The sequence below is a fragment of the Peromyscus eremicus genome, chromosome 2, assembly GCF_949786415.1.
Source record: "Peromyscus eremicus chromosome 2, PerEre_H2_v1, whole genome shotgun sequence".
NCBI classification, from domain to species: Eukaryota; Metazoa; Chordata; class Mammalia; order Rodentia; family Cricetidae; genus Peromyscus; species Peromyscus eremicus.
In genome coordinates this window covers 22,529,594-22,673,772 of record NC_081417.1, presented here as the reverse complement: position 1 = coordinate 22,673,772, position 144,179 = coordinate 22,529,594, and the positions used below count along the sequence as shown (strand labels likewise).

General features: G+C 40.5%; 3 protein-coding genes and 1 pseudogene across 3 annotated transcripts; 3 read left to right on the top strand and 1 right to left on the bottom strand.

Moving 5' to 3' along the window:
- Window positions 1-31,717: 31,717 nt before the first annotated feature.
- On the top strand, window positions 31,718-33,394 carry LOC131904477 (endogenous retrovirus group K member 7 Gag polyprotein-like). The gene has a single exon (XM_059255611.1). It carries the CDS (start codon window positions 31,718-31,720, stop codon window positions 33,392-33,394), a length of 1,677 nt encoding a protein of 558 aa, XP_059111594.1.
- A 14,714-nt stretch (window positions 33,395-48,108) lies between these two features.
- On the top strand, window positions 48,109-139,319 carry LOC131903374 (signal-regulatory protein beta-1-like). Its single transcript, XM_059253913.1, has 5 exons — window positions 48,109-48,584; window positions 123,220-123,570; window positions 132,499-132,816; window positions 133,270-133,602; window positions 139,207-139,319. The coding sequence occupies exons 1-5, from the start codon at window positions 48,218-48,220 to the stop codon at window positions 139,317-139,319; spliced, it is 1,482 nt and encodes a 493-aa protein (XP_059109896.1). The 5' UTR covers window positions 48,109-48,217.
- On the top strand, window positions 48,111-68,124 carry LOC131903375 (tyrosine-protein phosphatase non-receptor type substrate 1-like). Its single transcript, XM_059253914.1, has 5 exons — window positions 48,111-48,203; window positions 48,628-48,775; window positions 54,360-54,677; window positions 60,213-60,327; window positions 67,870-68,124. Exons 2-4 carry the CDS (start codon window positions 48,634-48,636, stop codon window positions 60,323-60,325), a joined length of 573 nt encoding a protein of 190 aa, XP_059109897.1. The 5' UTR covers window positions 48,111-48,203; window positions 48,628-48,633; the 3' UTR covers window positions 60,326-60,327; window positions 67,870-68,124.
- Window positions 73,480-82,740, bottom strand: LOC131904418 (solute carrier family 7 member 13-like; annotated as a pseudogene).
- Window positions 139,320-144,179: the final 4,860 nt, after the last annotated feature.

The following is a 144,179-nucleotide window of genomic DNA, read 5'->3' as shown; positions in this document are numbered from 1 at the left end:
GGATGAGGAAGGGCAATAAAGGGGAGGTGATGGGGGATGAGAACATGAGGAAACAGGATGGTTGAGCTGGGGGAGGGATGGAGTGGGAGAGCAATGAAAGAGATATCTTGATAGAGGGAGACATTATGGGGCAAGGAAGAAACCTGGTACTAGGAAAATTCCCAGGAATCCACAAGGACAATCACAGATTAGACTATTAGCAACAGTGGTGAGGATGTCTGAATTGGCCTACCCTGGTAATCAGATTGGTAAATACCCTAAATGCCATCATAGAGCCTTCATCCATTAACTGATGGAAGCAGATGCAGAGATCTACAACCAAGCACCAGGACGAGCTTTGGGAGTATAGTCAAAGAGAGAAGAGGTAGTCTATAAACAAGGGGGGGGGGTCAAAATCATGAGGTGGGGGAATCTGCAGAGAAAACTGAACAAAGCTCATAAGAACTCATAAACTTTAGGTGAACAGCAGTGGAACCTGAGTGGGACCAGACTAGACCCTCTGTATACAGGAGACAGTTGTGTAGCTGGGTCTGTTTGTGGGGCCCCTGGCAGTGTGATCAGGATCTATCCTTGGTGCATGCGCTGGCTTTCTAGATCCTATAACCTATGGTGGGACACCTTGCTCAGCCTTGATGCAGGGGAGGGGCTTGATCCTGCCTCAACTGAATGTACCAGGCTTTGTTGTCCCACCATGGGAGAACTTATCTTTTTGGAGGAGAGGATGAGGGGTGGGTCGGGGGGGGGGGGTTGGCAGGGGAGAAGAGAGTGGGAGGACAGGTGAGAGGGGGATCTGTGGTTGGTATGTAAAATGAATTTAAAAATTTAATTAAAAAAGACATTAACATAGACTTCACAATTTCCACAAAATTAACTCAAAGTAATTCTTAAAAAATTATGTTTTTGACCCTGCCACTAATGATCTTTCTCTCAAACAGAGAGGCCAATATTGTGGAATATTATTTTAATGTGTTATATTTGTTTATGCTGTGGAACATTTGTTTAATGATGCAAAAATGATTCATTGCATTCTTTTATGTTGCATTTGTTTAACTGTGTGAAGCTATGTTACTTTGCTTGTCTAAATTATCTGATGGTCTAAAAAAGATCTGAATGTCCAATAGCTAGGCAAGAAAAAGTATAGGCAGGTTTGGCAGGCAGAGAGAGTAAATAGCAAGAGAGAAAAGGAGCAAGATTTGGGAACAAGAAAAGAAGTTGGCAGCCACCCAGCCACACAGCCAGCCATGGAGTAAGAGTGAAAGTACGATGTAAGAGAAGGAAAAAGCCCAGAGGCAAAAGGTAGATGGGATGATTTAAGTGAAGAGAAGCTGGCTAGAAACAGGCATAGATAAGGCCAGGCACTCACAAGTAATAATAAGCCTCTCTATTTGATTTATGTGGAAGCTGGGTGGTGAACGCCCAAAAGGACCAAAACAGCAAAGAATAAAAACAACCAACAGGTCCCATTCTATAGAGCTCTCTTGGCAAAGGGAGGTAATCTTCTATTGAGAATTCTGTGATGAAAGGGGGTGGAGGGAGGTGACCCTGGCCTGCCACCCAAGGCACAACATGCCAGCAGACCAGTAATGCCATGACTATGTGGCAATACATAGATTAATAAAAATGGGTTAATTTAAGATTAAAGAGCTAGCTGGGAAGAAGCCTGAGCCATAGACCAAACAGCTTGTAATTAATATTAAGCCTCTGAGTGATTATTTTATGAAACAGCTGCTTCCCTGGGCAGGACCAGGCAGGACTGAGAAACTTAAGTCTACAATTGGTGCCATATGTGTGACATTGATCCACATAGACCAGAAAAAGCTTAAAAATATTCTGAATGCACATAAATGGAGCCACACTGGGATTCTTAGTCTCACAGTCTCTTGCTATCAGCAGCACAGAGACACATCTCCCGAGAGCTGCCTGCAAGATGAAGTCAGTCACCACGAGCTAAGTGGCATGATGAACATCTGCAGTCTCTCCCATAGGCCATGGTACAGAGAGGCTTCTCCCAGCCACTGCCTCCAGGCTTGAGAGCACAGATGCAGACTTAAGAACACAGTTCCATGCTGCTTAATACTGCTTCTTAGAATTGGGGAGGTAAGCATGACTCATTGGTACTTGCACCATGTTGAAAAGCCTGGCTTTCATCCTAGCTGTGCAGTTTAACAGTTTTAAAACTCTCCTAGTCAGACAAGGGTTAAAGATACACAATAAAGACAGATTCAGATGGAAAATACCTCTAAACATGTTACAAGATGTTTAAAAATATACAGAGGCTTTAGAGAAAGTCTAAGAAAAAAGAAAAAAAGGGTAGAGAAAGTCCTTAAAAAAGAAATAGTTATTAAAAAACGCCATATACATATGGCAAATACACAGAGAGTCTGGATTCTGTATATTACTTTGTTGTCTTTGGGATTTTTAACTAGAGAGAGAGAGATTTGATTATGGGACTGCTCAATTAAACCAACACATATATTTTTAAAGGTATCTTGACTTCAAAATTTGGGCCTAAGGATATGTTGCTTGGGAAAAGAGATCCTGCTTTTGTTTCCACAGAAGATGAGAAGCTGGTTAATTCCAGGTTAATATGGTTCTATCAAGGAAGACTCCCTGAGAGGTTTCCAATAGGAAAGATGGGCCAAATGATCCAACATCCAAAACTACTTCAAGGCAACTGGCTGACACGATGCAGCATCACAGACTACTACAGCCAAGATTTAACCATAATTTTAAATGTTCTCAGGATCCCCATAAGAGTGCCAGCACATCGGCAGGAAGTAGTATGAAAAGCTACACCCAAATTCCCAAAATATTGTTTATGAATGTTTGTTTTTATTTAAAGGAGATTGATTATAAATGCAATCTCTTTCTAAAGAAAAAAGGGGGTCAGATGGTGGTGGCGCACGCCTTTAATCCCAGCACTTGGGAGACAGAGGCAGGTGGATCTCTATGAGTTCAAGGCCAGCCTGGGCTACAGAGTAAGTTCCAGGAAAGGTGCAAAGCTACACAGAGAAACCTTGTCTCGGGGAAAAAAAGGGGGAGAGATACGATATAGAAATTATAAAAAAAAAAAAAAAATCTACTTTGATCCAAAAAACAACTGTTAATCTCAAAATACTTTATATTGATATGGATTTGGTTTGTTGACACAAAACTAACATCAATTTTGTTATACTATATGTATATTTCTACTCTTGTTTAAGGTATTATGTTTATGTAGCTCATTTAAAATTATAATGTATAATTAAGAAATACAGATTAATAATTAGTCATCTATGATAACCAAACTTATACTCATGTTACTTAAGTTTTCTAGATATACAAAGATATATTTCAGATAGATAGGCAATCTTGAAACACTTCAAAGACATACAGAATATGGCATTTAAAATACTTTAAGAACTTAGACATTTCTGGACAGTGAAACACATCTGCTCCTGGCAGCACTAATTTACTTCAAAGAGGAAGATGGGCATTGAAGAAACTCCATATGCAGTTTATCTTCTTCTTGGCAAAACTGGCTATTTGGGCAAGAAATGGCCCTTGCCTGGACTGCTTGACAGTACATTATATAAACTAGACATGCAGGACCCATAGGAAAGTGACCAATGAACTTTGCCAAATCAAGGTGAGATGGTCCTTCAGGTTCCTGCTTCACAGAAGAAACTGCCAGACATTCTGCAGTACACAAAAGAAAGCAACTGATGAACTTTGCCATTAGGCAGAATAGTCCTTTAAATTTCCTACTACATTGAAAAATATGCCAGAGACTCTAGGCCTGTAGGTTGAAGATGGATGCCCCAACGTTGCTGAGGGACTTTGGGTGACTATCTAGGCAGCCAGATGTCTCTGTCATTTCTAGATTTTTTGGAAATTGCTTACAATGCACTTCCTGTTTACTTATATAATATTACATCCTTTTGAGTTCTTTGATGGACTTTTATGGAAAATTAAATAGTATTAGTTTTCCTTAGTTATATTAGAAAGTAAATTAGATACAAAACTTTAGGCTCACCAAGATAAGATAGATAATTAATACTTTCTCTAATTTTATCAATGCAAATGGATTAGATATTGTTACTGTAATTCTTACTTAATAACTGTTTTTGTTTTATTATAGTAATGCTAAAACCTTCCTCTTTAATTAGACAAAAAAGTGGAAATGCTGTGGGATAATGTCCTTTATCACTGTAAAGATCTGTCACTTGAAATGAATTAATAAAATGCTAATATGACTTTGTATCAATTCTTAAATGTAGCTCTCCCTCACAAGACCACATGTTTCCAAAGTCCTTTCTTTCTACTAATATCTGTGTGAAATCCATGATAAACATCTCTTATTAGCCAGTTGTGGTCACATAAGGCAGAGGCAGGTGGATCTCTTCAAGTTCCAGGCCTAGCCTCTCTACTACATAGTGAGTTCCAGGCCAGACATGGTTAGAAAGTGAAACTGATTCAAAACAAACTCACTCCAAAAATCTCTACTTCATAAATTTTAGGGCTGAGAAAATGGTTTAATAGATCAAGTACTCACCTTGCAACTATCCCTTTACTTCTGCACTATAAAGCCAGTTGCAACTGTTCATGTCTATAATCCAGTGCTTTTAAGGCAAAATAAAAGGCAGACAGAAAAAATCCTACAAGCCTATTTTCATGTGACAGTAAACTAGCGACTCTTTCTCAAACATGCTGAAGGGAAAGGACCAACACCTAAAGTTTTACTCTGTTTACACCCATATCATAAGACACATGCATACCTTTCCATATATAAATGAGCACACATATACAAATAGTCTAAGTAAATAAATAATACTATTCCAAGTTAATATGGCACACACCTTTATTCCAATACTTAAGAGGCAGAGGCAGGTAGAATTATGGGAGTTTAAGGCTAACCTTGTCTACATTCTGAGTTCAAGGACAGGTAGAAATACATAGAGACCCCATCTCAAAATAAAATTCCAACTCTGATCTGTATTGACTCATCCTGAATTCCTTCTCCAAAGTTACTGAAGGATCCCAACTTAACCTCAGCAGAGGTCTCTACAAAGATCTAGCATGGGACTGTGTCTCTAACTCTTTCATCTTTCCACAGAACTGCTATTTTTGTCTGAACATTTTCAAATCTCACTAATAGCTTTAGAAGAGCCCACTTGAGCCAGGAATGGGTCTACAAGCCTGTAATAGTAACACACTAGAGACAGAGGCAGGTAGACTACTGTCAGTTTGAGGAAGGCTTGTGCTACACACACACACACACACACACACACACACACACACACACACTTTCATAAGTATAGTTGAATATAATTTTGCTTTGTTGTTTGAGACAGGATCTCATTAGAAATCTCCAGCTGGCCTAGAACTCACAATGCATAGTTCAATGAATAATATATATCTACTCTTCCATGTCCCCTAAATATCCTCAAGGACAGACTAAAATCCAGAACTGTATTTTATTCTTAGTTCAAGTAGTCTATTTTCACCCCCATGATCCAGGTATAGACTCTGTTAAAAATATAAATATAAGTACAAAGGTATATACCTTGATATTAATATCACTGCATAATCACTACTTTTTACAATTTGCTTACACTTTATCATAAAAATAAAAAGCATCAACAAAATGTACCTCTAAAAACAGTGTCAAGAGCCTAGTAAGGTAAAAATAAAAAACTGCTATTATTGAATTATATGTACATGTACTGTAATTGCTCTAAGTATGTAAAGACCAAACATTAAAATGCACATTGTCCAAGAAGAGATCTTAGATTTTATGAGCAGAGTGAGAAGCAAATGTGGTACACTTAATGTTACTGCACACCACAAACAAATATCGCTGCTTTTATTTAACATGCAGAAATGGAACTCCTTCTCTTGAAAAATGTTAAAGTATCTACACAATGACCTATAGATCAGTGTGCTTAGAGAAGGTAATAACAAAATTACGTCATAAGCAATAATTTCAAAACAGCTTGATTCTGAAAACATTGAGAATATTTCTATGTCCACATGATCACCAAGACACCTTTACATGAGTACAAATAATAAAAACCAGAAGCAATCTACATGGTTATAAACTGTGGAACTGAATAAAAGTTACGCTGGACTGCATTAAGTCTTGGGATGGCAAGCAAATCTATGTATGCTTAATGCTCTAAGGATAGACAGACAAGACCATCTGAGTCAGATCCTCAGACACATATGCAAATTATCCTGACAAATAAATAAAAGAAATAAATACATATGAGAGCTAAGGAGTTGCCTCTGACAATAAAGACAATTGCAACCAAGGCTAAAGACCTAGTTTGATCCACAAGACCCACATGTCCGAAGAAAACAAATTCCCTATAGTTGTCATCTGGCTTCTATGAAAGCACTGTGGAGTCTGTGTGTATGTGAAAAGAAAAACATTGAACACATGTGTTTACATGAAAGAGACAAGTGGTGTGCTTTTATTTTTTTCATTCCTCTAATGATAGGACACTTTCTGATACCCTATATTCATTGCTCCTAACTAACTTCTGCGCCACTAATTTACACTTACTCATTCCTACTAATGCTCTTAACTTAAATGGCTCTTCTGAATCTTATTCCTCTCTCAGACTTCCATCAGCCCATTTAAGTTACAAAATTCAACTTGCCTTCTAGCAAACAATCAGTCCTATTAATGAACTCCTAGACACTTTCACTTCTCACTATTCCTAATCTTTAATTTTTCTTTATATTTTGCATGTGTATTCATATGAAGGTGCACATATGAGTATGGGGTACAATGTTCATGAGGGGGCCAGAGGACAACTTGGGGTGTTACTCAAGTGTCATAATGAGATTTGCTTCAGAAATAAAGATCAAAGTGTATGACACCTGGAGCAGGTCCTACCCACATCCAAAATTTCCCTGTTTTATACCTTTGAACAAAATCATCAAATTGGTTAAAAGCCAAACTTAAGAAAGGAAAACACTACTAGGTGCTTTCATTACCAAGTCTTTCAAAGTCTTAGGAAGAGGATCAAATTATTTGAATAGAATAATACTAAAAGATGAATAAATTATGAGGGTTTGTTTGTTTATTTGTTTGTTTGTTTAAATATTTTGTTACTTTATTTGACTTTATTTTCAGACAGAGTCTCACTACACAGCCCATGATTTCTCTAAAGTCATGATCCTTGTCTTGCTTGGCTTTTCCTCAACATGACACAAGATAGCAATATTTGGGAAGAGGAACTTCAATTATCAGGTGTTTTTTTGATTAATGACTTATGAGGGAGGGTCCAGTCCACTGTGGAGCTGCATTATTCCTGGGCAGGTGGTACAATGGTATACGAGAAAGCAAACAGAATTTCTAGATGACTGTTTGTTTTCTAATGAGAGAGAGAAAGAAGGGATGTGGATTAGGATGGGAGGGGAGGATCTGGGAGGAGCTGGGGAAGGGGAAATCATAATGAAAATATATTGTGTGGAAATCTATTTTCAATTGAAAAAGGAAAGAAAAGAAAAAAGAAAGAAAACTGAATAAGTCAGGAAGAACAAGCCAGTAAGCAGCATTCCTCCAGGGTCTCTATTTCAGTTCCTACCTCTAGGCTTTTTCTGCCTTGAGTTTCTGACTGACTTCCCTGCATAATGGACTGTGAACTGGACCTGGAAGCCAAATAAACTCTTTCCTCCCCAATCACTAAGTGAACTCAGTGAGTCTAAAATTAGCCCATGAAGTAAAGAAGAGAAAACAAAAAGAGGGAGAGGTACAGATGAGGAGGCAATAAGGGGTGAATTTGATCAAGATACATTATATTCATGTGTGAAATTATCAAATAATAAAGGGTGGCTAATGTATGGCTAACAAACCTAACCCTAAGTGTCTGTGAGTCAATAACACTGAATTTCTCAACATGATTTTGGTCAGTTATGAGCCTAGGTAGAAGAAAAGCAACTGTAACATGATATACCACCCTAGCACCTATAAAGTAAATGAATGCTTCTTAAACCAGAAAACAGCTTTCCCAGCGAGGAGCACATGTTCTCAGTGGCCTAACAGAACATAGACTGGGACTGTAGGAAACTTGATATTTGTCTGGACATTCCTGGTACATTGTTACTGTTATACAAAAGTAATAGTAACTTCACTTAACATAAACACATGTCTCCATACTTCCATAGAATTGAAAATGTATCCTGCATTTAAGTAATCTGAACTCAAAAATCCTAACTTCCAAATAAAGAATAGAAAATGTCTATCCCAATGATTATCTACTTGTAAGCAAAAGCTACATTTGTTAGCAATTGCACATTTGCTGCAATACACAATCATTAATTTAGACATATATTAGGGGCAAAAAACAACTGGAAAATAAATTAAATTTTACTGGGCACATACCTGTAATCTCAGCTCTTGGAAGGTAGCAGTATTACCAAGTGTGAGAACAGTCTGGTCTACATAGATGAACTCCAGAGAAGCTAGCCAGCAAAACTAGCTGAAATATATTGATTAATTCATTAATTAAAAAATTAAAAACAGGGTAAATATAATTTAGCTAAAACATATATTAGGCTTTGTGACAAAAAGAAAGACAATTCCATACATGCAGTCTCAATATTATCCACAAGAAAAGCTTGAGTCTTTACTCAAAGATTTCATACATGAAACAAAAAATGCCTTAAAAACTCAGAAATGAAGTCATCTAACAAAACAATTATCCCATAGTGAGAAAACCCACAGATGAACAAAAAAACTAATACAAAAGATTTATTAAGCAAAGAGTTAGATCTATTTACTGAAACCATACCAAAGAAAAAGTATTTCTAAGGAAGGGAGCAGCTCTGGAGTAGAGCAACTGCCTACCATGAGCTCTGCCTGGCTTTTACTCCCAAAACAAAATTATCTAGAATAATTGGTAATCTAAAATATGTAAAGAAATCATAATTGAAAAAGCAAATAAGCTTTTTAAAAGGAAAGCTGAGTAGAAATGATGATTTAGAACTAATTTGTGTACACTTGGGCCAAAAAAGACAAAAAGCAAATAGAAATCACAGATATCTGAATGAAAAACAAGATTATTCCTCAATTCTGAATCAAAATCTATGCAGTATGAACAAACGAGCAACATTTCCACATTTTACATGTTATATCATAAGCTGGATCTTGGCTTGTTTATAGATAAATCATCAAGACAAGGCCATCCTCAGGTAAATATGGAATTCAAGGCCACTCTGGCCTACTAAAGACCAGTTTACAAAATAAGTCTGGCCCAAAATTTTGGTCACATATGTTATTCAACTTTTTCAAAGCACACCCAACATTGGCATTTAGTGGTTATATAAAAAAGATCTCAGCCAGGTGTGGTTGCATGCATTTTAATCTCAGGGATCTGCAGTCAGAAGCAAACAGAACTCTGAACTTGAAGCCAGCCTGCTCGACTCAGCAACTACAAGGCCCACTAAGAATACACATTGAGACTCTTTCAAAGAACCTAAAACAAGGGTCAGGTATGCTGGTGTAAGCCTTCATTCCCAGAACTTGGGAATGAGAGACAGGAGGATCTGTCTCTGAGTTTAAGGCCAGTCTTGTCTACATGGCCATTTCCAGGACAGCCAGGGCTACATAGAAAGAATGTGTCAAATAACCAAACCAAATCAAAACATGGTCTCTTTTCATTACATTGAGATATTAAAGTTCTTTATTACTTAACCCTCAAGAGTCTTTAAAATTTGAGCATCTCCAACACACATGGCCTTTTATGTTACTGATAAAGATTCAAAATGATTCCTCTAAACCACTAATATTAAATGCAAAAATATTTTATGCATCCTCCCCTCATAGTAACCAAAGTGTTACAAGTATCATACTTTGCAAATATTTCTACTTTGGCTACCAGAACAGACTCATTCTATGAGGTCAGAACTTTTCAGAACATGCTGTTATATCATACAAATAAAGAATAACAAATGGAACAAAAAATTCAATCCTGTGTAAATTTATTCACCACACATATATTAAGTGTTTTTTAAAATACTAATACTATTTTTGAAAATTTCTTTGTGCGTGTACGATTTTGTGCATGTGTATGTGTTTGTGTATTTGTGTGTATGGTATGTGTATGTTTGTGTGAGCATTTATATACGTGTGTATTTGTGTTTGTGTTTATGTTTGTGTGTGTTTGAGTGTATATGTTCATTTGTGTCTGTGCTGTGTGTTTATGTGTGTGATGTGTGTGCATTTGTGTGTATGTTGTGTATGTGTGTGCATGAAAGAGAGAGAAGTCTGTCTGACTGTGTATCTGATGTGTGAGTACAGGTACATGCTATACTTCATGTGTACTGGCCAATGGACAGCTATCCTTATAGGACTTGGCTTTTTTCTATCATTTGTAGCATGAATCTTAAAAGTTCTTATTAATAAAAACAAACCCAGAGCTAAGTATTGGGGTGAACGTTGAATAATAGAGAAACAGAACAAGCCACAGCTACCTCACCTCGCCAATTCCTCAGCTGATCCTGTTTCCTCAGACTGGAAGCCTCTGTGTCCTCATCCAAATGGATCTCGGCTAACTGCTGCTCTAAAGCCTAAAAGCTTAACCTGCCCTAGTTCCTGGTCCTCATGCCTTATATACCTTTCTGCTTTCTGCCATCACTTCCTGGGATTAAAGGCTCACTTCCTGGGATTAAAGGCGTGAGTCACCATGCCTGGCTGTTTCCAGTGTGGTTTTAAACTCACAGAGATCCAGATGGATCTCTGCCTCCCAAGTGATAGGATTAAAGGTGTGTGCCACCATTTTCTGGCCTCTATGTCTATCTAGTGGCTGTTCTGTTCTCTGACCTCAGATAAGTTTATTAGGAGGCACAATATATTGGGGAACACAATATTACCATAACCATTGGTTCCCAGGAACCAGCTTACTGTGCTTGTACAGCAACATGCTTTGACAATAAATAAACTTTATAAAATAATTGCTGACTCCTAATGTCACTGTAAATATACTGACTTGTGTGATTGTCCTTTCTTTCTTTCTTTCTTTCTTTCTTTCTTTCTTTCTTTCTTTCTTTCTTTTTTCTTTCTTTCTTTCTTTCTTTCTTTCTTTCTTTCTTTATTTATTTTTGCTTTGTAAGACAGGCTTTCTCTATGTAGCTTTGGAGCCTATCCTGGAACTCACTCTGTAGACCAGGCTGGTCTCGAACTCACAGAGATCCACTTGCCTCTGCCTCCTGAGTGCTGGGATTAAAGGTGTGCACCACCACATCCAGCAGTGATTGTTTTTCAAACATACAAGAATTAACACAGGTTTATTACTGAACCATCTTAGGTCAACTTCATGAGTCGGGAGGTTTTAGTGCATAAACTAATTTTCTCTAAATCAACACTGGCTACATTTAGACAAACTTGCTATATTCACTGACCTATATAGTCACTAACACCAGTTTGAAACTTTTCTAGTGCTAGATATTAGCTAGATGCCTTTGCCACAGGACAAAGTTAGCAATGTAAGATGCAAACAATTTATAATACCATCCATTGGTATAGGCAAGTGACAGAAAAGTCCTTAAACTTTAAAAAATTCTGAATGCATGCCAGGCGGCGGCGGCGGCGGCGGCGGCGGCGGCGGCGGCGGCGCACGCCTTTAATCCCAGCACTTGGGAGGCAGAGGCAGGTGGATCTCTGTGAGTTTGAGGCCAGCCTGGGCTACGGAGTGAGTTTCAGGAAAGGCACAAAGCTACACAGAGAAACCCTGTCTCAAAAAACAAAAAAACAAAAAACAAAAACAAAAAAGAAAGAAAAGAAAAAAAGAAAAGAGAAAAATCAATTAAAAAATAAATAAAATAAAAAAATTCTGAGTGCATGCCTGGTGGTGGTGGCACATGCTTTTAATCCCAGCACTTGGGAGGCAAAGCCAGGCAAATCTCTCTGAGTTTGAGGCCATCCTGGTCTACAGAGCAAGATCCAGGACAGGCACCAAAACTACGCAGAGAAACCCTGTCTCGAAAACAAACAAATAAAGAAACAATTCTGAATGCACATACTAGGAAATAATCCCTGTAGTGTGAAGATCCATATGATGCCAAGTTGAGAGTTCCTCCTTCTGTGAAACCCCCTAGAGCTGTGGATTACAAATTACTGCATTAAATCATTTTTATTTAAAATTCCACTTTCTAGGCTCCATCTCTATCCACAAGATTCAGAATAACTCAGGTGTTGTCCAGTAAGCTGTAGTAAGCTATTCTGATAAGCAGCCAAATTTGGTTACCATTACCCCACACTTGTTTGGTTTTTGTGTTTTAATCTTTCATATCAATGCCCACAAATGAATGGCACAATGGAAGTGAACAAGTGTCCTCAGTCTCTGCAGCCTCTGTTGCATAGCTCTCTTTGGCTAAACCACTTTCCCCTCTAATTCTTCAAGAAGCAGTGAACCTAGCTCTTCAGATTTGGCACTAACTTTTAACTATTCAGAGGAATACATAGCATATATCCCCAGCACTCAGAAGCTGGAAAAAAAAAAAACTGCCATGAATTGGTGGTCAGCCTTGCCTAGACAACAAAACAACAACAAAATACCATTTGGGATAGTAAGAGCAGGTCTAAGAATTTCAAGTCACTGAAAAACTCTTAAACCTCAGAATGGCATGAGCTGAGCAACACTTTAACTCCATCACTCTGGTTCCTGTGTGGAAATAACTTTTATAAACTTGAATAGCCAATATGGAAATAAAAATGGCAGTTCCTCAGAAAATTGGGAATAGATCTACATCAAGAAGCTGCTCTACCACTCTTGGGCATATACCCAAAGGATGCTCCATCCTACCACAAGGACACCTGCTCAGCTATGTTCATAGCAGATATATATATTTTGGTGCCTGTCCTGGAACTCATTCTGTAGCGCAGGCTGGCCTTGAACTCACAGAGATCTGCCTGCCTCTGCCTCCCGAATGCTGGGATTAAAGGCTATATTCTTAATAGTCAGAAATGAGAAACAATCTAGACGTCCCTTAAGTAAAGAATGGATAAAGAAAATGTGGTACATTTACACAATAGAATATTACTCAGTTATTAAAATAAAGACATCATAAAACTTGCAGACAAATGGATAGAACTAGAAAAAATTTATCCTAAATGAGGTAACCAAGATCCAAAAAGACAAACATGGTATGAACTTATGTATAAGTGGATATTAGCTGTAAAGTAAAGGACAATCATGCTACAATCCAAAGACCCAGAGAGGTTACTTAACAAGGAGGGCTCAAGTGGGGACATATAGATCTCCCCTGAAAGAAGAAATAGAATAGATTTTCTGGATAGACTAGAGATGTGTGGAGATGAAAGCAGAGAGAGCAGGCTGGGTGGAGGGATACAAGGAGAGAGTATAGGGAGAGACTACTGGAATGGGGGGGGGCTTTGGGAGTTGGTATGGAAACCTAGTGTAGTTTCTGTTATATAACCTTCATTGGCTGAACCACTTTCCTTTCTAACTCTAAGAGAAGCTGTAAACCTTACTCTTTGGATCGTCATTAGATTCTATGAAAATGACCCTAGAGAGGACTCCTTGGAATGGGGGATAAAGAGCCTGAACAAAATTATCTAACTAGGCAAGGCTTTCAGTATTGAGACTGGGATACCAACCCGGACACAAAATCTTCTACCTATAATTAGTCTTACTTGCAAGAGGCTGGGTTATTGGTGGCTCAATACTTGCGAGAGTGAACAACCAATGACTGGTCTAACTTTAGGCCCATTCCATGAGGAGAAGCCCATGCCAAACACTGATTGGATGTCTAAGAACCTGAAGCTCAATAGCCCAGAGACCTAGGATAGAACCAAAAACGACCAGCAAAAAAAAAAAAAAAAAGGTCAATGAAATGATTCCTAATGATATTCTGCTACACTCATAGAATGGTAGCTAGCCCAGTTGTATTCAGACAAGCTTAATCCAGAAACTGATGGGAGCAGATGCAAAGACCCTCAGCCAAACATTAGGAGGACCTCAGGAATGCCTGCAGATAAGGGGGAAGAACTGTAGCAGCCAGAGGGATTAAAGACTTCAGGAGAACACAGCCCAGAGAATTGGACAACCTAAGGTCATAGGTGCTCACACAGACAGAAGCAGCATTCATGAACCTTGTAGGGGTCTGTGCTAAGTCCTTTACATATACGTTATAATAACATACTGTGGTATTTTTATAGAACTCCTAAAAGTGGGTTGCCTTATCCAGCCTTGATATGATCGTTTATGCCTAGTCTTATTATAACTTGTTATACCATGTGTATAGGCTGGTTTTATCTGTCTACTTGACACCAAGTTAGAGACATCAGAGAGGAGGGAAAGGACGTTGAGGAAATCCTTCCACGAGATCCATCAGTGAGGCATTTTCTCACTTATTAAACAATGGAGGAAGGCCCAGCCCATTGAGAGTGGTGCTATCCTAGGCTCTATAAGAAGGGAAGCTGAGCAAGGCATTTGAAGTAAGCCAGTAAGCAGCACCCCTCCTCCATGGCATTTGTATCAGCTCCTGCCTCCAGAATCCTGCCCTGTTTGTGTTTCTGTCCTGACTTCCTTTAATAGTAAATGTCAATCTGGAAGTGCAATCCAAATGAATCCTTTTCTCCCCATCTTGCTTTTTGGTCATGGTGTTTCATCACAACAATAGAAACCCTAACTAAGACCACATGTCTAGTTGATATCTATGAGAGAGGTCCTCTTTCTAAGGGAAATGGAAGAAGAGGGGGTTTGAATACAAGATGGAAGACTGAGAGGAGTGCAGTGAGGAGACACCGAAGTTGGGATGAAAGAACAAATAAAAAATAAAAGAAAGAGATGAATGCAGACAAGTGAGGGAAGAGTGGACCAAGGTGCTGTGGGATGGTCTGTATGTCAAGTGTGTTGCTGATTGGTCAGTAAATAAATCACTGATTGGCCATTGGCTAGGCAGGAAGTATAGGCGGGACAAGAAAAAGAATTCTGGAAAATGGGAGGCGGAGAGGGAGACTGCAGCCGCCATGAGGACAAGAAAGATGTAAAATACCGGTAAGCCACAAGCCATGTGACAAAATAAAGATTAATAAAAATGGGCTAAATATAAGAGTAAGAGCTAGACATTGACAGGCCTGAGCTAATGGCCAAACAGTTTATATAATGTAAGAGTTCATATGTTTATTTTATAAGTGGGCTCTGGAACTGGCGGGACTTGGTGGCGGGAGCTGGAGAGAAATTCTCCAGCTACAAATGGCGCCCGACTTGATGGTGGGAGTTGGAGAGAAATTCTCCAGCTACAAATGGCGCCCAACGTGGTGCAAGAGTTTCCACCTAAAAACTGAAAAAAAGATTCTAAAACGGAGCTAAAAACAGCTTCCTAATTGTCTCTCTCAAATGAACGGCAGCTGCCGGTTTGAGCTACTGGCGGGTTCCTGGCGTACATGCTCGACCTGCAGTATGGCGGGAATGAGGCCTCTACAAGTAACACATTAAACTGTGTGGTAAATTTAGCCTTTGCTAGTACAAAACAAAAAAAGAGGTTTCTGGGCTACACGCTACTTTGGTAAAAATGTAGACCCACTATTTCTGAGAGTTATGGCTCCCAGAGCTGGCGGAAAGCGGACCGCCGCCATGTTGGAAAGCTGGAGTGGGCGGAGCCAGCAGCCACTACACTGTTTCAGGCTTAGAAGGCTGCACTTTAAAACAATAGGCTCAAGCTAATATAAAAAAAAAGCCACATAAAGATAACTACCACACAGAAAATCTGGATTATGTTCTCTTTGATATTCGTAACTGCAAAAAAACATTTGATTGTAAAAGCTGTTAAATTATGCCAAAATATATATTTTAAAGGTACCTTGACTTCAAAATTTGGATATAAGGATATGTTGCTTTAAAAAAGAGTCTCTGCTCTTGTTTCCACAGAAAGCCAGAGACTATGGATTTGTTCCAGATTAAGATACATCAGGTTTAACCAGCCAAGACCCCCTGAAAGGTCTCCAGTGACACCATGGCCCAGATGATTCAACATCCAAAATGGTTTCAAGGCAACTGGCTCAGACGATACAGCCTCATGGACTACTCCATGATCCTAAAATTTTCTTCATGTCCCCATAAGATACAGCGCCCCCCTCTAACAAGAAATAATAAGAAAAGCTACGCCCAAATTCCCAAATATACCAAGCTGGCTTTAGAGATGAAATTGGCTCACTCCCCCTCTAAACCCAGACATATTGCTCAAAAAAAAAAAAAAATGGTTAAGAGATTCTTGTGTCCCAAATCAGAAGAGCCCTCTGGTGTGGGACAGAGAAAAAACAATATTTTTATTTAAATCAGGTTGATTATAAATACAATCTCTTTCTAAAACAAAAAGGGGGATAGTTTAGATATGATAGGATGAAAGTAGATTAATGAACCTACTTTTAAAGAGTAACAACTTGTTTAAAATGTTTTACATTGCTATAGATTTTAGTTTATTGATACAAATTTAAACTTAATTTTATTATACTGTATATATATTTCTATTATTGTTTGAGGTATTATGTTTATGTAACTCATTTAAAATTATAATGGATAATTAAAAAATAGATTAATAATTAGTCATCTATGATAATCATATTTGTAGCCATGTTAATTAAGTCTTCTAGATATACATAGTTATATTTCAGATAGATAGGTAGTCTTCAAACACTTCAAAGACCTACAGAATATGACATTTAAAATGTTTTAAAAATTTAGACTTTTTGGACAATGAGACATGTCTGCTCCTGACAGCACCGATTTACTTCAGAGAGGAGGATGGGCATCAAAGACACTCCATATGGAGTTTATCTTCACCTTGACAAAAATAGCCATTTGGGCAAGAAACTGTTCTTGCCTGGACTGTCTGATCAACTGGACATGCAGGACCCATACAAAGGTGACCACTGAACTTTGCTTGACAAATGGTCCTTCAGGTTCCTACTTTACAGAAAAAACTGCCAGACATTCTACAGGACACAAAGAAAAATGAATAAGAGACTCTAGACCTGTGGGCTAAAGACAAATGCCCCAACTTTACAAGAAAACTTTGAATGACTGTCCAGACTGCCAGCTGTCTCTGTCTACCCTACAAGACTCCTAAAAGTTGCTTATATCCTTCTCCATTTCTCAGATAATAATATATCCTTCTGAGGTCTTTGATGTGGTTAAAGACTAGATACTTACAATTTTCCTTAATGACAATAAAAGATAAGTTAGATATAAAACCTTAAACTTACAAATATAAGATAGATAGGATCTCTTCTTTAATATTGTAACTATAATTCTTGCTTGATAATTGTTTTGTTATATTTAATTTTACTATTTTAATGTTAAAACCTTCCTTTTTAAGAAAAGAAAAGGGGAAGTGCTGTGGGATGGTCTGTATGTCAAGTGTGTTGCTGATTGGTCAGTAAATAAATCACTGATTGGCCATTGGCTAGGCAGGAAGTATAGGCGGGACAAGAAAAAGAATTCTGGAAAATGGGAGGCGGAGAGGGAGACTGCAGCCGCCATGAGGACAAGAAAGATGTAAAATACCGGTAAGCCACAAGCCATGTGACAAAATAAAGATTAATAAAAATGGGCTAAATATAAGAGTAAGAGCTAGACATTGACAGGCCTGAGCTAATGGCCAAACAGTTTATATAATGTAAGAGTTCATATGTTTATTTTATAAGTGGGCTCTGGAACTGGCGGGACTTGGTGGCGGGAGCTGGAGAGAAATTCTCCAGCTACACCAAGGCAAGATTACAACTCAGCAGGGCAAATGCCAATCCTGTGGCTCTGTCTCAGACACATGGGGCTTCATTTTCAAAGGGCACAGATAGTTCTATGACTTCAACTTCTCATGTATCTCTCTCTTTTGCTACATCCAATCCCTATATGCAGCTCTCCATGGCAGATGTCTCACAGCTTGAGTATCTCAACATCCTGTGGTCTTAAATTCAACCTATCTTCATCTTCACTGCTAAATACAATGAAATCTCATACTCTCCTCACTGAGGCTTTGCCTCTGTCAAACACAGTGGGAAGAATAGTGATGAACTGACCACAGAAAAAGAATCCATGACGTTTAAATTTTGCATCTATCTTGTTTCCAGAATCAGTACAACACAGATGATCCTGCCAAGTTTTGATGGACCCTACCAAGCTTGGACCACAGTTGCAGCAGGTTCTGTATGAAGTTGCTTCCTGGAACTAGAACTCACCTTTCTTACTCCTTCCATAAATTAAATGCTCAGCTGGATGGAGTCTTAGTCTTGGGGCAACTTCCTAGTCTTCTAATTCAGAGTAAAGGTCTTCTAAGTAATGATTCTAAACTCCTTGAAATTTCCTGCCTCATTTTAGCCACTTAACAGCCATACAAAACTACCTACTGCTGGTTTTCTCTACAAAACAAAGACATTTCATTTCTTTCTAAGCCCACTTTTTTTCACTGTAGACCTGAATGAGTCATCAGTAATAACCATCCAATAGAAGCAATATTTTGTCTGAGAAATCAGCCCATTACTTTTTAACTCTACCTTACTCTCTTTCTTGGGGCATGGAGAGAATAAGAAAAATTCGGGACCAAACTATCACACAAATGACCTCTAGCTAAATTTTCATGGAGTCTTACAAGTGTCTGTTTACTTACCAGGCCAAGGTCACCAGATAGGCCACAAGGAAGGAAACCAGGCTTTGGTTAGAAGGGGTCACAGCAAGATGAGGCTGAGACTGTTTTATTGATAACAATCAGATGTCTTATGCCTTTATCAGAAATAGACGATAATGGCAGTTTCCAGGATCAATAGTTGTACTTGCCATGGCAAAAGGAAGTTTGCAAGCTGTACAGGGTACACAACGTTAATGTCTAAGACCAATTGTCCTGTTAAGCTTCCATGCTTCCTTGACTATTAAGGGATCTTACAGAGAGAAACAAAAAACAGCCTGAATGCTCCACTGCCTGTGGGGTGCATTGATCTCTCAGGAAATAGAAGGCACATTGTGCCCCAGGAGTCATGGACTTTAACGAGAGATGTGTCATGAGTTTATGACACATCTCTCCAGGCAGGTAGGCCAGGCCAACTCCATGGTTCCCTGCAGGGCCTATTGCCCACTAAAATCCTATGACCTTGACCTCCACTATCTGACATTATTCTCAACATTCCAATCTTCCAGGTCCTATAAGAACAGCTGATCGCCGGGCGGTGGTAGCACATGCCTTAATCCCAGCACTTGGGAGGCAGAGCCAGGCAAATCCCTGTGAGTTCAAGGCCAGCCTGGTCTACAGAGCGAGATCCAGGACAGGCACCAAAACTACCCCTGTCTTGAAAAACCAAAACAAACAGCTGATTAAACTCTGTGAATAGCTTCCTATGGCTTGTGCCATCTAAAGTCCTAATATCTTCAACATTCCTCCAAAAGTCAACATCCCCACATCCTTTGCAGCAACAAAAACACATTTGAGGTACCATTTTTTTCTTCCAACTTTCTTCTCTGTTGCTGTCATTAAATCCTCTAACCAAAAGCAACTCAGATAATGAACAGGTTTATTTGCTTGATATCACTAGGTCACAATCCCTCCTTAGGGGAGCTTCGGATAGAAACTCAAGATAATAACTGAAAGCAAAACACGAGGAAACATTGTTTACTGGCTTTCTTACTTGGTCACTGTCTCATGCTCAGGTAGCTTTCTTATCTAGCTCAGACTCACTTCCTTAGAGATGTTGCCAACTCAGTAGAAGAGCCTTTCCACATCAAGCATAACGAACACAATCTCTCTCAGACACAGTAACCAGATATTCTGATTTGGTAGGTCCTCAACTGCTGTTCCCTCAGATGACTCCAGGCTATGTCACATTGACAGCTGAGGCTAATTAGGACACAAAGACAATAATATACAATATTCAAATAATATTCAAAGCCAATGTATTAATCATACTAATCACTTCAGCAGCAAAAACCCAAACATGAAGACAGCAACAAATGGAAAAATACAGATATGCTAGGAAATGGGAAGAGGCAAGCCTCTAAATCAAGAAGAGAAAACTAAAACTGTTTATCCACAGAAAGTCCCCAAACCAACAAAAACTCAAGGAACTCATATCCAGAAATTTTCTGAATACAAAACTGGGGAAGGGCCATCATTTTCCAGAAAATAGACAATATAATTAGATTACAATTAATAAAATCAACAACATCGATGGAACCACTGACAAAACAAGACACAAAGACAATCCTACAAATATATATTATGGTCCCTTAAACAAGAACTACAAGATTCTAATCAAAATCAAACTCCAAGGAATCACTGGCCACCACTCATCCTGTGTACCACAGCTCTCTCCTTTGCCAATCAGAGAAAACTGGTTGGGAAAGGAGGTTGGTCCACCAAAATGGGGGCGATTCACCTGAAGCCTCTGATGTTTTCACTTTGTAGAAAAGAGTTTTGACTACTAAAAGGATTTCATTCTCTTACGATAAAGGATACCTGCTAGGATCACATAGACACCATTTTGTTTTCTATGATTGATGATTGCCTGTAATTCTGCATTGGAGTGAGGAGATGAAAACTTATTGAAACAAAATGCAAGATTTTTAAAAAATCAGTGTACACCTAAAGCAATTTGTTTTGCTCTAAGTGCTTTATAAGTCACAAGCGCTTTCGAAAACAAGTTTATTCCTATGTTTTTTGTATGTTTGTGCATGAGAGAGAATATCTTCTATATGTATATAGGTGACACACAAAAAAAGAGGATGTCAGATCCACTAGGTCTAGAAGAGTAGATAGTTATGAGCCTCCCAACTTGAGTATTGGTATCTGAACTCAGGTCTTCCCCAAGAAGAATATGTGCTGACCCCGCTTCCAAGACACATAACATTTTTTATCCAATAAACCAAAAGTCTTTCACAGATTAACAACAAGAACAACAAAACCTAAATAATTAAGAAGTAAATAAATGATCCTTGGGCACATGATGCATCAATATAAGATGTTGTATATGGTCTATTTACACCATATAGTAAATACAATCCAATGAAAATGCCCAACAGTTTATAACAGAAAAGCTGATTACAAAGCTACATTCACAGTGGAAACATTCAGAATGCTCAATGGGATTAGGAAAAATAGTACACAGATTGACACGATATGACTTCTATACTTACCACAGAGCTGCAACAGTAAAAAATGTGTATATTTGTGAAAGAATAAATGGGATGAAGAGAAAAGGCCAAGAAAAAGGCAGGAAAATATACTCAACTTTTAATCAAAAGACCAAAGGAAACTAGTCAGAAAAAGTGTGATCTTGACAAATGTTACACAGCTCCCTATGATTCTATGTGTATAGAATTAATTAAACACAGACTTCAAAACTTCCACAAAATTAACTCAAAGTGACCATCAACCTGTTGTTTCTAACTCTGCAGCTACTGATATTTCTTCAAAAGACAGAAGCCTCATGCTCTAAAGTACTCTCTGAAAAATGGAGGTGATCTCTTGCTATGGCTCTGCAATCCTTTATGGCTCCTTGTGGTTTCAGGTAAACCCAGTCACAATGATACCTAATCCCAAAACAACAGAAGAATAATTTAAAATCTGCTTTCTGCCACAATATGTAGAATCTGCCCTATCTACCTGCACAACACCGTGGACACATGAGGAATCTCTGCAGATCAGAATCCCCCTCTGTCCTCTGAAACTGAACTTCACTGAATCACACCATGGTGGCTAGCAGTAGCAGAAAGTTAAAAGAATTCGAACCATGTGTTGCTGAAGGATGATCCACATAAACTCCTTCTATCAGTTCCTAAACCATTTATAACATTTATAAGACAAACCTGAATGTGGAGAGAAATATTCAGAACTTCTAGGAACCAGAACTTCAGTTTTCCAATTTGTTTTCCCACCACACCCCAAAGAGTGCTTTCATGTGCACTATTGACAGTGATATTACAAACAACATACCATCCTATGCCAAGGCTGCAGAGCCTCTACCTACCCAGGAAATCCCACTCGGGGAGACTTGGAGGACAAGGGCCACTGCCCAGGTCACCAACCACATGGAACAACAGAACCACAATCTGGGTAATGGTCCACCCAAGTCCCAGCATAAATGATAGTGCAGCAGACCTCTGAACAGCCCACACTCACCGTGGCATGGCTTGTGGTCCTCCTTACAACTTCCTACAGCAAATCAGAGAAGAATTCTGGAAAGAACCTGCAAGCTAGAACTCCTATTGCTAAGCTTTGCCAGAGTCGCTCATTAGCTAGGACCATCCAGCTGGGCCTCAGAACATGAGCACCTCCCCTACTGGGTGAGCAGAGATTAAATGACTCAGCTGGCACAGGCCTTCTCACCTCTGCCCTTCCAGCCCAGCAGACAGAGCCCTAGTCATGAAAGTTTGTAGTTTAGTAGAGATTCTTCGACTCTCCCAGAGCACTTCCTGTTCCTTGCCCAAGACACAGGGTTCTTTGTGTGCACATTCCATTACACACTCAATGTCTAGTACAGCCAACCCTTTGCTTCTTAGCTGGGAAGTTCTGCAGCTAAATATAGGTAACACACAAACATTGACTGTTGTTAAATCAAAAGAGAGGCCATGAATTAGAAAACAATGAAGGGTCCAGGTAGGGCTTAGAGACAAGAAAGAGACTGGGGATATGATATATTTTTCATCTTAAATAATTATTTTGAAAAGTTGAAACAGGCTTTAGGGCCATATTCTCCAGAGTCTGGGGGTTTGAATGAGTGCACACCAAGGATTACTCACACCTTTTCTCTCAGCCTGTACATCTTCAAACTGGAAAATAACAGTCCTGTTAGGCAGGGCCACAACTTTTTACAAAGATTCTCTATTTTGGTTGAACTAGTGTAACTGCAGTAATTTGGATACATGATAAGGTCAGTCCCTTACTCAGATTCTTGATTGTTGTGGTCTGTAGATCTCAAGAAATGGCCAGTCAGGAAATTTATGGAGCATCTAAAATTGATTACCTGACTTTACATTGCTAACATCAACTACTGCCAAAGCAGGAAAGCTCTTACCCTCCTTCCTGCCCCTATGACTACATCACCCTCTATGTTGGTCAGTGACCTCAATTCTTGCATGGGTCCATCTACATTTGTAATTGCCCAATAAAAATCAGAGAAACTGGAGGACCCTCATTCACTGGTCTCTTATCCTTCTCACCGACCAGTCAAGGCCCAGTCTGGAAGGAGTTGCAGGACTGTCTTCCCAGCACTGGGCAGTAGAGGCAGGGTTAGGTGTTCAAAGCAATTCTCAGCTTCACAGCTCCAGGCAAGCCTGTGCTACAGGAGATATGGCTCTGAACAGAAGTAAATAAATCAATAGCACTTGAGAAAAAAAGGAATAAAATTCGTAATGAACAAGAAACATGGGAGAACAGAAACAAATGGAGATAAAAGCACTAATACCCTCATAAAAAAAGTTAAAAAATAATATGAATAAGGACTTTATTTATTTATTTATTTATTTATTTATTTTTGGTTTTTCGAGACAGGGTTTCTCTGTGTAGCTTTGCGCCTTTCCTGGAACTCACTTGGTAGCCTAGGTTGGCCTCGAACTCACAGAGATCCGTCTGGCTCTGCCTCTCGAGTGCTGGGATTAAAGGCGTGCGCCACCACTGCCCGGCTAAAGGACTTTTTTAAATGAGAAAAATGATGTATTTTTTAAGAATAAAGACCTTAGCTATATTGACTTTGAAAAAGAGCAGACCCTTCTGTAGTAGAAGGAAGGCATTAATAAGAGACTGACTGATCTTCCGTATGTACATATTGGCTGCTGAGATCTGTAACCTGACACACTGAGTTACAGTCAACGGTCAGTGGCTCAAACCTCTAAGCTGACTTAAATTTGTCAAGCAGGACTGAACTTACCTGCACAGGAGAGTTCCCTAATTGGAAATCCAATATTTATTGCCTCAAGGGAACTTCCTCAAATTGTACACCCATCAATCTGGTCTGTCTTCATTCATATGACATGAATTAATACATGCTGGGAAATTAACTCCTCCTGCCACAATCAGGTCCTTTTTCATAATGGTGGCTCCAGGAGCTGACTGTCTGTCTACTCTGTTTTCTCCTGCACTGTACACAATAAACTATTCCTCCTATTCTGGTCTGAAGACAAGCTATGCTCCAGATGAAAATTCTTTTCCTGTAACTGCAATGGATAGTTTACTATATAACTCAAATGCATAATTTTAAAACTCTGAGGTGGGATAGTCATTTCATTTAAGAACTTTGCAGGTGCAATATAGAGGACAACAAGGTTATTGCCATGGCGTGCAACAGTCTGAAATCAAAGCCACCTGAGTCAATGGAAGATAGCTTGTCTCAGAAACATTTTTCTACAGGGCCAGAAATGCAGCTGCTCTAGAATTAATATTCCTTCCCGGGAAATATCACTTTACACACTTATGAGATTAATAGAGAAAATTCTCTTTAATGAGAACATACACCTATCTCTGTCTAATGCTCAAAGAAGAGCCAGTCTAGGTAGATTTCGCATTCCACATATGCTGTCATCCTTAAGTGTCTTTTAGGTTCACACTCCAGGTTACACTTTGAACAATGTAAATCAGGACAAGAGACTGCAAGTCTAGCCACTTAGGCAGAAGGAAGACTTACACAGAAAAGGTATTACCAGAATTATTTCTGAAGTACACCTGTGACCTGAAAGAGCAGATCATTCTTCAGTGACAGGGTCCTGAGCTGCAGGTGTCAGGGAATGAGAAAGGTAGGAAAAGTAGAAGGTAGAAAAGATAAAAGCTGGGGTGAGGAGGTTTTTGCACAAACTATGTCTCATGCCAAGTAAGCTTCTTAAGAAGAATAGCTTGTATACTACTTCCAGGGGGAATAGAAGGAAAGGAGACACTTCTATAAAGTCAGATGAAACTATCATACAATGGGACAAACTCAGGAAGAGGCTAATCAAACAATGCTGCACAAGGGGGAACACAGGGTATGGCAAGATCATTACTAAGCCTACAGTGGCCTTACAACTTATAACCACAGCTCCATGTGGTGAGAAGACCCTGGCCCCAGACCATCATCAGCTCTACATTCCTGGTTTCAGACAAGGAGCTGTTTTATTTTCAATACATCGAGGCCTTAGGCAAAGCTCTGAAAGTCTAGGCCCCAGGCTGTTACTAGCTCTCCCAAGACTGTTCCTCTTCCTAGCCTAAGGGCCTAAATGAAAGCCTTGCTTTAATAGGCCAGTCCTTAACACAATGGTGTTTTACTTTTCAAATAGTTGTCACCTGGTGTCATACTGCCCATCTCTCAGAACCATGCTTTTCTCAAGAAAGAAAACTGGAACTTTAAGGCACAGCAGACCTTATGTTAGGTTGTGACCTCCTTGAGCAGCTTGTTAGAGGCCTGTTCTTTGATACAGGGATGGGCCTAGTGGCTGATTGTAAATCGGGGTGTCTCTTTTGTAATAGTTTGGAGCCAAGTGTCTGATCACACCTGGTGAAAAAAAAAATGTGTATCCTAGTATCCTTAACTCTAACAGGCCTGGTTAGCATATACTTATCTTTGGAGTGTTTCAGAGGCCCCCATCCCTCAGCTAAATTCTACTTTGTGAGACTTACTATCTTCTAAGCGTTTGTAAGTGTTGTGCCCTGGGCAGGAGACCCCTGAAGAGACCACCAGAGACATGAACTCACCGAAAAGCAAAAGCAAGGTTTATTGAAGCAGTTCAAGCCCTGCTGCAGGGACCTCATCAAGCCATCCAACACAGTAGAGGCTGGAGGAGGTGCCCGCCCCTTTGCATGCTCAGGTTTTAAAGGCAAAAACCATAATGTTACATCATTTAGGGGTGCTAGTACGGGTACAATTCTGATTGGCTCAAGTTTTAGGGGCTTTTCAGAATTTCTGTGTTATCTTACTTTGTAGTTTTAACCAGTTGTTTGTCAAACTTTACAGATTATCTCCGGCATTGCTACCAGATAGTCCTTCAATCATCCTGACTTTGTACTTTGACCATCTCCGGCATTGGGGCATTCTATGGTTAATCAGTTGTTACCAGATGGCTCTTCAAACATCCTGACTTTGTCCTGGGACCTATGTCAGCAGCATAGAGAATTTTCAAACTCAGGCCTCTTACAAGCTGGGGTGAGGGGCTTGCTTGAAATGGGGGTGCTTTGGTTCTTCAGTAAGTTCTTTATATCACCAATTCTACTCTTCCACATCACAGCTCAGTAGTGGAGTGTTACCCAACACAAGAGATGCCTTTTACAACCTCCACAAAATTAGCTGTAAATGGATCTTACATGTAAAGCTTAAATGCAAAGTGCTGAACCTCTAGAAGATACTGGGGAAACTGGACCTCTCCAAGTTTGGCAATCTGCCTGCCATGGATGCACCAAAAGCATGCTGTTGTTGACTACAAATATGTTTCTATACACAGCTCCCTGCTCCCAATGTTTTGCACAAGATGTAGCCACAGAGCAAAGTTATTCAGAGACCTGTGCCTGGGTCCATGAATTTGCACAGACTGCATGGGAATTCACAGGAAAGTGAATCTGGCTGCAGATTCTCACCTAGCCCCTGGGAGGACCTGCCACACCGGCTCCCATACCTCCCCATCTTCTCTTCCCCATCTGGGGACGCAGCCCCTAGCTCACCATGTTGTGGCCTCCATGTTCACCCATGGCCTCCTCACAGCTCCCTGTAGCAGAATCCGCAGGACAGCAAATGAAAACAAAGGCGCCAGCTTCTCTGCAAAGCCAAGCCTGCAACCTGGCTCCCGGAAGGGCCCTGCACCGCTTCTGACTAGCAGTTCGGCCTACGGGTGCTGATTGGCTAATGAGGCATGAGTGACAAGAGCACCTTCCTTAAGGTTACAGTGTGCTTAAAGACACAGCACACTGGATTCTGACCCTACCTTCCACCCCAGACCCAGACTGCAGAGACTCGCATTTCAATAGCACTTGCCCCTGGCTCCAATTGCTGATCCTGCTATCTTTCTGCATTCCATAGGCACTTCCCGTTCTTCCTCCTGGACTCAATGCAAGTAGCTTCCGTAGCCATTTACTCAGAGTGGAGTGCAGTGATTCCCTGGCCTGTTAGTGAAAGGGTACCTAGAATATTAACAGTTTTAAAGAGGGATTTAAGGACACCAAAGGAGATGTTTGTTCTGTGGCTTCTGGCTGAGGTCAGATGAACTGAAGATACATTTTACCTGTTTGTCACAGGCACTAAGAGAACCAGGAGAGAAATGCAGGAACCAGATGAAAAACCATAATGATAAATCTGTCTCCCATCAGAAGATGGATGATGGCTCCATTGCTTTTGAAGTTTTCTTCTGGAATTAAGGGCAAACTCTTGACAAATGAATAATAATAAAAAGAGTAGTCTTCATGGTAAGTTGACTACTTAGAGAATAATGGAGCTAGGCAGAATGTCTTTATGAGCACTATTGTATGGGAGCACATCTTCCTCAGGGGGCAGTGAAAAATAAAATCATGACTGCATTGTTCAAGGTTCTCTGCATGAGCAGGACTTGTATAAATCAGTCTCTCCATGTCTGTAGAAAGTGGATGTATTAGAATGTCTCACAAGCTGTCCAGCTAGTCCAACCATATCTGTCTACCTATGGAAATTTGAAGAATCCAGTAGTTGTTCACTCCATGAGGCTGAATGTCACAGCTGGTCTTCAGTATACACTAAAATTCTAAAGAAGTAGGCTCTAAGGCTTGTAAAGGAATGAATTTGGTAGCCAGGGCTGGGGCAAGCAGGCAAAGAGAGAGAGAGCTTCTGTCTTCAATATCATTATATATGTTGCCAGATGGTGTGATCCAGATTATAGGTGACTCTTATTCTTGGTTTGATTGCTTTTCGGTATTTTCATGACAGAGTTTATCTGTGTAACCCTTAAATTCTTTCTGTAGAGCAGGCTAGCCTCAAACTCAGAAAAGTCAGCTGCCTCTGCTTCTTGAGTGCTGAGGTAAAAGATATGAACTTCCAAAAAGATGCTAAAGGTGGATCTCATCACCTGAAATGATCCACATTAAAGATGGATCTTTAATTTCAAAACCTGTAAGAAAATTCCCTCACAGGTGTACCCAAGTGTTTGGGTTTTAGTTAATTCCAGAGTTAGTCAATTTGACTACCAAGAATAGCCATCATAAAAGCCAAAACAGAGAACTGAGAAAGATTTCTTACCTACAGGCTGCAAGGAGAGCATGAGAGTTAATTCCAAAGCAATGCTTTTCCTAAACAATGAAGCATGGGGATTTAACTTAGGGAGTCTGGACACATTCACATAGAATTCTGCCTGTTCCTAAACATGCTCATTTAGCAAATCCACTTCTGAACATGATCACATGATTTACAGTGTAAAAGCAGGGACATATAGGGACATTCTTACATCAAAGTAATGCAGGAACATATATAAATTATAAAAAAAATGGAAAAATGTCTCTGGCATGTTCCTTTTGTACCACAAAAGGGGGGCGGGGCAGTGCCAGGAGTCACACACAGAGGGAGGTAGGAGTGAAGAAGCATTTAGTTAAATGTCATTGTGGAGATCTCAGGCATCTGCTCCTTAAGGTTGCTAGAGGAAAAAAAAAATAGATTTTTATCATTGGCCTTATGAGCTGGGCTAGCCATGGGAAGAGTGATAACTTCCAGAAAGAATGGCATGGAGAAGTACCCTGGTTGTGCAGAAGAGGCAAGGGTGAATGAGTGAGACATGAGAGCAGATATGCCCTTCATTGGGACACCTTGGAAAACCAGGCTCCAGTTGCTGGGCAGGTGCCTGCCTGAGCCTGGAGAGGTGCTACCAGCAGTTAGTTGAAGGATGATGTGTTCTTTAGGAGTGCAGGAGTCATCACATCTGCCATTTCTCTGGAGGTGGGGGTGCATCTGTCCCAGTTGGCATCCTCAGAGCTGGTGCCAGCTGGTACAGGTATTGGCATATCTGGAGAGCCACTTGGCCCAGGCAGGAAGAGGGAAACTGCAAAATATGCTCAAAAATGGGTGCAGTAAAAAATGGGCTCTGGAGATCGCTAGTTTTTATCAGACCAGATTTCTTGATACAGTAGCAGAACTTTTCCCAGGAGCCTGTAGGTATCTCTAAGACAGTTGGAATGGATTTGCATCATGGCAAAAGGGTTAAAAAATTTTAAGAATCATTTGTTAAAACTTTGAACCTCTGAAGTTATATCTGAAACCAGTCTACCCTGTACCATGAAGTTTGTGAATGAGGCATACCTGTCTGTATAGGTAAATTATGTCTAGATTTAGCATTAGCCCCAGGAGAGGGGGATCTGTGAATTTCATATAAAGAACTGAGAAAGCAGCTAAAGTAAAGCCTTGTCGTCAAATGGAATCAGAGATCTGAGAAGGATACATTACATCTGAGTGCAGACCAAGCAGCTTTCAAATCTATTAAAAATGACAAGGACTAGTCCTTACCCAGTTAGCCATACCCAGGTCTCCAAATCATTGGCAGAAGTATCAGAACAGCATCAATCTTTGACCCATCAGGACTATGAGGTGGGAGTTTTTCCTGAGGGACATAGGGAAGACTGATCTTATTTTGTCTATGCAAAAGGAGGTGTCAATTCCCTGATGTCCTGCTGTTTGCCACAGTCTGGGCTGGGTCCTGGTGGCAGGTGTTGCATTTGGGCAACTTGCCCAGAGGTCAGTGTTGCCATCATCCAGATGGAGACATCTTTTTGATATAATAAGTTTTTTTGATTAACATTTTAAATGCCATATTCTGCAGATCTCTGAGCATTTGAGAACTACATTTATATTAGGTATCAATGGCTGACTATCAACTAGTAATCCCTAAGTCTCCCATATCTTAGCAGCTTCCATAGTTATCCCTTCAAGACTGGAGGAGTAAGAGGAGAGAGTTGTTATCAGATCCCAAAGAATGAGAGAGGGGGGGGGAGGGGGAAATGAGAGCAGGGCTGTTTCTGAGCTTTGTATAACATTGTTGCTGCCCACCCTTTATAACACCATAGTCCGGGCTAAGAAAAAATTATGATTGCCTCCTCTCTTCTCTCCTTCTTATCTTCACCAGTGCTCACTAATGTTCAGGGATGCAGGCAACCAGCAGCCTTGAGAGCCAGAGCCTGAAGTCTTAGGGCCAGGGAGAGTGGATGAGGAGGAGCACATTTCAGTCTCCCAGGTGGTAATAGAGTTGGGTAGTTGGTGCAGGAGGTACCTGGCAGGCAGCCAGGTTGTTTACATGTTCAATAAAACCCAGTGATGTCATTAGATTATAGGCATGAGATTAGATGCAGGAAATGGGAGTGCCCAAGTTCCCTTCTGCTCTGCTGTCTAAGGTGCTGGCTGAATTTTCAGACTACATGCAAAGTCCCAAGACCCTGAGTATATAAGTTCCATTCCATCAGCTCTGCAACTATGTGGAGAGACAAGGTAGGTCTTCCAGCTTGAAAGGGGTCTTACTTCTCTTTGGTAAATCACCCTCACTTAAGTATTCTGAGCCTCAGTTTCTGTGGGAGCCCGTTCTCGGGTTCCTCGTGGCTTTACCCAGCAGGTCCTCATAGAGGATGATTAGACCACAGGCCTGAGTGCAGGTGTCTGAGATGGTCTGCACTTGGCTGTGCTGGGGGAGGAGGTCTTTTGCTCCACCCCTTGGCGTCTCTATAAAAACCCTGGGGCAGAGACAGTCGGGGGCCGTTGGAATAGGTTCCAGGCCCTCTCGAGGCTATCCTTTATTTTCTATCTGTTTATCTCCGTGATATTCTCCGCAATAAATCCTTCTATCTAATATTTCCTGCTGCTCGCACTCAAGAAAACTCTGGGGAACTGTGGGGGTGGTTGGGTAAATGCCCCACAGAATGGCGCCATGAACAGGGACTAAAGAAAAAAGAAAAAAAAGGACTAAAGAAAAAAAGGGGGGACTAAAAAAAAGGGGGGACTAAAGACAAATGAACAGGGACTAAAGACAAAGTAATAGGGACTAAAGATAAAGAAAAATAATAGTTTTATTACAGAGTTTTTGGCGAAAGTGCTGAGTTCAGCCCTGCCAGTGGATGAGGCATGCCGGTGTTATGGAAAATATATATTTTTATATATATTTTTGAGAGGCAGGGGTTTTATCCTCGAGAGAAAAGGAAAGTGGACTGGAAGGATGTCCGATGCTGCAGCGAAATTCTCTTCTGTCAAAATTTTCTATCTTCTATCCCTTTCTCAATTTCTATCTGTGAAAAATAAGGCATAGGGTAGTAGAATAGTGTAAGATTGTGTAGGAAAAAATAAGTAAAGCAACTAGACAGAAAAACTCTACAATTTTCTAACTTTGGGGGCTAAGAATGCAAACTGGGAGAAAAAAATCTTTCTTTGGGCTTTATGGGTAGTAAAAAAGCTCTTCTTTGAGCTATGGGGAAGAAAAAGTTTTCCTATGGAAGCTTTTGTCCTGGGGACAACTGAAATGCTAAGTCTAAGCGGCAGGAGAAAGTGATTTCTCCCTGAGGCAAAAAATGGGGGTGTAAAAAGCCAAAGTTTAAAGTTGGGAAGTTTTGGGAAAAGTTGGTCTTTCTCTCGGAAAAAATCTTTCTCTTAAACAAAAAGCTTTTCTTGGAAAACTTGGGAAAATCTCTCTAAAAAACCTCCATCTTTCTCAAAAGCTCTTAAACTTAAAAACTAAAGCCTCTAACCTCTCAGAAGTACAAGATTAGAATCACCTGGAGATTAGAGAATTATCTGCGAGTCGCTTTAAGAAAAAATAAAGACCTCTTGATCAAAATGGGGCAGGAAAATAGTAAGGAGACCTTTGAAGAGTCACTTGTAGAAAGACTAAAAAACAAAGGCATTAAAGTGGAACTACAACAAGTACAGAGGTTCTTAAAGTTTGTAGAGGAATTGTGTCCCTGGTTTCCTGAATATGGGAAGCTGAATGAGAATTCCTGGGAGAGAGTTGGAGTTGAAATAAAAAAATGCTATGAAAAACACGGGCCAGAAAATATTCCCGTGGAAGCCCTTGGCCTGTGGGCATTAATCCAGGATAATTTAGATCCTAACCCTGAAAAGCAGGAGGGATCATTCCCTAAGGCAGATGAGGTGGAGACACAACCCTCTGCTCCACCAGCAGAACCTGAAAACCCTTGTACAGCACCGCTTAAACAGGGTCCGGTTTCTCTTGGCCATGACGCTAAGTTTAAGGAACAAAAATCTTGGAATAAGACAAGGGAGGAACTGAAAAACTTGAAAAGCCTAGTAACTTCTCTTACTCAAAAAATAGAAACTCTCCAAGTCTCTCCTCTTCCCTCTGTAGGGGTGGAACTAGACTCACCTGGGGAGGCGTCTTTTAGAATGGAAAAGCCACCTGTAATTGCCATAGCACAGAAATCCTCTGAGGCAATGCGAACCCTCTCTGTTAAAGCTACATCTCCTCTTCAAGCTAGCCTCCGGGAAGCTGCTAGTAAGGGGGAAGAAATTCAAGGCTTTCAGATGTTCCCGGTCCTGGAAGAGCAGGACCGCCAGGGTAATATCATAAGAGTGCATGTTCCCATTCCTTTCAAACAGCTTAAGGAATTAAAAACAGCATGTAGTCAATATGGCCCAACTGCTCCTTTCACAACAGCATTGTTAGAAAGCCTGGCTTTAGAAGTTTTGCCCCCGGGTGATTGGAAACAAATGGCCCGAGCATGTCTATCTGGAGGTGACTATCTGCTGTGTAAAAGTGAGTTCGTGGAACAGTGTCAGGCCACAGCTGAAATAAATCGGGCACAACAGATTCCTATCACCTTTGATATGCTCGCTGGGGAAGGCCCATATCGAAAGACAGGTCAACAGTTAAACTTTGATATAGCGGTGTATGCTCAGGTTCAGGCCGCTGCCAAAAGGGCTTGGAATACGCTTCCATCATCAGGAAGACAAACTGAGGATCTGTCCAAGATAAGGCAAGGGCCTGATGAGTTATTTCAAGATTTTGTTTCCAGATTAATGCAAACGGCTAGCAGATTAATTAGCGATTCAGAAGCTGGACTTTTACTTGTAAAACAACTTGCATATGAAAACGCCAATGCAGCATGTCAGGCTGCGATACGCCCTTTTAGAAAAAAGGGAAACATTTCTGACTATATCCGACTTTGTTCTGATATAGGACCATCATACAATCAAGGGATAGTCATGGCCGCAGCATTACAAGGAAAAATGGTTAGGGATGTTCTATACCAGCAAAGACACCCTAATTCCAGACAAGGGAAAGATACTGGACCTCCTGGAAGTTGTTTTGGGTGTGGACAGATGGGACATTATATTAGAAGTTGCTCTAGCAAGAGAAGGGGCTTCGGATCAAATAGAGAGCCTGGGTTATGCCCAAGATGTAGGAGAGGGAAACACCGGGCTAGCGAATGCACATCAAGGGCAAACACCCAGAAGAGTCTGTTTCAGGGAAACGGACAGAGGGGCCCGTCCTAGGCCCCGACAAAATAGACCTTTGGGGTAATTCAGCAGTCAATCCTCCGGCAAAGAAATATATTCAAGACCTCTATAGGGCAACACCAGGTAGTGCTGGATTAGACCTCAGTTCTTCCATCTATACAGTTTTGACCCCTGAAATGGGAATGCAAGCCCTCCCTACAGGTGTTTATGGACCTTTGCCACGGGGCTCTGTGGGGTTATTGTTGGGCAGAAGTAGTACTACCATGCAAGGAATTCTAGTTGCCCCTGGAGTGATTGATGCTGACTATATGGGAGAAATAAAGGTGATGACTCATTCACCCACAAGAATTTCAGTAATAAAGATCGGTCAGAGACTTGCACAGTTAATCTTACTTCCTCAAATACAAACAAAAAATCCAATTAAAAGAGATAAGAGAGGAGAAGCTAGATTCGGTTCGTCAGATGCCTATTGGCTACAAGCCATAGGACCACAATGCCCAGAACTTACATTAATCATAAATGGGAAAAATTTTTCGGGTCTTTTAGATACAGGCGCAGATTTATCTGTTATATCTGCTAGTCAATGGCCTGCTATGTGGCCCAAAATGGAGACTATTACACAGCTGCAAGGGATTGGTCAAACTCAGAGTCCTGATCAGAGCAGCAATGAGCTCTCCTGGAGAGATGAGGAAGGTCATGAAGGGACTTTTCGGCCATACATTGTCCCTCACTTGCCGGTAAATTTGTGGGGTCGAGATGTTATGAGCCATATGGGAGTATACTTATATAGTCCCGATACAACTATCTATGAACAAGAAGTTCCTGACCAAACGGTAATGGAAATGTCATCTTTAACTCCTAAAGATAAGGACATTATGGAGCATTTTTAGGAAGGGTCATTGAGCAGCCTGTACTCCATGCAGATCCTATAACCTGGAAATCCGATCAGCCTGTGTGGATAGATCAATGGCCCCTAACAGAAGAGAAAATACAGGCTGTCCAGCAGTTAGTACAGGAGCAGCTGGATAGTGGTCATATTGAACCATCTAATTCTCCCTGGAATTCTCCTATTTTCCTCATCAAAAAGAAGTCAGGGAAATGGAGATTATTACAGGATTTGAGAAAGATTAATGAAACCATACAACCTATGGGAGCTTTGCAGCCTGGATTGCCTATCCCTACTGCTATACCAGAAAATACGTATAAAATTATTTTGGATTTGAAGGATTGTTTTTATACCATTCCTTTAGCTCCCCAAGACTGTCAAAGATTTGCTTTTAGTGTTCCCTCAGTCAACTTTAAAGAACCCATGAAAAGATTCCACTGGAAAGTTTTGCCCCAAGGAATGGTCAATAGCCCAACACTGTGTCAGAAATTCGTAGCTCAAGCTATCCAAAGAGTTAGAGAGCAAGTTCAACAGGCTTATATTATTCATTACATGGATGATATTTTGCTTGCGCATAAAGATGAAGAAATTTTGCTTGACACTTTTGGACGGCTTCAGCACTGTCTTACCTGTGCAGGGTTAATTATCGCTCCAGAGAAAGTGCAAAGACACTCGCCTTTTCATTATTTAGGACATGTCTTATACCCTAAGGTGATAAAGCCTCAAAAATTGGAAATAAGAAAGGATGAGTTAAAAACTTTAAATGATTTTCAAAAATTATTGGGGGAGATTCAATGGTTGCGCCCTTATTTAAAAGTATTTACTGGTGATTTGAAACCTTTAAGTGATATTTTAAAAGGAGATAATAACCCTAATTCACCCAGAGAGTTAACTGAAAAAGGTAGACAAGTTCTTCTGCAAGTTGAAAAGGCTATTCAAAACCAGCAAGTACATTACATTAATTACGCTCTACCTTGGTATGTACATATTTTGCCCACTAGACATACTCCTACAGCAGTATTATGGCAAAACAAGCCTCTCTTATGGCTACATCTTCCTGTTTCACCAGCCAAAGCATTAAATCCATACTATGAATCTGTAGTTTGCTTGGTACAAAAAAGCAGAATTGAGTCTAGACGTTATTTTGGTAAAGAACCTATGGTAATTAATGTTCCTTTTACAAAGCAGCAAGTTGATTGGCTTTTTCAAAAGTGATTCTTGGGCAATTGCCTTTTCCCAGTTTTCAGGTCAAATTGATAATCAATTCCCAGCTGATCCATTATTACAATTCGTTCAAATGCATTCATTTGTATTTCCTAAAATTGTTATGAAAGACCCCGTAGAAGATGCTGTGTTAGTTTTCACTGATGGATCTTCTAATGGAAAGGCTGCTTATGTTATTAATGGAAAAAGTTATGTAGTACAAACAACCCCAGCCTCTGCACAGATAGTGGAATTACGGGCAGTGAACATGGTTTTTCAGGTTCTTGAAGACAGATCATTGAACTTATACACAGACAGTCAATATATTTATAGAGCTCTTCAAGTCATAGAAACTGTTCCCTATATTGACGCTAATAACAACCAAGTCCAAATGTTGTTTCAACAAATTCAAGACGCTATTCACAAAAGAAAGCTGCCATGCTTTGTGGGCCATATTAGAGCTCACTCCAATCTTCCTGGTCCTTTAGCTGAGGGTAATGCAATGGCTGATAAGTTAACAAAGATAGTAGCATTATCTCAAGTGGAAAAGGCTCAACAGTCACATGCTCTTCATCTGTTGGGGACCGATTCCGGACAGCAGTGTCCTTACTTTATCAAACCTTACAAAGGCAGGAAGTTCCTGGCCTAACTGCGGGCTGTACAGCTTCCTGGAATACCTGCTAATCAACCAGCTGCAGGGGCCTGGGACCAAAGCGACCTCACCCTCCCTTAGGAATTTTCCATCCTTCTCTCCTGCTTCCCCTGTTCCCCCTCCCTGCCTGAAGCCCTGTTTATAAGCCTCAACACCCAGTCAATAAACGGAGACCTCGACGCAACTCAGAATGTCTCTGTCTTCCTTTATGCGCCTGGTCTCCTTTCTCTCTCGCCCCCATTGATCTTTCAGGAGGTGCCTCCTCGGGTCTCATCAAATAACCTGGCCCGCGGGACCGGGCATTCATCATCAAAATAGCAAAAGCTTAAGAAAGCAATTCAATCTTACCAAAGAAGCAGCTCGTCAAATAGTTAAACGATGTGGGGTATGTCCAAAATATTTTCCTGTCCCTCACTTAGGGGTAAACCCTCGAGGTCTTCTTCCCAATCATCTATGGCAAATGGATGTTACGCATATTGCAGAATTTGGCAAATTAAGATATGTACATGTGACCATTGATACTTATTCAGGATTTTTAATGGCTAGTGCACAACCTGGAGAAGCTACAAAACATGTAATTATGCACTGCTTGAAGTGTTTTTCATATATGGGCTTACCAAAAATTATTAAAACTGATAATGGTTCTGGATATAGTAGTAAGGCATTTCAACAATTTTGTACCCAATGGGAAATCGTACATAAAACAGGTATTCCTTATAATCCTCAGGGACAAGGTATTGTGGAAAGGGCTCATAGCAGTCTTAAAATACAACTTCAAAAAATAAAAATAGAAAAGGAAGAAATTTACCCTCTATCGCCACATAATGCATTAAATCATGCTCTTTTTGTTCTGAACTTTTTGAATATGGATGTCTATGAACAGTCTGCTGCAGATAGATTTTGGCACAGTGGCACCCAAGCGACTTTTGCTCAAGTGAAATGGAAAGATCCCTGCTCGGGATTATGGAAGGGTCCCGATCCTGTGTTAATATGGGGTCGAGGACATGTTTGTGTTTTTTCACAAGAGGAGAATGAAGCTCGGTGGTTACCGGAGCGTTTGGTAAGGAGCGTGGAACTAAGGAAGGTCAGCTCTAATGATGTTCCTATAAAGGAACCAGAATGAAAGTGGCTCGATTAGTGTTTCTGGGGTTTTGTCACTGGTTGATGCAGGCAGTGAGGAAACAGAGTTCAAAGCTGTGCCGCTTTTGGCTTTACTAGCTCCTTTGGAAAAATACTTTATATCACCTAATAGCTGTGTGGTATTTGGCAAAGACCATACAGCAGCTAAATACGGTAATTTCACCCTCAGTGTGAAGTGAAGTTTTTCCGTAGAACAAACCAAAAGTACTGCTGTAATAGAAACGTTTGTCTGAATTGAAGTACTTAGGGGAACTATTATGAATTTGGGTGAAGGGACAGCCTCTAGTTAAAAACTGTTTACCGCTAACAGTGCATCTCTGCCGGTCCGGAACGGCTGAGAGAACTGGCAACTTTGGAGTGTGGCATCATCCTGGGAAGGTTATAGTTCCCTAGCAACAACTATCACAATTCTATAACAACAACACTCACTAAATCCCAGTGCTTTATAGCAAAGCTGACTATAAACTCTAAACTTTAACGATGATGTACGTACTTCCTGTCTAGTTAAGAAAATCTTTCTAACAGAGATAGTAATAATAATTAAGAGTAAGAAATAGAAAAAGATGAAAATAAGATATGTGAGTTTGTAAAAATTCTCTTGTTAGATCTGTGTTAAGAAATCTTTGGGTGTTTGCTAAGTTAAATATATGCTAATGGTAGCCCTATATAAGTTTGTAAAATAGATCTATAGAGTTCATTTTAAGAATATAAGCTTGCAAGAAATATCTAAGGTAGTCTTAAGATATGTAGTAATAAGCTTGTAAGAAGTGAAGATACTAGTTGTAAATGTAAGTTTAAATAAGAAATATGATAAGCATATAAGAAGTAATAAGAAATATATTTGCTAAAGTAGTTCTATAGTTCCCTTAAAGAGTATAAATAAGTAGATGTTAATGTTATATGTGAATTTGTAAAAAAGTGTAAATGTTAAACATGAATCTATTCCTAATGTATATGGTGAAAGAACCCGAGACACAGAAGGTTAGTGTCCCAGCAGACTGCAAAGTAGGCAGTCTGAATGGTTTCAAAAGCTCCAGAAGCCACTAAGAAGCTAAGAATGGCGGACGCGAGAACCAGCACAAGGCATCTGCAGCTGAGATCCGTGGAAAATCGATGCAACACAGAAAAACCTGAGCTAACATCAAAAACGGTGCGGTTTAGAATACTACTGTACCTAAAAAGAGTAAGTTCAGAGACGCTTGTTTGAACAAAAATTGTTAACTGCAAAAAGTTTTGGTTGAAAAACGTCTCTTCATATTTGGAAGTGAAAGCCTAATACCAGAATTTATTTGTTTGAACTTTTTGAACTTAAAATGAGATAAAACTACAAAAAGATTTTGGTTATGGATGTCTTCATATTTGGAAGGCTCGTACCAGAATTTATCATTTGAATTTTGGGACTTAAGAAATGAAATGAATAGTAGAGATTTCATTGCAATGGGACAATTTTGAGTTTACTTATAGTAATAACCTAGGAACTGTTTTCTGGAATTGGGTTAAAAATGGAACTGTTTAAATGAAGAAATTTATTATTTCTACCTAGAGTCAAGATGTGTATGCATATATGCTTTATTAATTGGTGATTCATGTATTCTGTGTTAAAAATGCAATTGTTTTGTGGAACTGTTTATGTAAAAATGAAATTACTTACAGAACTGGTTTTGTGTTTCAAATGGAACTGTTTAAATGGAAAAGTTTGGGTTTTCTAACTAGGCTTGAGATTTTGCCTAAATTATAAAGAAAAGGGGGAGAGTTAATATTCCTTAGTCTAATTTCAAAAGTTGTTTGAGGGATTAATGTCATGTTTTTGTTAGTAAGAAATGTAAATGGGGTATATTAAGAGACTACTTTTAAAGTGTAAAGAGTTTTATTAAGAAACTGCTTTTGGATGTTTTGCTAAGTTTTCAAAGTGTTAATGGTTAGATTGAGAAGATTGCTTTTCAATATGGGTTTGTAGGAATTGTATGAGTTTGGGTTCTTCTAACTAGGTTTTAGATTTTGTTTAAAAAATTATAAAGAAAAGGAGGAGTTATGAGGTTGAATTATGTTTGCAGAAATTATATTTACCCTATTGATATTAATGCATCCTGGTTTTGTGGAGTTAAGGAATATTTAAGTTTGATATGAATACATCGAAGTTTTTCCTATGTTCTGTTAGCAAGAAAATTCAAATGATTGAGTTAAAGTTGTAAGACAGAGAAAATTGTTAACTATATTTAGCACCATATATGCTAATTCAAATGGTTCTGTTAAGAGTTTGCTTTGAGTTGTAAGATTGAGAGAATTGTGACTATGTATAGCAATATTTATGTTAACCTGTTAATGGTAATGATGAAGCTAAGGGATTCTTTAAGTTTGTAGTAGCCTTAAGAGTTTTGGTTTAGAAAGGGCTTGAGGCAGCTAAGACTGCTGTAGTCACCTTGGACCTAATTCAAAAGAGAAATGCCATCTATATCATCCTCTACTCCCATACTGGGAGGTGTAACAGCTATGGAGATTGCTGTAAGCCATTATTAGTTATTTTTTATATATTAAGAAAGGGGGACCTGTGGGAGCCCGTTCTCGGGTTCCTCGTGGCTTTACCCAGCAGGTCCTCATAGAGGATGATTAGACCACGGGCCTGAGTGCAGGTGTCTGAGATGGTCTGCACTTGGCTGTGCTGGGGGAGGAGGTCTTTTGCTCCACCCCTTGGCGTCTCTATAAAAACCCTGGGGCAGAGAGACAGTTGGGCCCGTTGGAATAGGTTCCAGGCCCTCTCGAGGCTATCCTTTATTTTCTATCTGTTTATCTCCACGATATTCTCCGCAATAAATCCTTCTATCTAATATTTCCTGCTGCTCGCACTCAAGAAAACTCTGAGGAACTGTGGGGGTGGTTGGGTAAACGCCCCACAAGTTTCCTCATCTTTAAAAGGAAAGCAGTACCATCTTCACCAGTTATAGAAAGGAAAAGATACCAAGGGCTTTGGAATTACATGACCTGGTGTCTAGTCCCAGATCACCCACATACAAGTATCCTGCTGACCTCACAGCCCACACTTAGAAGGCAGGGATGGTAAGTGCAGCTCCCTGGTAAGGATATTAGATGGTAGATTATATGAAATAATGCAAACACTTTTTTTTTTTTTTTTTTTGGTTTTTCAGGGCAAAGTTTCTCTGTGTAGCTTTGGAGCCTGTCCTGAAGCTCACTCTGTAGCCCAGGCTGGCCTTGAACTTACAGAGATTCGCCTGCCTCTGCCTTCCGAATGCTGGGATTAAAGGCGTGCGCCACCACAGCCCGGCGCAAACACTTCTTATACCTGGATTGTTGGGAAGAAAAGAGGGTCTTGAGGATTTGGCTCCCTTCTTTGTTTCCTAGGTACACATCTGTGGTCAGTGAGATCACTTATCCTTTCTTTCTCCCCAGTTCCTAGCTGTACTCAGCAGGAAATAGACTATATACTTTAGATCTAGAACATACACTGGGCATCATTGTGTCACCTCGTTCTCCATGCCTTAGGAAATGCCATACTCTCCCCTTCTCAACATAATGATATTTCCTTTCATGCTTCATTAAGCAAATACTTATTAAAGTGTTCCCACTTGCGCTCTGGAAGAAGTTGTTATGTTATGATAAAATGCCCTGGCAAAGAAAACTTAATAAAGCAAGGGTTTATTTGGCTCACATATCCAACTTACAGTTCTTCGCTGCAATGAATTCAAGGTGGCCAGATCTTGAGTCAGAGTCACAGTATATGCATAGACAAGAACAGGAAATGAATTAGTGCAAAAAAGGCTAATATTTGGCTGGCCCTCTCCATTTTAGAGTTCAAATATTATTTTCTCAGGAAATTATTCTACCCAATATTTCTGTGCAGCTTCTGCTAATCCTGGATGATTTATCTAAGGAATTTGTTTAAGTACTGGAAAATTCTCTGGCACAAATGTTATACTTTCAGTCTGAAATGGATACTAAAATTAAGATGCGTTTTCTCAAATCAATTAACTAATGAAAATCCCTCACTGACAGTCAGAGACATTCTAAATCTAAATATCTCTCACAGATGTTTCTGGAAGCCTGTGTCTCCTGTGTCAAGTTGACAAGTAATATGAACCATAACACATTCCCATAGATTTGTATAAACTAATAGACTCTTGAGCTTCACTTTGAATACATTTATCACGATATAAATGAAGTTTTTCCGAAGATCTTTCCAAGAGGACAGCTGGTTTACTCCATCACTGAGCTGCTCTCACAAGCACATAATATGTGCTTAAGTGAGAATTCTCAAGTCAGACTGGAGAGAATGGGCATCAAATCAACAGAAAAGGTCTTAGAATTAGGTGTTTGGGAAAAACCTCTTGGTGATGTACTGAAACAATGTTTTGAGACCAAGTAAATCCAATAGGGTCCAGAAAAGGAGAAAGGAGTAATTTTCTTAGGCATATCTGACTCCCTCTAAAAATGCATGATAAAAACCCCACCTCTGCAGCTGCCTGCAACACTGTGTCTCTATTTCAAAATAACCACTATGGTTCCTGTTTCACCATTACATAGACAAAGCCTGTATTCAGAATAAGGCACAGTACCTCTTATCTCTGCAGATCAGAACCTGGGATCTCACCAGCACAGACACTGGGCTGAGCAAACTCCTTAGCTCCCAACATGCTTGACCTTGACACCTGGCCACACACTCTTCACAGTGTCCTGCTGCTGACCCTGCTGCTGAGACACACAGGTGAGTAGATTCCAGGAACATGGTCACCTCTCTGCCTCTGTCTACCCCTGCCAATGGAACTCAAGGACTCCAGGTAAGCAGAAGAACTGCCACAGGAGAGAAGGTCAGAACACTGTCTGAGAGCCTAGAGACAGAGTCCTATGCCATGCTCTGCAAGTCCATCAGTTACAATAGGTGGCTAAAAGCATCCGATAAGGTAATGTTTCAAAACCATAATTTCTAATACTTCAGCTAACAAAATTCTTTTCAGCAGAATCCCACTTAAATCACTGTAACTCTGAGGCACACCAGAGCCAAAGTCACTTCCAAAGCAGCTGATGGGACTGCTTGGCTCCCAGCACTGCGCTCTCTGCTCACTTCCTGAGACTCCAAGGCTCACATTCAGGCCAGTGGCAGGGCTGTGGGTGAAGTGTCTCTGGCAATGCCAGCCACCATTCCTTCTCAGTTAGGTTTCTCATTCTGTCCTCCAGTTCCTTTTTATCTAGTTTCAGTCTCCTCACTGAGTACCGCATCTTTGAGAGGCTGTGCTGTTATGTTTTCTTCCAGGCTCCTGTGTTCTATTGCTAGGGTTGCCATGACAGGGTACGGCAGGCTTGTGCTCAAAACCATAGACACTCATTTCCTCACAGTTGTGGAGGCTGGAAGCTCAGGGCTGAGGTGTCCACTGAGCTAATTTCTTCCAGGATGCTTTTCCTGTTGTAAATTGTACATTCTCCTTCTGTGTTCATATATGACACTACCTCAGCTTGTCCCTGTGGACCTTCTCCATTTTTTTGAAATAAAACCATTCAGGATGGCTTAACTCCCACCCGAATGATCTCCATTGACCTATACCTCTTTAAAGACCCTGTACTAAATACAGTCACATTATGAGGTACTGGGATTATGGTTTTGACGTGTACAACAAAAGAAACTCATGTATTAGTTCTGACACTTCCCTGATCTTCTTGATCTTCTCCAGGGAGCTTTGTTTTCCTTCTACTTATGGCAAGCAGGATTATTGGTACTCTGAGTGGACCCTCCTCATTATTCTCCAAAGGTTGTTTGTCCTCAGTTCCTTCTTTGGCCATGAAGAAAACTCCCTGGCTTGAGGTCTATGTTTAGTAGTCCTCGGGCTCTCCTCTTTGGCTCAGGTGTCATGCCATCTAACCTCACAGAAGTCTACCTTTTACAATGTCCCCATTTCACTTAATTGCACCTCAGACTAGCGGTAAGAGATGAGTCCTTCTGATGATTCTAGAACTTCCTGAAGCTATACATTTTCTAAATATTCTGAAATTACAACATTTCCTTGCTCTCTCTTTCCCAAATTTATGGCTCTCTGTCTCTCTGCCTCTGTCTCTCTCTTTCAAACATAAACACATAGACACAGACACAGACACACACACACAGACACTTATACACACACACACATTTCTAAATGTATAAATATGACTTGCTCACTTATGATGTATCTGAACAAAGACAACACAGAGAGACAGGCTAACATTTCAGGGGGCTAGCTCAATAAAGGGGATTGAGTCCCTGCTCTGTTCATTTAGTCATGGTCCAGCTCTGCTTTGCTTTACTGCTGTCTCCCTACCATGCTGTCTGTCTTCTTACAGGCTCCATACCACAGGACTAAACTGTGATATATAGTGCAGCGTCTGCTATTCCTGCTTGATTTCTCTTAGGATTGGCTTCAGTACTAGATAGCTGTCTACCAGAAATGTTATACTTCGAGTCTGAAATAGCCGCTAAAATCCATGTGTTAAAGCCATCATCCCCAGACAAAGGCACTACTGTGAGAGAGATGTTAGAATGTTTAGAAGCTAAGGTGGAGATGAGCAACATTGTTCCATTATACACTGTCCTCATGATGAGGCCTTGCCTCCCCTGAGCTCATAGTAATGGAGCCCACACACCCTCTGATCCTTGAAATCTCTGAAATGTGGAGAGAGAGGAAATATCAATTCCTTTAAACTGCTCATCCCATGTATTTTTCAAATCAATAGGAAGTTAATAAAGTAAGCTACAATTATATATAGATCCCTATCTGTATTTAAAGCTAGATGCAGCTCCATAATCTGTGCCCAGCTCCATGACACTATGCAGATCATCCAGTGTCAGTGAATGAGTCATGACTAAACAAATCAACCGAGAAATTACTATTCAATGTCCTGAACACTCACCATGTCCCAGATACTGAGGAAAGTACTTCACAGTTCTACCTCATATGGGTTTACGAAACAGGTTAATGCTCATGTCACATTGCCACAGACACAGAAAAAGAAGCAGAAGCAAAAACAACTCTAATGGCAGTGTCTGGAGCTATAGTTTGAACTCAGGCTGTCTGACTGAAGTCATGGGATTAGCAATTACTTCTCCCAAAGACTTTGATCTACCCTCTGACCTTTAGCCTGATGAAGTAAAGACAGGGTCTACGGTTCTCTGCTCCTCGGCTTTTAAGCTCCCTCATTATATATAAACAGCTTTTCTTTGTAAATGTCATTCACATGGGAAACTAGGTTTCTATTTCTACATAAATTACATTTTAAAATGGGTTCAGTGACATGGGAAGATGTCACACTGAGCAAATCATACATAGGGGAGAGTTTGTTGAACACTGTCTATGAACTAGAGTATGTTGGCAAAAGAGATCCAACATCCTTGACCCTTACTCTTATGTGCCATGCTCTGTTCTCCTCTTTGCTGAAACACTTTTCTCCAGCATCATGTGGCACGTGACAGGCTTGAATGCTGCTTTCACTGTTGTTCTGCTGGGTAAGGTGAATAGTGAGGCTGGAACCCCTGTGCTAGTGTGCTGGGATTCCTGTGGACTCACAGATGAGGATATGAAGGACTGCCTGACCTTCCACAACCCTACCTGTGTGAAGTCAGAAACATTTTTCCTGCTTAGATAGTACATAGCTACTGTATTCTGGGCTGGGAGAATGGGACAGAGAAGGATGAAGTTTCTCCCAAGCAAAGCTCCAGCTGACCTCCCTAAATCAGCTAAAGCGTGTAATGACTGGATGCTTCCATTAGCTATGATCACCCACATCCATGCACACAGAGTTAGCTGAGATTCTCGTGTCCACTCTGCAAAGCAGATTCCACAGGTGTCAGGATACTAGGTTCAGTTTTCTGTGCTCTCCTCCCAGACAGTCAAGGTCCTAGTTACTCCCTTGATGATTTCCTTCCCTCTCTCATAGTTGGCTTCCTCAAAGTGCAGCTGGCTACTGCTTTAGTTCTTTGTGAGGGATGAGGTGGGTCCTGGGCACAAGACATTGACTTTCAAATCTCAAATTTACCATTTTACATTTATGGAATTAAATTTATTAAACTACTTTGTAAGTGTCAAATATTTCATTTTAGTTTCTATTCATTATGTTAGAGCATCTATGCTAATAAGAAATGTTGCAGAGGAACGGCTCCTACAAATGTGTCCTGTTTAAGCAAGCCTGCTGGAGGAGCAAGCCATATGTACTGTTTCTATACTTTCTGTTTTATTCCTGTGTCAACATTATAGGTTCCATTGCTTAGAAGAATTTGAAGTTACAATTTAGTTTTTGAATACTATATTAAATCAGTCCATGAAATTTTGAGAGTTGCTACATTTTTCAAATTCTGGACTTACGATATCTTAGTACAAAAACTAATTAGGTCTTTTTTAGTCTTTATGGTGTTTTCTAAGAAAAAATTTATTGTATAAATTTATTATATAAATGTAGGATTTCCAGTTGGAACAAATCATAGAACTTTGACAAAATAATTTATATAATTGGTGTACATATCTATGCCAAAATATAAATTACTACATAGGCTCATATAAGCTAACTCATTCCCATTATTTTTCCCATATTTTATTTTTTAATCAGCAAGTATTCTAAGACTATCCACATGTTTGCTAGATTTGGCATTATCTCATTACACAAGGTTTTAATTTCACAAAGCTGCTTTTTGTTTTTGAGTTAAATTATCTAGGGAAGCAGATTTTCGACGTGAGATATTGTTTGAGACCTAACAGTGACTCTGAGGCATGAGCCCATCCTCCATCCTTCCTAGCAGCTCCAGGTGTATGGCTTTCCCTGAGGCTATTAATGAAAACCACAAAGGTGGAAGATTAGAGCCATGATTACCAAACAGCTGAGTGGAAGCTTGGAACTCAGGATGCTTTATGAAATTTTAAAATTCACCATAGAGCCAGAATTGTATTGTCTTTTAAACTGGGCCTTATTCCCTGGGATCATTTATTTCAACTCAAGGGAAGCCCATTAGCATTTCCTGAAGGGCAGGTATCATTATAATAAACTCAGATTTTCAATTGGGAACAGCATGATTTCACTCTTGTGTTGGTTTCATAGTGTTGTCGTGTGGAATCCTTGGTTTTACTTAAATCTTGGAAGTAGTTTTTTTCTTTTAGAACTGTGAACACACACACTGTCTCATTGCCTCCTGGATGCTGACATTTCTGATAAGAGCTGTGTTCACATCATTAGCAGGATGAGATGAGTCATGCTCTAGGCTGCTCTCAGCATTCTCTGTTACTCCTCTTTTGTCTGTTGGATTCTAGTGTGCACTGGTGTGGGCCTCTCTGAGTTTATCTCACATTGAATTAGTTCAGTGTGTTAGATTTATAGTTCTGATATTTTAACAAACCAGGAATGTGTTAGACAACTGTTTTTTTTTCCAATAATCTTGCCAGTACACTCCAAATTCTTCAGTTTCTTCTCTTTATTGTATCCCTGCCCCTGCAGCGATACCTGAGTAATGTTATGATATCCACTTCCACGATTTTAAGTATTTTTTGTAACCTGCTAAATCCTCTGTAGATCCTGTCCTTTGAACTAATAAATCATATACTTCTTGACTCCTCAATACCACTTGGTTCCTTCTCACAATTTCTCTCCATTTGGTGTTATAATTTACTATTCAGACTCTTCACTTTCTTTAGTGCTTTTCCATACTTTCATTTTTCTCTTTTCATATATTTTTTTAAGATTTATTTATTTATGTATATGTATGCTTTATCTGCATGCATGCCCACACTCCAGAATAGGGCGCCAGATCTCATTATAGATGGATGTGAGCCACCCTGTGTGGTTGGCTAGGAATTGAACTCAGGACCTCTGAAAGAGCAGCCTGTGCTCTTAACCACTGAGCCATCTCTCCAGGCCCCTCTTTTTATATCTCAAATGAATGTTGTATAGTCTTGGTCCAGTAGTGTAGTACAGTGCAGTCCTCCCAGATCAAGAAGCGTCAGAAGTGTCAGAGTTATGGGACTTAGAGTTACTGAGCAAATAAGGTGCTATGATGGGAAGACAGGTGACAAGGGAGAGCACAGCCAGGTGACCACACCATGTGCAAGGAAACAAACCGGGCCTCCTGGAGGGTGAGGTGCTATGACCCCATGATAGTTGCCTTGTCACACCAAATTAGAACTTCTGACATCCAAAGCATGAAATAAAATGTTTCTTTTGTGTCAAACCATTAACTTCATATGAATCTGTTACATCATCATTAAAGTTAATATAATGCTGGGGTTGGAGAGATTGTTCAGGGAGTAAGACCACTTGCTACTCTTCCACAGGACCCATGTTCAATTTTGAGCCCTCACATGGTGACTTATAACTATATAAAACTTCAGTTCCAAGGGCTGTGACACCCTCTTCTAGCTTCCTTGACCACCAGGTATACGTTTGGTGCACAGACATTCAAGGAAGCAAAATACTCATACATATAAAATTAATTAACTAATTAATGATTATAATACATATTTTAAGAATTTATAACTTAAAGTGAGGTTTTATTTCTCTAATTAAGGTGTATGTTATTGCATATTGGGATCTATCTATGGCATTATCAATCCACCTGATAAAGCAACCCCATAAAGACCTGGAGGCCTGACCTAGAATCTTGTAATCAAATGTACATCTCACTAACTATACCTAGCACTTAGGTTTACATCTCTCTGGTCTAGAAGAGTCATGTAGTCACATCCCATACTATTATAAAATAAGTGCTCATGCCATGTGCACAGAAAATGAAAACCAGATACTGGATGAAGAATGAGAATTCTAAACAGAATTGGGGCTTCAGTCAAAATACTGCCGAGTTCTCAGAGTCTTTGTGACTCAGTTTCCTTGTCTGTTACATTCTTTTGTTAAGAGGCCCCAGATAGGGGACCTGTGATCACATCATGCTGAGCTCTAATAAGTAGCAGTATATGATTACAAACTAGTGGAGCCTCTGGGTTCCCATCAGGATAAGTACTGACTGATGTTTCCTGCAGGAGGAGATATCAGGGAGAACCTGAAGGTGATTCAGTCTGAGAAGTCGGTTTCTGTCTCTGCTGGAGCATCAGCCACTCTGAACTGCACTGTGACCTCCCTGCTCCCTGTGGGGCCCATTCAGTGGTTCAGGGGTACAGGGCAGAGTCGGCACCTAATATATAGTTTCACAGGAGAACGGTTCCCCAGAGTCACAAAAATTGCAGATACTTCAAAGAGAAACAATCTGGACTTTTCCATCCGCATCAGTAATGTTACACCTGCTGACTCTGGTACCTACTACTGTGTGAAGATCAACAGAGCAGACACTGACAAGGAGCTTCGGTCTGGGGGAGGCACAGTGCTGTATGTGCTTGGTAAGTACTGCTTTGTCCTCCTCATCCCTGATATCTCCAACAGGTCAAAATGTGCCCAAGATTCTGTGAGCAGCAAGAAAGAAGCAAGTGTGGAAGTGACCCTCATGTTCATAGGGTGACTTTACCCCAACTGTGGACAAGGAAGCAGAGGAGAGGAGAGAACATGCTATTTGCTAGAATTCCCCCTTCTGGTAAATGGGGTTAAATCCATGCCCTGGTCTGCCTGCCTAGCAGTCCTTACCTTTCTCAATCTGTCCCAGCCTAGTGGTTCCATAAAATTCCTGAGAGCTGACTGCCTTGTTCAGTGACAGAGTCAGACCTGGCCTACTGCCTCCAGAGTATATTTCCTTTATTGATTAAGTCTTCTCTTTCTGCCCAAACAACCTGGGCCTACTGTATGCCAAGTTCCACTCTAGATGTCAAATGAGATGTCAAGAAGCAAGCAAGGAGGAGCTTTTAACCCAAGATGTGTGTCTCCTCCTCCCAAGAGGAAAAGCACATCAAGGCAGAGAGTGGCAAGGCCAGAACACAGTGTGCTTTTCTCATTTTCTTTTCATCCACAGCACACTGAGATCCTTTGGTGTTCGCCCACATTCACTGTGGAATCTGTCACCATTGGTTTGGACCTTTGTCTTGGGTCTGCCTGGAAACCTTCTATATCCTACTTCACAGGCACTGAAGGTTCTGGGCAATGTAGACTTGTGTTCTGGAGGGTGTCTCCATGTAGATCACCAGTGTAGGCATCAGGACATTCACTTTGAACTTCCTGACAGAGGCGAGAAATCTTATTTCTTAGTCTTGATTCTGGCAATTTTACATCATGAAGGACAGCCAGACTATCCTGTCCAGCCATGTTTGATATGTGAGCCCTGTGTTCCAGTACCCTGTCCATAATCACATAGCTAGTTAGTGCTGGGACCTGGCCTTGAATCCACATCTGACTCCGGGCCAGCTTCTTGCTGTCCAAGCAATGAACATCATCTCCACACAGGAGCCTGGTGCATAAGAGATGCTTGTAGCTAGAGTTTTTCTCCCCGGGTCCCGCCAAGCTGGGGCAGTCCCATAGCCCACTTATAAAATAAATATACAGATGCTTATATTATTTAAACTGCTCAGCCATTAGCTCAGGCCTACCATTGTCTAGCTCTTACTCTTATACTCAGCTCATTTCTGTTAATCTATATGTTGCTACGTGTTCCGTAGTTTTACCTGCTGCCTTTACATGATGTTCCCCGGACGGCAGGCTGGCGTCCCCTCCTCTCCGCCTTCCTGTTCTCTCAATTCTCCTCTCTGCTAGTCCCGCCTATACTTCCTGCCTGGCTACTGGCCAATCAGTGTTTTATTTATCAATCAATCATCCACAGCAGATGCTGAGTCAGAATTTCTCAGACTCAGGCAGCATTTCCATTTATCATCAACTCCCCAAGATTTTCGGATGTTCCTCACAATCAGATGCTAATAGTAGTAATGGGAAATCTATCCCAATGTCAGCCATACCCTCACTCCATATTAGAACTGAGAACTGTTCCCCTGTGTAAACAAAGCACCATAGTGCCACAGCTAGAGATACATTAACTCAGATATCAGATCCTGAATGTTTCATTTGTTTCAATTTGTGCCACTAAAGCAGTGCCACAGTGGGTGAACTTGTGTAGCCACATTCCTGGCAATAAGCACATGCCCTCTGGAGGAGACCTGCTGCATTTGAGGGTAAATTATTTTTAAAGATATTGCTGTTTTCCTACCTGGGTATGGAATAGCAAGTCTTCTCACAGTCCCTCAACAGAGAGAGACAAGAGGAGTGGCTTCACCCTGACAGTCTAGACGTCATAAGTAAAGACACTGATGTTCTGTAATGCAATGCCCAGACAGCTCCAACCAGCAAGTGTCTCAGTCAAGATGCAATCAATAGACCTCCAGTGAAACGACATTAACCTGGCATGTCATTGTCCCTAGGATTCCCTTGATGAGAAAGTAGACGGAAAGAGGGCAGTTAAATAGCAGTGTGCTATGTGCCACACATCTGTTATGTCATTTTTACCTAACCATGTGCTGTAGGGGAGAGGTCACTTCTTCCCTGTAGAGAAGAAAACCCTGAGGATCATAGAGATCATATGACTGGTGAGCAGGTGAGAAAGAATCAAATTTGACTACAGCACTCTGCCTCATAGACTAACATAGCATACATGGTATTCCTCCTACATTGCTTATTCTCTCTGAGCAGCAGACATAAAATAAAGCTGCCCCCTGTGTCCAGTCTTGATAATGTGGTCTGTTCATGGAATAAGGAAAAAGGCAGGTTTTGCAGGAGCCCTGGAAAAAGAGACTCCTTTCTGGAATTACCTGGAACAGCGATTTGGCCTAGAATTCCTCTAGTTAGATTCTTAGAGAAAAGGCAGAGTCAGTGGCAGGGTCACAGAAGTGGGAACAGTTGCTTTGTTGTGGTAAATGAAAGTGAGGGCACAGGAAATGGCCTTTGAGACACAGAGGGAAGTGGAGAACAGAGTCTCTGTTTCAGCCTCAGTGTCCATATCTATGGTGATGACCACAGATCCTTTAGAGGGAAAGGCTACTCCCTCTGTATAGCACCTGGCAAAGCAGCACCCCCCAAACCAAGTGGCATCATGGTTGTACAACCTTGGATAACTTACTGAATTTGAAGGACATTTTCCCTTTCTGTAGAATGTATACAACTGTGCCCACTTTCCTGGGTGATATGATTATCCACAAAGTTGCTGAGAGACTGGCATCAAGAAGCCATGGGAGAGAAAACCTTGCTCTCTGTGTAGTCCTCAGTTTCCCTTTCTGTGAAGATGACAGCCAAGTTCCATGGTCAATGTTATGAATGAATCCCAGATGGCGATATCAGGGTCATTACAGGGCATCAGTAGTGTAGTGGTCTGCAGGACAGAGGACTGACAGTAAGCGCCTGAATATGCATCCCAATAAGCATCCCAGCACTGCTACTTTCAATATGTGCCCAGGACAACCGTCCACACAGGAGCCTCACATGACAGATTCTCCCTGCTAGCATAGTGTATAGACAGGCTATACTAAATGAATGAAGTCATGTAACATATTTAGAGAAACTGCTGACATGGAGGAAATATTTCATCTTGTGAGCTTTGTTACCCAGAAACCATGTGAACTTGGATTTTCACTTTCCCTCTCCAGACCTTAGTTATCTATTAAGTGGGGGTGGGGGGTGGCTCTCAACCAGGCTTCATTTTTCATTTTGGACTAACGTGGGACACTGAGAAAAATCCCAGATCCATGTTCCTTTATTGGTCTGATATGGGTTTTGGCATGTGAAATATCAAATGATTCCAAAATGTTCTAATACTCAGCTTGGGTTTAAAATCCCCAGATATACATTTTCTGAAGCAACAGGAGATATTTGTGATTTTTCCCTTGATAGAAACATTAGGTCACCAAGCTGAGGCATGAAAACCTCTTTTGCTTTAGAGTAGCAGGGTCCAGCTTCCTGCACACAAAGCCCAAGTAATGGGCCAGGGACATTTTTCAGGGAAGAGACCCCAGGATCCCTAAGATCCAACCAAGGCAGAATGCTGTTCAACTCCAGCCTCAGGTATACAACTTCCCTGTATTGCACAGGACTGCAGGAGAACAATTTCTGAGGCCAGACATTTCTATTACTCAGAATTCTACCTTAATGACACAGTATGTCACTGAGTTCTGTCTTTCCACTTTCTTATGGTCATCTGCTCTCTATAATTAGCCCTTTTGAAGGAAGTGCTTTGTGGTCCTGAATGCACAGTAAAAGCCACTGGCCAACTTAGTAAGAAGATCACTAAGAAATTTTTATATTAACATAACATAAATTTTTATAGTTGGGGGTCACCACCACAGGAGGAATTATATCAAAGGGTCTCAGCATTAGGAAGGTTGAGAACTACTGGAATAGAGGCTCTGCTCCTTCTATAGTGTCAGGGACAAGGATAGAATCTCTAGTTAGTGGAAAAATACAGACCCCCATAAGACAAGGAACTGGATTGTCTTACAGTCAGGTTGCCTAGCAACAGGACATTGAGTCAGAGCCCTTGACCCTTTCACCCTGTGGACATCCTATACAAACATCCTGTTAGCTTGCCCCACCTTATGCAGATGACAGCTTCTTGCTCCCCCCACCCTGCAGGAACTATATAAACTCTCCTGGAGAAAAATAAAGTGGCACCCTGATCAGAATCTAGACTTGGTGTATTTCTTGTATCTCCTGTCCCTACATTCTGTCCTTAGGGTGGTCGGGTACTCATTTAAGCCCTGCTGGCCGGGGCAATATATGTTTTTCAGAGTAGGGCAGGAACAATCTAGAGATATGCCATCTTGGGCCTTCATGGATTTTGCTGCAGCTAACAGAAGTGGCAAAGAATAAATATATGATCTCACATATAGTAACAACTGCAGTGATACATAGAATTTGTAAGTACACACTTAGGCATGGGATTCTACCTTCATTTTCATCTTTCTATGGTGATGTTTTTATTCAGTTTTCATGAAAGGGGACATTGATGCTTATTAGCTAAAGAATAGGATTCAAATTAATCACCTCTTGAGGTTGAGCTTTGTCCTTTGGTCTGTGTTACTTGTCCACCCAAATGGACTCTGATATTAATCTCACCAAAGGTTTGGTCACAGGAAACTGGGAAATGTCAAGATGGACAGAATAATAAATAATGATAAATAATAAATAATAATAAATAAATAAATGATAAATAATAATAATAAATGATAAATAATGACTGGGTATAGCCCCTCAAACCTGTAGGGACAACAGGTGTCAGGTGTGCTTGTGTTTAGATAGCTTGACTTCAAATAACACTTGTTTACACTCATGGTTTGATGTATATTTGAGAAGGAGTCACGTATATACAAATACACATGTGTATGGTATTTCCAAATGCAGCCTGTTACACATGATAACCTCAACATAAAACATCTACACAGCACACTGCCTTCCTCCTGCTAGTCCACCCATATGTGTGCTTTTAACCAGGGAGTATACTCTGTGCTCAACAGGCTCGTATCTGTTCTCTTGTGATTAACAGTTAGGAAATGAACCACCTTTAGCTTCTTCTGCAGAGGGTAAGCACTGTTTTCAATCTCAAATTAAGTCCAACTGAAGCCCATTTAGAGATGCAGACTACTGAGCTCTCAATGTTAAATATAGACTCAGCACAGACGAGACCTACTAGCATGTAGTTCAGGAAAGAAAGCAAACAACTGGGGAAGCAGGAAGGACTCCAGCTTTGTAGTACCTCTGTGCTGTCATTTATTTCCTGGGTTACTGTAGATGTAAATCTACAAATATTTCCCCTAGATTTGCTAGGTTTCCAATGGAAACCAGCAGGAGCAGATGATAGAAAGTTTAAAATACACTGGTAATTGCCTTCCTTTGACCAGGCCGAGAATTCTACCTGGCCTTGCCTTTCCTCATTTACTGTTGGGGATCTTTGCCAAACTCTAGAGATAAAAGAATAAGGGACACCCAAAAAGGACCAGAACAAACCCTGCCAAAAAAATTTTTCAATAACCAAAAAAAAATGAGGAGGATAAACAGTTAAGGTACGTCGTGTCTAGGACACAGCTGTCATCTTGAAGTAGAGCAGATCCTCAGTATGGCTGAAGCTCTGGCATTGATCCCAACCACCACAGTAAACAATAACAATGGGAATAATATTTATGAAGGTTCCTCACAATGTTATGTCAACAGTGGTGGCATCACAATCACATCCTTGTCTACATGCTTCTTTATAGCTAAACCATCTCCTCCTGTGGTCTCGGGCCCTGCAGGCAGAGTTAGTCCTGGGCAGACAGTGAGCTTCACATGCAAGTCCCATGGCTTCTTTCCTTGGACCATCACACTTAAGTGGTTCAAAGATGGAAATGAGCTCCCTCACTTCCGAACGACTGTGGACCCCAAAGGAGAAAGCGTCTCCTACAATCTCTCCAGCACAGCCCAGGTGGTGCTGAGCCCTCAGGATGTCCACTCTCAAGTCATCTGTGAGGTGGCCCATGTCACCTTGCAAGGAGGCCCTCTCCGTGGGACTGCCAACTTGTCTGACACCATCCGAGGTAAATGACGCTGAATCCCAGTTCAAGCTCATATCTGTTCAGAGTGGTTTGGTCCACAGTTCCCAGCAAAAATTCATGCATACCATATGAGGATGGGAATCATAGACTATGGTCAGCACAGAAAGGAAACTGTATTTATTTTAACAGAAGAAATTACAGCTGTACTGATTATGATCCACAGCCCTCATTCCTGGTATTTTTATGTATTTTACTATTGTTATTATTTTCCCAGTGTCCTTGGGAGTTGTGCTTATTGACTTCCCTTATTACGACACTCACCCTGTGCACCTATGTGTCAGGAGCTATGTTTAGAGGTTCTACTCTGGCACAAATACTCATCCTGTCCCAGGATGAACTTGCAAGGGGGCTGGTTCCTCCATACTTCAGCCTCTCCTCTGGGGTCTGTCTGTGCTTGGCTCTGAAGTCTCAGCTTCTGCTTCTGCTGTTTCAGTTTCACCCACTATGGAGATCAGCCAGCAACCACCAATGGTATGGAATCTGATAGGTGTCACCTGCCAGGTGAATAAGTTCTACCCTTCGAGCCTTCGCTTGACCTGGTTAGAGAATGGAAAAGTATCCCGGATAGAAGAGCCTTCTATGTTCACAGTAAACAAGGATGGAAGCTACAGCTGGACCAGCTGGCGCTTGGTGAATGTATCTGCCTATGAGGAGGACATGTTACTCACCTGCCAAGTTGAGCATGATAGACAGCCAGCTGTCCTAAAAACCCACACTGTGGTGATCAGTGCACAGCAGAGGGAACAAGGTATTGGCACCATGTCTGGTGAATCTCCACCCCACCTTCTTGGCTGTTGGCAAATTTTTCCTCTTTTTTTGCATGTCAAAGGTAGCATTTTGCTTATTGTATGATAATCCTAATATCTACAACTGAATAGAATGTTAAAGTTAGCTTTCATTGCCAACTTCTCCAGGGTCTCATGCATCTCTCCATTGATGTGCTGACATTCACAGATATTAAATAATGGAGACAGGAAGGCATCATTTTACCCTAGAATCCTGTCTCTTGCCTTTTTTTAACCTAAAATTTGTTATATCTTCATTTCCATATTCTTCCTTTTCAATATCTTCCCTGTCTCCTTTCCATTTTACACTTTTCCATGAATATCTGGGTCCTCACTCGTGTCCTATGCTACCTCCTGAGTGTAATCTCAATGTGCCTCCTGATGACCTGTAGACTTAGTGTGGATCAGGAACCAACTGACTGTGAGTCGTCATAACAGGAGCCTCATTTCATCCTGTTTTGTTGTAATGGACAAATGTCTTATCTAGACCCTGACTCCACACTTAGTACATGCAGCTTTCAATTTGTCTGTCATCTCTTGCCTTCATTGGTCATCTAATGAGTCATCAGTTTTATAGACAAGGACTCTAGGGATGGGGAAGCAATAGGGATGTTGAGTTCTTGCTCTGAGACCATGTGACCTAGTCTAATATACTAAAGGGAAATCCAACATCCTTGGGTACAAGGTCATCAACAGTATCCAAGGCAAATTTTACTAGTAAAGTTTTTCCCCTTATCTTGTTTGGGGACTATACTAGGACTTACAGTGTGATAGAGACCACTCTATATGAATTTGTTTTATTTTTTCTTTCATGAAACACCAGCTGTGACACTCAACGCCCAAGACTTTTTAAAAACTCTGGTTTCTTGTCATACATCCTTTGTTGTGAGCCTCATCTGTTGGATAAATAATGGGTTGCCCAATTACCCATTACATCAACATTAAAAGAGTCAAAGTTAGCAAGTATCAGCTCTCTTAGAATATGAACTATGGAGATGCTGCATAGTCATACACTCTGATGGATTTGTCCTGTGTGCTCATACACTTGCAGATACAGTCCTCAGGTGCTCAGATAAAAAGGGATATTTTCATTCAAATCTAATACCATCATCACATTCAATGAAATTAATTGATAGACAGTATTTCAAATAGACTGTATTTTCAAAATTACCTTATAGACTTTTGTGTACCACAAAATTAGGTTCTTCAAAAAGTATCATGCTCCTCAATTTGCCCAATAACAAATAATTTAGAACTAGAACTTTAAAATTTGTTCATTTTAGCTGAATTTTCAAACTTCTGCTGTATAATTTCTTAGATAATCATAGTGTCCTTTTTAAGTCTAAGTGTATATGTGTGTATAGTGATGCTCCTCTATAAGTACTGATATGGAAAACTTGTCATATCTCTTTCATTTCATCAGTCTTTTTGGAAGTTTCTAATATTTTCCTTTTCCAAAACAAAATTTTTTTTTAGTGGTCATATCCATAATTTCAGTCTCTATTTCATTGATTTTCTACTCTTCTCTCTTCAATATCTTAAAAGAATTTGTGGAAATATCTCATGGGTCACCAAATAACATAAAGGAAATTGGGGTCTTGCTTGGGATTCTTAGTGCCATTTATTTAAGAATGGACTTTCAGGACTGGAAGCCCAATTTGAATTTTACTAGAGAATTTTACATCTTAATGTGAAAAATCTCTTCGGTAGGCAAGGTCTAAGTCTCATCAGATTCCCAGAGGTTGATAATGTAGAAAAGAATGGGAAAACAAAAACAGAAACAAACAAACAAAAACTCCCATGCTGTTCTAGCCAGCACAGAGTCCAGACACATGGTGTACAACAGGTGGGGAGGGAGCTGTAGAAAATAGTAGTGCAGCCCATACATGGTACCAGGTAAATCAAGCTTGGGTTCTGGCAAGCCCTGAAAGGAAGATAGGAAAAACAAACAAACAAACAAAAAAACAAACAAAAAAACCAAAAACCAAAAAAAAGTTGTCCCTTCTTAATTAAGCCCCAGAAAGGTGAACTTCACTGCAGTTCAATTAGGAAGAACTGTATTGGGGGAAGGAATGCTGGGAAGAAAAAGGGCAGCATTGAAGGAACAATTATTCCAACCCTTTATCATGTCTTAGTTTAACTTGCCTTCCTACGGCCCAAATTGAGATTCTATTCTCTTGATGGGAAGTTTACTTAGGCTTTTGTTGCTACTCTAAGGATAGTATTTCCTTCATTCTCTTTGCTCCTGGTTTAGTTTGGTCTTGTTGGTTTCCTCGAGGTGGGAGATAATTCACTTCAATGCTTGATGCAAAAGAATTACCTTTCTATGGATAACTATTGTCTGCCAGTTTAGTGTAAAAAATTACATCTCTACAACAAGCCCTGGGAACAATGACCATTAGTGCTGGGATCTTCAATGCCGGACAGTTCAGTAATCAAATTACAAATTCTCCTGTTTGAGTACATTTCCCAGACTGCTCTTCCATATCAGAATCACAAGGAGGTACTCTATGGTTAAAGTGGGAAGGCCTATCTTTCCAGAACACTGTGATATTAACACAGATGTGAAAGGGCCTGTGTAACACAGGGAGCCATGGGATCATAGTGCAAGGACAACAAAAGACACAGCAACCCCTCAGAGAGCTGGAGCATGGGATGGCCAGTGAGAATTCTTTCAGGCTGAACAGGAGGGAAGAGACAATAGAATTTATATTTGTATTCTGCTGCATCAAGTTGGATGTTTACTTCTTCCTAAGGCACTATCAAGACTAATTTGATTCTTGTTTGCTTTGTCATTGTTGTTTGTTTGTTTGTGTTTTCAGGCAATGTTATAGTTTCGTTTTAAACCCAGGCAAAGAAGTATATTATTCAGCTTGCTACACAAGCAAAGTCAATTCAGGGACTCTAACATCACACCCAAAGTCAAAAGCACCCACCACACACACACACACACACACACACACACACACACACACACACACACAAATGCAACCATACTATCTGTGGTACGATGTTCACCTTGCTTTGTTTACACTTCTTAAACACTGTATAAAGCCCTGTGTCTAATAAAATGGTGTCACCCACACTCAGAGTGGTGCTTACCATCTCAATTAACAGCCAAGACAATGCTCAACACACTCACCAACAGGTCAACCATATCTACACAATTCCTTGGCTGAAATGCTCTTCCTAGAATTCTAGGTTGCAGGTCATGAACATTTAAAACTATTATTGACAGAGTCTCAGAAAACCTGGGCTCTGATCCTCTTGTTTCTGCCTCCCTAGTGTTAGTATTACAGGCATTGGCTACAAAATTGATTCTTTGTTGTTGTTGTAGTTGTTGTTATTGATGTGTTGGCTATTGAACCTAGTAACCTAAGCTTACCTTACATCTGAGGCAAACACTACAACCAATACACAACCTAACCAGACTCTTTCTGTCCCTAAAACCAAATTTTAATCTTTGATTAATTTCAAAATTAAAAATACTACTTCCTGAACAACAGACAAATTTTAGAAGGCATCTACACTGGGGTGGGCATGGGCTATGTAATGGCTGAGGCACCAAACCCTGACATCTATTCTGATAAACTCATCTACAGAATTTTTGTCCCTCATCTGCATGCTTTCAGCAAGTGGCTTGATCAGGCTGTTTACCACTTCAACAGGCTCCCTTACCCCAAGAATCTGGATTTTTCCAGGATTCTTTTATCTAAACAAGGCACTCTGTAAACTCTTTCTCTCAATGTGTCATCTTCATGTGCATGTCTTGTTCACAGCTATTCCTGGGTAAGTGAGAGATGAACTTGTCTTGTCTAAGGACAGTGTCCCAGGGATCATCTAAATACCAGCAGTGAGGAGCTTCTCTGAATCCCACTAACCTTGTGACCATACCTACAGATTAGATTCCCCATTGAAGAAGAAATAATAATCCTAAAACTGAATAGTTCATTCTAGATCAAATATGGGTGGCCAAGGCCCAGGAACACAGATTTAGATCACATCTAAAGCCACTGTGTAATAACTTTTACACAATTTTTGCAGGAACTGAACAAAGAATGTCATAAGTCAAGACACTTTTGCAATACATTGGTGGAAACACAGAAGAAGTGGGTTACAACACATCACAGAACCCTAGTAGAGGCTTCAGATTCTATCTGATGACACATTTAGTATCTAGGTTGGTAGAAACTAGTGATCTGCTAAGTTAATATTAATACATTCTAAAGGAAAACATATTCTGCTTGTATATTCTGAATTATTTACTTAATGGTAACATAAGCTGTTATGTCAAGTACAGAGGAAGGTAATATATGGCTATTAAAAAGGTTGTATATAGTCCAAGATAATTTGGCTCTGGACCTATAACATGCCAAACTTTCTAATTCACTGAATTTTAAGAAGCTAATAATCATTACCGAAAGTTCAGTTTGAAGGTTCAGCTTCTTTGTGGGAACTTATGTTCATAAAAGCAGGTGCTATGTGGCACTGAGTACAAATTCTTACCCAGTCTCTCTAGAAGGAAACTTGGTGACTTGGGGCAGGGACAATGGGGAACTTGAAATCTTTTTACCATATCTTCTGCTTTGAGGTATTGAAGCTGGGATAGGGCACAGATGCAAACTCCTCAGAGCTTTAATGTACTTGGGAATCCACAAACGGCCCAGTTAAAGATCCCTGAGGATGAACTCCTTGTGTCCTCTCTAAATTTTTTCCTACCCTTGATTTCTAGAACTGAAGATATCAGATACTGCTGAAATCCTTGTAGCTCTGCTCCTTGGACCCAAACTGCTACTGGTAATTGGTGTCATTGCCATCTACATGCACAAGAAGCAGAAGGCCTGATTGTAAGTTTGGAGGGATGGAGGCTGTATTAGTTACTGTTCTGTCAATGTGACAACACATCCTAAGGAAATTAATTTATTAAAAAAAGGATTTATTTGGCCATACTGTTCCAGAGGCATGAGTTCATCAATCCTGAGAGGCATGAAGACAGATCAGGGAGCTAAGAGCTCACATCTTCAGTGGAGAGCATGAAACAGAGAATAAACTGGAAGTGTCACAAGACTTTTTAAGATCAAAGCTCACCTCCTGTGACACACTTTCTCTGGCAAGGCTGCACTACTTAAACCTCTCCAAAGAGTACCACCAACTGGGAACCATGCATTCAAATATACTAGAATGTAGAGAATATTTCTTATTCAAACCACCAGGGGGTTATCAGTCTTTGGACTAACAAAGAAAGGGCAGGGGCAGTGGGAGGGCCAAAGTATTTGTGAAACAGTTTTACCATCTGTTGTGATGACATATTGCTGAGGATCCTCAGGAATCTCTTAACACCCTTTGAGACATCCCCATTCCAAGCTCCCAGGAAGTGTGTGTATTCTGCAGGAAGCTTTCAGTCAAGGATCAACAAAGCCATCCAAAAAGGCCTAAAGGATTAAAAGACCAGGGCCCTAAGTAGGATGTGGGGTATTGTCCTCACTGTCCCTATTGGAGGTCACCACAGTAAGTGGAAGGCTAGGATTCATGGGAAACAGCTATCTATATTATGGACCAATTTTTAGAAGTACCAAAGACCTGTAATAAGGAATGTTCCTGCTTTGGTCTCTCTGTTATCACAAAGAATAGAAATAGACACTCAGAAAGACTGTGTGACTCAGTGATTAGGCTTAGATGACACTTTTATGACATGGGCATCTCATCCACTCTGGACAGTAGGAGAGCAGTACCAGGGACATTGTAGCACTAAGGTACATTGTGTACATTATTATTTTTTTAATTTTATTTTATTTTACAATACAGTTCAGTTCTATATATCAGCCATGGATTCCCTTGTTCTCCCCCCTCCCGCCCCCCTCACCTTCTCCCCAGCCCACCCCCTATTCCCACCTCCTCTAGGGCAAAGCCTCCCCCGAGGACTGAGATCAACCTGGTAGACTCAGTCCAGGCAGGTCCAGTCCCCTCCTCCCAGGCTAAGCCAAGCAACCCTGTATAAGCCCCAGGTTTCAAACGGCCAACTCATGCAATGAGCACAGGACCCAGTCCCACTGCCTGGATGCCTCCCAAACAGATCAAGCCAATCGACTATCTGATCCATTCAGAGAGCCTGATCCAGTTGGGGGCCACTCAGCCATTGGTTCATAGTTCATGTGTTTCCATTCGTTTGGCTATTTGTCCCTGTGCTTTATCCAACCTTGGTCTCAACAATTCTCACTCATACAAACCCTCCTCTTTCTCACCGATTGGACTCCTGGAGCTCCACCAGGGGCCTAGCCATGGATCTCTGCTTCCAGTTCCCTCAGTCGTTGGATGGGGTTTCTAGCATGACAGTTAGGGTGTTTGGCCATCCCATCACCAGAGTAGGTCAGTTCGGGCTGTCTCTCAACCATTGCCAGCAGTCTATTGTGGGGGTATCTTTGTGGATTTCTGTGGGCCTCTCTAGCACCTTGCCTCTTCCTATTCTCATGTGGTCTTCATTTACCATGGTCTCCTATTCCTTGTTCTCCCTCTCTGTTCTTGATCCAGCTGGGATCTCCCACTCCCTCAAGCTCTCTTTCCCTCGACCCTCGCCCTTCATTACCCCCACTCATGTCCAGGCTGTTCATGTAGATCTCATTCATTTCTCCATCATTGGGTGATCCCCATGTCTTTCTTGGGGTCCTGTTTTCCAGGTAGTCTCCCTGGTGATGTGAGTAGCAGTCCAGTCATCCTTGTTCCACATCTAGTATCCTCCTATGAGTGAGTACATACCATGTTTGTCTTTCTGAGTCTGGGTTACCTCACTCAGGATGATTTTTTCTACATCCATCCATTTGCCTGCAAACCTCATGATGTCATTGTTTTTCTCTGCTGAGTAGTATTCCATTGTGTATATGTACCACATTTTGTTTATCCATTCTTCAGTTGAAGGGCATCTAGGTTGTTTCCATGTTCTGGCTATTACAAACAATGCTGATATGAACATAGCTGAACAAGTCCTCTTGTGGTGTGGTTGAGCATTCCTTGGGTATATGCCCAAGAGTGGTATAGCTGGATCTTGGGGGAGATGGATTCCCAATTTTCTAAGAAAGCACCATATTGATTTCCAAAGTGGTTGTACAAGCTTGCATTCCCACCAGCAGTGGAGGAGAGTTCCCCTAGCTCCACATCCTCTCCAGCATAAGGTGTCTTCAGTGTTTTTGATCTTAGCCATTCTGACAGGCGTAAGGTGGTATCTCAGAGTTGTTTTGATTTGCATTTCCCTGATGATTAGGGATGTTGAGCAATTCCTTAAATGTCTTTCAGCCATTTGAGTTTCCTCTGTTGAAAATTCTCTGTTTAGTTCTATAGCCCATTTCTCAATTGGACTGTTGGGCATTTTGATGTCTAATTTCTTGAGTTCCTTATATATTCTGGATATCAGTCCTCTGTCAGATGTGGGGTTGGTGAAGAATTTTTTTCATTCTGTAGGCTGTTGCTTTGCCTTGTTGACCATATCCTTTGCTCTACAAAAGCTTCTCAGTTTCAAGAGGTCCCATTGATTGATTGTTTCTCTCAGTGTCTGTGCTACTGGTGTTCTATTTAGGAAGTGATCTCCTATGCCAATGCATTCAAGACTACTTCCTATTTTCTCTTCTAGCAGGTTCAGAGTAGCTGGATTTATGTTGAGGTCCTTGATCCACTTGGACTTAAGTTTTGTGCACGGTGATAGATATGGATCTATTTGCAGCCTTCTACATGTTGATATTCAGTTATGCCAGCACCATTTGTTGAAGATGCTTTCTCTTTTCCATTGTACACTTTTGGCTTCTTTGTCAAAAATTATATGTTCATAGGTGTGCGGATTAATGTCAGGGTCTTCAATTCGATTCCATTGGTCCACATGTCGGTTTTTATACCAGTACCAAGCTGCTTTTATTACTGTAGCTCTATAGTAAAGCTTGAAGTCAGGGATCATGATGCCTCCAGAGGTTGTTTTATTATACAGGATTCTTTTGGCTATCCTGGGTTTTTTGTTTTTCCATATGAAGTTGAGTATTATTCTTTCCAGGTCTGTGAAGAATTGTGTTGGTATTTTGATGGGGATTGCATTGAATCTGTAGATTGCTTTTGGTAAGATTGCCATTTTTACTATGTTAGTCCTGCCTATCCATGAGCATGGGAGATCTTTCCATTTTCTGACATCTTCTTCAATTTCTTTTTTCAGGGACTTAAAGTTCTTGTCATATAGGTCCTTCACTTGCTTGGTTAGTGTTACCCCAAGGTATTTTATGTCATTTATGGCTATTGTAAAGGGTGATGTATCTCTGATTTCCTTCTCAGCCTCTTTGTCAATTGTATAAAGGAGGGCTACTGATTTTTTTGAGTTGATCTTGTATCCTGCTATGTTGCTGAAGGTGTTTATAAGCTGTATCAGTTCCTTGGTGGAATCTTTGGGGTCACTCAAGTATACTATCATGTCATCTGCAAATAGGGAAAGCTTGACTTCTTTCTTTCCAATTTGTATCCCTTAATCTCCTTATGTTGTCTTATTGCTCTGGCTAGAACTTCAAGTACTATATTGAATAAGTATGGGAGAGCAGACAGCTTTGCCTCGTTCCTAATTTTAGTGGAATTGCTTTGAGTTTCTCTCCATTTAACTTGATGTTGGCTGTTGGCTTGCTATAAATTGCCTTTATTATGTTTAGGTATGTTCCCTGTATTTCTGATCATTCCAAGACCTTTATCATGAAGGGGTGTTGGATTTTGTCAAATGCCTTTTCTGCATCTAGTGAGATGATCATGTGGTTTTTTTTCTTTGAGTTTGTTTATATGGTGTATTACATTGACGGACTTTCGTATGTTGAACCACCCTTGCATCCCTGGGATAAAGCCTACTTGATCATGGTGGATAATTGTTTTGATGTGTTCTTGGAGTCTGTTTGCCAGTATTTTATTGAGTACTTTTGCATCAATGTTCATGAGGGAGATCGGTCTGTAGTTCTCTTTCTTTGTTGTATTTTTGTTTGGTTTAGGAATCAAGGTAATTGTAGCCTCATAGAAGTTTGGTAATGTTCCTTCTGTTTCTATTGTGTGGAACAATTTAGAGAGTATTGGTATTAACTCTTCTTTGAAGATCTGGTAGAATTCTGTGCTGAAACCATCTGATCCTGGACTTTTTTTGCTTGGGAGGCTGTTAATGACTGTTTCTATTTCGTTAGGGGTTATTGGACTATTTAAATAGTTTATCTGGTCTTGATTTAACTTAGGTATGTGGTACCTATCCAGAAAATTATCCATTTCTTTTAGGTTTTCCAGTTTTGTGGAGCAGAGGTTTTTGAAGTATGACCTGATGATTCTCTGGATTTCCTCAATGTCTGTTGTTATGTCCCCCTTTTCATTGCTGATTTTGTTGTTTTGGATGCTCTCTCTGTATCTTTTGGTTAGTTTGGATAAGGGCTTGTCTATCTTGTTGATTTTCTCAAAGAACCAACTCTTTGTTTCATTAATTTTTTGTATTGTTCTCTTTGTTTCTATTTTATTGATTTCAGTTCTCACTTTGATAATTTCCTGGCGTCTATTCTTTCTGGGAGACTTTGCTTCTTCTTGTTCTAGAGCTTTCAGGTGTGCTGTTAAGTCACTGGTGTGAGATTTCTCCAACTTCTTTATGTGGGCATTTAGAGCTATGAATTTCCCTCTTAGCATTGCTTTCATACTGTCCTATAAGTTTGGGTATGTGGTGTCTTCATTTTCGTTGATCTCTAGGAAGTTTTTAATTTCTTTCTTTATTTCTTCCTTAACCCATTGGTGATTCAGTTGAGCATTATTCAGTTTCCATGAGATTGTAGGTTTTCTGTAGTTTTTGTTGTTGTTGAAATCTAACTTTAAACCATGGTGGTCTGATAGAACACAGAAGGGTATTCCAATTCTTTTGTATCTGTTGAGATTTGCTTTGTGGCCAAGTATGTGGTCGATTTTAGAGAAGGTTTCATTGGGTGCTGAGAAGAAGGTATATTCTTTTTTGCTAGAATGGAATGTTCTGTAGATATTGATTAAGTCCATTTGAGTCATGACATCAGTTAAGTCCTTTATTTCTCTGTTAAGTTTCGATTTGGGAGATCTGTTCAGTGATGAAAGTGGAGTGTTGAAGTCTCCCACTATTAACGTGTGAGGTTTTATATGTGGTTTAAGCTTTAGTAATGTTTCTTTTACATATGTGGGTGCCCTTGTGTTTGGGGCATAAATGTTCAGAATTGAGACTTCATCTTGGTGGATCTTTCCTGTGATGAGTATGTAATGCCCTTCTTGATCTCTTTTGATTGATTTTAGTTTGAAGTCTATTTTGCTGGATATCAGGGTGGCTACACCTGCTTGTTTCTTAAGACCGTTTGATTGGAATGTCTTTTCCCAGCCTTTTATTCTTAGGTAGTGTCTATCTTTGAATTTGAGATGTGTTTCTTGTATGCAGCAGAAAGATGGGTCCTGCTTTCGTATCCATTCTGTAAGCCTATGTCTTTTTATAGGTGAATTAAGTCCATTGATATTAAGGGATATTAATGACCAGTGATTGTTCATTCCTGTATTTTTTGGTGGTAGTGTGTGTGTACTTCTCTTCTTTGGGGTTTACTGCTGTGGTTTTATCTATTGCCTGTGTTTTCAACGGTGTATCTGACTTCTTTACGTTAGAATTTTCCTTCTAGTGCTTTCTGTAGGGCTGGGTTTGTGGATAAGTATTGTTTAAATCTGGCTTTGTCTTGGAATGTCTTGTTCACTCCGTCTATGATGATTGAAAGTTTTGCTGGGTATATTAGTCTAGGCTGGCATCCATGGTCTCTTAGTGTCTGCATTACATCTGTTCAGGTCCTTCTGGCTTTCAGAGTCTCCATTGAGAAATCAGGTGTTATTCTTATGGGTTTGCCTTTATAAGTCACTTGGCCTTTTTCCTTAGCTGCTCTTAATATTCTTTCTTTATTCTGTACGTTTAATTGTTTAATTATTATGTGGTGAGGGGATTTTTTGGGGGGGTCTATTCTGTTTGGTGTTCTATAGGCTTCTTGTATCTTCATAGGCATTTCCTTCTTTAAGGTGGGAAAGTTTTCTTCTATGATCTTATTGAATATATTTTCTGTGCCTTTGAGTTCGTATTCTTCTCCTTCTTCTATCCCTATTATTCGTAGGTTTGATCTTTTCATGGTGTCCCAAATTTCTTGGATATTTTGGTTCATGACTTTGTTGGTTTTAGTGTTTTCTTTGACTGATGAATCTATTTCTTCTACCGTATCTTCAACACCAGAGATCCTTTCTTCCATCTCTTGCATTCTGTTGGTTATACTTACGTCTGAAGTTCCCGATCATTTACTCAGATTTTCTATTTCCAACATTCCATCTGTTTGTGTCTTCTTCATCTTTTCTATTTCCCTTTTCAGGTCTTAGACTGTTTCCTTCATTTATTTCATTGCTTTTTCATGATTTTCTTTCAGTGCATTATTGTTTTCTTCCAGGACTTTATTGTTTTCTTTTCTTTTTTTTTTTTCTTTTTTTCCTTTTTTTCCAAGACAGGGTTTCTCTGTGTAGCTTTGTGCCTTTCCTGGAACTCGCTTTGGAGACCAGGCTGGCCTCGAACTCACAGAGATCTGCCTGCCTCTGCCTCCTGAGTGCTGGGATTAAAGGCATGTGCCACCACCGTCCGGCTATTGTTTTCTTCTACTTTATTTGTCCTTTCCTCTAGTTTTTGTATAGCATTCTTCCCATTTTTTTTGTCTTTTCCTCTATACAAACCTCTAGCTTCTTCATGATGTCATTCATAAGGCTGTTTTCTTCTGCTTCTTCTAATTTTTGATGTTCAGGTCTAGATGTTGGAGGAGGGCTAGGTTCTGGTGATGCTGTATTGCTCTTCATTTTGTTGTATGTACTTCTGCCTTGACATCTGCCCATCTCCCTGTGGATTGTTCTTGGTCTTATCAGCGCACTTGGTTCAGACAGAGCTGACAGATTCAGGAAGTCTCTCTCTCTTGTCTAGATGGGAGCTCTCTTGTCCAAATGGGAACTCCAGGGCAGGATAGGAGGTCTTGTCCAGACAGGAAGTCCGGGGCATGATGGGAGCTCTCTTGTCCAGAAGGGAAGTCTAGGGGCAGGATGGGAGCTGGGAGCTAGTCTATAAGTCTCAGGAAGTGGCTGGGGTCTCGGGTGGATGGATGTGGGGGCAGGGCGTGGAGATTGCAGGGTCTGGCGGGGGTCTTGGAGAAGGGGAGCCTTCCCGGTAGGGCTAGAAGGGAACCTGCCCAGTGGCCAGAACCTGGGGCCAAGTTGGGCAGGTATTTCCCGGAGTGGCTGGTGCCCAGGGATGGGGTCTAGGCCGAGCCCGGACACTCACCTCTGGTCCAGAAAAGCCAATGTGTACGTTATTAATGAGAGGTGATTCTCCACAGCTCTTCTCTTCATCTTCTGCCACATTGGACCCTGGGTATCTGACATCACCTTTCTTGGAAAGGCTCAGACTACAAGAAGCTGGTGGGAAGCTGTGGAAGGCTGCTACAAATGCCTCCCTTATGAGGACAACTCCAACTCAGAATTCCTTGTCGTTCCTCTGCATAAACATTGATATCTCAGAGTTGTGATGCTTTGGTTATTGTATTCTATTCTTGGGGTTCTAATCTCATTAATAAAAGATTTTAATAATGTGACTCAAGTGAAATTTCAAAGATAATCTATTCAAGTTATGAGGGAAAATTCCAAGTTCAGGGACATATATAACTCAGCAACCTCACAGAGGAAAAGAACGGAGGAGTAAAGGGAAAATATAATCATGTTGTTTAAGAAGACAAGGAGGTCAGACGTATGGTGAACAAACTTCCACATGGAGAAAAGGGGGCATATCTAGAAAAAGTAAGAAACCTAAAGTATCAGAATGTGGTGAGCCACAGGAATATGAAATAGAAGTCCAGCTGTATATTATAAGGGTCAGTTGAGTGGGAAGACAATTAGCATGGAGTATTGGTAATATAACAGTTTAATATTCAGTTGTGCCTTGCTATGAATTCCTTGTGTTCATAATTCTTCTAAAATGTATATGTGTGTGTGAACCTCCATTTCAAAGTACCTGGATAGTCATGTAGACAGAACCTTCTGCCTCTGAGCTCCAGGCCCCCTCTTTAGCATTTGTTTTGGGTATCTGCCTTTTGCAAATATCCTCCCTGAGCTACTTCCTAAGATAGAGCCTACCCCCAACAAAACTTTAAAAGACAAACAAGGAACAGATAGCTACCAGACTATCTGCTAGATGCCTGAATCCCCCTCCCCTTCCCAAACTAGGATAAAATGTCCTTTTAGAGACAAGCTGTCTCACAGGCCAAGTGCCTGCCCTCTGGATGAACAAGCTTTGTTTCTTGTGTAAATCAAGGCCTCCTCTCTCTCTCTCACTGCCCCAGTGAACTTCTTAGATCAAAGGGGTTTTCATCTCAGCAGGCATTTCAAGCTGTGATGCAGATTGACTAGGTATCAGTACTCTTCCCCCACCCTGTCTGGAAACTGGTGGCAGAGGAAAAAAGTGATGGTTTTAACTTTTAGTGACCTACAGACTTTCTCTACCCCATCACCTGTAAGTTTCTAGTTGAACACATTTATGGTAGACTCATAATGCTTTCACCTAACCACAGTAAGGATGTATTTCTAGCACATAAATTCCTTTTCTGATTTATTCCAACTGCTAACTGACTCCACTCTTATCTCTCTCCTTTTGGGTTGCAAATAAAATTGCCAGAAAACCTCTGGTGGAAACCCTGCAATCTTGTGTTGTATACAAAACATGAGGTGTTGCTACTTGGGATAAGATATAGACCAGTCCTGAAAAAAAGAGGGTGAAATTGAGGGAATTAAAAGAATTGAGAGAGTTGAATGGGTGACTGAATAATGGTAGCAGATGAATAAATGAATTGGATGAAAGAGCTTCGTGCATCTGGATTCATTCCTGTGCCGATGGTAGCCTCTCTCCTGGGAAGGTATAATATTAAGGCTGGATCCTGAAATATTGTACAAAATCAGAAAAGGTATACTTAGATTCAGCCAGCATCCAAATTCCAAAAGAAAGTGACAGAAAGAAAGAAAAAGGAAAACTTGTTCCTGTCTGATGTGACCACAGTGAGGTAGACAGACCCAGTTGAACCTCAACATAGCATGTAGGGACTTCACAGGGTAGGGAGACTTCCGGGAAGGAAATGGGTAGTATATGAATTAATGGGAAATTTTGTTTTGTTTTGTTTTTTTGACACAGGATCTACTCTATAGCCTTGACAGCACTGTATAATGCTAGGTAGACAAGGCTGACCTTAAACTCATCAAGATCTACTTGCCTCTGCTTCTTCAGTCCTGGGATTGAATGTGTGCTGCACCATCATGCCTCTCTAGGAAAATTTATTCCACTATCCCTTTAGTGTGGTTTAAGAGGGTCCACTGTCCAGGTAGTTAGGTCTCCACCCAGGCCACAATATCTGTTCTCCTAACCATGAGTTTTCTTTAATGGGACCTAATAGATACTCTAACATCTTCCTAAAAAGGTAACCCTGAAACCATTTAGGAGTGAGATCAGGATCAAAGCCTCCAAATACTCTTGTTATCTCTGGCTTTGGAATAACAAGGCTGCCAAAAGGCCCAAGGCCGTTTTGGGCTTCTAGACAAAGAAGAAACTAGTTGTTTCTTTGGGGTCTTTTTGCCCTAAATATCCTGTTCAGTTTCAACCTCTCCTTTCTTTCTTTCTTTCTTTCTTTCTTTCTTTCTTTCTTTCTTTCTTTCTTTCTTTCTTTCTTTCTTTCCATAATTCTTGATTGATTCTATGAGAATTTCACATCATGTGCCCCAATCCTGCTCACTCCCAGCCTCTCCATATCCGACCCTCATACCTGCAGCATCCCCCCCTCAAAAGAAAACCCTGCAAAAATTAGTTAAGCACAGGCCACTCAGATCAATATGGGCCCAGCAGCAGCTTTTCCCTCAGATACCAACATGGTCTCATCTTCATGGACCTAGGAGGTAACAGGAGCCACAGACCTCAACTCAGACACTGGCTGTTGTAGAGCCATGGAACCAGATATGGATCTTGGCAGCAGCTCAGGCCTGGGCAACCATGGCCCTGTGTGGCACCACAGGCCACTCAGATTGGCATGGCCCCCATGGAAGCAATGCCCCTGAACACCATGGCCACAGGTTGTGACCTAGACTCAGACATCAATATGGCCTTTGGTGGCATCATGGGCCACATATACCAACACGGACCCTGGCTGTGGTAGTACTATGGACCCAGACATGGTCCTTGGCAGCTGCCTGGGCCTGGATGTCATTAGGGCCCCAGGCGGCAGTAGAGGCCACTAAGATTGGCATCATCTCAGTGGTTGTGTGGCCCTTGAACACCAACATGACCCCAGGAAGCATCCCAGACCCCTGTATTGGCATGGCCTTCAGTGGATTCAGGATTAACAGATACCAACATATACTCTGACTGAAGTAGGGCCATGGACTCAGACATGGCCCTATGCTACAGCCTTGTCTTGGATGTCACTATGGCACTGGGTAGCAGCACAGGTCACTTAGATCAGCATGACTCCTTGTCCCTTTATTATTTGTTTCCTTTGTTGTCTTTTGGCCTGAATTGCCAAGAGTTCTGGTGACTGTCTGTTCATCAGGTCCATTAGGGTTGTCTTAGCTGAGGTACATGGGGGTTTGGGTTTCTAAATTCACCAAATCCTCCAGTTCTTCTGGCTGGTGTTGTCCTTGCTTATGCCTATGAAGTCTGTTCTTCCAACTGGTGTGAGTTGTACCTGTGCCTATGGAGTCTGTTCTTCCAACTGGTGTGAGTTGTACCTGTGCCTATGGAGTCTGTTCTTCCAACTGGTGTGGGTTGTGCTTGAGCCTGTAGGGTCTGGTGATGTTGCAGGGGAGGGCTGGCCATGGGAAAGACGATGAGGTGGGTGGAGTTGGGCAGTGGAGTGGGTCTTGTGGGAACAGAGCCCAATGGGTGTTCCCAGTCATGGCCTGGTCTGCCTGCAGGTCTCTTACCTGCTGGCCAGACTCTGAGGTCTGCACCAGAGCTGTGGAGTTCTACCAGATTTAGAGCCAGGCCCAGTTGCCTTGATAGGGATGAGGTAGGAGGGGGAGGAGCACAGTATATGCCCTGGGGCTTAGGGCCTGGATGTTGAAGCAGTTCAAATGGGAGGCCAGTCACTCTCCTGCTCTTCCAGCTGGTGTGGGTGTTGTTTGTGCCTATAGGGTCCGCTGATGGTGCAGGGGAGGGCTGGCCATGGGGGGATGCTGGGGTGGGTGGGGTTTGGTGGCAGAGTGGGTCTTGGGGAAACAGTGGGTGTTAGCAGTGGTGGTGTGGCCTGCCCACAGATCTCTCACCTGCTGTCTGGCTGCTGAGTACTGCTGATTTTAAGTTTTAAATGATCAGTATGTCCAGAACACTGTCAATCATAATAAATGCCAGCTTCAGTGAACCACAGCAGAAATTCTGTGTGGTCAGTGGACCTGGTCACATGGACCCTGACATTTAAAGCAGCTAATGAATACCACATGGGTTTATCAGGAGTTATATTTGGTTTGTTCCCTTAAAAGCTTGGTTCAATTTTGTACTCTCATCACTAGGATACTTAGACACATAAAGTGTCAGCCCTGGAATGACACACCATGAGGCATCATTCTGTAGAGCAGTCACATTCCCATTGAGGCAATTTGCTGTTGTTAAACATTTTCTTATACTTGAACACTCCATAAATAAACAAATGATCATTTTTAAAGAGGTGAGAATAATGATTTCAGTTTTATACACTGAGTACTATATAATGAATCACCAAACAAAGCTATGTAAATATATACAGTTTTATGTCAATAAATAGTGTGTTTTCTAAAGCTTCCCTTAGGTTCACCTCCAATGTCTCAGACACTCACCAAAATAAGAATAGTTACTCAGAATGTATTAATCTCAAAATACCTGGTGATAAATGTATCTCAGAAGGTGGAGTCGAATGATGATATGAGAAAGTTGCTACCCTTATATTTTTCTTGTTTTACCTATTTTGAACCCATATTTCCTTTTATAATTTGAATCTGTTATTCAATTTAGGATGTAAGGTGCTTGTTGAATCTCACGATAGTCTTTCATTTCATACATACATATGGCCTATCTATGTATGCAGGCTGGTTTTAAATTCACTATGTCCTGACTCAGCTTCCCAAATGCAGGCATCACAATATCTCATGTTTGCTTTTTGCTTTCATTCACAGTTTGGGCTTTAATATTAAGAATTTCTAAAGAGTTTTCCAATATATTCAGTGTTTTTGTCCACCACAAATTGTTAAAGTTATTTAAGAGAAACATTTTATATATTAATAGTAGTCATCAGTTGACATTCAGTGTTTCTTCATTCAGCCAAGAATATAATAAATTTAAAATTTGTCCTCCTTATTTTATTTATTTATTTATTTTAGTTTTTTTTGTTGGTTGGTTTGTTTGAGAAAGGGTTTCACTTGAAGTCCTGCCTGTCCTTTAATATACTCTGTAGACCAGGCTGGCCACAAACTCACAGAGATGCAACCATCTCTGCCTCCTGGGTGCTGAGATTAAAGGCATGTGCCACCACTGCCTTGTTCAAATTTGTCCTTTTTAATTGTTACCTAAAAATTATTGAAAATCAAGACCTTTTTATAAATCCTACTAATGATTTCATTGTATCATTCTGCTGAGATCACAAAAACAGTAATTAATACCTTGAATCTGATCTATATCATCGACCAGCACTATATATAATTTTCCAATACTATCAGAAAAATGCATAGCCATGCTGGAACAATAATCTTGCTTCTAAGTCAAATCTTACAGTTTTCACCCTGTTATTAGAAAATGAGTTGACTCAATAAAGAATAATGATGAGTGTGCAGTCTTCCTGAATAGTAAAGTGACATTTAACTGTACTGTAAGGACTGTACTTCATTTACTGTCTTGTCAATTGTGTACAAGCCCGTGAAGATAATTTCTCTGGGCATCAGAACCATCAGGAAACATTAGGCAGTAGATACACCACAGTTATCAGAGGCAGTGCTGTAAAAATGCATCTGTGAACTGTTTCATTAGGTTTCTTCAGTTCTTCTATAACACATAAAGGAGAACCATCCATCTTTGATTAAAAATATATATCTTCTTTTTTTTTTTTTTTGGTTTTTCGAGACAGGGTTTCTCTGTGTAGCTTTGCACCTTTCCTCGAACTCACTTGGTAGCCCAGGCTGGCCTCGAACTCACAGAGATCCGCCTGGCTCTGCCTCCCGAGTGCTGGAATTAAAGGCGTGCGCCACCACCGCCTGGCAAAAATATAATCTTAAATTTATCTTTAAAATTGTTCATGTGTCAAATTTTGGGCTTGGTTCTTTATGTCCACTCTACAGCCACTGTGCGTGCGCGCGCGCGCGCACACACACACACGCACACACACACACACTCAGAGGCAAACTGCTGCATACTGATTTCTTACTGAAGGCTGTAGAGTTTGAGCTCATGATGCCTGTTCCATTTGCACCCTTCCTTCATCTCCAGTCTCCTCAAGTAGGTTGGAGGCTCTGTATTCAGATAGTAGGAACAGAATCGTGAGCAGAAATTTCATGAGATTTAATCTCAAGACGGTGCTTCACACACACCCTCCACTTTTTATGGTTATCTGTTTGAAAGAAACTCTATATTATTCAAGAGATTGTTAGCAGTGTTCTAGATATTTTATGCCAGAGACAGCTACATAAACATGAAACATTTCTGGCACTCAAGCAACAACATGATAGTGGTACAAATAGAAGCTACACATACCTTTTTTGAGACAGTGGGGCAGGAAAGGAAGGATAGAGTGGAGAGAAGAGGAGAGGGAAGGGGAGGAAAAGAGAAGAGGGGGGAGAAAGAGTGAAGTGCAATCCTAATTAGTCTTAACAAGAAAAACCTGGAGTCAGATATAGAGGGTGAAAGCTGAAAGATCAGAGAAGCAGAGCAGCAGCCACTAGAAACTTATTACCTTTATGAATCCTTAGAACAAATGGGGGCTGAGATACTGTCTTCACCCACTTTATATTCCTATCTCCACCTCCTGAGTGCTAGAATTAAAGGTGTCCACCACCATCACCCTGCTCTGTGTTTCTTTTAGACTGGTTCAATCTTGTGTAGCCCATGGTGGCCTTGAACTCCCGATCTTCCTGCTTCCTCCTCCCAAGTGCTGGGATTAAAGGTTTGTGCCACCACTGACTGGCCTCTATTGTTAACTAGTGGCTAGCTCTGCCCGCTGCTTTCCAGGCAAGCTTTATTTGTCAGAACACAAACAAAATACCATACAACATTTCCCCCCTTTTCTCTAAATAAAAAGTGAAGGTTTTAACTAACATAGAAAAACTATATACACAGCAGGTACAATAACTATATACAAATATTTACAGGCAATAATTACATTAACAATGTCTAGTCTATTAGCATTTGACAAATTCAGCAAAAATACTCTGTTATCTATCCTATCTTGGTAAGTTCAAAGTGTTGTACTTATTTCACCTTCAATCCTAACTTGCATTACCCACCTAAAACTATCTTTGGATGTCTCTCAACCTTATACACTTTACACCTCTTTTGTGAGTATCTTTTATGAATCTTGTAACAATGTAAACTAAAACTATCTGGTCTTCCACTCCATCAGAGACCTGAGAAGGATAGACTATTACATGAGTAAATAGGAAGTATAGAGCAAACAACTTCCAAAAATAAGAAATGAGAGAAACAGCTGGCTACCTGGACAGTCACCCAAGGTTCCTCTGCAATGTTGGGGCATCCGTCTTTGGCCCACAGGCTTAGCATATCTGACAGACTCATCTATGAAGCTTTGTCTTGGCAAGGTTCTGCAGTACTTTCTTTTCTGTCCTACTTGTCCAATTTGGAAAACATACTGTCAGCAGTCAAGGCAAGGGCAGTTTGTTGCCCATGGGCTAACTTTTACTACAAAGAAAGCAAACTCCATATCGAGTTTCTTCAATGCCCATCACCTTCTCTGAAGTAGATTGGTGCTACCAAAAACAGACATGTCTCATTGGCATAAAAAACGAACTTATGTTTTTAAAACAGCTTTAATGTTATATTCTGTAGATCTCTGAAGTATTTGAAGATCACCTATCTATCTAAAATACATCTGTTTGACCTTGAAAATATACCTAACATGTGTTGTGATATTTTATTTGTGCTGAAATGTGGTGATATTTTATTTGTGCTTTAATAAATAAAGCTTGCCTGGAGATAAGAGAAAAAAACAGCCATCTATAAGTAAACAAAGAAGTCAGGCAACAGTAGCACACACCTTGAATCCTATCACTTAGCAGGCAGGGATCTGTCTGTATCAATGTAAGTTCAAGGCCACACTGGAAACAGAACCAGGTGTGGTAGCACATGCCTTAAATTCCAACACTAGTTAACCATGGAGGTCTAGAGGTCTGTACAGACAAATAGGAAGGGACAGAGATAGGCAGGAAGAGGAAGTGATGTAGCTTAGCTGGACAGAGAGAGCAAATCAGATGGCAGAACAGTAAGACATATAGACATGGGTAACAGGAAATAGCTTGCTCTTTTGGAAGCTGCGAAGTTGGTGAGGTAAGGTTAGCATGTTGCTGTTCCTATTCCTCTGATCTCTCTCAGGTTTTCACTCCTATATCTGGCTCTGTGTTTTCTATTAATAAGACTGTTTAAAAATTCATCTACACATGACTATAAGTGTGATGACAATAGTAACTAAATACTAACTTGCATTTCTTTATTATCCTAAATAGTTGTAATAATAACTTTCAAGGACTAGAAATTTGCATTACATTGTTAGACGGGCTGTATAGTTAAAATACCTTGAATAAGAGTAGAAACATATGTACAGTATGTTCTAACCAAAATAAACTTAAATTTGTATCAATATATAAAAATCCAAACCAATGTAAAAATATTTAAAACTAGTAGTTGCTTTTTTGGGTAGATTCAATAATCTAACCTTTTATCCTGTTTCTATATCCCCCTTTTTTCTTTTTAGAACAAGATACTTGAATCTAATATTTTTGATCAGCTCTTTTCCTGACCTTTACCAATAACAACTTGTAACCAACCCCCTACATGATGACAAATATCCATAACCCACCAAATAATCCAAACCACCACACCTCTTGGGTATACGGGCATCATGTTCTTAAAATTACTTCTTGCTGTCTGTGGGCAATGGCATCTTTAGGGGACACTGAAAAAATTGGGATAATTGTCAAGTCCTGGGAGAGCTAGCTATATCACTTTATTGTCCAGTCTCTGAGTAATGGGAAAATGCAGGGTTTGTCTCAAGTCCTGGCTAGAGCAGTCTGTGAGGCCCAGTCATCTCAACCATTCATTTTGAAATTGTCCTGAGTAGTTTGGAGTCCAAAGCCAATCTTTAGGTGGTGTTTGTCACCTTAGTGGCATCACCATTGTCCAGGTGGAATTGTCATTGTGGGGCCACATCCTCCTTTTGGAGACCTCAAAGGTCACTGTTAGGCATGGCCATAGTTCACTGCAGAAAACTTAAACATTTTAAATATCAAATGCAGCAGATCTCAAAGATGTTAAAGGATAATAATTTGTTATGTACATCCAGAGTACACAAACTTAATTCCTAGTTACCTGATAGAGACTCAAGCCTGAAATCATGTACAGGAAGCTAGACGAAGCCTTTTTCTAAAATTAGTACTCTATATGACCATTAACATCATGACAAAAAAGTTTGAAATATATATTATCTTATCAATTTTGATATAATATTCAGACCTTAAGAAAATTTTTAAAGAATCAAAAAAAAATCACCTAAAGATTATGAGATTAATAGCAATAGAATAGTCACTAAATTTTGATTTTTTTTTCTGTCCCATATCAGAAGGCTCTTCTGACATAAGACTTTTGGATTCTCCTTTTAACAGACATATTTGGTTTTAGAGAAGTAGAGAGCCACACTGTACCTCTAAAGCCAGCTTTAATTTTTAGTTGAATTGGGACTACAAAAAGACCATTTGCATTATATGTCTGTAGAGAACAGCAGAAACAAATATTTGGGAAGACGTTTGAAATTTTATCTTGTTGGGAATGTGATATACCAATAAGCCAATTTACTCCTTTTCTTGGGACATTTTCTCTGGATGATTCATCTTTTTTCTTCAGGTGTCTCATTTGTCCAGTGATCTTCAGATTCCTTAGCTGGTTGACTTTATTCTTCTGGAAAGACAAAAACAAAACCCTGTCCCAATCCTACCTTTGGTGTGTTTTCCTTTTGGCAAGTTATATCTGATCAAATGAAAAGTATTTGTTAGTCTTATAAGTTAGTTTAGATGGAAAGGTCCCATGGATGATGAACCATCACCTCCTTTAGTCAAGAGCTCTCTCTTGATCTGGTTTTTCCTGAAAATTTTATTTTATCTTCAAAAGCTGTTCTATCATCTAGAGTGGTATTTTTTTAAAAATAGATATTAGGTCCTTTAACTGCTTTGGGGAGGAGTTTCCCTCATGGTGACAGGGAATGACTGAACCAAATTTGACATGGGGGCCTGTGAGAGGCCTTCTAAGCCACTTCCCAATGGCAAAGGGTTACCCTGTCTATCCCATATTGATCTATATTCATTGGTCCAATGTTGGCTTTTGCCTCACCTTCTGCATACTCCAGAAGGTAGAGGCCTTCTGTTTGGATTATTCCTAGGAAATAAAAATTGTTTCTAGGAATGCCCTGTCTACAATCCCTTTTTAAGCGACCTTATTTGCCACAATTAAAACATGTGACATTTAATTTTTCTTCAAGCATCTGGAAATCACCTCTCCTACCCAAACATCATCAAGGTTATGAGATTCAATATTGACTGTATCTCGGATCCAGTATTCTATGTGTGCTGATCTTGCCTTTAAAGGCCTAATTACCCTTTTGCATTGTGAATTAGCATTTTCAAAAGCCAAAAATTCAACTATTATTTGTGTAGCTTCTGAATTTGGTATTATTCTATTTACTGCTGGCATCAATCTTTGTAAAAAATCAGTGAAGGTTTCTTTTGGGTCCTGTATAACTTCAGTAAATGACTCAGTTCTTTTTCTGACTTCTTTGATTCTGTTCTAAGCATTCAAAGCTACTGCACACCATAAAGCCAGGGTGTAGTCATCATGTAGAGACTGTCTTTGTACCCCAGCATTATCACCCTTTGCAAAAAGTTGGTCTTGGGAGATTTTAATACCTAAATACCTTTAGCCCTACTTTATTGTTCAGTGGTCCTAGCCTCATCTTTCCACCAGGTCCTGCACTGTAATTGAGGACCAGGTTCCAATACTGTTGTAACCAAGTCACTCTAGTCTTGTGGGATAATTCTGTTTTTAGTTGACCATGAATTTAGCATCTGCTCCACAAAAGGTGAATGCATATGGAACTATTGCTTCCTTAAATCTCCTCAAATCTAACATTTCCAGAGGAATCCAGTCAGTCTTACACAGCACTGGGGATAGCTGTCATTTGGCAGTTGTTCTTGTAAGGTGAGTGGATGAATTAAAGTTGGTTGTTTGAAAACCTTAGGCTGTCCCTCTTTGATTTTATAATGCAATGGTGAGATTGGTTCTCCTTTAAATTCCTCTGTCTGGGTCTGAATATCTCTATGATCTGTTTTAATAAGTTTTTCTAAGACCTGTATCTTGGCACTCATATCAACCAACTCTTTTAGAGATAAACCAAGAATTATCAAACCAACAATAAAGATTATCAAAATGATAATAACATTATGTCAAACTAGATTTACTTAATTATCCCTTCATTCAATTGTTCAATTTTTAAACCATGCATTGCATTATCATACAGAGACCTAACTCCCTCCATCATAATAGTGTTTCCCATTTTTATGAGGGAAAAAAGCCCTCTTTTTTTTTTTTTTAGATAATTTCCCCCTTTAAGAATTATCTAAACCAAATCTGTTGCTGATGACGGTGAAGATGATGGTGAAGTGTGAAGCTGACTGCTGCTGCATAGAACAAACAGTAGAAGCCAGAGTTGGTGTCAAGGCAGCTACCTAGTGTGGCTCCAGCCCTAGAAGGGGATCCAGGGAAAGCCCACAACCCACCAGGAGAGGGCGCCATCTGTCTGAAAAATGCACACAGGGGATGGTGGGGAAGAAGCACATGTAGCAGAAGCTACCTGAAAGCAGAAGTGGCCAGTGGTGAAGGGCTAACTCTGGCAACATTTGGAGCCCAAGTGACTGTGGAGTTTGCTGCACAGCAGCTGCAACAGAAAAATCCCAAACTTGCTCAAAGGTTGGGAGGAAAAGAAAGGAAAACCTAGCCAGCAAGGTGGTGACTCCAGCAAGTGCCCCCATATGCAGCTCCAGCTTGTGCTGGTGGCAACAAAGCCATGGCCAAGCAGTTTTTTGGTGAACTTTTGCCCCAAAAGTTGGACACCATATGAAGCACAACCCTAATTAGTCTTAATAATAAAAACTCCGAGTAAGATATCAAGGGTGAAAGCTGAAAGATCAGAGAATAAGAGCAGCAGCCACTAGAAACTTCTTACCTTTATGAATCCTCAGACCAAATGGGGACTGCGATACTGTCTCCACCTGTCTTATATTACTGTCTCCAATTCCCAAGTGCTAGGATTAAAGTCGTGCACCACCACCACCTAGCTCTGTTTCTCTTTTAAACTGATTTAAACTTGTATAGCCTGGGATGCCTTGAACTCCTGTTCTTCCTGCTTTCTCCTCTTAAGAGCTGGGATTAAAGGTATGTGCCACCACTGCCTGGCCTCTATGGTTAACTATTGGCTAGCTCCACCCTCTGATCTCCAGGCAAGCTTATTGGTCAGAACACAAACAAAATATCATATAAGAGATCGTGTCATTTCCCTGCCCCTGCATTGGCCCATGAAGCCAAAAACTTCAAGAGAACTATCCCAGCCATTGTTTCTCAATTCCCCACTTTTCAGCCCCCTGCAGATTGACTTTTTCCCTTATTGAGAAGCTCACCAATGACATCTTACTTAACTAAAGAAATTTCTTCTGATGTACCTAAGATCTTCAATTTCTGAAGTTTTTAACTATGTGGATAGCCTTTTTCTTCTAGGAATATACAAGGATTTATACTCATGATTCTCCAAGCCTTCTCTGTTTTCTCATATAAATATAAATTGACTAGAAGTTTACATTGCCCAATCATCCATCTGCACACATATGTTCTTTCTCTTATTTATTTGCTTCAGTAATTTATCTATCATCAACAGCATCAGCCACCAGAAGAAAGTAATTTTGTGGTCATGTAAGGTTCCTTGCTATACCTTACATGCACCCTGTATGTTTTTGTCTGCATGTATATTTCCATAGGGCTAGAAAATGTTATAATCAATTCATTTGCTAGCATTTTTAATAACTTCAATTGCTAGTAATAATGAAAATGGCCTTTCTCTCTGAAGCTTCCACAGTAATTGCATAGTTTCTTTATGTTTATTATAAAATACTATACATCATCATTTGTTCGTTTTCGGGTGTCCTGGAGATCAAATCTAGGGATCACGTATGCCCAGCAAGTGTTCTATTACTGAGACATTGTACAAACTCTAATTTGTATTAATATATGAGCCTTTGACATTATATTAATCAAAAAGGACAAAAGTTATAATAAAATACAAAAAATAAATGAATAAAAGTAGTAAAGAGGCTTAATACACTAGTCTTTTTTTTTTTTTTTTTTTTTGGTTTTTCGAGACAGGGTTTCTCTGTGTAGCTTTGTGCCTTTTCTGGAACTCACTTTGTAGCCCAGGCTGGCCTCGAACTCACAGAGATCCACCTGCCTCTGCCTCCCGAGTGCTGGGATTAAAGGCGTGCACCACCACTGCCCGGCTACACTAGTCTTTATACCAGCACAATTTGGGTTTTCTGAATTCAGTTTCCCAGGAGGAAACTATTTCCACAATCTGATCTTTTATACATTAACAGAAAGAAAATCAGATTTATTCAGGGATCTCATATTTTTGATCCCAGAAAAGGAAACTGAAAATTAGAAGTCATCCAATAAAAGAAGATATTTCCTATGAAAGTAATCTAGAGGTTGACATATACATATTGAGAAAGTCGTGGAAGATAATTGAATACTTTATAATTAAAGGATTTAAATACAATTTTCAAAATACAATGAAAGATATTCATTTAATTCATGCAATGCATCAGCCATAGGCTGATGTTTTTCCCACAAGATTGATAATTACCTGCTACATATGTAAACCACACCATCTACCCAGAAAATGCAAAGTGTCCTTGGGAAATGACTTCTGGTACCTGGGAGACCTCTGGAAACTCAACATCAAAAGCATAATGATGTCTTCCTGTATTCTCCTTCTTTCCTCTCACCAGCTATGTCTTAGTTAGGGTTTCTACTGCTGTGCAGAGACATCATGACCACAGCAACTCTTATAAAGGAAAACATTCAAATGGGGTGGCTTGCTTACAGGTTCAGTCCATTTTCATCATGGTGGGACATGGTAGCATACAGGGAGACATGATGCTGGAAAAGTAGCTGAGATTCCTACATCTTACATGCAACAGAAAATGATCTGTGACACTGAGAGTAGCTTGAGCATAGGAGAACTCAAAGCCCATCCCCACAGTGACACACTTCCTCCAACAAGGCCACATCTACTTCAATAAAGACACACCTCCTAATTGGCCACTCCCTTTGGGGGCCATTTTCTTTCAAACCACCACGGGCAAGAACACCACACTGAAGGAAATGAAGCTGAGTGTGTCCATCTTCAGCACTATGCCCAGTGCCTGAAGTCATGACAGCTCTTTTATACCATGACAATTCAGAATTCACTCAATCTACAGCACTTCCAGGGCCAGACATTTCTTTGATAGATTTGAGGAAGAGCAGCTTGGATAGAATGCATATTCATAAGTTACAGAGCTTGGCTAGCAGTTAATCCTGGGCCCATAAACAAGATGGTCCAAAGACTCAAGAATGCATTGAAGCAGCCAAAGCATCTCTTGATGAAATAGTAGTGAGCCCCAGTGTGTGGGAAGGCTATCCCAATCTCTGCAAAGCAGAGACCGCTGGCCATGGACAGCACAGGAAGCCCAAAGGTACAAGAAGACTCACAAACTCACACAGTAGTATTCCAGAACTCCCTTAGGGGACACAAAAATTCCTGTACCATTAATATTAATAATTAAAAATTAACCCCCCAGAAATATCCAAGGTCTCTCTTGAGCTTTGTTTTCTTTCCTTTATCCATTATAATTAAAACAATTTAATTCTATCTAAATTATAATCTCCAAGTGTGTCACAATGTACTGCTGAAAGAGATGTTCATGGACACTCTGAAGTTATAAAATCCTGTAGCCATTCTGTTCCACTTTCATCAAACTAGTCTATTTATAATAGTTAGCAAAGTACTTGAGACACAGTTAAGTGAAATAAAATAGATTACCTGTACACATCTATTTTGATTGGCATTTAATTATTATCAAAGTAGGACATTCAGTTAAAAAAGAAAGGAACTTCAAAGAAGACAGGCAACTATTACAGTGTGTGGCTCATCCAGAATTCCCAAGGCTAGAACACTATTCCTACCTTTAAGACACACTTTTAGAATATCTTTTGTTTCTAGGAAAATTCTCTTACTGTAGGGCATAAATTAATTGTTCAGTGGCAAAATTCTTGTCTGTAAGTCACTGGTCTAAAGCTAGCAACTATAAATGTTTAACACAACAATTCTCTACAACAAGAGTAGTCAGGAAGACAAACCTCCATACTGGACTTTTTGGTAGACATGTCCACAGGGCCTCCAAAAAGACTGTACATACTCCTGAGAGCTACAAATCACTAAGGAAATTGAGCTGATTACTGTCATAACACTATACCAGAAAAATAGGTGAAGACTTTTAGAATTTTTCCACAATGTCAAAATTCATTGAATGAGAATAAATTCGTAAGGTTCAACAGTTTCACTGACACTTTGGTATATAATCCCACCTATCTTGGAAAACTGCCCAGCATTGATGAAAACTCTTTTATTTCAATCTTAATCACAGATATTAACTCTCATATCATGCAGTAACCACTAAATATATCTATTTGCATATGATTTAAAGAATGAATACAAGTTAAAGAAAGAGGCTACCTAGAGTTCAAGCAATTCTGATTTAGGCTGAGAGTCGATATGAATAAGATAATGGACCAGATCATTTCATGAGGGAAGCTGTTTCTGGAGTTGTTAGAGTTGGGATTTAAGAGTAAGGTCTAAATGTGAGGTTAAAGGTCAAACCAGAATCTGAGATCTGGACATGACAAGCTCAAGTCCATATACAGATAAGCAAGCAGGTAGATGGGCAGGCAATTGAATATGTCGCATCATCAACATCAAGAATCAAAGCTGAATCTAAGCTCCAAGGACAGTTGTAAATCCCCTGTTAGGATGAATTTTAATTGGGAATGTTACTTAGGTGAACCAAAGGGTACTTTTGATTGATGGACTTCAATAATGTGGTACCTAGACTTTGGTAGTCAGCCTTAGGTGGAAGTGAACAAATAAGGGACTAGATCTTGAGAGCTAGCTTTTGGAATATAATCTAATGATTTTTGGCAAGGCAAAGGAATGAGAGAGAAGGGAAACACCTGTCAGAGCCATGTTTGCCATGGTTGAGCTGGCTAGAGTCCCTTCATTCCCATTTTTTTTTTTTTGTTGTTGTTGTTTTATTATCGGATCACTGTGTGTTGGGTAAGTGGGCATTGTTCTCTCTGGCGGCTAACTGCTGATATTGGGGCATCATTGTTAGGGGACCCAAGCAAGCTGGGTTGTCAATCAAGGTTGGGAAGAACAGGCTGTGATAGTCTGTAGTCCAGGTAGTGCAGGACCATCTGAGGTTAGGAAAGTGTTGTCTGTGAGGCTTGTCCAGGTTGTAGATTTTGAGGAAACAGCTGGGGCTGGGGCTGGGGCTGGGGCTGGGGCTGGGGCTGGAGTTACTAGAGGAGCCTGTAGTTGATTTGAAATCTGTTGGAACAGGTTCACTAGAGATAAAAGTAAAATAAAGGAGTTTAGAAAAAAAATGTTTTATATTGGGTGTACATTTGAAACTTTTAGGTTCGTGGTCTTGGTAGTTGGGAAGAGGAGTCCCAAGGCCACAAAACGGGAAGAGATCCTACCCTGAGGAATAGTCAATAGACAAGAAAATTTAGGCTGTTGGTTGACAGGAGTACTTCTCTGGAGTTTGTTTGAGAGTTCTTGAGAGGAGTCAGGAAAATTTAGATTGCCTATATAAGGTTTGTTGGGGAAGAACTATTAACTGAAAGGAGGGACTGGTTGTGTTGGGAAAAATATAATGTAAAAGGCTTTTGTTACATAAGAAGAATCTTTCCTTGGGTATTAATGTGGTTTCTGAAATTGAAATACTTTAAGAACATGGATGACATGTTTTAAGAATATGTTTGAGAACTGTGTTGGGGAAATAAGGGAGTCCTTTAGACAGAATCCTGGGTTTTGGTACCAGTGAAAGGAAAAGTATAGGCCTAGGACCCTCAAGAACAGATTCTTGGTACAAAGGAGGTTTATTTGCCCCAGAAGAATAAAGTGCAGGGATAAAGGACAAAAACAGGGTCAGTGGAAGAGTGAGAATGAAAAAGGAGCAGGGATATTTGTTCTAAAGACAAAGGACTGCCTCTGGATAGAGAGGAGACAGATGTGGCACATAGGAAAATGGCATTATATAAAGGTAAAATGGTAAACCCAATGATAAGATGAAATGCTTAATTTTAACTGGGCATGTGAATTTGGTGAGCCAAAGAAGGCTTTTGATTGCTAGATTTCAATAGTTAGATAGTAACACCTTGCTAGTCAGCCTCAGGAGGAGGAATTGTCCACATAAGAGAATAGCAATCGGGTGCTAGCTTCAGTAATGTAATCTGACAGTTTTTAACAAGGCAGAGGGAATAGGGGAGAAGGTCAAGGTCTGCCAGGGCCACATGCTCCAGTGGGCTAGTGTCCCTTCATTGTGAATAGAACTAGAGGACTTCAGGTAAACACCAAAACTGCCAAAGGAGAGAAGCTCAGAACATTGTTCATATTCTAGGGGCAGAGTCAAGCTTGCCAACCACACCAAACTGAATAGAATATGCTTATCAGAAGTGTAGAAATGTAGGGGAAATCTCACTGATTAGCCACTGTTGGATGAAGAAGGCTGGCACCTGAAGGTCCAAATGTATAGAACTGGGGTAAGAGGTTACTATAGGTTGATATCCAAGTCAGAACACCACATGAAAGGATAAGGTATCAGCTCAGGAGACCTCAAGACCAAGTTCTCAGAAAAAAAGGGGATTTATTTTACCCAGAGGGACAAAGGTCAGGGAATAGGAGAAAAAAATAGGTGATAGAGGATAAGGGAAAAGGGGAAAGGAACAAGGGAGAGGGTGAAGGAATATTTGTTGGGGTGGGCACAAAGTATTGTCTCTGGATAGAGAGGGGACAGACATAGCACTTAGGAAACTGCAGTTTATAAAAGTATAAGGGGAAACCCACAGTTAGGATGAGGCATTTCATTTTAATTGGGTATGTTAATAAGGGTAGCCAATGGAGACTTTTGATTGTTGGACTTCAATACTTTGATAACCTGACCTTGGTAGTCAGCCTTAGGAGGAGGAAGTGGTCAAACAAGGGACTAGACCTTGGGGGCTAGCTTTAGGAATGCAATCTAATGGTTTTTAGCAAGGCAGAGGGAAACAGGGAGTAAGACAAGGCCTGGCAGAGCCATGTTTGCCATGCTCAAATGGACTAGAGTTCCTTCACTAATTTCTAACAAAATAGACTTCAAACAAAAATCAATCAATAGAGATGGGGAAAGACACTTCATACTCATTAAGGGAAATATCCACCGAGATGATGTTTCAGTACTTAACACCTATGCCCTGAATACAACTGCATTTGTAAAAGTCACATTTGTAAAAGAAATATTATTAAAACTTAATCCACAAATTGAGAGTGGGAGACTTCAATGCACCACTCTTGCCATTGGACAGGTCATCCAGACCAAAAGTAAATGGAAAACTCCTGAAGCTGACAGGTGTTATGAACCAAATGGACACAACATATATCTACAGAACACTTCCCCCAAACACAAAAGAGTATGCATTCTTCTCAGCACCTCATGGGACTTTCTCCAAAATTGAGCACATACTCTGTCACAAAGCACATATCTACAGATACAAGAAGATTGAAATAGCCTACTGTATCCTCTCAGACCACCGTGGATTAAAGCTGGATTTCAACAACAGAAAAGAATAGAAAGCCTACAAACTTGTGGAAAATGAACAGTTCTCTACCGAATGACTACTGCATAAAGACAAAAATAAAGGAAGAAATTATAGACTTCATAGAAATTAATGAAAATGAATGTACAACCTACCAAAACTTATGGGCCACAATGAAAGAGATGGTAGGAGGAAAGTTCATAGCACTAAGTGCCTACATAAAAAGTTGAAAGATCTCATACTAGCAACTTAACAGCACATATGAAAGTTCTAGAAGAAAAAAGAAACAAGTACACCTAAGAGGAGTAGACTGCAGGAAATAATTGAACTGGGGGTGAAGTCAACAAAATAGAAACAAGGAAAACAATCCAAAGAATCAATGAATCAAAGATTTCATTCCTTGAAAAAAATCACCAAAATAAACAAACTCTTATTCAAAATAACTTAAAGAGAAAGAATATCCAAATTAACAAAATCAGTAAGGAAAAGGGGAACATAACAACAGACACCAAGGAAATCCAAAGGATTTCCAAAGTCTCTAAAAGAAATGGCCAATTTTCTTGATAGATACTACTTACCAAAGTTGGACCAAGATCAGATAAACAACTTAAAAAACCTATAAGCCCTAAGGAAATAGAGTCAGTCATTAAAAGTCTGCCAACAAAAAATAGCCCAGGGCCAGACAGTTTTAAAGCAGAGTTCTAACTGACTTTTAAAGAAGACTTAACATCAAAACTTTTCAAATTATTCCACAAAATAGAAACAGAAGGGACATTGTTAAATTCAATTTATGATGCCACAGTCACCTTGAAACCCAAACCACACAGATTAAACAAGAAAGAAATTTCCCTTATGAAGATAGATGCAAAAATACTCAAAAAATAATTTCAAACCAAATCCAGGAACACATCAGAAAGATCATCTAGCATGATAAAGTACATTTCATCCCAGAGATTCAGGGATGGTTAAACATACAAAAAATAGTCAATGTAAAACACCACATAAACAAACTGGAAAAAAAAACATGATCATTTCATTTGATGCTGAAAAGGCCTTTGTCAAAATCCAACACACATTCATGATAAATGTCTTGGATATATTAGATATACAAGGGACATACCAAAACATAATGAATGCAATTAGTAGGAGGCCTATAGCTGACATCAAATTAAATTGAGAGAAACTCGAAGCAATTCTACTAAAACCAAGAACAAGACAAGGCTGTTCACTCTTTCCATATCTATTCAATACAGCACTTGAAGTTCTACCTACAGCAATAAGACAACTAAAGGAGATCAAGGGGGTAAAAATTAGAAAGGAAGAAGTCAAAGTATCAGTATTTGCAGATGATATGATAGTATACAGAAGTAACCCCAAAAATTCTATCAGGAAACTCCTACTATGGTGATATTTTATTTGTGCTGAAATGTGATTTTATTTGTATGTTAATAAATAAAGTTGCCTGGGGGTCAGAGCTAATAACAAGCCATTTAGCAGAAGTCTGGCAGTGGTAGCACATGCCCTTAATCTGATCACAAGGCAGGCAAAGTCTGTGTGTTCAAGGACATAGCATGGTGACACACGCCTTTAATTCCAATACCAACCATAGAGACCTGGTGAAGGTCTGTATAGACAGGGAGTGACAAAGAAGTCATGTGGTTGGGTTTAGAACCAATGAGAAGGCAGAACAGAAAGTCAATAAAAAGATGAGTCACACAGGAGAAGGTCTCTCTCTCTCTCAAGGGAAAGATGGCAGCAACTGGTAAGCTAAAGGCTATTCACTAGTGCTCTGACCTCTTGGGTTTTTAACTCTTTATTTGACTCTGTGTTTTTTATTTAATAAGACTGTTTAGAATTACATCTACATCTTAAAGCTGATAAAAACCTTTAGTGGAGTGGCTGAATATAAGATTAACTAAAAAATATCAGTAACCCTCTTATATTCAAATGATAAATGGGCTGAGAAATAAATCAAGGAATAGATACCCTTCACAATACCCACAAAAAATATACAATAACTTGGTGTAACTCTAACCAAGCATGTGAAAGACCTGCACGACAACAACTTCAAATCTTTGAGGAAAGAAATTGAAGAAGACATCAGAAGATGGAAAGATCTCCCATGATCATGAATCCATAGAATTAACATAGTAAAAAAAAAGCCTATCTTATTAAAAGCAATCTACAGATTCAATACAATCCCCATCAAAAGTCCAACACAATTCTTCACAGATCTTGAAAGAATAATACTCAATTTCATATGAAAAAAGAAAAACCCAGTATAGCTAAAACAATCCTGATCAATAAAACAACTTCCAGATGTATCACCATCCCTGATTTCAAGCTATAATACAGAGATGCACTAATAAAAACCATATGATATTGACATATAATCAAACCCATTGCTCAGTGGAATTGAATTAAAGGTGCAGACATAAATACACATACCATTTGACACCTGATTTTTTTTTTTTTTATAAAGAGGCCAGAGTTACACAACTGAAAAAAGAAAGGATCTTCAACAATTGGTCCTGGTCTAACAGGATGTCTGCATGTGAAAGAATGCAAATCAATCCATATTTATCACCCTGCACAAAACTCAAGTCCAAGTGGATCTAATACTTCCACATATAACCAGATACACTGAACCTGATAGAAAGTAGCGTAATACCTTTGAACACATTGGTACAGGAGACAACTTCATAAACAGAACAGAGATAGCACAGACACTAAGATAGAGAATTAATAAATCAGACCTCATAAAACTGAAAAGCTTATATCTTTAAGGCAAAGGACACTGTCAATAGAACAAAATATGAACCTACAGAATGGGAAAAGATTTTCACCAACTTCACATCCAAGAGAAAACTAATACCCAAAATGTATAAAGAACTCAAGAAACTAGATATCAACAAATCAAACAACCCAATTTAAAAAATGAGGTACAAATCTAAATAGAGAATTCTCAACAGAAGAATCTCAAATGCCTGAGGAACACATTAAAGAAATGTTCAACAACCTGAGCCATCAGGGAAATGAAAATCAAAACTACTTTGAGATTCCATCACCTGTCAGAATGGCTAAGGTCAATAACACAAGTAACAGTCATGCTGGCAAAAATGTGGAGCAAAGGGAACATTCCTACATTGCTGGTGGAATGCAAACTTGGATAACCACTGCAGAAATCAATATGGCAGTGCTTCTGAAAATTGGGAATTGATCTACCTCAAGACCCAGCTATACCATTCTTGAACATATACCCAAAAGACTTTCCATCCTACCACTAGGACACTTCCTCAACTATGTTCATAAGAGCTTTATTCATAAATGTCAGAAATTGTGAATAGCCTAGATGCTCCTCAACAGTAGAGTAGATAAAGAAAATGTTGTATATTTATACAATGCAGTATTACTCAGCTCTTAGAAAAAATGACATCATAAAATTTTCAAGAAAATGGATGGAACTAGAAAAAAAAACTTCATGAGCAAGCCAACTCACACCCAGAAAGACAAACATGATATCTATTCACGTAGAAGTGGATAACAGCTGTTAAGTAAAGGATAATCACACTACAATCCACTGACTCAGAGAGGCCAAGGAGAGCTCTAGGGGGAAGCATAGATCTCTCTGGGAAGGGGAAATACAATAGATTATGCAGGTGTACTGGGGGTGGGTGAGGATGGGAACAGTAGGGATTAGGTGGAGGAGAAAGGGCTGGAAGAAAAGAATACAGTGAGATATGACTGGAATAGGGAGACAGTTATGGGGCAATGTGGAAACCTAGTGCAGTGATTTGTTTCTCTCATTTGCATACCATCTAGGTGTCTCTTCTGGTGAAGAAAAATGCCATGAATATACTTCCAAAGTGCTGTAACTGAACGTAACAATTTCCTATGATCCAATATTTTAAAATATTTATGACATACAAAAGTATGCTGTTTGGCTTTGCCTCATTTTCAAACACTGGTGAACCTAAGAGTAATTTAGTTGAGAGATATAGTATAATATATTCTTCTGGGGGCCATATTTATATGAATGGTCTGAATTGCCACATAAGACCAGGGTGATGTCTAGGACCTTGCTGCCAGTGATGGGCCATATCAGTGTCCATAATCCTACTGCAGCAGGGGACTATGTCAATATCTGTGTCCTATGTTCCCAACAAAAGCCAACCTGTGCTGCAGCCTGAATCCATGCTGATGTCCACTGGCCTTGCTGCTACGAGGGGACATACTGATGTGAGTGGTCTGTACTGCCATCTGAGGCCATGTGGATATCCATGATCCAGGGTGCCTCTAAGGGCCTGGCCAGTGTCTATGGTCTGACTTTGGCTGGGGACCTTAGTCATGGCCACAGTAAAGATAATCCTCACCTGTGTGCCTGGAACCCTGTCTGTAGGTGACTGTATATTCTGCCAAATTCGAAAGATTAATATTCATGCCTCTTCTCACTTCACACTGCCCTGTACAAACCTAGTCACTCATAGATAAGGTACTTAGAAAATCAGGCACAACATTGGCATCTATACCTTTAACCTAGATGTGTCTTATTGAAGTGAGTCTATCAAGTGTAAATCATCAGAAAAACAAAGGCCCCATGTGAAGTGGCTGCCAACTCTATGGATCAATGAAGACTAAGGACACAGAATCCTAGAGAGGACAAAAGATCTCAAAAGTCAGGGGCAATCCAGAGAGGCACATATCTGGTTTCTGGAGATCAGAAGAGGGCCATTGGTGAGGAGCTACCTCAGGGAGGTAGGGTATATTCAACAGTAAAACTAGTTTTCCTTGTCTTCAGCTGGTAATAGGAGTACCTATTGGTCTTTCAGATCAGCTACAATATGTTTTGCTTCTAATTCCCACTGAAATAGTGCAGCAAACACTTCTTAATCCCTTGTGTAGAGGGGGAAAATGAGAGTCTAAGGGGCTTGACTAAGTTGCCCAAATCCTGGGCATGTACTCTTAGTAGGTCAAGGCATCCATCCTTCCTCTTCCAGATCCAATCTCTGCAGTGGGAGATAGAATAGAGGCTCTTGATGCAGAGTTTTGAAATGAATATGATAGCCCAGAACTTTCCACAGGAAACTGTCGACCCCATTTCCATCCCAATTGTGGTGGTTTGAACGAGAATTGTCCCATTAGGCTAATATTTTTAAATCATTGGCATCTCATTGGTGGAACTGTTTGGGAAGAATTGGAAGGTGTGTCACTGGAGGTGGGCTTGAGGATTCAAAGGACTCATGTCATTCCCAGCATGTTCTCTGCCTCCTGCTTGAAGTTCTGACATGTGAGCACTCAGTTGTTCTGTTGCAATGCCTTTGCACCACCACCATGGATTCTAACCCTCTGGAATAATAAGGCCATTTAAATTCTTTTGTAAGTTGCCTTGGTCATGGTCTTTTATAACAGCTATAGAAAAATAACCAACATAGCAGTATAATGCTATAACTTCCCATGCCCAGCAATACTACCTCCCCATTATCTACATGCTTCACAAGGAGCAAATTCCTTCTCTGGAAGATATCAAGAAGACATTGCATTTGCCACATCCAGGATTATGGAGTCCTAAACTTCCCATTTGACTACATGTCAGATAAATTTATCAGAATATCAACATATAGACAAATATAGTTATTTCAAGAGAAGACCTGGCTAGAAGCTTTGAGCATCTATCGAGAATTTCTTCCTGACTGAACTGGTTATCTCCAAGAGAGATGTGGGAAGACTAGGCCACAAGCCAGGTATATCTAAGCTGTGATGCTTGGGAATTACAAAAGTATCCATTTCAATCTGCCTCTAATGGGTGAGTCACCAAGACCTCAAGATGACTTGAGGGACAAAAGTGGATCCAATGGAGGCTGCAGAAAGAAGAAATATAATCTCTGCTAGACTCATCTAAGTCCCTTTGAAATTCACCTGAGTAACCTCTACCTTGCAGCCTCCTCCTTTGCCTTGTTTATATTTCACAATCATGTATCCAACTGTTGTTTGCTTACAAGAAACCCACTCCTTTTATTCAGAAGGAGCCAAAGCATCCCTTCTCTCCAAAATGCTGAACCTGGGATCTCAGCAGCACTGACCCTGGAGAGAAAAGCTCCTAAGAGCTCCATAAAGTTGGGCCCTGATTCTTGGCCACTTTCTCCTCACACTGTCCTGTTTCCAGACCATCCTACTGGAATGCACATATGAACATGTTCAAGAGTAGAATCTTCTTTCTCCTTCTCCAGTCCTGCCCATGGAATTCAGGGACGATCTCTGAAGGGATGATCATGGCATTGTCTGAGAGACTACAGTCAGAATCCTGAGCATTGGCTTTGTGTATCAATCAGCTACAACAGGGATCAGAGAATTCAATCAGATGATGCTTCAAATAATCATATGTATATATCTTTACATTTTGGCTGTGAAAACATTTCAAAAGAATAATGTGTAAATTCTCTAACGCTGAGGCCTTCAGAGCCATTGAACAATCCCTTAGCATCTGATGAGTTTGCCTGGCTACAAGCTCAGCACTTTCTGCTTACTGCCTGAAGATGTCAAGTCTCCCTTAAAGCCCCTGTGAAGCTGGTATAGGTAGAATGTTCCTTACAGTGCACAGTTACCATTCCTCATCAGTTGAGTTACTCAGTTTTCCCTCTGTCCTGCTGCTTGCCTCCATCATAATTGGAATCTTCACACCAATTGCTTTTTTATTGGGAATTGGTACATTTTTGTCTTGTGGATGCTTGTGTTCTGTTGCTAGGATTTCCATAAAGCAGCACTTATTCATTTTCTCATAATTCTAGAACCATAAAAGCTCAGAGTTATGTGTCCACAGAAATGCTCTCTTCTGTGGACTCTCTTTCATTGTTGATTAGAACTTCCCCTCTGTCATCATACATGGTCTTCCTTAGTGTATATACTCTCCTCTTCCTACAACATAACCAGTCAAGTTGAATTGAGACCCACCCTAATGATCCAAATTGACCTTAACCTCCTGTTTAAAGATGCTGTAACTGGTATAGTCACATTGTAAGTATCAAGGTTTGTGGCTTTGACATATGACCAGGATGCTGTTCACCTACATGTCCACACACATCCCTGGTCCTCTTGACTTTCCCCAAAATCATTTATTTTCCTGCTTTTATGACATGGAGGAAGAGGCACACTGCAGGCCTACTCATGCTTCCCTAATACAGTACTCTGCCCACAGTACTGTCATGAATCCAATCTATGTCCTCAGATCTGGACCCAGCACCTCTCAAATTCTCAGTTCAATTGTAGAGGGCCCACATGTGCCTTTTAAAAACATGAACATTACATTTTCACAGATTACAAGGCCAGCCCTAAAAAAAATGAGTTCAGAAGAATTTAGCATCTTGTGCTCCTTACTTGTCTACTCTTCCTGCAGTAGCTTTTCCTATTTTCCTGTTCACTTGGGGAGGAGTGATGTGTCAGAGACAAATTGCTTAATATTACCTGGCTTAGTCACCAAAAAAGCTCAGACTTAAATCTAGACCAGACACTTTGAGATTTCTCCTCTTACTCCTCCCTTCATTTGTTCTTTCCTTCTTTTTGTTTTGGGGCTATGGATTAAACTCATGCCTCACACTTGCTAAATCATGCTCACTATTAAGTTATAAACCCAGCTCCAACACCACCATGGTTTCTTCATTTTAACTATAGAAAGCTATTTGGCTTTTTCGTATAAGTTAATTGCAGAAAGAGTAAAAACTGCATTGAATTAGAGAGAAATATCCAACCTTCACCCACAGAGGCTTTGTGGGTTAGGAATAATTGAGATTATCTGATTTTAAGAAAAAAAAATACTTGTCTTAGCTCCTGGTAGCTGTCCAGCATGACTTCTGTTTTCACAATACACAGGCACACTCAGAACAACGACTTACTAATTTTCAAGGAGATTTTCATTACAATCAGGGTGAAAATTGTGACTAAGCATTAAATGACTACAATGGAAACAGAGTGTGTATACTCACATTCTTATAAAATACATATTGTCTTTCTCTGCATATACTTTACTAAGATATCCATAGTGTTAAAATGTAATGTCCTTAAAATGACCTTATATAATATTATGGGAAGGCACATTTTTACATATTTTGTGTGTACACCATCGTGTGTGTGTGTGTGTGTGTGTGTGTGTGTGTGTGTGTGTTTGTGCTTTAGTGTACATAAAAACAGACAGGAATTTTAAAAATATCTTTCTTTACTGTTACTTTAACTTTTCAATTTGCAAAATATTTACACAGTCCTGCAGTTTCAGTTCTGTTTCACCCAATAATGTTCACCACCCACTTCTCCTTCTCTTCCAACTCGTTAAGCTTCCCTAAATGCTTACAGTAAGCAAACTTTCCTCTCTGTAAATAACTTTTTCTCAAGGCTGAACTTTGGTAGATTACTGCCTTTGTCTTCCTTTTGCATTAATGGGAGGAGAGGAGGAATTTATAGACAGAGAATACAAACACAATACTTTGGATATATTTGCTTATGGTGCATGTACATTCCCAGTTTCTTCTTTAATAGTTATTGTTATATGAATACACACATATATGTATATATGTATATGTATATATGTATATATACACATATACATGTATATACATATTTACATATAACCTACTGTATCCATTTGACCTTGCTTATATGCCTATATGCCTGGGCTGACTATTTTGGATCGGGAAGCCCATGTGAAAGCTCTTCCTTGAAGGAAACTTGCCATTTTTCTCTCAGCAGCCACTGACCTCCTACAACTCTTCATTAAAGAATGGGGCCATTTCCCCTCTCTGAGTAGATATGTCAAGTGGTGTTATCATTATCCTTGTCTGTTAACACCACCATGATGCTATTTCCTCATTTGGCTAGGGGACACTATCTGACACCGCTCAGCCTCTGGCTCTTATGATCTTATAATCTCCGCACCCCTCTTCCATGATAAATCTTGAGCCTTAGGTGCAAGGGTTGCACTGCAGATATATCAGTTGTCATTGGACACCCAAAGTCACTTAATTCTCTGCATTTTGACAGTCTCACTAGCCATAGGTACTTGCCTAGGTTTACAGAACAGTAGTATTTGGTTTTACCCTAGGTCCCTGAGCTATCTAGTCTCTAGTTATTGGGCACTTAAACATTGTTGGGCTGGGTGGTGGTAGCGCACACCTTTAATCCCAGCACTTGGGAGGCAGAAGCAGGCAGATCTCTGTGAGTGAGTTCCAGGAAAGGTGCAAAGCTACACAGAGAAACCCTGTCTCAAAAACCAAACACACACACACACACACACACACACACACACACACACACACACACACACAAAACATTGTTGGGTGTAGGTTCCTTCTTGTGAAGTGGGCCTTCATTCAAACCAGATACCAGATATTGGTTGGTAACTGTCACAAGCTTTTTGCAGTCTATATAGAATGAATCCCAGTCAAACAATGGCTGGCTGTCAATAGAAAGCCCAATAATTCAATAGTTGCTCAGTCCCATGTGGTTGGACATCTCAGCTGGTCTTCTGTATATACTAGAATTCTGAAGAAGCAGGTTCCAAGGCCAGTAGAAGAATAGACATGCTAGCAAGGCAAGGGCAAGCAGGTGAAGAATGAATAAATGCTTTCTTCATCCATTGTTCTTCTATAGGCTTCCAGCAGAAGGTTTGGACCAGATTGAAGGTATGCCTTCCCACCTCAAGATCTGGATTATGGGCATGTTGTCTTTGTTCCTCAAGATTTGGATCACAAGTGTGCCTTCCATTTCTGGATTGTAGTTTATTCCAGATACAGTCAAGTTGACAACAAAAAATAGCCATCACAATTCATCCCTTGTCAGCTTTTCACACAATAATATCTCTTATTTCATGATTAATTTCTGTCATAGTTAGAGTTTTTATTGCTGTGAAGAGACACTATGACCACAGCAGCTCTTATAAAGAAAACATTTAATTGAGGTGGCTCTATTATCATCATGATGGGAAGCATGGCATGCAGTCAGATATGGTGCTGGGGTGTCCTACATCTTGCAGGCAACAGGAAGTTTACTAACTGTGACACTGAATAAAGCTTAAGCAAAAGATCTCAAAGCCTACTCCCACAGTGACACACTTCCTCCAACAAGGTTATACCCACTCCAACAACCCACACCTCCTAATAATGGCACTTCCTATGAGATTATGGGGGCCAACTACATTCAAACTACTACAATTTCCAAATGTAAAACGATAAACAGGTAATAACAATTCCTAAACATAATATAACTATCCCATGTACAATTGCAAATTCATTATATATTTAACCATGCCACAATTACACTTAATGTTATATAACTATCCTTCATACAACCACAAATGCAATTATAAATTTAGAATAGGTGGCAATGTCCCTTGGGGACATCCTTCTAGTATCTCAAACTTACATATGATAACCATTGATATTTTTTAAATTGGTGCTACAACATCTGATAAGGAAATTCAAAGAAAACACATATCTGTACAAATACATTCTTAAGAAATTTTTAACAAAGGCACTCATATCAGTTATAATCCTCATTTATGCAACCTGTCACATGGGCTTAGATGACATTAGAACTACTATCCTCTACTATCCATTCTATATTTCCTCCACCCCCTGCAAGTATTTCAGTAGGTCTTTGCTCTTTTCCTGGAGTACTGACCCATACCTTCATTCCTGATGGGTTTGTGCCCTTTGTCAACTGGCATGGATTAGGCTTTTGTAGCTTCCCATTAACTTTAATCACAGGACGTGGTAGCATCAAGAGACACCCTAAAGGATCTCCTGCACTCCAGGCATAATCCTTCCTACTTTCTTTGTGGAGTGGTAATCCAACATTCTCATGATAATCTGGATCTGTTACCACTCCAGACACTGTTATTTTTTTTTCTTAGCCTGTTGGTTTAAGGGTATTAGAAGTCCAAGGGGACTTCTTCACCGTTAGAAGTGACCAGGGGGAAGTCTGAGTTTCTATTTCAATGAAATGTTTGTTGTGGCTCCTGGCAGGAGCACACACCCCTCTGAAACCTAAACTTCTAGGTCAATAGAACTTAAGGTTGCAGGAACAGGAAGCAAAATCTTTCTTATAAGTGATAGTAAGTGGAACTATTCTCCTTTCCACCCCTTGATTTCTAGACTTGTGAATCCTGGCTATGGCCACCTAATTGGCATTGCAATGGTGTCTTCAAAAGTCCATTACATCTACCAGGCCAGCTGCTTCAGGATGGTAGGGAACATGGTAAGACCGTGGATTCCATGATCATGGGCCCACTGTCATACTTCTCTGGCTATGACATGTGATCCCTAGTCAAAAGCAATATTGTGTGGAATATTGTGTCAGTGGATAAGGCATTCTGTAAGTCCATGGATGGTGGTTTTGAAAGAAGCATTACATGCAGGAAAGACAAATCCATAACCAGAAAAATACTCTAGTAAGGACAAAGCATTGTCCTTTCCATGGAGGAAGTGGTCCTATGTAGTCAAATTGCTACTAGGTTTCTGGCTGATCACTCCAGGAAATGGTGCCATATCTGGGGCTTAGTGTTGGTCTCTGCTATTGGCAGATCTGGCACTCAGCAGCAACTGTAGCCAAGTCATCATTGATGAGTGGAAGTCCATGTGGTCCCTGTCTCTACCACCATAGCCACATTGTTCATGGACCAATTGGGCAATGAAAAGAATATCTGGGGAAAGAAGCCAACTGTGCACAGAATATGTATTCCTGTCTACATTTATTCCCATTGAACTCCTCCTCAGCTAAAGTCACAGATGAAACAGGAGTGAAGTCAGCTTATCTAATTCATGCTTAGAAACACCATGTTTGATTAGCCAATAACAGAATCCATATGCATCCTACCACTGTAAAATTCACTTTGTCTGTGCTAACCATTACAGGTTAGGCCACTATGGACATTGTTTTTTCTGTGTTGTCAATTATAATAACTATGATCACTTTGCCTCTGGCAATTCAGTACTACCACCTGGCCCCTGCTACCTCAGGGCCCAATTAAATCCATTGCGTTTAATTCATACATTTGAGCAGTAGTATCTCCAAACCTAATGTCTGGCACAAGGGAAAGGGTGACAACAAAACTCTGCAAATGTACTGGTGGCCCTCTCACCATTTTGCTTCATATAGGATTTGTGAAGCGCATGTCTTCTGGACCTTCCCATTGTGGAGGATTAGGTTTTATACTGAGTACCCACTCTAGCATTGCAATTTCTCTGAGCCTTGAAATCCCTTCATCAACACTAAGCCAAGGGATATCAGGCATCTTCCCTCTTTTTCAGCAGGCCATCATTTAATAAACACTTCAGCCAACCATTCAACCAAACTTTTCACAACTTATTTTCTGTCTGTGCAAACTTGCATATGAAACCTAGAATCTCCACTCAGAGGGCCATATCAATAAACTCAGCCTGATCTAGTTTTGTGTTCTGTACTGGCTGGTCTTGTGTATCAACTTGAAACGAGCTAGAGTCATCAGAGGAAGGAGCCTTAGTTGAAGAAATGCCTTGATGAGATCCGGCTGTAAGACGTTTTCTCATTTAGTGATCAATGAGGGAGGGACCAGCCCATTGTGGGTGGTGCCATTCCTGGGCAGGTGGTCCTGGGTTCAATAACAAAGCAGGTTGAGCAAGCCAGGGGAAGCAAGCCAGTAAGCAGCACCCTTCCATGGCCTCTGCGTCAGCTCCTACTTCCTGGATCCTGCCCTGTTTGAGTTCCTGTCCTGACTTCCTTCAGTGATGAACAGCAATGCTGAAGTGTATGCAAAATAAACACTTTCCTCCCCAACTTGCTTTTTGGTCATTGGTTTCTTCAAAGAAATGGAAACCCTAAGACATATTCCTTCCACCACTATTCCACACCTTTAAAATCCATTCCTACATATATTCCCCAGATTCCTGTTTGAATGAATTAGCAAAAGCATTAAGTTCCTTGCTAGTGTAGCACACTTCCTCATGGACTACACTTTCTACATCCCCTCTAGGAGCTTGCTTTGCCTTGATCTGGTTATAGGTCCAGGGGCAACTATTGGTGGGCCTTGAGGAACACTAGTATTGTGTTGCCTGAAATTTCCTTCAGAAAAAGTCACTGCTAGTTTAGCAGACAATGAAGGACTAACTTTTTAAGTAAAAGGTGAAAAGGGCAATATTTCAAGGGATGAGGCTGAGGGTATTAAGTCTTCAGGTGAGATAAACCCTTGAAAATTGAGGATTCAAAGTTCTTTGCTTCAATGGGGTCTTCCCACACACCCCTATCTCAAGTTATAGAATCACATTCTTTACCAATAATTACTTTAAGCTGGCACCATCTGAGACTGAGACCTGAATTTTTGCTGTAATTCACCCAAACCTATCATAAGAGCTTTGGTTTGATTTTCTGCAACTCAAGCTCTATGGCTGCTGGAGAGAAGATTTTCTTCTGGGGCACACTTAGAAAACTTTACACTGTTTATGCACATCTGGAGCCAGTCAACATTATCAGTAAGTTTATTGTTATCCTTTACTATATTGTGAAGTTGATTAACTTTATCATTAAGCTCATTCCTATCCTTTATCAATTTATCTGGAGATATTAAGAGCAACCAACCAGCAACATTACTTTCCTTATTTTCCCCAAACTCAAATGTTTCATATATAATGTCACAGAATCCATTGCCACTCACTATTGATGAATCAAGATAATCAAAAGCATTTATTTCTTTAAATTGGAAATATAGTTTACACAATGGGCCTTCAGTACTTTCCAAGCTCCCAGGCAATAGAATTACTTAAAAGGCTTCAGTGACTGGAGGTGCTAGTGAATTTGAAGGTGGTGGCAAATTAAAAAATCCATTTCCAGATACTTTATAGATTTATCCTTAAACTTCTACTTCTCTAGAACCACCCTGGTACTAAAATCTGTATTAGTCAGAAAAATCTAGAGTCACAGAACTTATATAATGAGTATATATATATATATATATATATATATATATATATATATATATATATATATAATTCATTATTTAATAATGTGTATATATGGGAACTTGTTGGAAATACTTACAGTATTTCCAATGGCTAGCTGTGCACAGAAAGTCCAGTCATCCAATAGTTTCTCAGTCTTGTGAGCTGGATGTCTCAGCTGGTCTTCTGTACATGCTGGATTCCTGAAGAACTAGCCTCCAAGGCCTGTGAAGAAGTGGGCATGCTAGCAAGGCAAGAGCAAGCAGGCAAAGAATGAATGACTGCTTCCTTCTTCCATTGTCCTTATAGAAGCTTCCAGCAGTAGGTATGACCCAAATTAAAGGTGTGCCTTTCCACCTAAATATCTGGATCAAAAGTGTGTGGTTGCGGGGCGGTGGTGGCGCACGCCTTTAATCCCAGCACTCGGGAGGCAGAGCCAGGCGGATCTCTGTGAGTTCGAGGCCGGCCTGGGCTACCAAGTGAGTTCCAGGAAAGGCGCAAAGCTACACAGAGAAACCCTGTCTCGAAAAACCAAAAAAAAAAAAAAAAAAAAAAAAAGTGTGCGGTCTTTCTGCTTCCAGATCTAGATCACAAGTGTGCCTTCCATTTCTGAATTGTAGTTTATTACAGATATAGTAAAATTGACAACCAAGTATAGCCATCACAACTATCCTGGATTTTTTGTTTTTCCATATGAGGCTGAGCATTGTTCTTTCAAGATTTGCAAAGAATTTTGTTGGTATTTTGATGGGTATTGCAGTGAATCTGTAGATTGTTTTTGGTAGGATGTCAAGTTTTAATATGTTAATCATAGAGATCCACGAGCATGGGAAATCAATCCATCTTTGGATATCTTCTTCAATTTCTTTCTTCAAAGACTTGAATTTATTCTCATACAGATCATTCACTTGCATCAAGATATTTCATATTATTTGTTGCTATTGTGAAGGGTATTGTTTCTCTGATTTCTTTCTTGGCCCATTTATTATTTGTATATAGGACAGCTACTGATTTTTTTAGTTAATCTTGTATCCAGCCACTTCACTAAAGTTCTTGGGGTTACTTATGCATACTATCAGATCATCTGAGAATAATAATATATTGATTTCTTCCATCCAATTTGTATCTCCTTGATCTTCTTTAGTTGTCTTATTGCTCTAACTAGAACTCCAAGTAGATACGAAGAGAATGAACAGCCATGTATTGTTCCTAATCATAGTGGAATTGTCTTGAATTCCTCTATATTTAATTTGAGGCTGACAATGGGCTTGCTGTATATTGCTTTTATTATGTTTATGTGTGTTCCTTGTATCCCTAATCTTTCAAAGACTTTTATCATGAAGGGGTGTTAGATTTTGTCAAATGCTTTGTCAACATCTAATAAGATGACCATGTGTTGTTTTTTCTTTTTTATTTCAGTTTGTTTATATGGTGGATTACATTGACAGATTTTTATATGTTGAACCATTCCTGCATCTCTCAGATGAAGCCTACTTGGTCATGGTGGATGATCTTTTTTTTAATCTGTTCGTGTATACAGTTTTATTGAGCATATCTGTATCTATGTTCATGAGGGAAAATGGTCTATAATTTTCTTTATTGCATCTTGGTATGGTTTGGTTATCATGGTGACTGTGGCCACATAAGATGAGATCAACAAGGTTCCTTCTGTTTCTATTTTGTGGAGTAATTTGAGAAGTATTGGTATTAGGTCTTCTTTGAAAGCCTGATATATTTCTGCTAAAACAGCCTGGCCCTGGGCTTTTTCTTTTCCCTGTTGGGAGACTTTTAAAGACTGCTTCTATTTTCTTAGGGTAGGTCTACTTAAATTGTTTTCCTTATCTTGATTTAAATTTGGTAAGTACTGTCTATCTAGAAATCTGTCCACTTCTTTTAGATTTTCCAATTTTGTGAAGTGTAGAAAGGTGAAACCTAATGATTCTTTGGATTTCCTCAATATCTCTCGTTTTGTTTTTCATTGTGTTCCCCTTTTTGTTTTTGATGTTGTTCATTTGTATATTCACTCTCCATCTTAGTTTGGATAAGGGTTTGTCTATCTTGTTGATTTTCTCAAAGAACCAACTCTTTATTTCATTCATTCTTTGTATGGTATTCTTTGTTTCTATTTTATTGATTTCTGCCCTGAGTTTATTTATTTCTTGCCTTCAACTCCTCCTGTGTGTTTGTTTCTTTTTGTTCTAGAGCTTTCAGGTGTGCTGTGCACTGAGTGCTATGAACATTTCTCTTAGCATTATTTTCATTGTGTTCCACAAGTTTGGGTACCTTGTGCATTCATTTTCCTTGAATTCTGGAAGTGTTTAATTTCTTTATTTCTCCCTTTACTCAGTGGTAATTCAGAAGAGAATTGTTCACTTTCCATGATTTTTCTAGGCTTTCTTTTGTTTCTGTTCTTTTTAAAATCCATCTTTAATCCATGGTGATCTGATAGGATGCAGGGGTTATTTCAGTTTTCTTGTATTTACTGAGGCTTTCTTTGTGACTGAGTATGTGGCCAACTTTGGATAATGTTCCATGAGGTTCTGTGTTTGGGTGAAATGTTCTGTAGATATCTGTCATGTCCATTCAATTCATAATGTCTGTTGGCTCCAGTATTTTTCGCTTTAATTTTTGTTTAGATGATCTGTTCATTGGTGAGAGTGGGGTATTTAAGTCTCCCACTATTAATTTTTGAGGGCCAATGTGTGATTTAACTTTTAGCAGTTTTTCCTTTACAAAGGAAATTTATGCTCTTTTGTTAGGGCATAAATGTTAAGAATTGAGATGTCATTTTTTGGATTTTGCCTTTGATAAGTATGAAATATCTTTTCCCATTTCTTTTGATTAATTTTGGTTTGCAATCTATTCTGCTAGATATTAGAATAGCTATATCAGCTTGATTCTAGGGGCCATTTGCATGGAAAATCTTTTTCCAACCCTTTACTTTGAAGTATTGTCTATCTTTGATGTTGAAGTTTTTATTTTTATGTTATTTTTTTTTAATGCAGCAGTAGGATGGATCTTGTTTTCCCATCCATTCTGTTAGTCTGTGTCTTTTTATTGGGGAATTGAGTGCATTGATATTGAGAGATATCAATGATTAATAATTGTTAATTCCTTTTATTTTGTGGTAGTTGATGATGGGTGTGTGTGTGTGTGTGTGTGTGTGTGTGTGTGTGTGTGTGTGTATTCCTTCTTTGGGTTATTCAGGTGTGAGATTATTTATTGTCTGTGTTTTTGTGGGTATAGTTAACTTCCTGGAGTTCGAATTTTTCTTCTACTACCTTCTATGTGGCTGGATTTATGGATAGACATTGTTTAAATTTGACTTTATCATGGAATATCTTTTCTCCATCTATGATGATTAAAAGTTTTGCTGGCATCTGTAGTCTCTTAGAGTTTGCAGCACAGCTGTCTAATAGGTCTATCTGTATATGTTGTTTGTCCTTTTTCCTTTACAGCTTTTAAAATTCTCTTTGTTCTGTGTGTTTGGTGTTTTGATTATTACATGGTGAGGGATCTTTCTTTTCTGGGCCAATCTTTCTTGTGTTCTGTAAGCTTCTTGTACCTTTACAGATATGCCATTCTTTAGGTAGGAGTATTTTCTTCCAGGATTTTGTTAAAAAATATTTTCTGGGTCTTTGAGCTGGGAATCTTCTTCTTCTTTTCCTTTTTTTTTTTTTTCAGAGCTGAGAACCGAACCCAGGGCCTTGCGCTTGCTAGGCAAGCGCTCTACCACTGAGCTAAATCCCCAACACCATCTATTCCTATTTTTCTTAAATTTGATCTTTTCATGGTGTCTGAGATTTCCTGGATGTTTTGTGTCAGGAAATTTTTAGATTTAATGTTTTCTTTGATGTATCTATTTCTTCTATCATGTCCTCAACACCCGAGATTCTCTCTTCCATCCCTTGTATTCTGTTGGTGTTGTTTGCATCTATAGTTCATGTTCACTTTCCTAGATTTTTCCACTTGCAGAATTCCCTCAGTTTGTGTTTTCTTTATTGCTTCTATTTCCATTTTCCAGTCTTGAACAGTTTTATTTGTTTCTATCAACTCTTCGTTAGCTTTTCTTGGTTCTCTTGACATTATTTACGATTGTTTTCTCTTTGTTCTTCTTGCTGCCATGACCTGTGGTTGAGTAGAAGGTCTCCAAGGTCTCTACCCATGTTGGGAGATGGACTTCTGATGTACTGGATAGCCCTTGGTCCACTAGGGGATTGCTGCCAAAATTTGGGGCTAGCATTCTGGCTATGTTCATGGCCTCTGATCTGGTCAGTGGACCTCTGGGGTTCAGGACACTGGCCTGGCCTCTGATGGGGTGGAAGACTTCTGCCAGAGGTATGTGCTAGAATCTGGTGATAAGGAGAGGAAGGGCATTTGGAGTTGTGTCGGCTGAGCACAGGTGAAGTAGGGGGCTCAGAACGCTGGCCTGGTGTCTGGTGGAGTATGAGGCTCCCACCAGGGGTTTGGGCCAGGATAAGGTGACAAAGAGAGGAGGAGCATTATTATTATTGGGGTTATTTTGAGTGTACATATATATGCAGGGCATGGGGCAGGAGTTGGGGAGTATCTTACCCAGTTTTCAGGAAGCTGACCTGGCCTCTGATGGTGTGAAAGTCTACCAAAGGTGTGGGCCTGGATATGGTGATGAAGAAAGGAGGGGCAGTTGGAGTTAATAGCAGATAGTTTTTGTATATCAAGATAATAACTCCAAACTATAAATACCTGCATTAAATATGTTCAAAATACAAGTGAAAAAAAAAACCCCACAGATGTGGTTGATATCAGAATTAAAAGAAAACTTATATATCTACAGCACATTGACAGAATAACTCACCTACATTTGCCTGTACACTTCCTGAAATGAGGGAATAATTTCTTGCTTAAGATGCTGGTCCTGTCTTTGGGCAGTTCTGCCTTTATTCTAGATCTGCTTAACATGAAGCTGCAGTGAAATATCATCTAATATTTCTTCACCAGTTATCCCTTCAGATCATTGCTGAAATTTCATGGCTCTGGATCTCATGTGCATCACCTGCAGATCAATACCCTCCTGGTCTTCAGGAGTTGCTTCTTGAAAAAAAGTAAACCTACAACTATGTCAATAGACTACCATTTTTCTTCTTCAAAATATCATTTTGGTCAACATGTTGACACTACTATAGGCCAATACTTGAATGTTTTTTTAAGAGCTAAATCATGGAATGAAGAAGTTATAGGTTGCATATCAACAGCATCCAGGATTATAAACTTAGGTGTTTAGCATCCTTTTGGTAGGACAGTGGTAGTGCATACCTTTAATCCCAGCATTCAGGAGGCAGAGGTTGGTGATCTCTGAGTTTGAGGCCAGCCTTATTTACAGAGTGAGTCCCAGGACATCCAGGGCTACACAGAGAAACCCTGCTTGAAAAACCAAAAAGGAAAGAAAACAGCCATTTGTCCTGGATCCAATTGATGAATTACTAAGACAAGATGTCTTGAGACCAAGTGGATCTAGAATAGGTAACAGAGAAAGTGAAAGGAATACTTTTCCTAAGCATATCTGAGTTCTTGTAAAAATACATGATAAATAACTCCTCCCTTGCATCTGCCTGCAATACTGTGTATCTATTTCAAAATAACCAGCATAGTTCCTGTTTCATAACACAGTACCATCCTTTACACAGAATAAGACAAAGCTCCTCATTTATCTGCAGATCAGAACCTGGGATCTAACCAGCACAGACACTGGGCTGAGAAAGCTCCTTAGTTCTCAACATGGATGACCTTGGCTTCTGGCTTCACACTCCTCACAGTGTCCTGATGTTGACCCTACTGCTGGAACTCACAGGTGAGCTTGTCTCTGGGCTTGCCTTTGGGCCACTCTTGTGTGAAAAGAAAAGTATTGGCTCAGGACCCCCAAGATCAAGATCTCAGACAAAGTTCTCAGCACAAATGAGATTTATTTGCCCCAGAAGGACAGGCATCAGGGATAAGGGGCAAAGACTGGAGATAGAGGAAGAGGGAGAAGGGGAAGGGAACCAGGGATATGAGGCAGGGATATCTGTCATAGAGGGTCAAAGACTACCTCTGGATAGAGGGGAGACAGACGTGGCACATAGAAAAACAGCATTTTATAAAGGTAAAATAGAAAACCCCATGTTATTACGAGATGCTTAATTTTAATTGGGAATGTTAATTAGATGAGTCAAATGGGGCTTCTGATTGCTGGATTTCAATACTTTGATAGCTGGACGATGGTAGTTACCCTCAGGAGGAAGAAGTTGTCAAATAAAGGAATAAACTCTGAGGGAATAGCTTTAGGAATGTAATCTGGTAGTTTTTAGTAAGATAGAGGGAATTGAGGAGAAGGGCACGGCCTGCCAGTACACATGCTCAAGTGGGCTAGTGTCCCTTTATTCCCACTATTCTGTTTTGTTATTGGGTGGCTGGATGTTGGGTAAGTGTGTGTCATTCTCTCTGGCGGATTCCTGCTAACACTGGGGCATTGTTTTTAGGAGACCCAAGGAAGCTGGGTTGTTGGTCTAGGCCAGGAGGAACAGGCTGTATCAGTCTATGTCTAGGCTTTTCAGGACCAGATGCTGAGGTTGGGCAAGTGCAGTTTGTGAGGCTGGACAGGATATAGATTCCTAGGAGACAGTGGGGGATGGCTCTGGAGTTGTTGGAGCAGTCTATAGTTGATTTGAAATCTGTTGGGACATTTAGACTAGGGAAAAAGGTAAAGTTAAGGAGTATAGAAAATGTTTTATCTTGGGTGTACATTTGAAACTGCTAGGTTTAACTGTTAGAACCATGGTCCTGGTAGTTGGGAAGAGGAGTCCAAGACCAGGGAAAGTGGGGAGATCCCAGGGAAAGGGGGAGAGATCCCACACTTAGGAATAGGCAATAGGTAGGAAAACTTAGGCTGTTGGTTGGCAGAACTTATCTGAAGTCTGTTTGAGAGTTCTTGAGAGGAGCCAGGAAAATTTAGATTGGCTATATAAGGTTAATTGGGGAAGAACTGTTATCTAAAAGTATTGTGACCATGTCATGAGACCCCCAAGCAAGACCACCACAGAGCCGATATCCGATGCAAAACACACAGGGGTTTATTACAAGCCCAGGCTTGGTCCACATCTAACACACTGGCTAGCCAGGTGAAGGAGGATGGCCCTGAGCTCTCAGGGTGAGGGGTTTTTAAAGGGAAAAACTGCAAGCAGGGTGGTGCAAGCCTTGGTATCATATGATTGGGTGAGAGTGTGTAACCTCTGAATTTACTGGTTGGGGTTATAGGCCTGAACAAGTCCCAGGCTTTGTCCTTGAGCTGCCATGGGGGCTGACTGGCCTCACACGTTCACATTGACCCATGCATGTAGCTCTAAGTTGGTGAGGGGTCCCAGACAGTAAACAACTAGCTGAACCTTGAACAGTCAGAGTAGGTGCAGAAAGGGAGCTACTGCAAAAACTGTGTCATAGCCCTCCCAGAAACTGCTTGCTCAAGTCTCAGGAAACTGAAATTGAGGCCTGATCTCTAAGAGAAGACTAAGCAGCCTGTTATGGCGTCTGCTTGGTCCTTTCAAAAGCAGGGTCTGATTGTGTTGAGGAGAATATAGTTTAGGAGGCTTTTGTCAAATGGTGGGAGGGATAGTATGTAATAGGTTTTTAGGGTTGGTGTGAAAAGGTTGAAAGAACTTGGTTTTGGTTCTCAAAGGAGGACTTGGATGGTCAAGGGGACAAGTGTATGAGAGGAAAAGTTGGAAGAGATCTTTGAGAGTTTGAGACAGGAGTGTGGAGGATTGGCGCAACATAGAGACAAAGGGATAAGTGTGGAAGAATTGAGGGGAGAAAAAAGTGTGGCTGATATATTGTGTACCCCAATAAACTTATCTGGTGGTCAGAGAACAGAATAGCCACTGTATTAAACATAGAGGTTAGGCAGTGGTAGCACAAGTCTTTAATCCTAGCATTCTGGAAGCAGAGATCCATCTGGAAATAGAGCCAGGCATGTTGACACACACCTTTAATCCCAGCACTTGAGATCTCATGTCTTGCTTGGGAAAGACACACTTCTTTAATCCCAGGAAGTTATGTCAGGAAGCAGAGAGGTATATAAGGCATGAGGACCAGGAACTAGATGCTTTTTAAGCTTATAAGCTTTTAGCAGCAGTTCAGCTGAGATCCATTCAGATGAGGACTCAAAGGCTTCCAGTTTGAGGAAATAGGATTGGCTGAGAAGTTGGTGAAGTGAGGTGGCTGTGGCTTGTTCTGCTTCTTTGATCTTTCAGCATTCACACCAATGTGTGGCTCTGAGTTTTTTTTTTTAATTAATAAGATCATTTAAGAACTGTGATACAGGTAAGAAATGTGAGTAATGAATATTTGGTAAGAGAAGTTTGGAGGGATGGAATCTGAGATGGTGGAAGAGATTTAGTAGTTGAGGGAGATATTGGTGGAAATAGATTGTGAGAAGGGATCATTAGATTGTAAGAGGGGATCAATAGATTATGAGAGGTGATCCCAGGGTTTGTTAGACTTGGAGGTGAGCATGTTTCTCTATGGCAAGAGCTCATAGACAAGGTCCATCATGAACGGTGTTACCTAGAGTTTTGGAGAGGTAAGTGAAAAAGGGCCAAGGTCAGTTTTAAGAAGTGTTTAGGTGCTTTGGAAGTGCAAGGATGGAAATGTTTGCATAGATCTGGGAGGTAGAGAGGTAGAATAGAAAGGAGAATGCTTTAAACTTAAGGAATTATTTGTGGATGGGAGGAAGGAAAAGATCCAGTAGTGGCTTGTTATAGAGGATTTACTAGGATTGGGTATCCAGGAGCCCATGAGCAGAGGAAAATGGCCATGAGGGCAGAGATAAGGAGTGGAGATAGGCAAGAAGGTTTAAAATGAGGTGTCTACGATTTGGCTTGAAAAAGAACTTAAAATAGATGACTTGGGAGAGAAGAGTTGAGCTTTGGAAGGTGAGACCAGGTAACTCTTGGAGCTGAGGAAATTGAAGTGAAGTGGTGTCAGATTGGCTAGCCGAGAGGTAAGGAGTGTAAACAAGGAGGTTATCTATATTCTGAAGCAAACTTGAGGAAAAGGGGGGAAGTCAGGCCACGTCTATAGTACATGTCTGACCAAAAAATGGGGACTATCTCTGAATCCTTGGGGAAGGACAGTGCAGATCAGTTGTCAGGATTGTTGAGTATCAGGATCTGTCTATGTGAAGGCAAATCGTCTTGAGAGTTGTCTTAGTTAGGGTTCTATTGCTGTGAAAAGACACCATGACCATAGCATTTTCCATAAATAAAACACTTAATTGGGATATCTTGCTTACAGTCTCAGAGGTTCAGTTTATTATCATCATTGTAGGGAGCATGGAACCATGTAGGCAGACATGGTGCTGGAGGAATAGCTGAGAGTCCTACTTCTTGCAGGAAACAGGAATCAGACTGACAGTCACACTGAAGGAAGCATGAGCAAAAGAGTTCAAGTCCATAGTGACACATTTCCTCCAAAAGGCCACACCTCCTAATAGTGCCCCTCCCTTTGGGAGCCATTTTCTTTAAAAAAACAAGTGCTCTAAGTTCAAGTCCATAGTGACACATTTCCTCCAAAAGGCCACACCTCCTAATAGTGCCCCTCCCTTTGGGAGCCATTTTCTTTAAAAAAACAAACAAACAAACAAACACGGGAGTGAACACCCTGGAGTATTGAGAAGAAAGCATCTTTAAGATTTAGGACTGAGGGGCTAGTGAGATGAATCAGAGGTTAAGAGCACTGGCTGTTCTTCCAGAGGTCCTGAGTTCAATTCCCAGCAACCACATGGTAGCTCACAACCATCTGTAATGAGATCCGGTACCCTCTTCTGGCCTGCAGTCATACATGCTGTATACATAGTAAATTAATAAATCTTTTTTTAAAAAAAAAAGATTTAGGACTGAAAAGTGAGTGGTTTTATCAGGAACAATGGAGAGGATAGCCTAAGGGTTAGAGACTAAAGGGTGTACAGGGACAACAGTATCATTATTGGAGCATAGGTCCTGCACCAGGTGAAAGGTTCTATTAGTTTTTTGACTGTTAATATAGGAGTATTGTAGGGTGAGGCATAGAAATGATGGATTTGAGGCCTAGACAAAGGCTGATTAAATGAAGGGACTATTGGGGTTTCAAGATGTGGGCAGAAGGGTTTTTTTTTAGCTTAATAGAGAGGGGTTTATGATGTGCAACTAGAGAAGGAGAGATGTTACCCCATACAGAGGGATGTACTAGGCCAGGAGGCAGAAGGAAAGAGAGGTTTGGGGATTTTTAATGAAATAAAGAGGAGGGATGCAAGAGTATCCTGGGAGCTGTAGTCAGGGTATAAGACAAAATTTATATCAATTTTGGAGTGAAATACTATTCTAGTAAGGTAATAGGGCATGAGGGAATGAGGAGAAAAAAAAACCTTGAAAGGAGAAAATTAAAGAGAGGAGTCTGGAAGGGTCTGGAGGACTGGGTGTATATTCTGACTGTGGGTGAGGGAGAGAGGTTAACATTGAGAGAAGAAAAGAAATAAAATGAACTCGTCATATATTTTAAATTTTTTCTTAGACCAATAAATCACTATCTCAAACCTCATGACTTACTTAAACTATCATATCTTCAGAACTTAACACATACTGTCATAACTTTAAACCTGTCTTAGACCTACAAACTAATTTTCCCTGTCCTACATAACTTACTTGTCTGTTTCTCATAACCTTCATAAACTCCAAATCCTTCTTAGTGTAAAGCCTGTCAACAAGGTAAACTATATATATGAAACACACTGAGTGTTTGTTGTTGTTCAAGCTACAGACATCAACATCAACATCTTCGGAGACGTGCGAAGGATAAATTTGTGTAGGAAGAACAATTTAAATGGTTTTTATATCAATTAAAATGATAGCGATTTACTGGCTACCTGGACAGTTACCCTAGGTTCCTCCATGACTGTTGGGGCAGAGGTCCCAGGGCAGCATCAGTCTTTGGCTACCAGGCCCAGAAGATCCAACAGACTTTCTGGGGAGTAGGAACTTGGGAGTGGAAGGCTACCTAGTCCAGGCAAAGTGGGGCAATTAACTCCTCACTGTCCTGTGTGGTGATATTTTATTTGCACTAAAATGTGGTGATATTTTATTTGTATGTTAATAAATAAAGTTTGCCTAGAGATCAGAGGAAATAGCAAGCCATTAAGTAAACACAAAAGTCAGACAGTGGTTAGCATACACCCTTAATCCAATCACTTGGCAGGCAGGGTCTCTGTGTTCAAAGACACACTAGGGAACAGCCAAGCGTGGTGACACATGCTTTAATCCCAGTACCAACCATGGAGACCTGGAGGTCTGTACAGACAGGCAGTGACGAGAATTTGAGGTAGCTGGGCTAAGAGCCAATGAGAGGACAGAACATCAAGGCAATAAAGGTGTGGGTAAGTAAGACAGGAAGTGACACTTTTGGTAGCTGCAGAGCTGGAAGGGTAAGGTTGGTGGCTATCACTATTTCCCTGATCTCTAAGGCTTTCACCCCTATATTTGGCTCCGTGTTTTTTATTCAATAAGACCATTTAGAAATTCATCTATAGTCCTGCTTGTCCACAGTTTGGACAGGGGCAAGGCAGCAATCAAGGTAAAGGGCAGTTTTTCACCCAATAGCCAGCTTTGTTACCTTTAAAGCGAGCTCCATGTGATGGTTCTTGAGTGCCCCATCATCTTTTTTGAAGGAGATTAGGGGTGCTTCCAGGAACTGACATGTCTCTCTATCATGCTTGTTTTATACATCTGAGATTAAGCTGCAGGCAGTATCAGGACAGGAAGGGTTATTAAGTTGGGAAGTAGCCAGGGCCTTGGCTGAGGGAGGTGTCAGATAAGAAGGATCATGAAGTAATTAATAGTGGAGAACTTGGCTTCAGGAAGAGAGGAGGGAGGAGGCAGTGGCTGTGGAGGTTCAACAGCAGAGGCTGAGCTGACAGGGGACACAGGAGAGCAAGTGTGGCAGGAGCCAGTGGCTGATACAGGGAATTTGGTTTCAGAACAGGAATGGAGCATCATGGGGCTGAGATGGTTTCTGGAGCTATGGCAGTGATGGGGGCTGGACAGTGGGAGATATTTTAAGGAGAATAGAGGGTAGAAAAATGAAACTTTAAGAAAGGAAGTTTTGGGAGTGTAGAACAGAGTTAATGTACAAGAGATTTGGGACTCTGTATTTGTGTAAGCTGCAGGAGGAGTTTCAGGACAGAAAAGGGTTAAACTGAGAAAGTGGCAGGAGGGAAGTATGGCTGGCCTTCACAGAGGAGGCTGGCTGGCATGAGAGTCAGTGACCAGGAGCTGGGGATGGGATGGGCAGGGATGGGATGGGCAGGCATGGCATCGGGGGCTGCAGCAGCCATGGGGGAGGCTGGTGGGTTTGTTCCCGTTACTGGTTATAAGGAAAGCTGGAGAGACTGACCAGCTGCTGGGCCCAGCAGAGTGGAGCGGGCAGGGCAGGAAAAGACCCCGTGGCAACTCAGGGAGGAAGGCAGGCTAGGAGAGGGAATCTGAAACGGACAGCAATCTGTTTCAGAGCAGAAGGAAGAACAGGTTGTTAACAGTTTGAAGTTTTTTGTCAACAAGGATCAGAGCAATGGCTGTGGTGTGGAGGGGAAGGGGATGTGGTCTGTGGTGTGGCCTGTAGTCATAGCTGTTGGACAGTTTAGGCCTGAGGGGCATGACCTGTGGCTCTGGTACCTGGGGGGAAGAGGAAGAGTGGCCACACACCTATGGCAGAAGTGGCAGGCTTGGTCTGCTGAGATTGCATTAAACCAGAAGCTGAGGGCATGGCTTTCCCTTGGTTGCAGCATGTCATGAGCTGACTGGCGGGATTCTGCTGTTGTGACTGCCAGCAAGCTATCGGGTTGGGGTTGGGTAGAGTGCAGGGCAGTTTATTACTCACAGTGTTCCTGCAGAACTGCTGCAGAAGTTTGCAGGACAGAAAGTGGAAGGGGAAAGTTTGGAACTGTGATTAGAAGTAGGCAGAGATGCAGTCAGAGACAGGAGGAAGCATAGGAGTTTTCAGAGACAGGAGGCAGAAGACAGGGACAGGTGGAGACTTGAGAGGTCTCCAAGAGAGAAAAGGGGGTTTATATCTCCCTGATTTGGTCCGTATACCCTAGAATTGTAAAGGTTTCAGTTTGTTTGGTCTTTAAAGAGCATGAGGACTATTTTTAAGTGTTAGGATGTATTGGTAATTTTGAGTTCATGTTGGAATTTTCAGTCAGGATGGAGAGGATGGATTCCCTGTGCTAATGGGGTCCTTGGGCAAGGGTTGAGAGCCTAGGGCTTCCTCTGGTCTGGAACAGCCCTACAGAGACCTCTGGGAGAGGGGCTTGTCACTCAAGCTCCATCACAAAGAGGAAGACAATCCAGGAACTGTCAGACAGGATTTTCGGAGAGCTGGGAAAGGTCACTGTATTCTGATACTGTGGCTCTCAAAAGAGAAAGGACAACTTCCAACCAAGCCAAACTAAACAGAATGTGTCTATCAGCTCCCCAAGGGAGTCCACCATAACCAATGAAGGCTGTGGTGGGGTGCAGTTCCTGAATCCCAGAGGACAGAGCAGGGACATTCGACACTCCATGGCTGTCACCTGATAACCTGGGGATTATTTAAGAGAGCAAGGGAAGGAGAATTTATAAACCTACTGCTGTTGGATTAGATCAGGCATCAGGAGGTCCAAATGTTTGAGAACTGTGTTGGTGCTGCTAAGGGATCCTGTAGTCAGAATCCTGGGTTTCGGCACCAAGGAAAGGAAAAGCATCGGCTTAGGACCCCCAAGACCAAGTTCTCAGCACTTTATTTGCCAAGATGACAGGGGAGATTTATTTGCCCCAGAGGAATAGAGGGTAGGGATAAGAGGAAAAGGACAGGAGACAGAGGAAGAGGGAGAAGGGGAAGGGAACCAGGGAAAGGGGGCATGGATATTTGTCCCAGAGAGACAAAGGACTGCCTCTGGATAGAAGGAGGACAGATGTGGCACATGGGAAAACTGCATTCTATAAAGGTAAAATGAGAAACTCCCTGTTAGGATGAGGTTCTTAATTTTAAATGAGCATGTTAATTAGGTGAGTCAAAGAGGGCTTTTGATTGCTGGATATCAATACTTTGATAGCTGGACCTTGGAAGTTATCCTCAGGAGGAGGGATTGTCCAAACAAGTGAATAGACCTCGGGGGCTAGCTCCAGGAATGTAATCTGATGGTTTTTATCAAGGCAGAGGGAACTGGGGAGAAGGTCAAGGTCTGCCAGGGCCACATGCTCCAGTGGGCTAGTGTCCCTTCACTGTGAATAGAACTAAAGGACTCCAGTGAACACCAGGAGTGACAAAGGAGAGAAGTTCAGAACAATGTTCAGTGTCCTGAGTACTGCTCTGTGAGTCCATCTGTTGCAACAGGTGAACAGAAACATCCCATCAGAAAATCATTAGAACACAATTAAATTTTCCCAATATTAAACCTGACAAAGTTACTTTCAGCAGAATTCCACTTAAATCAATATAACTCAGAGTCCTATCAGAGAATGAAAGTCAGTTTCAAAGCAGCTGATGGCCTGGCTCCATGCTTATCACTGCTCACTTCCTGGCACGTTGAGGCTGACATGCAGGCCAGTGACATGGCCAGAGGGAAGTGTCTCTGCAATCTCAGCCACCATTCCTTCTCACTTAGGTTCCTCATTCTGTCCTCTCCTCCAGTTCCGTCCTCATCTGACCACAGACTTCTCAACAAGCGCTGCTGCGTTGAGGGGCTGTACTATCATTTTGTCTTACCAGTGCCTGTGTTCTGTTTCTAGGGTTGCCATGGCAATGTACCCCAGGCTGGAGACCCACACAATAGACATTCATTTCCTCATAGTTCTGGAGGTTGGACACCAGGGTCAAGATGTCCACTGAGCCACTTTCTTTCATGATACCTCTCCTGTTGTAAATTGTACCTTCTCCTTCCTTCTACACAGGATCCTACTTCAACCTGTCTCTGTGGAACTTCTCCATTTATTGACATTTCACCAGTCACAGTGGGTTAAGGTTTACACCAATTGACCTTTATGCCTTTCAAGACCCTGTTCAAATACAGTCACATTATGAGATACTGGGGTTATGGCTTTGATATGTAGAGCATAAGCAATTTGTATATAACAAGTCCTCACATGTCACTAATCTTCTTGATCTTCTCCAGGGAGCTTTGTTTTCCTTCTCATGGACACTTCTTATTGACACTGAGTATCCCTGCTCATGATTCCCAAAGGCTGTTTGTCTTCAGTTCCTTCTTCGTCTGTGAGAAAAACTTGATGGCTTCAGGTCAGGGCTTAGCAGCCCTCAGGCTTCCTACTGTGGCTAGGGGAATCTATTGTATCATCTAATATCATAAAAGTCGAACTTTAAAATGTCCCCACTACATGCCCACTGAACCTGATACTAGTAATAATTGATGATTCCTTCTGATGATTTTAGCACTTCCTGAAGCTTGTTATTTTTATCAAACTAATATTTAATTGTGGTGGTATTGTGTTCCCTGAAATACTGTACGTGCTAATAAACTTATCTGGAGTCAGAACAGGACAGCCACAATATTAAACATAGAGGTTAGGCACTATGTGTGTGGTAGCACACACCTTTAATCCTAGCATTCCAGAGGCAGAAAACTCTCTGGATCTCTGTGAGTTCAAGGCCATATTGGAAACAGCCAGGCATGGTGACTCACGCCCTTAATCCCAGAAAGTGATCCTTTAATCCCAGGGAGTGATGGCAGAAAGCAGAAAGATATATAAGGCATGAAAACCAGGAACTAGAAGCTTTTTGGCTGGTTAACATTCAGGCTTTTGAGAAGCAGTTCAGCTGAGATTCATTCTGGATGAGGATTCAGAGGCTTCCAGTGTGAGGAAACAGGATCAGCTGAGGAACTGGCGAGGTGAGGTAGCTGTGGCTTGTTCTGCTTCTCTGATCTTCCAGCATTCACCCCAATAACTGATCTCAGGTTTGATTTTGTTAGTAAGACCATTTAAGATTCCTGCTACATTTAATTACATCAATTATTTCTTTTCCTTGATCCCTTTCTCCTAAATAAGTAAATACAATTTGCTCAGTCCATACACTATTACCTGAACAAGGACAACACCAATACACATGATACCATTAAAGGGAAATATGTCACTGACAGACATTGTGTGTCTTTGCTCTGTCTTTTTAGTCATGCTCCAGCCCTATTTTGCTGTACTGCTGTCTCCCTTCCATGATCACCTGTCTTCCTACGGGCTTCAATGCAACAGGATGGCCAGAACATTGAAACTTCTAAACTGTGTTATTTAGTACAACATCTACTTTTGTTGTCTGATTTACCTTAAGAATTTACTTTAATATTGGGAAGTTGTCTAGCACAAATGTTATACTTTTAATATGAAATATACTCAAAAAATCATGTATTAAAGCCTTTGTTCTCAGGTAATGGCACTATTGTGAGAAATGACTGGTGTTTAGAACATAAGGTGGACATGAGCAACATTGTTGCATTACATACTGACTTCATGAAGAGGTTCTGCCTCCCCAGAGACCACAGCAATGGAGCTAGTAAACATTATTATCCATGAACTCTGAAACATGGAGACAGAGGACATATTTATTCCTTTGAACTACTGGTCCCAGGTATTTTTCAAATTAATAGGAAACTAATTTAGGAAGCTATAATTATCTCCTGGTTCACACCTGTATCTGCAGCTAGATGCAGCTCCATAATCTGTGCCCAGCTCCATGACACTATGCAGATCATCCAGTGTCAATGAATGACCCATGATTCAAAAAAATCAACTGAGGAATTACTGTTTTTTTTTTGTTTGTTTGTTTGTTTTTTGAGACAAGGTTTCTCTGTGTAGTTTTGGTGCCTGTCCTGGATCTCACTCTGTAAATCAGGCTGGCCTCAAACTCAGAGAGATCCGCCTGCCTCTGCCTCCTGAGAGCTGGGATTAAAGGCATGAGCCACAGCTGCATGGCTGGAATTACTTTTCAATGTCATGAACAGTCACCATGTCCCCCATACTGTAGAAAGTCCTCCACTGTTCTATGTCATATGGACCTACATGTCAGGTTAATGCTCTTATCACACTGCCGCAGACACAGAAAAAGAAAAAGAAGAAAAACCAACTCTCATGGCAGTGTCTGGAGCTGTAGTTTGAACTCAGGCTGTCTGACTGAGGTCAAGGGATTAACAACCACTCTTCCCAGATCTATGTCATGAGTTTTAGCCTGGTTAAGTAAGGACAGAGACTATAGTAATCTGCTCCTGGGATCCTCAGCTTCCTCCTTACATGCAAACAGCTTTTCTTTGGAAAGCTCATTCACATGGGAAACTAGGTTTCTATTTCTACATAAGTTACAATTTAAAATGGGTTTCAGTGACATGGGAAGATGTCACACTGAGCAAATCATACATAGGGGAGAATTTGTTGAACACTGTCTATGAACTAGAGTATGTTGGCAAAAGAGATCCAACATCCTTGACCCTTACTCTTATGTGCCATGCTCTGGTCTCCTCTTTGCTGAAACACTTTTCTCTGGCATCATGTGGCACGTGACAGGCTTGAGTGTCGCTGTCACTGTTGTTCTGCTGGGTAAGTTGAATGGTGAGGCTGGAACCTCTGTGCTAGTGTGCTGGGATTCCTGTGGACTCACAGATGAGGACCGACTGTCCTCCACAACCCTACCTGTGTGAATCAGAAACACTTCCCTTGTTTAGATAGTACATAGCTACTGTATTCTGGGCTGGGAGAATGGGACAGAGAAGGTTGGAGTTTCTCCCAGGCAAAGCTGCTGTACAGACTCCAGCTGGTCTCTCAAAATCAGCTAACGCTTGTAAGAACTGGTTGATTCCACTAGCCATGATCACCCACATCCATGCACACAGAGTTAGCTGAGATTCTCATGTCCACTCTGCAAAGCACATTCCACAGGTGTCAGGATACTTAGTTCAGTTTCCTGTGCACTCATCGCAGAAAGGCAGGTTCTAGTCGCTCCCCTGATTAGTTCCTTCACTTGCCCACAGTTGGCTACCTCAAAGTGCAGCTGGCTACTGCTTTAGTTCTTTGTGAGGGATGAGGTGGGTCCTTGGCAAAAGACATTGACTTTCAAATCTCCTCAAATTTACCATGTTACCTTTAGAGAATTAAATTTATCAAAGTACTTTGTAAGTGTCAAAAACATTATTTTACTTTAGCTTCTATTCATTATGTTAGAGCATCTATGCTAATAGGAAATGTTGCAGAGGAACGGCTACTAAAATGTGTCCTGTTTAAGCAAGCCTACTGGAGGAGCAAGTCATCGATACTGTTTTATTCCTGTCTCAACATTATAGGTTCCATTGCTTAGTAGAATTTGAAGTTGCAATTTAGTTTTTAAATACTGTATTAAATCAGTCCATGAAATTCTGAGAGTTGCTACATTTTTCAAATTCTGGACTTATGTTATCTTAGTACAAAAGCTAATTAGGTCTTTTTAGTCTTTATGGTGTTTTCTAACAAAAATTTTTTTTTTAATTTTTATTTTGCAACACAATTCAGTTCTACATATCAGCCACGGATTCCCTTGTTCTTCCCCCTCCCGCCCCCCTCACTTTACCCCCAGCTCGCCCCCCATTCCCATCTCCTCCAGGGCAAAGCCTTTTCCGCAGACTGAGATCAACCTGGTAGACTCAGTCCAGGTAGGTCCAGTCCCCTCCTCCCAGGCCGAGCCAAGCGACCCTGCATAGGCCCCAGGTTTCAAACAGCCAACTCATGCAATGAGCACAGGACCCGGTCCCACTGCCTGGATGCCTCCCAAACAGATCAGGTCAATCAACTGTCTCACCCACTCAGAGGGCCTGATCCAGTTGGTGACCCCTCAGCCATTGGTTCATATTTCGTGTGTTTTCATTCCTTTGGCTATTTGTCCCTGTGCTTTATCCAACCTTGGTCTCAACAATTCTCGCTCATATAAACCCTCCTCATTCTCGCTAATTGGACTCCCAGAGCTCCATCCGGGGCCTAGTCATGGATCTCTGCATCCAGATCCCTCAATAGTTGGATGAGGTTTCTAGCATGACAGTTAGGGTGTTTGGCCATCCCATCACCAGAGTAGGTCAGTTCGGGCTGTCTCTCGACCATTGCCAGCAGTCTGTTGTGGGGGTATCTTTGTGGATTTCTGTGGGCCTCTCTAGCACTTTGCTTCTTCCTATTCTCATGTGGTCTTCATTTACCATGGTCTCCTATTCCTTGTTCTCCCTCTCTGTTGTTGATCCAGCTGGGATCTCCCGCTCCCCCAAGCTCTCTTTCCCTGGACCCTCGCCCTTCACTACCCCCACTCATGTCCAGGCTGTTCATGTAGATCTCATTCCATTTCTCTGTCATTGGGCGATCCCCGTGTCTTTCTTGGGGTCCTGTTTTCCAGGTAGCCTGCCTGGTGATGTGAGTAGCAGTCAAGTCATCCTTGTTCCACATCTAGTATTCTCCTATGAGTGAGTACATACCATGTTTGTCTTTCTGAGTCTGGGTTACCTCACTCAGGATGATTTTTTCTAGATCCATCCATTTGTCTGCAAACCTCATGATGTCATTGTTTTTCTCTGCTGAGTAGTATTCCATTGTGTATATGTACCATATTTTGTTTATCCATTCTTCAGTTGAAGGGCATCTAGGTTGTTTCCATGTTCTGGCTATTACAAACAATGCTGATATGAACATAGCTGAACAAGTGCTCTTGTGGTGTGGTTGAGCATTCCTTGGGTATATGCCCAAGAGTGGTATAGCTGGATCTTGGGGGAGATGGATTCCCAATTTTCTAAGAAAGCGCCATATTGATTTCCAAAGTGGTTGTACAAGCTTGCATTCCCACCAGCAGTGGAGGAGAGTTCCCCTAGCTCCACATCCTCTCCAGCATAAGGTGTCTTCAGTGTTTTTGATCTTAGCCATTCTAACAGGTGTAAGGTGGTATCTCAGAGTTGTTTTGATTTGAATTTCCCTGATGATTAGGGATGTTGAGCAATTCCTTAAATGTCTTTCAGCCATTTGAGTTTCCTCTGTTGAGAATTCTCTCTAACAAAAATTTTATTGTATAAATTTATTATATAAATTTAGGATTTCCGGTTGGAAAAAATTATAGAATTTCAACAAAATTTTATATAATTGGTGTACATAACTATGCCAAAATAGAAATTACTATATAGGCTAATATAATATAACCCATTCCCATTATTTTTCCCATATTTTATTTTTTAATCAGTAAGTTTTCTAAGACTATCCACATGTTTGCTAGATCTGGCATTATCTCATTACACAAGGTTTTAATTTCACAAAGAAAAAAAAATTTTTTTTGCTTTGGGCCTAAGTTTTCTAGGGAAGCAGATTTTCCACATCAGATATTTTTGTTGGAGACCTACAGTGACTGTGAGGTCTGAGCCCATCCCTCATCCTACCAGCTCCAGGTGCATGAACTGCCTCCCTGAGGCTATTAATGAGAAGTACAAGGTAGAAGATTAGAGCCTCCATTACCAAACAGCTAAGTGGAAGCGGGGAACTCAGGATACTTTATGAATTTAAAATGTCACCATACAGACAGAAGTTGTAGTGTCTTTTAAACTGGGCCTTAATCTCCGGGAGCCTTTATTTCAACACAAGGGAGCCCATTAACATTTCCTCTATGGGAGGTATCATTTTAATGAACATAGATTTTTAACTAGGAACAGCATGTTTCCTATCTTGCTTTGGATCCATAGTGTTGCCATGTGTGGAATCCTTGGATTTACTTAAATCCTGGATGTAGTTTTTTTCTTTTAGAACTGTAAACACACACACTATCTCATTGCCTCCTGGATGCTGACATTTCTGATAAGAGCTGTGTTCACATCATTAGCAGGATGAGATGAGTCATGCTCTAGGCTGCTCTCAGCATTCTCTGTTACTCCTCTTTTGTCTGTGGGATTCTAGTGTGCACTGGTGTGGGCCTCTCTGAGTTTATCTCACATTGAATTAGCTCAGTTTGTTAGATTTATAGTTCTTATATTTTAGTAAACCAGGAAGGTGTTAGACAACAGTTTTCTTTTCTAATTATTTTGCTACTATACTCCAAATTCTTCAGTTTCTTCTCTTTATTGTACCCCATTCCCCTGCAGTGCTAATTGAGTAATGTTATGGTATCCATTTCCATGGTTTTAGATATTTTTTGTAACCCAGTAAATCCTCTGTGGATCCTGTCCATTGGACTAATGGACTAAGTTATGTACTTCTCAACTCCTGGATGCCATTTGGTTCCGGCTTACAGTTTATCTCCATTTGGTGTTATATTTTGCTACAGACTTTTCACTTTCTTTAGTGTTTTTCCTTACTTTCCTTTTGCATTTTTCATATCTCAAATGAATGTTGTACAGTCTTTGTCCAGTAGTGTAGTACAATGAGTGCAATTCAGTGCACCTACCAGATCATTGAAGTCAATCCAAGAAGGGGTCAGAAGTGTCAGTGTTATGGGACTTAGAGTAACTGAGCAAATAGGGTGCTGTGATGGTAAGACAGGTGACAAGGGAGAGCACAGCCAGGTGTCTACACTATGTGCAAGGAAACAAACCGGGCCTCCTGGAGGGTGGGGTGCTGTGACCCTGTGACAGTTGCCTTGTGACACCAGATTAGAACTTCTGACCTCCAAAGCATGAAATAAAACATTTCTGTTGTGTCAAACCATTAACTTTATAGGAATCTGTTACATCATCATTAAAGTCAATAAAATGCTGGGGTTGCAGAAATGATTCAAGGGTTAAGACCATTTGCTACTCTTCCATGAGACCCAGGTAAAATTCTGAGCCCCCACATGGTGACTTATAACTATATATAACTTCAGTTCCAAGGGCTGTGACGCCCTCTTCTAGCTTCCTTGACCACCAGGCATGCATTTGTTGCACAGAAATACATGGAAGCAAAATACTCACACACATAAAATTAATTGGCTAACTACTGTGATTATAACACATATTTTAAGAACTGGTAACTTAAACAGAGGGTTTATTTCTCTAATTAGGGTGCATGTTATTGCGTATTGGGATCTATCTATGGCATTATCACTTCACCTGATAAAGCAAACCCCATCGTGAGCTGCAGACCTGACCTAGAGAATCTTGAAATCAAACGTACATCTCATTAACTTTATCTAGCTCTTACACTCATATCTAACTAGCTTTAAAGAGTCCCATGAATCACACCCAATACTATTACACAAGAAGGGCTCATGCCATGTGCACAGAAGGGGAAAACCAGCAGACACTGGATGAAGCATGAGAATTGCAAAGAGAATTGGGGCTTCAGTCAGAATCCTGCCCAGTTCTCAGTGTCGGGGATTCAGTTTCCTCGTGTGTGTTAATCTTTGTGTTCAGAGGCCCAGGTGAGAAGAACTGTGATTATGTCATACTGAGCTCTAATAAGTAACAGTATATGATCACAAACTAGAGGAGCCTCTGGGTTCCCATCAGGATGAGCACTAACTGATGTTTCCTGCAGGAGCAGCTACACAGAAGGAGCTGAAGGTGATTCAGCCTGAGAAATCAGTTTCTGTTGCTGCTGGAGACTCAGCCACTCTGAATTGCACTGTGACCTCCTTGTTCCCTGTGGGACCCATTCAGTTGTTCAGGGGTACAGGGCAGAGTCGGCACCCAATATATAGTTTCACAGGAGAACGGTTCCCCAGAGTCACAAATGTTGCAGATGTTACAAAGAGAAACAACCTGGACTTCTCCATCTGCATCAATAATGTCACACCTGCTGACTCTGGAACCTACTACTGTGTGAAGTTCCAGAAGGCAGACTCTGACAAGGAGCTTCGGTCTGGGGGAGGCACAGTGCTGAATGTGCTTGGTAAGTACTGCTTTGTCCTCCTCATCCCTGATATCTCCAACAGGTCAAAATGTGCCCCAGATTCTGTGAGCAACAAGGAAGAAGCAAGTGTGGAAGTGACCCTCATGTTCATAGGGTGACTTTATTCCAGCCGTGGACCAAGGGAGCTGAGGCCTAGACATCCTATTGGCTAGAAGTCACCTTCTGGTAAATGGGGGTAAATTAATACCCTTGTCTGAATGCCCAGCCGTGCTCAGTTTTCTGTCTGTCCCAGCATAGCCCAGCCTACTGGCTACAATAAGACCCTGAGAGCTGACTGCCCTGTCCAGGGACAGGGTCAGACCTGGCCTACTGCCTCCAGAGTGTATTTCCCCACCTGAGTAAGTCTTCCCTTTCTGCCCCAATGACCCAGGACCTAGTTACGACAGGTTCCATCTAGATGTCTACAGAGATGCCAGGTAGCAGGCAAGCAGGAGCTCTTTACCCCCAAGATATGTGTCTCCTCCTCCCAAGAGGTAAAGCACATTAAAGCAGAAAGTGACAGGGTCAGGGCACAGTGTCCTTTTCTCATTTCCTCTTCATCCACGACACACTGAGAATATTCCATACATGCCCACATTCGCTGTGGAATGCCTCAGCCCTGGTTTAGATGCTGGCACCAAACTAGGCCTATGACTTGGATGTGTCTGAAAATGTTTTATGTCAGGGACCAATTCCCACAGGAACTGAGGGTTCTGGGCAATGTAAGCTTATATCCTGGAGAGTGTCTCCATGTGGAAGACCTCCAGTCACCAGCTGAAGCAACAAGACACTCAGTTTGAATTTCCTGACAGAGGCCTAAAGTTTTCTTTCTAAGTCTAGATTCTGGGAATTTTACAGAATGAAGGACAGTCAGACTATCCAGCCTAGTCTTGTTTGAGATGTGAGCCCTGTGCTCCAGTGCCCTGTCCATGATCACATAGCCATTGTGATCATTGTTGCTGAGATCTGGTCTTGAACGTACATCTGACTCCAAGCCAGCTTCTTGCCGTCCAAGCATGAGACTCCATCTCCACTTAAGAGCCTGATGCATAAGAGATGCTGAGTCAGAATTTCTCAAACTCAGCAGGCATTTCCATTCATCAGCAATTACCTAAGGTTTCAAGATGTTACTTACACTCAGATACTAATAGTAGTGATGGGAAAGTTACACCAATATTAGCCATACCCTCACTTCGTATTAGAACTGATAACGTTTGCCCTCTGTAAACAAAGCATCATAGCCCAGCAGCTAGAGACACACTAATTCAGATCCCAGCTCAGGAAAGTTACATTTGTTTCAATTTGTCTCTACAGAAGCAGTGCTACAGTAGATAACCCCATTAAACCACAGTCCCGGCAATAAGGTACAAACCCTGTGGACAAGGCCTGCTGGGTTTCAGGGTGACCTTGTTTATCAGCGTATTAACTGTTACAGACCTGTGTGCAGCTGTAGCAAGTCTCACAACCCCTCAATGGAGAGGGACAGGGAGAGTGGCTTCATCCTAACTTGATAGATGTCACAAATAAGGACAATGAAGTTTTAGGTCACGGATTTCTTAGGCAACCCCAACCAGCAAGTGGCTCATTTAAGATGCAATCCATAAGCTTCCAGTCATACTTCGTCTGCCATGTCATTTGCCCTAAGGATGTCCTTGATGACAGAGTATATGGAAGGAGAGGAAAATACAATGTGCTATGTGCCACATCTCTGTTATGTCATTTTCTCCCTGAGCATGTGCTATAGGGGAGAGGTCACTTCTCCCCTTTAGAGAAGATGCTGAGGTTCATAGAGGACACCTGACTTGTGAGCAGGTAAGGAATAATCAAGATTTTAACAAAGTGCCCTGCATCATAGATTAACACAGAATACATGGTATACATCCTATATAGTTTATTCTCTAAGTAGCAGTCAGAGAATGGAGCTGCCTCCTGTGTCTAGTCTCTAAAATGTCATCTGTCCATGGAAGAAGGAAAAAGGCTGGTCTCCCAGAGCCTGAGGCCCCTGGAACAAGAACCTCCTGTCTGGAGACCCCTGGAACAGAGATTTGGCCTAGAATTCCTCAAGTTGGGTTCTTAGAAAAGAGGCAGAGTCAGTGGCAGAGTTACAGATGTGGGGACAGTTGCGTTGTTGTGGTAAATGAAAGTGAGGGCACAGGAAATGGCCTCTGAGACACAGCAGGGAAGTGGGGACAGAGTCTCTGTTTCAGCCTCAGTGTCCTCATCTGTGGCCTGGTGGTGACCACAGACCCTTTGGAGGTAAAGGCTAGGCCCTCTATATACCACCTGGCACAGACCCAGGTGGCATCATGGTTTTAAAACCCTGGATAGCTTACTGAACTTGAACCTCAATTTCTCCTTTTGTGTAATGTATACATATTGCTGCCATGAGGATGGGCCACTAGCAGCTCACGGCTTGAAGAAGAGCCCTGGAGTCAGTGGACTAATCACTCAATTTGAATTTTCTATCTGAGGGAGTAAAACTTCATCCTCTGGAGCCAGAAAGGGGCAAGAAACTTAACTCTCTGGGGCCAGCAAAAAAGGGAAATCACACACACACACACACACCCTTAGGGTCTCTCTATCATCTTTTCTCTCTGTTCTTTCTTTTTTTTCTTACTTCTATCCAGATTTATACCTTCTGTCTCTCTTAATGTCTTCCATCTAACTCAATTTTTCTCTTATAGCATATGTATCCCAGCAAAATCTTTTAAGCAGTATAAAAATTATAATGTGGTTACATTCTATTTTTTAAGGGAATGATTACAATGAATACAAATAAAATCCAAAATGTTTTCCATATCCCTTACATGATTAAACATTTTATGTATTGCAGATGAAAAACAAGTTGTCCCCAAAACCCACACAGATTAACAGTGCGTAAGCAAGCAAAGTATGTTTCTAAGCCAGTTCTTTTGCTGGCAGGTTGCATTTTATGGTTAGAGAAAGGAACAGTCATGTCATTACTTATCTCGAAAGGTAATCTTATAAGAAATCTTAGAAAAATCACAAATCTAAATTTTTATATATGAAAAATAATAAGTCATCTCTATTTTAAATCCTCAGGGTGCATACTAATTCATCAACAGTTTTTTTTTATATCAGGAATCTGAAGATTGAAATAGGCACAAAGAATTAATCATCATCTTTGATTGTCAACCCATCCTTACAAGAAAGGCATGTTAGCTAGTAATAACTGGGCTGCTTTGCTCTTGTTCCTTGACCTTAAGTCAATCATTCAACTATGTGCCTTTCTGAACTTTAATTTTTTCCCCAGGTTTTTCACCTCGAAGCTATTAACAAAAACATCTTAACCTAACCTTAAGTCATAGCTAAAACTTTGTTTCAGCTGTGATGCACACTGAAACCCATGAACACAGCTCTCAACATTAAGATTAAAAGAACTTGAGCTATCTTAGATTCTGGTACACAATTTTCTTTCTTAATCATTAACCTAAGGCACAGTCTATACAGCTCCTCAAAAGAAAATAGCTGTGTCACATTTCCTTTTTCTTATTTTCTATCCTCTGCAGTACCTGCTTTATTAGGGGTGGGAGGTAACAACATATCTTGTTTTTACCTATATTAGTTTTCCCACTAAGATAGTCATTATCATAATCCCTTGCTATATTTATTAAAGACCCTCAATCATCAAAATCCTATTTAAGCTAACACTGTAATTGTTTAAAATCATTGCTCCAGTTCAACAGTACAGATTGGGAGGAAATCATTTTTATAATTCACATGTAAAAAATGCCCAGTAGAACAGAATATTACTATGAGATAATCACACTACATTAAAGACAGTGAGGATTCCCCCATACCCATTCACACCATGCCATATACTAGAGAAAAACAGCAGCAGCAAACATGTAAAGACACAGCAGTAACAATAGACATTCTGGGGCCAAAGCTGTTGGGGCCTTGCCTATCTGAGAATCACCCATCAATGCCTTGCATGCTGGTTGACCGATTCCCCTGAAGTCAATTATCACCTGTGGCTCCTCTGACATGGACCCAGGCATATACACTTTTACCCAATTTCTAGGGTGCTATGACAATCCAGAGAATTGCTAGGAGACTTATATCAGGAAGCCATGAATGAGAAACTTTATGCATTTTGGAGTCCTCAGTTTACTTTTATGTGATGACAACACCCATGGTACCTGGTCAATATTATGGACACAACCTAGATGTTGATATCAGGAATCATTACACGGCATTGGTAGTTCGGTGCTCTACAGGACAGAAGACTGAGACTGTCCACATATGCATCCCAGCACGGCTACTCTTTGATGTGTGCCACAGGGGCCTCCCTCACATGGTACGCTCTCCCTGCCAGCACAGTATGTAGACTGGCTATACTGAAGGAGTAAAGTCATATAACACACTTAGAGAGACTTCTGACTTGTAGGACATATTTTCAATGTGAGCTGTGTTACTAATGGGCCATGTGAACTTGGACTCTTTACTCTCCCTCTCCAGGCCTTAATTATCAATGAACTTAGGTTGGAGTTGGAGGTTCTCCACCTGGCTGCTCTTTGAAATAACCTGGGAAACTGAGAGAAATCCCAGATCCAGGTTCCTTTCGTTGGTCTGATATGAATTTTGGTATCAGAAATATCTATGACTCCAGAAGATTCTGATAAACAACCTGGGTTGAAAATCTATTTTGATACATTTTGTGGAGCAACAAGAATTATTTGAAATTATTCCCTTGATAGGATTGTTAGGCCACCAAGCTGAGGACTGACAACAATGTATGTTTCAGAACAGCAGGGCACAGCCTGCTGAAAATAATTCGAAGACCAATTAATGTGCCAGGGACATTTCTCCAGGAGGAGACCCCAAGGTCCTTAAAATCCAGCCAAAGCAGAACCATGTTCAACTTCACTCTCAGGACATAACTTTCCTAGATTGCACAGGTCTGCATTAGAACAGTTTCAGGGGCCAGACATTTCTCTTTCCCTTAGAAATCTATCTAATGACACAGTACTTCACTGAGGCCTGGCACTCTTCCTTATCATGGTCATCAGCTCTCTGCAATTAGCCCCTGTGGAAGAAGTCCTTACAGTCCTGATTGTACTGTAAAAGCCATTGGCCAACTTAGTGAGAGGATCATTAAGAAAGAGAAGCATTTCAGGGTATAGAGCAGTAGTTCTCAACCTGTGTGGTTGAGATCCCTCTGATGGTGGAACAACATGGGTCCACATGCCATATTGTGCATATCAGATATTTATATTACTGTTCATAACAGTAGAAAAATTACAGTTATGAAGTAGCAAAAAAAATAATTTTATGTTTGGGGGAGTCACCACAACATGAGGAACTTGTATTAAAGGGTTATAGCATTGGGAAGGTTGAGAACCACTAGTATAAAGGTTTCTACTCCTTAAGTAGACATTTCATGGGAGGGACAAGAACAATCTAGAGACATGCCATCTTGTGCCATTATGGATTTTGCTGCAGCCAACAATGGCAAAGCATAAATATATGATCTCACATCTAGTAACAACTGCAGTGATAAGTAGAATTTGTAAGCACATATGTAGGTATGGGATTCTACCTTCATTTTCAAATTTCTGTGGTAATGTTTCATACAGTTTTTATGGAAGGGAATGCTGATGTTCATTAGACAAAGACCAAGATTTAAATTAACCACATATTGAGGGTTAGATGAGCTTTGCTCTTTTGTCTATTTAACATGTCCTCCCAAACACACTCTGATCTTAATCCCTCCAAAGGTTTGGTCACTCAAATCTGGTCAGTGTTAAGATGCCCAGAAACTCCTGATAAATGGTGACTTGCTACATCCCTTGTCTTAGTTAGGATTTCTATTGCTGTAAAGAGACACCATGACCATGGAAACTCTTATATAAGAAAACATTTGATTGGGGTGGCTTACAGTTTCGGAGGCTTAGTCCATTATCACCATGGCATACATGGTAGTATGCAGCCAGAGATGGTGCTGAAGAACAAGCTGAGAGTTCTACATCTTGATCCAAAGGCAATAGGGAGTGAAATGTGTGTCACACTGAGCATAGTTTGAACATAGGAGACCTCAAAGACAAACCCCAAAGTGACACACTTCCTCCAACAAGGCCATATCTATTTCAACGAAGCTACACCTCTTAATAGTGCCACTCCCTATGAGATTATGGGGCCAATTACATCCAAACTAGCACATTCCACTCTCTGGACCCCATAAGCTTATAACAATATCACAATGCAAAATTCATTTAGTCCAATTTCAAAAGTCCCCATAGTCTATCAGAGTATCAACATGTTTTAAATTTCAAAGTTCAAAGTCTCTTCTGAAACTCATGCAATCCCTTAACTGCAATCCCTTATAAAATGAAAATTAAAAAAATATGTACTTTCAATATATAATGGCACAGGATATATATTACTATTTCAAAATGTAGGGAAGGGAGCATAGTGAGGAAATACTGGACCAAAGCAAGACCGAAAAACGGCTGGGCAAATTCCATACTCTGCATCTCCGTGTCTGATGTCAAAATGTTCTTCAGATCTCCAACTCCTTTCAGCTTGGTTGACTGTAACATACTTCTATCTCTTGGGCTTGTTCTACTTCCTGTTAGCAGCTTTCCTCAGCAGGTATCCTATGACTCTGGCATTTCCAATATCTTGAGGCTTCCAAGGCAACTCAGTTTTCACCTTCACAGCTTCATGAAATGGCCTCTCTAGGCCTCCATTCAGGGATACCCATGACACATGCATAGCCTCAATAGCTTTCCTTGGTCACTTCTTGATTGTAAAGCCATAACCATGCGGCCAAACCTGCCAAGTTCTACTGCTTGCAGTGGCTGGAGCTCCCTGTTCAATGACATCTTCACCAGTTTTCTGTTTTCCATTGTTTCCTTCACTGACTAACCCTGGATGTTCTGAAACTTGCTCTGTGGACCAGGCTGGCCTGAAACTCAGAGATCCACCAGTCTGCCTATGGACCATTGGGATTAATGGTGTGTATCACCACACCTGGATCTAAGACTTTCTTTAATTCCTTTTCACATGTTGGAATCATAGTTGGGTGGGATCTTGCCCTGGCGTCACCACTCCCTTTATTCCATTTCTTAATCTGTTTAATCTCTTTGAACACAGGACTTAGCTCTATTCTACTTCTTTATGTTCCTTCTCTCCTCAAATTGTGAATTTTTTGTTTTTCCTTGCTCAGATTGCTCTTTTTCATTTTAAATCTTCATTAAAGTTAACACTAATAAGCAAATGATAAAGTCTATACTAGGCTATTTTTAAGATTTCCTCTGCCAATGGAATTAATCCAAAACTCTTCAAATTAGCCACAGGCAGACTTTTCAGACAAGGACAAACAGCAGCCACATTCTTCAGCAAAATATCAAAAGAACCATCCCTAGGTAACATACTAAAATTCTTCTCTGAAACTTCTTGAGCCGGGGCCCCACAGTTCAGATTGTCTATGTTCCTACTAGTATATCCCATTAAGTAGCATTTAAAGCATACTACTTTCCTATACCAAAGTAACAAAGTCCAAATTCCTCCAAAAAAATCTGGTTCAGGCCTATTATAGCAATATCCCAGTCCCTGGTACCAAATTATGTCTCAGTTAGGGTTGCTCTTGTTGTGAAGAGACACCATGACCGTAGAAACTCTAATAAAGGAAATCATTTAATTGGGTAGCTTGCAATTTCAGAGGTTTAAAACAGTGTCACCATGGTAAGACATGGCAGCATGTAGGCAGACATGTTGCTGAGGAAGTAGCTGAGGATCCTATATATTGATCCAAAAGCAACAGGAAGTGAAATGTGTCTCACACTGAGCATAACTAGTGCAAATGAGACCTCAAAGCCCACCCTATAGTGACACACTTCCTTCAACAAAGCCACACCTCATAATATTGCCACTCTATGAGCTTATGGAGGTGAAATACATTCAAACTACCACATCTCTCAAACTTGTTAGGACATCAGGTCTGCTAGTGTTTAGATTGCTTAAATTCAAATAAAACTTGTTTACATTCCTGGTTTGATGCACAAATGAGGAGTCATATATGTAGAAATATAAATGTGTATGATATTGCCAAATGCAGCCTGATATACATAATAATGTCAGACAAGACATCTACCAGGCACATTGCCTTCCTACCACTTATCCAACCATACATGTGCTTTCAACCAGGGAGTGTTACTGTCTGCTCAGCAGTCTCATACCTACCTGTGTCTCTTATGATTAACCACTAGGAAATGAACCACCTTTAGCTTCTGCAGAGGGTAAGCACTGTTTTTAACCTCAAGCTAAGTCCACCTGAAGCCCATTTAGAGATGCAGACTACTGAGCTCTCAATGTTAAATATAGACTCGGCACAGACGAGACCTACTAGCATGTAGTTCAGGAAAGAAAGCAAACAACTGGGGAAGCAGGAAGGGCTCCCGCTTTGTGGTACCTCTGTGGCGTCATTTATTTCCTGGGTTACTATAGATGTGAATCTACAAATATTTCTCCCAGATTTTCTGGGTTTCCAGAGGAAGCCAGCAGGAGCAGATGATAGAAAATATAAAATGTACTAGTAATTGTCTTCTTTTGCTGAGGCTGAGAATTCCACCTAGCTTTGTCCTTCCTCATTTCCTCCTGGGCATCTGTGCTAAACTGTGGAGATAAAAGAACAAGGGATACCACAGAAGGACCAGGACAAAACCCTGGATAAAAACAAAACAAAAAAGCCTTGAGGAGAATGAACAGTTAAGGACTGTAGCTAGAACACAGCTATGACCTTGGAGTAGAACATGTCCTTAGTGTGGCTGAAGCTCTGGTATTGTTACCAAGCACCACAATAAACAATGATGATGGTGATAGTATCTAGGAAGGTTCTTCACAATGTTATGTCATCAGTGGTGACCATCACAATTAAAACCTTGTCTATATGCTTCTTTTTAGCTAACCCATCTCCTCCTGTGGTTTTGGGCCCTGCATCCAGAACTGTAGGTGAGCAGACAGTGAGCTACACATGCAGGTCTCATGGCTTCTCCCCTCAGAACATCACAGTGAAGTGGTTCAAAAATAGAAATGAGCTCTCTCATGTCCAAACTACTGTGAACCCTGAAGGAGAAAGCAACACCTACAGTGTCTTCAGCACAACCCGGGTGGTAGTGGTTGCTGAGGATATCTGTTCTCAGATCATCTGTGAGGTGGCCCATGTCACCTTGCAAGGGGGCCCTCTCCTTGGAACTGCCAACTTGTCTGACATCATCAGAGGTAAATGTCTTGAAATACCAGCTTAAGTTCATTTCTGCTCAGAATGGTTTGGTCAATAGTTCCCAGTATGCATTGATGCATATCACACAGGGAAATCATAGACTATGATCAGTACATAAAGGAAATTGTATTTATTTCAACAGAAGAAATCACAGCTATACTGATTATGAGCCACCCCTCAGTCCTGGCATTTTCATGTGTTTTACTGTTGTTATTGATATCCCAGTGCACGGGGAGTTGTGATTATTAATTTCACTTATTATGACACTCACCCCTCCACTGCCTGTGATCCTGTGTGTTAGGAGCTGTGTTTAGTAGCTGTACTCCATCATAAAGACTTGTCCTGTCCCCAAAATGCACTTGCAACAGGGTTGGTCCTCCCCACTTCATCCCCTCATCTGGAACCTATCAGTCTAGGTTCTGTCTGTTTCAGCTTCTGCTTGTCTTTTTCAGTTCCACCCATGCTGGAGATCAGCCAGCAGCCATCAGTTGTATGGAATCAGATAAATGTCACCTGCCAAGTGAATAAGTTCTACCCTTCGAGACTTCGGCTAATTTGGTTTGAGAATGGAAAAGTATCCCGGGTAGAAAAGCCTTCTACACTCACAGTAAACAAGGATGGAACCTACAGCTGGACCAGCTGGCTCTTGGTGAATGTATCTGCCCGTGAGGAGGACATAATATTCACCTGCCAAGTTGAACATGATGGACGGCCACCAGTCCTAAAAACCCACACTGTGGTGGCCAGTGCACAGCAGAGAGAACAAGGTATTGGTGCTATCTCTGGTGAGTCCCACCCCAGCTTCTCGGTTGTTCATAAATTTTGTGTCTTTTTTGAATGTCAGAGGTAGCATTTTTGTTTATTATACCATAATCCTATTATCTACAAACTAAGTAGAATGTTAAAAGTCAGCTTTCTTTGCCAACTTCTAACAGGTCTCACATATTGCTCCATTGATGTGTTGACATTGACAGATATTAAATAAGGGAAACAGGAAGGCATCATCCTACCTTAGTATGCTCTTTTTCCCTAATGTTTGTTATTTCCTCATGTTAATCTTCTTCCTTTTCAGTATCTTCCCTGTCTCCATTCCATTTTACACTTTTCCATGGACATTTGGGTCCTCACTCAGTGTCCTATGCTACCTCCTGAGTGTAATTCTGACAAGCCTCCTGAGGACCTGTAGTTTTACTATGGATCAGGAACCCAACCGACTGAGTGGTCATAACGGGGGCCTCGCTTCCTCCATCTTTGTTATAATGGACAAATATCTATGTATTCAGACACTGACTGATCATGTATTGCATGCAAATTTCAGTTTGGCTGTGATCTTGGCCTTTCATCAATCACTTAATGAGCCATCAGTTTTACATACAGAGAATCTTGGGGTGGTGAAGCAATGGAGATGATGACTTCTTTCCCTGAGACCATGTGATCTGGTCTAATGTATTGAAGGGAAATCTAAGGCCCCTATGAGCAAGGTCATCAACAGTGTATATGAAATTTAGCTGCTAGAGTTAAGTATTTCCCTTTGACTTGTTACTATACTAGTACTTAGATAGAGTTAAATAGAGACCCATTTATATGAATATTTCCTATTGCTTTCTCATGAAATACCAAGAGTGGCCCTCAACTCCCATGACATTTTAAAAACACAGGTTCCTTGTCATAATCCTTTGTTGTGAGCTTCATCTATTAGATAAACAATTGGTCACCCAATTATCCATTACATCACCATTAAAACAGTAAAGTTTAGAAAGCACCAGCTCCCTTAGAGTATGAATTATGTAGATGCTGCATAATTACATCCTCTGATGGATCTGTCATGTGTGCTCATACAGAACAAATACAGTCTACAGTAGATGCTCAGGTATATAAGGATATTTTCATTCAAAATAAATACCATTTTCACATTGAATGAAATCAACTATAATTTCCACAATACTCTAAAGTGGAATGTATTTTCAGATTTTTCAAAATTGCTTTATAAACTTTTGTTTTTCACAAAATTAGGTTCTTCAAAAAGTATCACCTTCCACAGTTTTCCCCAAAACAAATAAGTTTAGAACTTTTTGTCCACTTAATCTGGGTTTTTAAACTTCTGCTATAGAATTTCTTTGATGATAGTATTGTCTGTTTTAAGTGTAAATGTATGTGTAATTACATACTGATGTTCCCCTCTGTATTGATATAGAAAACAAAGAATTTCTAATATTTTTCTTTTCCAAAACAAACTTGGTTCAGGGATCTTATCTATTTTTTCATTTTCTATTTCATTAGATTTCTACTGTTCTCTCTTCAATATTGGTATAAGAATTTGGGAAAATTCCTTTTGGGTTACCAGAAGATACAATGGAAATTGGTTCTCATCTTGGGATTCTTAGTGTCATTCATAAAACTTTTAAGTGGACTCAAATGGAAGGAAGCTCAATGAGAATTTTATTAGAGTTTGAAAGCAAAAAGCACCTCTGGCTAGCTAGCTCTAAATCTCAGCAGATTCCCAGAGGTTGATAATGTAGGAGAGGAGGGGAAAACAAAAATAGAAACAAACAAATTTAAGAAACATGCTGTTCAAGCCAACACAAAGTTCAGATACATGGTGAACAAGCGATGAGTATGGGCCTTTTGAGAGACAGTAGTACAGCCCATAGTACAAGAGAAAGCAAGCTTTGGTACTGGCCAGCCTTTGAAAGAAAGGTAGGAAAAAAAGTAAAAGAAAAAGTTGTTCCATCTTAGCCAGGCCTCAGAAAGGTGAGGAGATCTTTCTGTACTTCATTGTGGCTCAGCTAGCAAGAACTGTCCTGGGGGAAGAATTCTAAAACAAAAAATATCTCATTAAAGGAATAATTATTCTGCCTCTTTATTTAGCATGACTTATGTTTAACTTGCCTTCCTAGGGTCCAAGCAAAGATTCTATTCTCTTGATGTGAAGTTTACTTAGGCTTTTTTGCTACTCTAAGGATAGTTTTTCTTTCATTATGTTTGTTCCTGGTTTACTTTGGTCTTGTTGGTTTACTTGAGGTGGGAGCCAATTCACTTCAATGCTTAATATAAAAGAATTACCTTTCTATGAATAAGTATTGTCTGCAAGTTTAATACAAACAATTACACTTCTACTACAAGCCCTGGGGCCAATGAACATTATGGTTGGGATCTTCAATACCAGCCAGTTCAGTAATCAGATTCCAAATTCTTCTTTCTGAGTCTAGTCTCCAGGCCATTCTTCCAGGTCAGAATCACAGGAAGTGTTGTATGGTGGATGTAGGAAGGTAGGCCTTTCCAGAACATTGTGAATATAAGCACAGGTATAAACAGCCTGTATAGCTGAGCAAGGCATGTGACCACAGTCACAGTTCAGTGACAATACAAGACACAGCAACTCCTCAGAAAGCTGGACCATAGGTTGGCCATTGAGAATTTTTTTGACTGAAAAGGAGAGAGGAGGTGATAGCATTTGTATTCTCAACTCTGCAATATACATTTGGGTTTCTCCTTCTTCCTAAGGCCTCTGCTCTTGGGATTTTTGTTTGTTCATATTTGTCTTTCTGTCTGGCAGTGTGTTTATGTCTGTCTGTTTGTTTGTGTTTTCAGGACATGTTATAGTTTCATTTGAAACTCAGGGAAACAAAGGTTTGGTTTAGCTTGCAATTCCAGGACACACAAGGAAACTAAAAGCAGGAACTCAAACATCACACCCACAGTAAGGAGCAGAGAGAAACAAATACACTCATACTACCTGTTTGCTGTGTGATGATCACCTAGATCTCCTTATTTTTCTTACACAGTGTGGGATCCAGTGTCTAATAAAACAGTACCACTGACATTCATGGTGGTACTTACCATCTCAATTAACAATCAAGGCAATCCTCCGCAAACACTCCAGAATGTCAACCACATCTACACAATTCCTTAACTGAAATGTTCTTCCTACCATTCTAGGTTGTAGACTTGGATGTTTAAAACCACGATAGACAGTGTCTCAGGAAACCTGGCCTACCAAAAACTCACACTTTTGACCCTCTTGTTTCCACCTTCCAAGTGATAGGATTATAGGCATGCACTACCAAACTGTTTCTTGGTGGTGGTCATGGTGTGCTAGGGATTGAACCTAGGAAACTAACCTATCATTACCTGTTAGGTGAACACTGTACTCAATGAACAACCTACCTGTTTCTATTCTTGAAAAGAAATTTAATCATTGACTTATTTCAACATTGAGACTACCTCTTCCTAAAGAGCTGAAATATTTCAGGTGGCATCTACACTGTGGCAGACATGGGCTATATCATGATGGATGCTCCAAAGAACAACACCTATTCTCCTGAACCATCTATAAAATTTCCATCTTTAACCTGCATGTTTTCTAGCATGTGGTTTCATAGGCTCTTTACCACTTCACTGGGATCCCTTCATCCTCCAAAACTCTGGAGTTTTCCAGAATATCTTTTACCTAAACAAGGCAGTATGTCAATTCATGTGCATGCCCTGTTCACAGCTATTCCTGCACCTTAGAGAGACTGATCCTGTCATTGTCAAAGTACACTGTCCCGTGGATCTTCCTAAACTCCACCAAAGAGGATCTTCTAATCTTGTGACCCTTGCTAGGGCTCAGTTTCCCCCATCAGAGTAGGAATAATATTCCCAGATGGAAAGGATTTGGGAAATTATGCATTTAACTGTTGACAGAAAACTACAACTTTCTCCTCAAAGAGAATGTGGGATGACTTCCCACCAACCCCACAGTTCCCCACAGTTTTCTTGAGTGAGAGTAGCAGGAAATATTAGATTCAGATTGTGGAGATAAACAGATAGAAAATACAGGATAGCCTAGAGAGGGCCTGGAACCTATTCCAACAGGCCCTGACTGTCTCTGCCCCAGGGTATTTATAGAAATGCCAAGGGGTGGAGCAAAAGACTTTCCCCCAGCACTGCCAAATGCAGACCATCTCAGATACTTGCACTCAGGCCTGTGGTCTAATCATCCTCTCTATGCAGACCTGCTTGGTAAAGCTACTAGGAACCTGAAAATGGGTTCCCACAAGAGAAAAAGAAATAATTCACTCTGGAACCAAATGTTAGTGACCATAGCCCAGGAACACATATTTGGGTCACCCCAAAACACTGTGTAATCAATCGATTTATTAGATTTTTATACTAAGAGAACAAATAAAGTCATAAATCAAGACATATTTGCAATGCATTGGTGGAAACATGGATGAAGTGGTTTACAACACAGTTCAGAAACCTGTTAGAGGCTTCAGATGCTGTCTGATTACATGCTTAGCATCTGGATAGGTTGAAACCAGAGATCTTCTAAGTTAATATACTTCAAAGGAAAATTACTATTCGCCTTGTACATTCTATGTGATTCACCTAAAGGCCATGGCACTGTTAGGTCATATACAGAGAAAGGCACTGTTTTGGCTATAAATGGGGTTAAATACGGTCTAAGATAATTTGGCTGTGGACCAGCAACATTCCAAACTCTCCAATTCACTTAACTTCAAAAAGTTAATAATCATTACAAAAGGTTCAGTTTGAAGGTGCAGCTTCTTTGTAGGAACTTTTGTTCATAAAACTTAATTATCATCAGAGAGACTCTATCCTGTATCTGATGGAAGTGGGTGCAGAGATCCACAGCCCAGCAAGCCCTAGAAATCTTGCTGAAGAAAGGGAGGAGGGATTGTATGAGCCAGAGGGGTCATGATGAAGGAACCTGCAGAGACAGCTGACCTGATCTTGTGGGAGCTCATGGACTCTGGACCAACAGTTAGGGAGCCTCCATGGGAATGACCTAGGCACTCTGCATGTGTGTGACAGTTGCGTAGCTTGGTCTCTTTGTAAGGCTCCTGGCAGAGAGATCAGGACCTGTCCCTAGATCCTGTTCCCCATGCTGGATTACCTTGCCCAGCCTTGACAACAAGTGGGGAGCATGGTCCTGACTCAATATTAAGTTCCATTCTTTGTTGAAGGACCTCTCCTTTCTGAATGGAGACAGAGGAGGAGTGGAAGGGGAGGGGAAGGTGGGAAGGAGGGTAGGTAACCTGGAGAAGAGGAGAGAAGAGAAACTACAGTTAGTATGTAAAATAAAAGAAAAAAAAGTTATTTGAATTTAAGAAAAAAGCAAGTGCTTTGTGGTATTGAGTACAAATTCTTACACAGTTTCTCTAAAAGCACAACTTGGTGACCTATGGCAGGGCCAGTGGTGAACTTGATATCTTTTTTCGCTGTATCTTCTGTTTTGAAGTATTAAAGCTGGGATAGGGCACAGATGCAAATTCCTCAGAGCTTTAATGTACTTGGGAATCCACAAATGGACCACGTAACGATCCCTGAGGATAAAATCCTTGTATGCTCTCTAATGGTTCCTCCTACCACTTGATTTCCAGAACTGAAGACATCAGATACTACTGAAGTCCTTGTAGCTCTGCTCCTTGGACCCAAACTGCTACTGGTAATTGGTGTCTTTGCCATCTACATGCATAAGAAGCAGAAGGCCTGACTGTAAGTTAGGAGGGATGGAGGGTGTATTAGTTATTGTTCTGTCGATGTGACAACACACTATGATAAAAACAACTTATAGAGAAAAAGTGTTTATTTGGTGATACTGTTCCAGAGACAAATAAGTCATCAAACCTGAGAGTCACGGAAGCCAGGTGAGCTGAGTACTCACATCCTCAGTGGAGAGAATGAAACAGAAAGAACAACCTGGAAGTGAAACAAGACTTTTTAATCTCAAAGATGACTTCCTGTGACCTACTTCCTCTAGCAAGACTGTACCATGTACACCTCCCCAAACAGTTTCACCAACTGTGAAACAAGTATGCAAATATCCTACAATATAGAGATAACTTCTTTTTTTATAATTTTATTATCTTATTTTTAGTTTATGTTTTTAACCTTTTGGCTAGCACTTTTTTTCTTTTTCATTTTACATACAAGCAACAGCTCCCCCTTGCTCCCTCCTCCTACTAACCCCCACCTTCTCCCAACCCTGCTCCCCATCCACTTCTCAGAGAGGGTAAGGTCTCCCATGGGGAATCAACAAAGTATGACATCAAATTGAGGCAAGACCAAACCCCTCTCCCCTGTATCCAGACTGAGCAATGTATCCCTCCATAGGAAATGGTCTCCAAAAAGCCAGTTCATGCACTAGAGATAGATCCTGGTCCCACTGCCAGTGGCCTCACAAACTGCCAAAGCCACACAACTGTCACTCACATTCAGAGGGCCTAGTTAGGTCCCATGTAGGTTTCTTAGCTGCCAGTCCAGAGTCAGTGAGCTCCAAATAACTCGGGTCAGCTGTCTTTGTCAGTTTCCCCAAATTTGTTAATTTGGATGTTCTCTCTCTGTCTTTTGGACAGTTTCCATAAGAGTTTGTCTATCTTGTTGATTTTCTCAAAGAACCAACTCTTTGTTTCATTGATTCTTTGCATTGCTGTCTTTGTTTCTATTTTGTTAATTTCAGCCTAGAGTTTGATTATGTACTACCCTGTCCTCCTCCTGGGTGAGTTTGCTTCTTTTTGTTTTAGAGCTTTCATGTGTGCTGTTAAGGTGTTAATGTGAGATTTCTATAATTTCTTTATGTAGGCATTTAGTGCTATGAACCTTCCTCTTAACACTGCTTTGATAATGTCCCCTAAGTTTGGCTATGTTGTACATTTCATTTTCATTGAATTCTAGGAAGTCTTTAATTTCTTTCTTTATTTCTTCTTTGACCCAGTGGTAATTCAGTAGAGAGTTGTTTGGTTTCCATGAATTTGTAGGCTTTCTGCAGTTTATGTTGTTATTGAATTCTAACTTTAACCCAGGGTGGTCTGATAAAACACAGGTGGTTATTCCAGTTTATTTTGTATCTGTTGAGGTTTGCTTTGTGACTGAGTATGTGGTCAGTTTTAGGGAAGATTCCATGAGGTCCTGAGAAGGTATATTCTTTTGTGTTTGAGTGGAATATTTTGTAGGTATCCATTAAGTCCATTTGAGTTATAACATCTATTACTTCCTGTATTTCTCTTAATTTTCTGTGTGGCACAGTGGGTGTTGAACTCTCCCAGGGACAAATGGTTCCAGCACAGAATTCTACTAGAATTTCAAAGAAGAGTTAATACCAGTCCTCCTCAAATTGTTCCACACAAGAGATAATTTCTTATTCCAAGCACCAGGGGGATATCAGTCTATGAACTAGCATTGAAGGGGCAGGATCAGTAGGTGGGCCAAAGCAATTGTCAAACATATTTAGATCTGTGGTGATGACATGTTGCTGAGGATCCTCAGGAATCTCTTAGAACCCTTTGAAACATCCCAACCTTCCAGGAAAGTGTATGTGTCCTGGAGGAAGCTTTCAGTCAAGGATCAACTAAGGTGACCCAAAGTGCCTAAAGGATGTGAAGAACATGGTCCTCATGGTAGGATGTGAAGTATTGAACTCATTGCTCCTCTTGTATGTCACCAAATTAAGTGGAAGGCCAGATTTCTATGGGAAAGAGCTATCTACTTTATGGACCAATTTTTAGAAGTTTCAGATGATCTGTAATAAGGTTGTTTCTTCTTTGGCCTCCCTGTGATACTGAAAAATGGACTCAGAAAGACTCCATGACTCAGGGGCCAGGCTTAGATGACACTTTTATGGCATTGTCATCTCATTCACTTAGTATAGGAGGAGAGCCATACCTGGGACACTGTGGCACTAAGACGCAATCTGTAAGTGATGAAAAGAGTTGAATGAGAGGTAATTTCCACATCTCTTCTCTTCATCTTCTGTAATAGAAGACCTTGAATATCTGACTTTACCTTCTCAGAGGGGTCAGCCTACAAAAAGATGGTGAGAAGTTTTTGGAATGCTGTTCTGAATGCCTCCCTTACAAGGACAACTCTAACTCAGAATTGCCAGTTGTTCCTCTGCATATGCATCACTAGCTCACAGCTCTGATGCTGTGGATATTGAGTTCTATTATTGGAGTTCTTAATCTCATTAATAAAATAATTTAAAAACGGACTGAAGTGAAAGTTCAAAGATAATCTATTCAAGTTATGAGGGAAAATTCCAAGTTCAGGCACATATACAACTCAGTAACCTGGCAAAGGAGGAGAATTCAGGATTAAAAGGAAAAGCATAGTTATGCTATTCAAGAAGGAGTGGGGGTCATATATATGGTGGATAAACTGCCACATGATGAAAAGGGGGCATTTAGAGAAAAAGTAAGGAAGCCCAAAGTATCAGCAAAGGGATACTTAGATTCATCCAGCATTCAAATTCAAAAGAATACAACAGAAACAAGAAAAAGGAAAAGTTGTTCCTGTCTGATCTAGCCACAGTGAGGTAGGCAGATCCAACTGAATGTCAACATAACATGTAGGAACTACACTGGGTATGGAGAATTCTGGAAAGGAAATGAGTGTTATGGGAATGTTTCTGGAAATAAAGAATATTATAGTTCCTTCACTGTTGCTGTGATAAAATACCCTGACAAAACAATTTTAAGGATGAAAGGGTTTACTGTGGCTAAATTTCTGCACATTCTGTTGGGGATGTCAAGGTGTCAGTAGCTTGAAGAATTTGATCACATCACTTCTCCAGTCAGAAAGGAAAAAGTACTAAATGTTTCTGTTCACCTTTCTGCTTTTATCAGTCTAGAATACAAGGGAATGTAACCAATTACTTTTAGGTTGGGTCTTTCCACCTCAATTAACCTAATCAAATGATCCTTCATGGGCATGCCCAAACACTAACCTAATCTGCAGAATTTCTCACAGGTATATCCAGAGGATTATCTCCTATGTGATTCTAGATCAAGCCAAGTTGATAATCAGTATTAGTCATTAACAAACTTAAGGCCAACAAATTCTGAAAGAAGGGATGTGATTGGTCACTAATGGTATTGAACATTTTCTTTCTTTCTTTTTTGTTTGTTTTTGTTTTTGCTTTTCAAGACAAGGTTTCTCTGTGTAGTTTTGGTGCCTGTCCTAGATCTCGCTCTGTAGACCAGGCTAGCCTCGAACTCACAGAGATCCACCTGGTTCTGCCTTTTGAGTGCTGGGATTGAAGGCATGTGCCACCACTGCTGGGCTGGTATTGAACATGTTGCTCTATGAACTATGTGCTTTATGTTTTTCCTCAAGATAGAGCTACTCTGCTATAGTGGCCAGAACACAAGAACTCATACTATAAACATTAAGTGATTCTGTAAATAAACGAATAAGTAATCATTGATTATATTGGTTTTTCTTAGATTCTGCACTTCAATATAAAACATTTCACATTTTTTGTAATCTCCAGGTAGTGCAATATATGGTCTTCTATCTTGTAAAATGTCTATATTTTCCAGGAATATTAACTGAAAGTTAATCAACTTTCAGTCACTTTAATAAAATACTTCAGATAATAAACATATAATGAAGAAAGGTTAAATTTTGGCCTCAGACTTTGGATAGTTAAACGGGTTAAACGGGCCTTCCTACCTTTGAACCCATGGTCCCATGGTAAAGCAGCATTTAACAGGAAGATACTGGAGCAGAGGCAGCTACTCAGCCCATGATACCAGTGAACAAATAGAAAGTAAGAGAGAAGGTCTACAGTCTCTTTCAGGCATGCTGGAAATAACTTATTACCATATACTTGACATTGTCTCTTAAAGCTCTCACTACCTCCTGATTGTGTTAAAGAGATCCATGCCCATGAAGGTGGGGTCTAAGAGCAAGATAAGATGCAAACTGCAGCACTAAGGAAGTGGTTTTAAAAAGAAAACACTTATTGATTTACATCAACCAAAGGAGGCAAAAGAAGCAACAGTAGGAATTCTCGGCAGCCAGTGAAACAAGCTCAGCAACAAAATAAATAAATCAACAAGATAAAATATAAAAACTATGTAAAAGTCAGTGTCTTGGAGTCCATACTGATACACATGAGTTGTTAAATAAGTTAGTAAACAAGGGGAAACAAGCATTTATTGCAGAAATGTAGTCAGAAGTTTTTCTGTGTCCCGGCCTGCCAGTGGTTGGGACAAATCTCTCCCACTTGCGTCCCCCAAGTAAACACACAGAGGCTTATATTAATTAAAACTGCTCAGCCATTAGCTCTTACAATGAAACTCAGCCTATTTCTGTTAATCTATATGTCAATACGTGTTCCGTGGCTTTACCTGTGTGCCATTACATGCTGCTTCCTGGATGGCAGGCTGGTGTCTCCTGACTCAGCCTACCTCTTACCAGAATTCTCCTTATCTGTTTATCCTGCCTATTGGCTACTGGCCAATCAGAGTTTTATTAAGCCAGTGTACAAAAGCATTATCCCACAGCATTTCCCCTTTTCTGTTTAATTAAAAAGGAAGGTTTTAACTTTAACATAGTAAAATTACATATAACA

Bases quoted from the DNA above. Each gene is read 5' to 3' on its own strand.
- LOC131904477 (XM_059255611.1), top strand. From the start codon at position 31,718: ATGGGGCAGGAAAATAGTAAGGAGACCTTTGAAGAGTCACTTGTAGAA.
- LOC131903374 (XM_059253913.1), top strand. From the start codon at position 48,218: ATGTTTCCTGCAGGAGGAGATATCAGGGAGAACCTGAAGGTGATTCAG. The intron at 132,817-133,269 runs GTAAATGTCTTG...TGTCTTTTTCAG, and splicing joins CTTGTCTGACATCATCAGAG to TTCCACCCATGCTGGAGATC. The intron at 133,603-139,206 runs GTGAGTCCCACC...CTTGATTTCCAG, and splicing joins AGGTATTGGTGCTATCTCTG to AACTGAAGACATCAGATACT.
- LOC131903375 (XM_059253914.1), top strand. From the start codon at position 48,634: ATGTGCCCAAGATTCTGTGAGCAGCAAGAAAGAAGCAAGTGTGGAAGT. The intron at 48,776-54,359 runs GTAAATGGGGTT...GCTTCTTTATAG, and splicing joins TGCTAGAATTCCCCCTTCTG to CTAAACCATCTCCTCCTGTG. The intron at 54,678-60,212 runs GTAAATGACGCT...CTTGATTTCTAG, and splicing joins CTTGTCTGACACCATCCGAG to AACTGAAGATATCAGATACT.